At 42.0% G+C, this 143,647-nt stretch overlaps 3 protein-coding genes across 11 annotated transcripts; 1 reads left to right on the top strand and 2 right to left on the bottom strand.

Moving 5' to 3' along the window:
* Positions 1-25,765: 25,765 nt before the first annotated feature.
* TGFBRAP1 (transforming growth factor beta receptor associated protein 1) lies at positions 25,766-59,437 on the bottom strand. 4 transcript variants are annotated; one of them, XR_007510163.1, is made up of 13 exons: positions 59,309-59,415; positions 55,757-56,458; positions 49,318-49,512; positions 48,202-48,356; positions 42,318-42,400; positions 39,761-40,102; positions 38,400-38,457; positions 36,904-37,047; positions 35,697-35,843; positions 33,945-34,104; positions 31,313-31,746; positions 31,008-31,115; positions 30,348-30,432 (listed from the first exon to the last, which is right to left on the bottom strand). XR_007510163.1 is itself a non-coding variant. In XM_049834059.1 (12 exons), exons 2-12 carry the CDS (start codon positions 56,439-56,441, stop codon positions 30,244-30,246), a joined length of 2,592 nt encoding a protein of 863 aa, XP_049690016.1. In that variant the 5' UTR covers positions 56,442-56,458; positions 59,309-59,437; the 3' UTR covers positions 25,766-30,243. The 4 variants fall into 4 exon arrangements, 2 of the variants coding, with proteins under 2 accessions (XP_049690016.1, XP_049690017.1); XM_049834059.1 differs by lacking the exon at positions 31,008-31,115 and having other exon boundaries at positions 25,766-30,432; positions 59,309-59,437; XM_049834060.1 differs by lacking the exons at positions 31,008-31,115; positions 59,309-59,415 and adding an exon at positions 58,287-59,290 and having other exon boundaries at positions 25,766-30,432.
* A 210-nt stretch (positions 59,438-59,647) lies between these two features.
* C31H2orf49 (chromosome 31 C2orf49 homolog) lies at positions 59,648-72,220 on the top strand. Of its 3 annotated transcripts, XR_007510164.1 has the most exons (5): positions 59,648-59,778; positions 61,537-61,703; positions 67,407-67,779; positions 68,510-68,606; positions 70,693-72,220. XR_007510164.1 is itself a non-coding variant. In XM_049834067.1 (4 exons), exons 1-4 carry the CDS (start codon positions 59,650-59,652, stop codon positions 70,747-70,749), a joined length of 726 nt encoding a protein of 241 aa, XP_049690024.1. In that variant the 5' UTR covers positions 59,648-59,649; the 3' UTR covers positions 70,750-72,220. The 3 variants fall into 3 exon arrangements, 2 of the variants coding, with proteins under 2 accessions (XP_049690024.1, XP_049690025.1); XM_049834067.1 differs by lacking the exon at positions 68,510-68,606; XM_049834068.1 differs by lacking the exons at positions 68,510-68,606; positions 70,693-72,220 and adding an exon at positions 68,355-68,503.
* Positions 72,221-73,891: 1,671 nt separating this feature from the next.
* On the bottom strand, positions 73,892-136,470 carry FHL2 (four and a half LIM domains 2). 4 transcript variants are annotated; one of them, XM_049834062.1, is made up of 6 exons: positions 136,284-136,470; positions 89,376-89,555; positions 81,363-81,537; positions 78,121-78,290; positions 76,260-76,446; positions 73,895-74,746 (listed from the first exon to the last, which is right to left on the bottom strand). In XM_049834062.1, exons 2-6 carry the CDS (start codon positions 89,529-89,531, stop codon positions 74,595-74,597), a joined length of 840 nt encoding a protein of 279 aa, XP_049690019.1. In that variant the 5' UTR covers positions 89,532-89,555; positions 136,284-136,470; the 3' UTR covers positions 73,895-74,594. The 4 variants fall into 4 exon arrangements, with proteins under 4 accessions (XP_049690021.1, XP_049690019.1, XP_049690020.1 ...); XM_049834063.1 differs by lacking the exon at positions 136,284-136,470 and adding an exon at positions 117,034-117,347; XM_049834061.1 differs by lacking the exon at positions 136,284-136,470 and adding an exon at positions 101,009-101,288 and having other exon boundaries at positions 73,897-74,746.
* Positions 136,471-143,647: the final 7,177 nt, after the last annotated feature.

Here is a 143,647-nt window from a genome sequence, read left to right as displayed (position 1 = left end):
CCTTCCAACTTTCTCTTAATTTAGAAGACTTCAGTACTTGGATCTTTCTCCCCAGTCGGATTTTCTAAGCACTAGAGTATGTGCCCTGCTTCTTACTTGCTTTAGATTATACCAAAAATATTACACGCCGGAGGTAACAAAAGGTGCTAGTGGGTCACTGCAGGTGATAAACAACTACGAGTGATCTATATGGGTTGTCATTTTCCCAAGCACCATTCAAGAGGGGGCAGCAAGTAAATAGACCTCTTGAACTGAGTAAAACAGAGAAGGTCAGAAACTGGGTATGCATCCTTGACTGATGTGTTTGTGATTCCTTATTCCCCAAAGCCACTCTGTGCTTCTTTTAACTCTCAATTTCATGAGAATACTCAGTAAACTTGGGCAAGATTTCACATTGCGTAGGTAGTTAATTGAAATATGTGACTCTACAGCTACCCGAAAGGAGGTTGTAGTGAGGTGAGTGTTGGTCTCTTCTCCCAAGTAACAAATGATAGGACAAGAGGAGATGGCCTCAAGTTGTACCAGGGGAGGTTTAGATTGGATATTAGGAAAAATTTCTTCACTGAAAGGGTTATCAAGCATTGGCACAGGCTGACCAGGGAAGCGGTGGAGTCACCATCCCTGGAGGTATTTAAAAGACGTGTAGATGTGGTGCTTAGGGACATGGTTTAGTGGTGGACTTGGCAGTGCTGGGTTTATGGTTGAACTCGATGATCTTAAGGGTCTTTTTCAACCTAAATGATTCTATGATTCTATGACTTAAGTTGAATTCAACAGCTGAGGCAATTTGCCTGACTCTGAAAAACAAATGGGGGTTGCATGAGATGTTTTACACTAAGGCAAATACAAAATGACTTCATTAGCATTTCTGCTAATTTTACTCTGAATTGTTTTGTGTGTAGCAAAATAACTCTGTCATGTTTCAGTAAAAGCTGTGACTTGTAATAAAAGCATTCAGTAAATATCCATGCTGGGACAGTACCTAAGGATTCTTTTGACATGCTTATGTAACAAAACATATATAAACACATGGACTTAAATGAAGGTGTTAGCTGAAGAAGATATAGGAGATTAAATAGTAGAATTTTTATCTGAAGACAAATGAAAATCAATCAGCTTGACCATATTAATTTTCCTACCTCATTATTAGGCAATAAAGCTGTGAGTGCAACAGCATATCAGTACTTAAAACATATAAAGTCTTTTATCATGTTTTAAAGGATTTCTTAGCGTTTTACCTTCTAAAAAAGCATGGACATGGCCTTTGGTGTTTAGACCCAGCAAAAATTTTAGGCAGGGCAAAAGTTTCAGAATTTATCACAACTTTTTAGGGAAGTCCCTAGAAATAATAGTTAATGCTGTGCAGCCAGGTCACTTGCTTCATAGCTACTTATTCAGGCTTCCAACTAATTCTGAAACAGCCAAAAGAGAGAAGCATTTTGAAAAGAAAAACAGAATTGTATGTACTTTTTGCATTTTTCATTTGTATGAGGTTCCTCTCAATCATCTGCAATACACGTCAACATTTAGGAGTTAGGAGATGAAATAATTGTGTTAAGGAGGACTATTTCTGTAGTGTTAAAGGATTAAAAAGTGAGACTACCATTTTTTTCACTCATTTTTACAGATTCCTCAGAACGGAAGTATTTTATGGGAGAACCAAATAAGGAAATTTCATTGGGGTTGCTAATTTTGGTTTGTGACAGCAGCACAGTAGTAGAATTGGTTTATTGGTTGGAATAATCTGGTTTAACTTCCCATTCCCCTCATTCCCTTGCATTCCCAAGGTTATTGAAAGAATCAGTCCTGAACCCCTGCCTACTAACTGTGTCCGAGCCAGGCTTCTCGGGTCTCAATTTTGCACCACTTGCAGTGTGGACCAACTTATCTTGTCCACAAGATTTCAGAAAAGTGTCCTGAATGTGACAGGTGCTCATACTTTAAAGTATTTTCCAAATGTGGGCAAAAAGACATAAGCCTTCTGTGCTTTCTGGTCAAGGTATGTTGTGATTCATCCAGGCAGTTCCCCCCCCCTCCCTTGATGTTTTGCTTTGAGTTAAGTTGCCAAAATTGTCTCTAAGACAAATGGAACATATCTGTGCCATTGATTTCTGGTAACTGTCACATTTCTCTAGTGTCTCAGTAGGTAAAGCTGTAAGGATATTTCAGTTTTGTATAAATGCTGCTATGTTACCACAAGATGGAGCAGTTTGCAACCTAATGAAACGAGCTATTTTCAAGAAAGGTATGTAGATACTTGGGAGAGAAATGATGAATTTTCCTTACAAATAGTGATTTTATAACAACAGATTAATACAAAAATAAATGTATTGGGTTTCAAAAGGGTAGATTCAGGTTGTCTTTCGGTTTTTTTTCCTCCTGACAAGAGAAACAGATTTTAGTGAGAAATAATAAATATCAGTTAATGCTAGTTTTGGGTGATCTAATTTTGATGTATAAGTAATACCTCCAAATTAATACTATAATATTATGCTAAGAAATGCCAGCTGATCTGTGGAGTTTGGAAATGGTACAGTAACATTGTGCCAGTCATCACAAAGTTAGAATCACAGAAGGGTTTGGGTTGGAAGGGACCTTAAAGACCACCTAGTTCTGATCCCCCTGCCATGGGCAGGGACACCTTCCACCAGTCCAGGTTGCTCCAAGCCCCATCCAACCTGGCCTTGAACACAGCTTCTCTGGGCGAACTGTTCTAATGCCTCACCATACTCATTGTAAAGAATTTCTGCCTTATGTCAACCTAAACCTACCCTTAGCAATCTCATACTAATCATGTACATAACTAATAAATATAATTATTTAGATAAAATGCCAGAAGTCAGTTTTGGCTAAGGGGTAGGGGACTTGTTACTGAAACTGCATCTCATCTGTACAGTTATAGAAAATCCCTGTCCATACAGAAATTAATTTTCAGTTTTCTGTGATATTTTATATAGATGAGAATTCATGGGCTGGAATCAGAAGCAAATGTATTTTTCATGCTCTGCTAGCCCCCAGTGGGTGTTGGTTGTAGTAGCTTAATAAATGTCCTGCAAAACATGTGAACAGAAATTGCTGCCTGTGTACCTGCCCACATAAACATAGCAGCGTGGGAGAAGAACAAAACACACAAACGAACAGGCAGTAATGGTTTCAGACATCACATTGCGTAGAATCCGCCCTCAACCACTAGGTCAGCAATCACCTTCACTGTTAGTTTTCAGTATTAAATAACTGAATATTGAAGTCTTTCTGGTAGGCAGTTCCAATCCCACCTGCCATTTGTCTCCTAGTTACCAGCCATGTCAGCAGGAATGGGTGCTCCTCTGCTCGGCGACGAGCTTGCTTATTTTGAAGGAAAAAAGCCTTGGGTGCTCCACAGAGGAGGTCTGTTATTTCAACACACTAAATCTTTAAGGTGTTCAAGACGTGTGCTGACCATTTCTTCATCATTTCAATAAATGCAGATGCTGAAAGTACTGACATAGCAATGTAACCAGAGTGGTGGGTGCTTGCCACGGGTCATGGAAGCAATTTCAGACTAACGCATGATTAGCAGGAGCTACGTGATGATGCACTAACACTTTCTTCTGAAAGTGCCTGTTTGCCTCTGAGCTCAACAAAAGCAAATTCTCTGTTCCAGGATGGCTCCCCAATACCTTCCTGCTTGCCTGCTTACCCTTTAGTAACTGCCGTTTCTCCTAAGATGTGATGGTGCCAAGATAAAGGTGATTTCACCGGTGGTACCAGGGCAGCCCTGCAGAGTTTGGGTTGGTGGTGCCTCTAAAACTTTGACCTATACCTTACACCTTGAGCGCTGGATCGTATATAGGCAGTGGGAGCTGTAATGCTTTTCAGCTGGTGGAGGTATGCACAGGATTTTTTTGTTTAAACTTGTGGTCGTAGAATGTAACAGAGGTTTTAGAGGAAAATATTGTGCAAAGCAAGAGCTGTATAGATTATTTGTTGTCAACAATAAAATGATAACAATAAAGTGATAAAAATATTGTTATATGCTGCATAACAGAGGAAGAAGAGGTCATGGCTTTGTAAAGGACTGTGTGACTTATTCTTACATACTGCTTTTCACAGTTGGGCTGAGCACCACATACCCGTCTCTGCAAGTGTGAGTTTAGCCAGCAAAATCCCTCTGAGGGCTCCTACGTGGGAACACCAATGCCTGAGAAGGCTGACATGCACACGGAAAACACGGTGTGAGACACAACATCTGCTTCGTTCAACTTCATTGCAAAAAGGAGAACGCAAGCACACGGTTACACAATATCCTCCCTGCTCAGCTCACCTCTAAAATCATGTAAGTTTATAGCAGAAAGCTGCATCGTCGGGATCTTCCGACGTTCTGCTGCGTGCCAACTTTCACGCTCAACCCGCGATGGACATCCCCACCTCGGTGAGCAGCGTTGGGGATAGCTGTGGAAAACCCACCAGCAGCTGCTGCGGTGGTGCGTTGCAGTGCCAGGCTTGGTGCTGGTGGGTTTGCTGTCGGTGTTTGCTGCAAGAGGGAAGTGAGACTCGGAAAGATCTCACTGAGGCTGGCAAGTTCTGGTGGGGATGGACCTCTAGGATCTCTTATTTAGTAATGTTCACCCGTGGATTATATCACCTGCAAGGTAGGAATTTGGTTTTCTCCTCACTCAGCTGCAGTTAAATTCCGAGGAATTAAAAACTTCTTCTTTTGTGAGACCTTGACATGAGTGCTGACATTTCTTGGATGTTTTTGAGCCAAAACCACAGGGGTCCCTTCTGTATCTTTCACCTGAGACAGCTATTTCTTTGCTAGGAGAACTGATGAGACATACAGGTTTAGCAGTCAGCTTCCCTCATAGAGTTTCTTTCTCTGTGAAATAGTCACATTGAGACCTATTCTAAATCTGCCCCCCCCCCCCCCCCCCCCCCGCCCCCAGCATTACCTCTGAACTGGGTTTAATTTCAGAGGTTAAGCAAACAGGCAGATTATTTTCTCCTCTAAGTGCGTGCTTCCAAGGCTGAAGGGCTCATTTGTACTCAAGTTGCAAAGAACACTTAATGATTTTATTTAACTAAGGCAAAATGAGAAAGGAAAACGATATTTAGAAAATTTCATTAGAAAAACATTTGCTTCTTTGTTTCTATAACAGCAAGATTACTGGGTAATCTCTGCCTTAACTCATCGGGGATAGCTGATTGCATCAGGTATGCCGATGGAGCTGATATCGATGGGCTGAGCGTGCAAAGCATACACATTACCCTCTGGAAGACTCGTGCCTCAGACCAGGAACGTGCAAAACGGCTGCCCCATAAGGATATCCCAAGGTACAAAACAAAAACTAGGCAGGAGGTGGAATAGCTCAGAGCAGCAGCAGAAAGTCAAGGGCAACTGAATTTGCTGGAGCACCAAGCCAACCCTCCCGGCTGCTGAAGCCTGGGCAGGTTCTAGGAAAGGAACGAGCCCAGGCAGTTAATTGCTGCTCAGCGTGGAAGCTGTGGCACCGACTGACGCAGCGACGGTGTCTAGCGCTTCAACCATTTGGGATGTCACCATCTCATTCGTGAGGGATGGGGTCCCGGATCTCCCACCAAGCCACCAGCCAGCGGGTGAGTCGGAGGCAGGCGGCTTTTTGCACGGGCAGAGGATGTGCCTCTTCCCTCCTTCAGTGTGGCCAGTCCGTATTCCGTCATTTGCCAAAAAAAAAAAAAAAAAGGGGGGGGGACGCCGACTGTGTTTCGTAATCCGCTGTGAGTTTGTTTTTACCTTGAGGAGCTTATAATTTACAAACATAACGCTTTAGTTCAGCATGAAGTTTGTCAGATGTTTAACATCAAAAGTCAAGGCTTCATCCACTGCCTGAGCTTGGCATAAATCTGATTGGTTTCTTTTGTAGAAAGCCAATTTAGGAATCAATTATATATTGTAACGGGCGTGAAAACAGCTCCTCTTTGGTCATTGTAGTAGATTACAGCTTGTAGTCTGACATCACTTAACTGCGTAGCAAATTGTCTGAAAATGAAAACTCCTATTAGGACACTTAAAAAATTTCTGTTTCAAAATGACTACTTAACAACCATTAAAGCATCTTTATAGAAATGTCACTACCCTCATTACATCTGTACCTTTGGTTAGATTCTTTCCCCCTTTCCAATTTTCCCCCAGCATCTTGCAGCTTGCCCATTATTTGGATGTATAATTAGAAATCCATTATTATGTTTTATGGAGATGTAAAGAGTAGGAAGAAAGCTGCGTAACTACTTTTTACATGCAGCATGCAAATTATCCACCTTGTGTATTTTGGCTCTGAATGTTCCGCAGATGTAGTTTCATTTCCCTTGGATCTCTGTTTACCCATTTTTATTGCTAGTCATCAAGTATAGCAGCAGAAAAATCAAAATAGGAGGGGGGAGGAACCTTCCCATAGAAGCAGCTTAGCATGCCCCCATCGCAGACTGGTATCGACGATAATGTGCTTCACCTACGCAGTTCTGTGCACGGCTGTTATTTATAATAGACGGCCACGGAAACGGTAGGGGTAATCGACATCGCATGAGAAAACGGTCACTGTCAAAGCTGAATAGTTGGGAAAGCGCTTTGAAAGATACGATTTAAAAGGTTCTATTCAGAAACCGTGCGCATTGAGGAAGGATTCAGGATGGGGTTTCGACTGTACCTCACAGCTGAGAACGAGCAAACGCTGTTTTCCTCAGCCTGACTCTTCCAGCTGACATTTGTTCTGGTCTCGCCTAAGGGTCACATCCTGCTGTGTGATACCCTCAGGACCTGAGCCAAAGTCAGTGGAAATCTTACGGACTTCATGGGACACCTCTAAGAGGGGAGAGGTCTCAGTGCAATGGCCTTAAAGCAAAAATTACTTTAAACCGGCGTTGGCCATTGGGTCTGATACAAGTGTAGGAAAGTGGTTCTTGGAGAAAGTATAAAAGCACATAAACTTTCTTTTTTGGAGGGGTAGGAGGAGGGTGCCAGTGTCTGAGGAGCAGCTGGCTTCCCAGGGAAGAAGGAGCCTCCTGAACGGGGGTCTGCCAGAGCTGTGTTATGGGAATTATGATTGTACGTTGTGCATGGTGGTGTTCTCTGGTTTAGTGGCTCAGTGTAACTTTCTGACTCTGAAATTTAAAAAAAAAAAAAGGGCAAAGTGCACCTAGTAGATATACATTTTAAAAAAATATTTTTTTCCTGAATGCTATTTTTTCTGATTCCTTTAGCCACCGACTGGACAAACCCAGATATAACACCTCTACAGTATGCAGATTTTTCCCCATTCTGAATTGCTGCTGGTTTTACTTAGCTTTTCATTTCATATAAGTGGCAAAATACATTGCCCAAGAGTATCAGTCTCTTTTAGTCATGGCAAAAGTAAGAAACAGAATCAGGTCAACCAGACGTTGCCACTTAATGATAAAGTAGTATTTGATCAGTGTATTATATGCATATATATGCACACACACACAAATGCATATGTATGCACGCACACATATGCATGCAGTTACTGTGCACATAGATTATATGTATTAGAACTAGGGAAGATAGTTTATTCTTTCTGATATAAAAAAGAAATTTATTTCTTGAGCTAATTTGAAAACTATGCCATAGTTATGACTTAGGGAAGTCATGTAGCTATAAAGACTGGAGCAAGACTGGAGCAATTCAGAATAATGTCGCAATTAAGAAGTTCTTACGGTGCTGGGCTAGGAGATGGGAAATAGTTCAGCTCCTGCTCCTTTCCAGAGCTCCTATGTGATTACAGAGAAATTGCTTACCGCCTGCCCACGAGCTGCAGGAATTTGGTGACACTCAAACAGTGGGAATGGCACTAGATGCCTGCTTAGCTCTTGGTCTTTCTGACAGCGTCCAAGCTTTCAGTAGAGAATCCAAGTAAGAGAGTGCTAATGCCTGGCACCCTGACCTCGTCCGTCCTGCTCACGGGCAGCGCGGAGCTCGTGCTGTGTCCTGAGCCAAGTCCTCGTGTCCGATAGGAGCGGAGATGCTGCTCTCGGAGAAGACCAGCGTTGCCTCCTCATCTGCTCCGAGCTGGCCGCCAGCCCTCCAAGGGCTGAGTTCAACAGGCTTTGGGGACTTCTTGAACCTAACGTGGCTACGCAACTTTTAACTGGTGGTCAGACCTGGCCTTATGGCTGTTTGGAATTGTAGATGAAACAGAATTATGTTTCTAGGATGAGAGGCTGCGCTGGGCCACGGAAGGGAGAAAAGATGGGGCAGGAGAGCAGGTCGGACCTTTTGTTTCTGCTGCCGTTAGCAGTGCCGGAGAGGTACGACGAACGACCGCCGCTTTGGGGTGGCAGCCATCCTTCCTCAAAAACGAGTGACATTCTTTCTCTGTGTCTTCGCCGCCTCCTTCCCCTCCTCCCGATGGCAGCCACGCTGAGCCCCGCGTGCTTGAGAGAGGCAGTAACGCTACGGCCGGTTGGTTGCACCCAGAATTTTGCTCCCCCAGGCGATGCGCTCGCTGTGCCTAAACCAAGGCTGTCCTGCTCGCCAGGCGGGAGAAGGCGGCTTTGTCCCAGCCGGAGATCTGCCACGGTCATACCCAGGCACGACCGAAGAGCGACAAGGCTGCGTTTGTGCAAACCTGAATACGTTTTTCGTTTTAGACAAGAAGGGCTGCTGTAGCATCTTAGCCTTCCCTGAAGGAGAGAGCGGGATTTGAAGGCAGCGGGGTTGTTGCTTGTGTATCACCGTGGCTGGCAACAGCTTTTAGGCGAACCTGTGGCTGGGGGGGACTTCGGTCAGCGCGGTGACGCAGTTCGGCCAGGTAGGGACCAGAAAGACTCTAGCGCAGTCCTGTCCCATTTACGGGTTGTGTCTTGCAGGTCCGACAGCTGTAGAAACTTTTTTTAATCACCAGTTTAAGAAGACATATCTCTGGATACATCCAGGGAGTAGATCTGTTGAGGAAGCAGGTGCCAGTTTTCCATAGTTACTTTTAAGAGCCAAATTGTGCTTTAGTGCTGATTTTTAGTTTTAAGGCAATATTGAGAATTTAAAAACCCTTCTTTTTAATTTTTTTTTATTTATTTTTTATTTGATCCAGCTGGAGCTTGTACTTCCTCTTTAACTTTTTCTTTTATTATTTAAAATCCTTAATTATCCGAGACAAAATTGGTAAGGAAATCTGCAGAATCTAGGGATTCCACAGAGCTCTCTCTATAAACACTCAGGCTATTCACTGTTGCCAAATAGACGTGCCAACTCTGAAACACCCACCCACTCCCTCCTTCTGCTGCAGCAAACTAATAAGCGCATTGATTACATTCATTTAAAGAAAAACACTGCTCTTTTAATCTTTACATTCCGCATGCTTTAGATTTCTGATTACGAGAGATATCCTGTTTATCACACATCATGTGGTGAAAAAGCTACTTGACACACCTCAACGCATTAGATATTTTAAAAGAATATTTTATAGGGTACCAGCAAGTGGTAGTAGGAGATAATTATCATTTCCTGCAAGCTGTTGTTGTACTATTCGCAAGATGAACAAGAGGTCTCTTAAACGTGATTTTTGTAAAGGTCCCTTAAATGCCTTCAATCCCCCCAAACAAAAATGTTCACATGCAGTTTCTCTCTTCCTTCCCTCTCCTTTCCCCCCCTCTCCCCTCCAAAATCTGGAAGAACTTTGTTATAATTATATGAGACGACCATGTGATGCCTATTTCACTGCTCTATAGAAATTAGTCATTAAGAATGACAATTATATAGTTATATATAGGTTTATATGTATACATATTATATATATAAGAAAGGAAATACAAAATCATACGCATGTATGGTACCTGACTGATAAAATGTATAATGCACATTTAAGCCAAACTGGAGACCCACTGCTTTAAAGATTAGAACAACTTTTTTTTTGACTTGAAGACTGGCAGGAGCGTCCCGAGTCCCGAGCGTCCCATCTCCCACTCACATTCAGTGGGAGCAGTGCTCCTGCTCCATCAACAGTCCCATCACTCCGTGACTGAGACCACGCTGAGAAAAGAAGAGCCACAGGAGCTAAAATTCACCGGTAACGTATTATACACAGCCTGTATACTTCTGAAGAGAAAGACTGGTCTTGGTCTCCTCGCCCAGCTCTCCCGGTTCCTTTGCAGCGTGCCGTTCCCCCACTGCAACGGTGATGCAATTAGAGCATCAACATTTAAAGCATCGGTTGGTAATAATTGCCGTAATCTAATGCCAGCCTGCGGTTTTTAACAGGAATTTCAGAAAAGGAGCCGGGAAGTGCTGGACAGAGAGTCCCCGTGGAAATTCAGCTCAGTGCCCAAACTGGTTCTCCGGAGCACTAGTGCAGTCTGCGTGGCAAGTGTGGTGGGACAGGGAACCAGTACAGAGCCGTACTGTTAAGTTAAGTAAGTTAAGTTAAGTTACTTAACTTGTTAAGGGTTAAGTAAGGGGAGATAAAGGGAGGCCCCTTCTGCGAGTATTATGTACAAAAATGAATTAATAAGAGAAATGACGCACTGCAAGACGGTGAGAAAAGTAACTATGCGGCTGCCAGTGGCCTTAAAAACTTGATTTTGAAGCTCTAAAAGAGACTGGGAGGGAGGCTGCTCATTCCCCTTGGTTGAGCTAACATACTTCGGAAGAGTGTCGATGGTAGGACGCCAGCTGCGTTTGCTAACCCGCAACGTCCCCCAGCAGCGTTGGTGAGAGTGCTCTGCCGTGACAGTGCTGTGTTTCGTTTCCCAATCTCAGTATTTCACGCCCCCGAAGCTCCCGACCAGACCTTAACTTTTAGCCTGGCGGTGCCCCTGAGAGCTTGCCAAGGGATTAAATCGTTGGTGACGACGCAGAGGGACGTCGTCTGTAGATTCCCTGGCATCTCTCTGCAGCACATCTACGCGTAAGAACTTCAATATTTGGGATTCTGAACTCGATGCCGTGCGCTACGGTAATAGAGCATGGAGACTTGTGCAGCTGTAAAACCAGTCTCTGTAACCCAAATAACCCGTGGGCATGAGGTGGTGGGAATTCTTAAAACCCACTCTGCTCATTCCTCGCCCGGAGTGCGACCTGTAGGATTAAAATTTGTTTGAGGTCAGAAGTCCTGTTTCCACAGCATGCAACTGCTACGGCTGAAGTCAGATTGATCTTTCCACAGCTTCTCATCAATCAGGTTAGCGCCCGCTCTTATTTCTCAGTACAAGCATGTATCCTCAGTTATGGATTCATTTTGCTAGTTACCTTTAACACAACTATTTATTATTGGCCAAAACCATGAACACGTCTAAAAAATGTACCTTTTCCCCCCTTGCTCTGTTGGACTATACATTACTGATGTAGATTGAATCTTTCAGTTAAGCTCAGCTAAAGATAGCTATTAGAATAAAACTGTTTGGGTTATTTTTTTATTCCATACGTGTGCAATCTCCATAGCTATTCTAGTAGACTTTTAAAGGAGGCATTTACTAAGAATTCTTCCTAATATTTTGACTGCTAACCAGTTTTTTTCCCCTTAGAATAGCTTTTCTAATGGAACAATTCAGAAAAAGCACTATCATCATATCATAATATACTGTGACAAGAACTGTTCAGCTTTATGTTTTGGCATTTAATGTATTCTCAGCTCTTTGCTGTGGCTGGCAAGGGTAACTAAGCAGCTGATATTGTAGAGAATTAGTTGAAAAAATTTTTTGTAGTAAGAGATACAGGACAAATTGTAGCAAATTGTCTCTTGCTGGTTTTCAATTGTTTTTAACTTGCGTGTGTTTCTGTCTGGCATCTTCCAGCAGAAGTAAAAGACACCCACTGAAGACTCCTATGATTCACATCTGCAAAGTTTCCGTAGACTTTCCACGATTTAGTAGAGATTGCCTCTGTCCTTGGAAAGAAGGGAGTGACTGGCTCACACAGAAACTCAAAATACACAGAAATCACGGCCCACAATAGAGGGATTCTGGTTGTAAAACTCGGTTTGCTTCCAGAAACTTAATTGGGTTGTTGTCCAAATATGAACTACTTTGTTACGGGCTTGGATATATGTCACAAATACGGAACTTGTAAAGCTAAAGGATCCCTTGAATTTTCAAGTGCTGATGAGAAGCCCTCTATAGGGCTCAGTAGAAATTGTAAAAGCATTTCTCTGAGTCTAAAGGACTTGGAAATAATTGAAAATATAAATTTATGCTGTAGAAGCTTGTTCCTCTCGCCACATATTTTTGTTGCTGTTCCTGTTGAGACTTTCTGCTGTAGTGATCCTTACAGGGAGGATTCCCAGAAGGCCTGAAACCTTTCAGATCTTATTGCTTATACGTTTTCTTTTCTTGACAGAACAATATGAAATGGCTGACCTTGCCCAGAGCAATATCATTAAAGCTAAACAAGACGACACTTGTACTGTGTCTTGGTCAGGAGCTGTCTAAAGCACTTTCTGAGTTCTTGTGGAACAAGAACAATTTCAGGCAATTGAAATACATGGGATGCTAGCCAAAGAATGTTTCTTATTTTAACATGACTTTCTGGGTATATTAATACAATACGCATGTTTAAAGCAAAGAAATGGAGTGTTTTACAGCTCAGAAGCTTATCTTGAAATTTTTATTTATCGTACAGTAAATGAAATTCAGACTTAGATATTTTGAAGAACCTTTGTTTGAGGATCTACGAACGTGCTCTGGGCTAACATCCGTGCTTGTCAGGTGAGCAGCGGAGTCTGTCAGGATGTTTTATCCCTCATATCAAATGTTGGAGAATAGACGGAGCCCCTCTGACATTAGCTACCAACCAGCACCTGCACTTCAGTCAAGGTGAATGGGGAGCCGGTAAGGGTTAGCAAAGGCCAGGGGAGACGGGGAGCACACAGCAATTTTCTGGATTGAACCCAAGAAGACAAAAATGAATTTTTGACAGACAATAAATCTAGTCTTCCTTTTTTTCCTTTACTCGGGAAGGCACTCAGCACACTTTACGTGTAAGTCCCATTCATGCAGCCTTTGCGTCCACAAGCTTAATTGGGCAAATATTTTAAAGTCATCGTTCTGTTCACCTTCTTCTCCCCAGCGCCCCTGAGTCAATGCTTCAGGGGCTTAGACAAGCACTGCTGCTGTTACGACGCCTGTGCCGTCCAGCGACCTAGTGAATTTTAACTGTCAGTTTAAGGAGTGAGATGCTGCAACACGTTCATGAAAACATGCAGACAGCATGAGCAAAACCCTGCTTTGGGCAGAGTTTTCCTTGGCTGCCCACTAGCTCAGTGGAGCTCTTTCACCTCCGTTCTCCTCTGTAATTGCACAGGATGGATAGCGCTGAGGAATCATAGAATCCTTTAGGTCGGAAAAGGCAGTTAAGATCATCGAGTCCAACTGCAAACCTAACACTGCCAAGTCCACCACTGAACCCTGTCCTTAAGCACCGCATCTACATGTGTTTTAAATACTTCCAGGGATGCTTGACAACCCTTTCAGTGCAGAAATAACCTTATAAACAGGATAATTCTCCTTTCTGGGTCACCTTTTCCCGTGATGTACTGGCTGTCGTGTATTTTCTCCCCCATACACCAGAGCCTTTCCAGGCTGGAGTGCCATTCACAGCACACTTCCCATCCTGGAGATTGTAGTCAACACAGATGGCTCTTTGTCGCTAAGTATACGTGAGTGCTAAATTGAATGTGCACTCTTGTCTAATATTTAACAAAGCGCATTGAGTTAATGACTAATGTTTCATTATTGCAGGAAGCTTTTAGTACCAAAAGGTTAAGTGGTTCATTTGAATATTGCCCGAGCATCTTTGCCCTGTCAGGGCTTTGGTGGGTTTTTTTTTTCCCCTAAAGTTAATTTGCTATTGTTGTGATCATGTCTGACAAGTGGTGGGTAAAAGCAAAGGCAGGTTATGGGGGTCTGTTTCCATGACATAATTTTACTGGTGTTTAGCAAGTTGGATTTTACTTCGCTGAACATCTAATTTGCATGGGCCCTTATTCAGGGATGAAAAGCCAGTTTTGAACATAGGCCGTCTTCCACTGGGAATTATTTGCATTAGAGGGAAAGGACTTGGGGGGAAGCGATAGAAAAGCAGGCAAAGTTAATGGAGCTAGAAGAGGTTACCAAAGCTACCAGAAGAGACCTGCTGTGCATTCACACAGGTAGAGGACTAGGCTTAGGAATTATCGTTAAATATAAAATTGCAGTGGCTAAGTACTAGTAAAGCACCATGGAAACAAGTTTCTGCTACAGTGACATTGATGATGTAAACTGCTTGTGACACGTGGTCATAAAAATGGGGAAAAAAAATTCTAAGATGACAACCAAGCCTCCACAGTACTTTGGTTACGCTGAACTCCCAGTTCTTTGAATGAGTTTTTTCAGCAAAAAGCAGCTTTCTAGTAAACTAGTTCACCACATCTCTTTCTGTTTAGTTTGTTGAGAAGGGGAACAGACACGCACATCAAACCCACACTGTCCCGCTTTGCTGCCTTCCAGCACGGGAGCAAGTTTGTGAATTGGTTTCTGAACCCTGTAGGGAAACCACGGCTGTTGTAATTAATCGGCCTTTTTTTTTTTTCCATAGTCACTGTAGTGACTTTGCCACCCTATGGCAGAGTGTAACGCTAAATGTTCACCCGTGGCTTTGTAGCACTGGCATTTTTAGCATAACTGCTTCTCAGGACTGTGTGCTCCAGTTGTCTTTCGAATAGATTTGGATACTTTTAATTCTGAATCTTCAATTCAAATTCTTTTTTGCTTTTGATTAATGATAACCCCCTATAGCTTCACCTCTCTGGAAAAGAGATCTAGCTTAGTACAGCAGTGTTAATACCAAGAAAATCAATTGGACAGGCTTTGCTTTCAAGGTAGTGGGCGTGGGATTTTTTTTAACTAGTTCATTATTACAGTTTCTATACCAACTCTTTAAATTGGGCAGACTTCTTTTTTCTAAATCATCTAAATGATTTTCTTTCTTCTAAATCATTTTTGTAAAGCCATCTAAATTAAGATGGCTGTTTAAGTAAGACTTGTTGGAACTGAACCTGAAATGTTGGTGAATTCAGGTACTTCCTGGTTACGTATTATTGTTTAATATGTATGATAGAAATAAAGCTTCTTTGCAGCTTTCAATTTCAACAATCTGATCTGCCTTAAGCATCGGTAGGGAGACTATCCAGAAGCTAGACTGAGAACAACTATGCCTGTGCACTAGTAAGGAGGATCTAAATTAACCGTCATCCATTACTTTGACACACTTGCAGACTTCTTAGTCCTAGCACGGAAAGTTTAAAGTTATTTTAAAGATACTTTTATGGGCCTTCGAGTAGCCCATTAGGGTTTTTTGCAGTGGAGTAATGCCTCTGTCCAGGAAGGCCTCTCTGCAATGTCAGAGTTAAGGGTGAATTACTAAACTCCTTCTTCCCCCAGAAACAAACCCAGTTTTCTCTTTGTTTACTTTGTAGTCTAAAGCTGGAAATGTTCCCTCAAATTGTTCTTCAATGGCTCCCTACGCGTCTTCTGAGCACTATAACTAGCCTGAAAATCAGCTTCACATTCTTCATGTTTCAGGAGCCCAGAGAATTTTGAGGTAAAGAATGTTTTGTCTTGCATTGCTCAAAATGCTTGAAGGGACTGCTCTCTGCAGGAAAAAACACTGACTGCTCTTATGCCAAAGACTTTCCCTTCCCAAATCCAGATCTTTACCTCCCTTAGGGCAAAGTCTCCACGACCGTTATCAAAGCACTGTAATATCACACTGCTTTTCTCTGTGCATCTCAGCATTGAGTTCCTATAAAGGGATCAGCCCTCTCATGATGAGTTTAGACCAAAGATAGGCATGAGGAAGTATTTTTGTAAACGTGCTCTAATTCATCCAAAGGGAGTATTCTCTAAGAGATAGCCAACAAGATCTTACGGGATTGACCTGATTTCACTCCTTGTTCAGTATCACCCTTTTTTTTTTTGGTAACATTTTTTCCTGTCTTATTACATCAGTAGACCCGTGCTGCTGGTGGTATCTTGTCACCTCTGGCATCAAAAAGCAAACCAGATGACTTAGCAAACCTTCTCAGAACAAGATATTTTGCCACGGGTTAGGCTGCCAGGCAAAGAACATGAGCACAAACCAAACTGAGCATCACGGCGAGCGCGTACCTTGAGCCAAGACACTGGGTGCTATTTAAATGACCGGGGAACAAACAATTCCTTCATATCCTCGGGACCGCTTCAGGAGAGACACCAAGGAAGGGGTGACCAAAAGGTACACCCGCAGTGGAGCACACACCTTCAGAACAACGTCAAATAAAATGGCTCGTTTCGATAGACACCTCACATTTCAAGAGTGCCTCGACAGACAGAAAACCCTGGAGGTTATCGCTCAGGGATGCAGCGATGCCTGGATGCAGGCAGCGAGGCGTCAGAGAGTTTCTTTTATCCTGCCCATCGCTCCCTGCGCAGTGTGGGGCCAGATGCTGCTGCGCTGGAGTCTGTTTACTCCACGGATGGGAAAATGTTTGCCCATTGGCACTTTTCCATACGAGCCGACAGGCGAGGAGCTGCTAAATTTGCGTCAAAAGCCAACCCTTTCCTGCCTCCACAGGTTCTTGCAATGCTCAACGCCGTGTATCCGGCAGAAAAAAAGTTTCCATGCTGTGCCTCATCCTCTGAAACAGGTTTCCTCAGAAGATCGGGAACTTTTTTTAAGCTTTTCATGTCTTTTAAACTGTGAAAAGCCCAAAGTTTGAAGGAGACCTCAGAAGCCACTAACGCTTCCCTTGTGTGAAATCAGACTCTCTGAGCCTTTCCATGTGATCCTTAACCTTACACTCACTGAAAATAGGGAATTTTGCAGTGCTGAGTAGCTATGTATAGTTACTTACTAGAACATATTTCCGTAAGTTTACCTCTCTGGGATCCGAATCAATGTAATGCTCTTCCCAGAGTCCTTCTGGTTTGAAAGTTCCCTGCTTATGTCTTGTCGTAGATGTTTTCTGCCTTCCCTGGGTGTATTGGAAGTTTGCTAAATCTCTTAATTTTGGCTATTTCCACACTTAGGATGTTGATATACTAAACTCAAAATTTTAAAAAGAAAATTAAAAGGACTAATGTGCCAGTGCAATTAGCTTTTAAATATAAACTAAGCGGACTACTTCAGCTGAATAATTGTGACAGCAGAGGTTTCTAACAAAGAGTGTGAAAGGTGTGAATATCTGGGACAGACAGAGTTTGGCTAGAGACATGTATATCACCTGTTCCAAGACAGACAAATTCTGCTCATTCAGCTTATAAGTAACCATCAAAGAACAGCAGGGAAACTGCCCTTTTATCGGGGGAAAAGTGGTCTGAAGTCGGTACAGGGAACCATACCTTCTCATGTGAATCAAAGTAGGCTTCAGTGGTAGCCAGGGATGGATTTTGGCTTCTCCAGTGCTAAAATTGTGTGGCCTCAACTCCTCTGCCAGCAAAGCGCTACAGCCCCAGGTCCACTCATGTTTTCTTTCTTTCTTCAGTTACTGCAGAGATGCAATAGCCATTATTTGTGGTGGGTACTGTGCATTTTCAAGGTATTTAAACTGTCCTGTAAGGACCGCTGCCCCAGTTTGATTTTGCTCTGGCGTGTGTTGGGTTCAGAAGGTTTTAAAGCCTTGTCCTCACCTGTGTGGAAGCTCATAGGAACTGCCAAAGCCAAGGGGCTCGCACGTGGTGAACCCACGAGTTGGGAGGACACATTGGCTGGCTAAAACTGCACACCCACGGCAGGTCAAGCCTCAGCCACATTCTGAAGAACTAAAAGCATTTTGGTCATTAATTGGCTGTACAGACCTAACCCCCAAACTTATCCAAAGTAAATGCAGCAAGCCGCCCTAAACTGCTAACCTCAATGTAAAGACAACAGCCGCCTTTTTCGTGCACGTCAGGGCTCTGCCAACTGTTTTTTGCAAGAAGGAAGCAGAAAGAGGTCAGTGATGACGTGAAGCTGCCGTGTCAGCGGTTACGAGGCTGGCTAACGCTCCTTTGCCTTCATTTTCACCATTGCGCTCACGCTTGAATTTCCACGGGCATCAGCCTAGCCGTAACCCGCTGAGTTTTGTCTCTTACCACCTGCTTCTCCCCGTCAAGCACAGCATTTCCTATGGGAACGGTGTCTAGTGCCCATTTCTAATTACTCTGTTTCGGTGGTCTTTTCTGGTAGTGGGCGATGGACCAGGCTGCTGTGGGCAAAGGTGTTACTGGTGCCCACGGGGCCGGACTGGTTGTGCTGGGTGCTGCCGGCTATCGCCTTCGGTGCTCCGCAGCCAGACGAGCATCCTGCCTGCTCAGTCGCTTCAGCAGATGTGCATGATTAATGGATTATTTACCTTTTGCTGCCTGATTATTATTTTTTCTCCCTCTAACCTTTTCACTTTTACAAATTTATTTTGACTTTGAAATTCTGGGGCTTCCACTTATAACCTTTATGTTTATTGGTGAAGGAGCTATTATTAGACTGTTTTTCCCCCTCTTTCTAATGCTGAAGTTTAATTATATTTTTCCTTCTGCCTTTTGGTACAGGTGCGGTAATTAAATGGCATTAAGTCTGTTTCACGATCATTAAGTAGGCTTGTTATTGTCCTTTTTGTATATATTTGAAGTTGTAAATAAGTCACCTTTCTAATGAATCCGCCTGGTAGAACTTTGACATATCACTCAGTGCCGCAACGGTTGTACGAAGAAATGTCTTGAGTTCTTTATAGTCCCCGGCCCTTTCCAGAGGAGGAGAGAGCAGCAGGGCTGAATTGTGCTGCACCTTAAATAATAAATATAACTACTTAAAACACTGAAATTGTTCAGCTATGAGTTTGTTTTTAAACTCAGGTTTCTGAGCTCAGGCCACTTAGGTGAGATGCCTGACATTTTCTGTGGGTGTGGGGTTTTTTCAGTGTTTCTAAAGTACTATTAATGGGAGAATGTAATGTGACCTTTTCAAAACCACTATTTAAGGGGTGAAACACTAGATATCATATTGATGCAGTGTGCATAATTTCACAAAGGGTGAATTAATCAGCTTTACGTGATGGGTGTGCAGGAACGGAGCTTGCATGAACAGACCACACACTTTAAAATACTGTAATGGGAGACAAAAAACGTAATAGAAATCCCCCAAAGGTGAACTAGGGTGAGGAGCGGGGAGGAAGAAGAGGGGCTTCTTGGCCGCTTAACTCCACAGTGTTAGTGCTCTTTCCAGCGCTAGCTTAAGGCTGGAAACTTATTCTCCGTGATTATACTAGAGGAAAAATGTACTCATCTTTCGGAAGGCACGTACACAGGTTTTAAAATTTTTTTGTAAGAAAGCACGTAGAGTCACAAGCATGGACCTGAATAAACGCTGCCTTCCTGTGGTACGCACCTCTTTATGCCACGAGAGATATAAAGCTGCCAGTCTTTTTTAGATCGTGTGGGTTTGTTCAGTGACCTTCACCCGTGCCGTCAGAACAAGCAGAAACGTGTTGCTCCTGAGGCCAGGCTGGGTAATTCAGTGGAGGAAACGGGTCAAGTGCAAGTTGTCTGGGGGCATCGCCAAGTAGGCTGGATGCTGCGAGTCAATCTTTCTTTTTTTTTTAATATATATACTATTGTTATTGTTCTGCTGTAGGGCACATGGGACTCTCAAGTTTGTATTGGTCTTCCGTGCTTCTCTCTGCGAGCATTAAGAGCGTCGTATTTGTTGTATGGGTCTCCCCTTGGGTACCCTGCCTCCCACCAGCTGTTGGACTTGGCCGAAAGAAAAAAACCTCCGTCAGAAAAGGCCACGCGAAGGACAGCCTCGTAAACGGCACGCTTTGCCGCGCAGCCGAGGATGCGGAACTCTTGCCCCCAACTTAATGTGCCCACCGCGGTGCCGGTGCTGGTCCTCTCTCTCTGCAGCACCGGGGTCCTGGAGCAGGCAAAGTTGTTACCGGCGAGGACTTACACTTGTACTGATGCCGCCTGCTTTCGTTAGAGCGTAATTGTATTACCTACTGGAAAGTACAGTCAGCAAGAGCATGGTTTTAGCACCACCGCCATCACTTTGCTGGTAGAGCATCCCAGTATTCAAGGAGAAACCAGGTCCTCTTCCACCTGGGTTACGGTTTTCCTTCCCTCAAATGTTACAAAGAACAGGAAAACCAGCTTTTTGTATGCCAGAGTGCTCCCAGTGCTCCGACAGCAGGAGGACAGTTGTGAAAAGCAACACCAGGTAATGATGCAGAAAATGAGCATATCAAAGTTGCTGGCTTTTTGTAGGATTTCCATTGCTGGGACTACCTGAACAAGACATTCTCTAAGTTTTCTGTGATGGGTCTTACCCTACGCTGCAGGGAGCACGCAACACTTAGATGCCACGTTATATCAGAACTAAAATATCTCGGTAAGACATGATGGAAAAATATGGATAGCGCTTAGCTTTTCCTCCACCTCCCTCTGCTTACCTCTGCCAGAGATGGAGGTCAGCCCAAATGGGCTGAGAAACCCACAGATCACAAAATTTGTTGCCCAAAACTAGCATGAACTTCACCCTCAAAATATAAGGATTAAAAAAAAAAAAAAAAAAAAAAGCTTTTCTTTAGGAAAATGCTATGAAATGAAGATAACTGCCCAGGCAGGCTGGGTAGCTTTAGCATTTTGATGTTATGTTGGTGGCATGAAAGAAATGAGAAAGTTCAGATGTAGTTATCATCATCTCTGTTACCAAACATTACTGGCTATTCTGTCACCCCGCTGCCAGGGTCTCAGGCTACATCCAGAGGGGCTTGGCCATAAGAAATGAGAAACAGCCCAGCTCCCTGCGCATTTGCCAAATATCCACCGTGCTCTGGTGGGGAGGCGTCATTGGTTTGGGGTTTTGGAGATGAGGAAAAATGAAAATGAAGTTGAAGGTATCATCTCACAAGTAATATCCCTGTAAAAAAAGTTCAGCAACTAAGCACTGTCAGTCCTCACCTCATTCCTCTCAGCCCAAATCTTGCTACTAGAGAGGAAAATGAAGCAAAACTTGTAGCGGGTTCAACTCCATTTCCTTCAGTTCAGAAGACAAGGATGGCTTCAGGGTTCACAATTTTTGATTCAGGAGTCCTTGTCTGAAACTTTTTTTTTTACATGAAATCAGTACTTGCTATTTATTATATGATGTAAGTCTCCATGCAGTAGGGCTGTCCCCTTGGCTTCCTCAGACTTCTGCAGATTGAGCTGGACAGAATTTGGCAGGACTGCTTATAAATGTCTTCAGCCTCCTTTTGGTATTAAAACAGTAAGCTGACTTAATAGCCATTGTTCCCCTAGTAAAACCATTGTTAGTTTTAACAAACATTTCACCATAGAGACCTCATTAAACTAGTGGCTGTATGAAAACGTTTCAACATAGAGAGATATTGTTGTCAAGTTACGAGACCTTGAATTCTTGGGTTAGAGCACAGCTTTGCTCTTTATTTAATGCGATATTGTTCAATACAGTCAGGAACATCAGTTTATTTTTACTTTATTTTTATTTTCTACCTCTTTACTAAAGCTCAATATCAAACTACACAAAGTTTTGATACAAGCCTGGAGGGGAAAAGTGGTCAAACCTGGGCGGAGGATGCCCCGTGGGCAGGACGCAGCCTGCACCACCCCAAGAGCCACACAGCTCTTCAGCCGAGGAAGAGCTTGGCTTGGAGAACAAGACGCAGCCAAGCAAGGGAAGCAAGCGAGCAAGCTGGCCAGGGACCGACGGGAGCCTGTGGGAACAGCAGAGACCAGGAGCAGCGGGGCTTATCCCCAAGGGAGCGAGAAGGGGCTGGGGGGGGGGGCGGGCTTTGCGATTTAAGAAGCCACCAAAGTCTGTTCTGAAGCCTAACACGATGTCAAAACCCAACCTGACGAGACACAAGGTGGGGGATTTGCTTGCAAACTTTTAAAACGTTCTTCCTACCCAACCCATGAGCTTTTTCTATTTTAAAATTGTTCTAGCTTACGATTTCCTGAAGCCTGGCTTTTGCTTTCAGAGCCCTCTTGGTGCTTTTCAGGGTATTCGCTTTGAAAAAAGGCCCTGGCAGATCTTCTTTTTGGCTGCCTTCAAATCCTGTCACGGCATGGCTTCAATCAAGAGAACGTCTTTCCATTTTTCCTTCCATGGGGAGGAAAGTTATCAGCACAAGTGAGTATTTGTACAAAACACTACGCAGACTTGTGATGATATCAGGCCGATGGGAAAACCAACAGCGTAGGGTATCAAGGTATCAATAATTAATAGCAGCTTAACAAGAGACTTCCTCCCTCCTCTGGGATTGAGATTTCTTTAGTTTGTAGTTCTTAATTTTGACCATCACATTTCTATGGCCATTCAGCATTACAGAATGAGCAACTGCTGTCAGAAATACTGCTGGCACGCCGACTGGAGTGTCGAGGGGGGCTGTACTACCATGTGGCTGCTAGCCAGGACAAGGGCTTTCGGGAAGGTTTTGAAGGAGGAACACTAAACCTTCTGCTTGACAAAACAGCGTGTCGCAATGGGCCACAGAGACGCTTTGAAATAAGATGTGACAAGTTAAACCCTAAAGATGGATCAAACAAGTACAGAAACGAAAACCTTCTTTCTGCTTTGCAAATATAAAGCCCCAGCACATAACATTTTTTAAAAAAAAAGCAGATATAAATCCGTCCCGTGCTCCTCCCTCCCCATCTTCAACTGCTTGTGGTTCAAGCAGAAAAACCCACACTTCTGTCAAACTCTGGCAGCTTTCTGGCGTAACACTGCGGAGTAACCTTGTACGCTACAAGGACTGAAGGGATTGAATCATCTTTGCCTGCAGTCTGTGACTTTCAAACAGACATCAAGAACATGCATTTTATTTGAATATACTTCTCCAGGTCAGAGAAGCACCAAGCAGACACTCTTGAAGCTGTCATCAGTACCTTGTTATTTTTCTAGAAATTCCCTCTTTATTCAGTCCTTCTGTAATATCTGGACGCCCCCCCCAACATTTCCTCCAAGACAGATGCACCTTTTAGCCATCATCAGCTTTCTGTTGGCAACCCTGGCCTCTTTGACCCTGTGCTGTTCTGCAGCTATGGTTGTTGCAATGAACTGGACCTTTGGGGCTCATTTCTGCCAAAATTCAGCTATACTCTATTGATTATTTGTCTTGGAAGGAGTTCCCATCCGGATGCCTAGCGTGGACCATTTTCTAACCACTGTCTAGCAGCAAAAACAGCTGAAATCCCCCTGTGCCAAAGCCACAACTGCCTTTTTTTTTTTTTTTTTTTTTTTTTTATGATTTCTGTATTGCCTTTCTCCCACTGACTGGATGGATGGTTGGCAAATGCAAACCAGAGCTCTCCAGGGTGTATTTCCTGCTGGCTGAGCTAACGAAGTGATGATTGTTGCGGTAACATTTTTCATTCCTTTCCGTATCGTGCTGCACTCCAACTTTTCAACCTTTTCATCTCAAACACCCTCTGTAAGAGCGTCCTGAGCACCCACCAACATCCAATATGCCCACAGCCTTTGCTTCAGCTGAAGGAACAATCTTGACCAGACAGGGCTGCAGAAACCTTGCCAAGTGAACATAGACCTGAACTTCAAAACAACAACCCTTCACTGTAGTTCCCACTCTGTTTTTGTTGGATTTTGACCTTGCCGGCTCCCCGGCTACGCAGTGCACAACCTGCCTTCGGCGTCCAGCAGATGCCTGCAGTGATGCGAACGCTGATGCTGCCTGGCTTGAGGGCTTACCCTGTCCTCTACTGCCTGAGCACCAAGATGCTTCAAGAGGTTTAAACGGAGCTCAGGCACAAGACATACAGGATTCTTCCCAAAGCACCTGAATGAAGAAAAATAGCACAACCTATGCTTCTGATGACAGCCACTCAACCGTCCAAGCAGCGGTTTCACAGAAGTAGCTGAAAAATCAAGGTAGAACTTAGCCAAACTGCACAGATTTTGCTTCTGCATCTTTCTTTCCAACCAACCCATGAGTTTTTAAATGCACAAAGCAAACTGGAGAATGAGCACGTTCCCATTTGTTACTTGGTTTTGAGACATCAAATAAAACCGCAGCAGTGCAATACTGTCAAAGCCACACGTGCAACTAAACCCAAGTTGACCAAATAGCACGTGGCTACAGCTCAGCTGGCTTTATGGTATTTCTTTATATAAACTTACTTTTGCCTAAAAAAATGCAGTAACAAAGAGAGGTGAAAATGTTGTTTGCACAAACTTGAAACAAGCAGCAAATCCGGACGAGCACAAGAGCAATAAAATTCTGAGGTGATGGATTAATTCATACCAGTAAGTTAAACTACGGTTTCAGTGAGGTCTGCCCATTTTATCATTTGCCAGGACAACCATCACATCCACAAACGCACGTGAGAAAGAAAGAGAGAGGGATGTAGCAGGCAAAGGACATACCATCCCTTCGTGACGCACAGGCCCATGCCAATACATAAAGCTAGCAGTGACAACTTCTCCCCCTGCCTGGTTACTGCCACATTCTCTTAAATTCCTTCCAGCGATGGTTTTTCAGGGCTGAGAGACATTTCATCCAGTTTTCCCACTTCTCGCTGCCCAAAGGCCACCACTTGCCATCACTTTCTAGCCAGCATCCTCAGTACGTTTTGGTCACGTTCAGGATTTGCCCTGTATGACGGGCAGGGAAGATGCAGGGAGAGAAGACCCAAGCACATGCAGAATGGGGCTGGAAACAAGCTGAATTAGGTCACACCTGGATGTCCTAAACACAGATTCCTCCCTTTTCTGTACTTGTCCTTTGCATTCCTCCTTCACTGCCTCCCCTCGGAGATCACACTGGTTTCCTTGGCTTACCACAGTCTCCTTACCAGCCCTTACCACCCTCCCTTTCCCGAGATTTCCTCATATAGTTTGCCTATAAACCTATAGTGCCACTGTGGTGGTCCCGGCCCCTTCTGCTGAAGTGGGAAGAAGGGGACGCCTGGCCCCTTGGCCCTGAAGTTTGCTTTGAGCCAGGGCCATTACTCCTGAACAGCGAGGAGGAAGATGAGGAACACCAGCTCCCTGCTGTAGAGTATATAAGCACCACCCTCGTTTCCACATTGCAGGGATGCAATAATCCTCTTTTCCTGGGGACACGGGCTAGGCTCCTGCAGCAACTTTGCTTCTGGCCTTGTAAGTTTGAATTAGGGACTTCCCAGTAATAAAAATAAATACCATGCAGCTTTGGTAGCACTTGCATCTTTGTTTTCCCTAAATTTGTTTTTACTAAAGAGTGAGCCAGTAGAGAAGCTGCAGATTAACCCAACTTTCTACCTGGTCCCAGAGGTGTCTCTGCAAACAGCATCTGCTTTTACTTCTCTCAACTTCACCAGCCTATATGCTCCCAGGTCAACACTGGCTCTGTTTTGAGGTCTTCCCCTTAAAATGTTTTAGTACTTCTGTTTGTATTGCTCCAGGATGTCCATGCACCCATCACTGACCAGACTCCCATGTAACCGTCGGCTTTAATCACAGAAAGGATTTCTTCAGCTACACATAGGCAGACCAAGATCTTCCAAATCTGGAACGGCAGTAGCCACGTTCACCTGAATCTGTAAAAACCCAGATTCAGTCAAAGAAGAAGTAAAAACAAAGTAAAACTTCTTCCCAAAAGAAAAATTCACTAGTTTAAGAATGCCCGTTGATCTCCATTAACACCCTGCACTTGCTTAATTCAGTCTTTTCATCTGACCACCTCTGTCAGTCACCCAGATGAATCCTCTATTTACCACTGAACAATCTTTCTCCTTCACTTGGCCATTCACATCCCAGGGTTTACATATCTAGGAATCAATGACAGAAACATAATTAAAAGATTTTTTTATTAAAAATCAACATATTTATACATCTGTACATTCCACATACTGCTGTATATGTTCACCAACATAACCATTAAGTCAGAAAGTGTTAACAGTACAGATTTCCATCTGAACAGATCTACTGCAGGGGAACTTCGGTTTTGTAATCAATCAGACATTACAGAATGTCATTAACTTCTTTTCCCTTTAAAAGTAGCAGCACATTTAATTATCAGTGTTCACAAGGCATAAGCCCCAAAGTGTTGTACAGCAAGAGAAAAATTAATTAGTAAATACAAAAACGTATGAGTTGCTGCTGAATAGAGACTGCAGCAAACTGGGAAGAGTAATAAAATAAAGTTACTTCTTGATACAACTGTATAAACAGAGTATTTTTTAATGTCATTCAGGATAGCAGCCCTGCAAAGAACAGACAGTTGTTATAAAGATTCAGAGTCAAGATAATGCTTGTGTGTTCAAACACGTAATAAAGGTCTCGGAAAAGATACGCTTACTCCATCCCTACCACCACCTTTCCACAGCTCACATTATTACGGTTTCACATGGTTGATATAATAAAGTGACATTTTATTGAACAAAGAGAGACATCCTCAGGAGTCTACCCAGAGCCCTCAAGATTTACACCCATGTCAATTAAGTGCTAGAAGAGTGACAATCAGGTAACAAAGGCTGGAGATTGGGAGCAGGGGGAGCAAAGAGAGAAGTTCTCGTTGTAATCCAGGCTCCTGTGCCCACCTGAGCTGCCGAAGTACAGGCTGCCTGGAGAAGTCAGTTCACAAGTACCTGTGGTACCCTCTGTGTAACAAATACTAATTGCTTATTTTCTCCAGATTTTGCGATCAGTATTCTTGTAATATTATCAGTGATAACTTATCCCTTTAAGTGACAGAAATTAAGATCTAACTGAATTCTCTCTCATAGATGTACAGCCCTTAATCTTATTTCAAGCAGAGTGCCAGATTCTGGGCAATTTTTTTCTCATTAGTATTTTCCCTCTCTTTTTTACTTAGAGAGGGGAAAAACTGCATATGATGACATACGCATCAGGTAATTCCTATGTGAGGAAGCATGCAGATATGAAAGAATAGAAAGGGTTTAACGAGTGCTTTTTGTATGTGTCAGTGACTGTAATGGAGGATGGCTAAAAAAGAGTCAGAGCTGCAATATTTCTGTAATTAGAAGCTACATGTTAAGCAAACGTGCCTCTATCCGCAAAAGCATCTGTGTGAGAGACTAATCTCATTTATTATGTCCCGAATCACAGACGCACTCTCACATAAAAAATAAAAAAATCTGCGCTATTGTTTTGGTTTTCACACATACAAAGTTGAAGGAGAATCACTGGAACAAAAAAGTGAGAGAGATGAGTTACAAACACAAATAATTTAGCAAAAGCTGAATTAAGAAGAAATATTCTGACAGAATCTCCTCTCTCCAAGGGCAGGTCTAAGACACCACATTCCCAAACTGGAAAGAAAAGGATTGCATCAAGCTTTAACTCCCAGAACCCATTTAATTTCCAAACTAGAAGGATGGTCAAAGAAATATTCCTCTTTCCTGCCTCTCCTCCTTCACGTATCCAGTAGCAATTAATAACCCGATTACCATTCACTCCCTCCTTGCTGCTGCAGAAGAACTTACCACAGTAGTGATGCTGTCCCAAGACTTCAGATACATAAAACAAAAATGAGCAAGCTGACAGTGCCAAAGGAAAAGGAGGTATTAACTCAGGTTCTCCAATGTGAAGTTCTCTTACCCAAGGGGTGTTGTAGTTGTCCTACCTAAGGAAATTTGAATGCAGACTTTTCATAAACTTCCTGGTGATAAAGTACAGAATTTCACGCACCACTTGGACGTAGGTTGTCACCTCCTCTGGTCGAGTGTTATCCCAATTGCTCAAACGCTGCACGTACACTGGAAGAGCATCCTCCACCTGCCACCTCCCTGCTGAGCTCTCGCTCTACCTCAGCCTCACATTAGTTTTTGTGCTTTTTCTTTTTGTTACCATGGGACTTCAATATTAATTCATCCAAATGAGTTCTAGTATAAAAATTTAACAAAGAAACAGGTAACAATGTATGAATCAAATGTTTTTCCAGTCCACATTTCTGGGGGCTAAAAGAATTAGATCCCCCAACTTAAACATTAATCACCCTTTTGGTCACCTGTGCTTCCAAATATGCTACCTTGCATCACTCTGATTTCTGTATTTGTTCTGTATGTACAATTATTGTTACTGCTGCATTTTAGCCAAAGTACGAATCTGAAAAAATATCAAATATTAATAAACAATTGTTGAATCTTTTACAGACATACCTTTTCATGCAATAACAATTAAGAACTTTCTCGTGGTCTGGAATGATATGATCTCCATTCCATTGCAACATTAGCTGACAAGACTAAGTTCATCACTACCTGGTGGCTAGAATTAGTCTTAATCATGGAGACTGGTCTTTGTTTTAGTACCTCCTTACTAGGTAGGAACAAAGAGCACACTGAGGATGCTTGCAGCAAAAGAAAGTATTTCTTATGAATCGCATGCTACTGTACACAAAAGGCTTCTCAGATCTTTGTAAAATCACTTTGTCACTATCAGCAAGAATTTTGAGGACAGGAGGCCACAAATTTGTCTATGTCATCATTGCCAGTTGTACACACAATGTTTGAAAACCATGAATACAAGATACAGAAGAATCTACTCATACCAGTGCCATAGGAGAATCACTCATGCCAGAATTAAGTCGGAAATGCCCACATTTGTCTTTTTTTGAAGGTGCCTTTCACTAAACTCGGCTTACACTTCTCAGTAGAAAGTGCTACAAAATTCCTTACTTGGATTTTATTTATTTCCTAAAACACAACACAACAGCTACACTTTTCTAATTTCTACCTCAGGGAAGAGAAAGATCCAAAGGTCTTTTGCTTCAAAGACAAAGAAATGGGTATTTTTTTTCCCCTGGATGTAGTCTGGTTGACCTTTCCTGGAGGCAGCACTATGCTCACAAGGCTGTTTCAGAAGCCAACCTTTCTGTACCAGGAGACCTCTGCTGAGACTGCATCTAGAAGATGCCATGCAGATACCTCATTTTGCTGAAAGTCTTCACTGTGATCTGGAATGCTGAAACAGTGCAGCCATACCTACTCAGTTGCATGCTGGCCAGTAAGCTTAGCACTTATTAGAGCTTTACAGAATTAAAAGAAATACTCTGACTTTGAAATACTTAATTTTTATTTAAAGTCATCATTTTTGAACCTCTCTTGTGGGAAGCTGCTTCTTTTAAACTGATTACTTTAAAATGGTTAAATAGCAATGTGAATACTTATCAGGGCAGTTAAGGGTTTTTGTTATTTGAAACACTTTAGTTTACAGAATGTTTTCTAGAATGTAACAATTCAGTACCCCTGTAGTGCACCTTTGTAGATTTCTTCCCAATTATACCTTCTTTCCATGATCTTGATTGCACAAAGTTATCCACAAGTACTAAAATCTATTCCTGTGGAGTTCCAATCTGCCTAAGGTATGTTATAGCAAACATTTAGCACATAACCTGTACACTTATGTATCAGCTACACCTTTATCCTCCAAAGAAAGTCTAGAATGATATAGTATCAATTTATTCAACTGTATGTACAGTATATTTGCATATTAATAAATAAATCAATATTAAAGTTAAGGTCTCTTCCCCCATATAAAAGTGACTACAGTCTGACCAGACAATCTGACTTCATTGTTTTTTTTCTTCCAAGTACAGCTGTGTGACTGAGGCTGTCAGTTTCCACTCAGTTTATTACAGTAACTGTAGGAGTAGAAACCTAACGGACCAGTGCTTATATTTAAATTCTATATAGCGGCAGGGGGGGACGGGGACGGGGGCGAAAGGACTAAAAAGTGCATCAAAAGCCAACAATTTGTAGAGCGAAAAAATCAAGTTCATAATGTGATCCTGGGGAAGAGAATCCAGCCCAAAAAAGAGGACATGCTGCAGCAAACATTATAACCACCGCACACTTCTGTCTTGATAGTAAGCTGCATGATGCCAGTCTTGTCACGTAACGTTCCAAGAATTCCAACTGCAATAGATGCCATCTCCACCTCTACAAATTTATCAACACCACATTCAGTGCAAAGCGACATTTCTTAAAATAACTGTTTGCCTTGTCTCCATAACATTCATCCTTACTGTGAAGAAAAGGCTCACCTTCTTTAACAGTTTATTATTATATACAGAAGAGCCTATATTTGCACCTCTCCGTTTCGGGTAGTGAATTTCCTTTTCTATCTACATTCATTAGAAGTCAAAAAGATAAGTGGCAATATTTCATATTTACTGGAAGTCTTCCCATTAACCCAAGGACTAGCTCTTTATCTTGATTTATACCTAAAGTAGCTGCACTTTGTTCTTTTTTTCCAGCCCACTTTCAATGGGGTATAAGTCATGGGAACCTGTGGGACCGGAACATATTTCAAGTCTGATTGCTGGAGCTGGAAGAGTGATGAGTCACGTTTGAATTCAGATGTTTCTTTGCAGCACAGTGCGTGTGGACCATACCCCCATTTGGGTATCTTACAAATACAGGCTCGCAGAAAGGATTTTGGCACACCTGACAGACCTTTTTGTCCGAAAGAAGAATTGGGGTTCCTTTTTGTTTAACCTAAAGGGAGGGAAAAAATCCAAACATGAACCTAGCAAGAAAGGAAGGGAAATTATGAGGCAAATAATTTCAACTGTACCAAATGGACAAACCTGGCCAATGAGAGAGGTAGTAGGAAAAGACAGCTTGAACTATTTAACTTGAATTCAATTTCCACATTCATACTCATTCATTTTCATGCCTCCTCTTATGTACGGCTTTTTTTTTTTTTCCCCTTCTTTTTCTTCTTCTTTGTTTGTTTCATAAAGGAAAGCACTCACACATTTAATGCAATAGAAAACCCGATGCAGTTTCCCAAACAAGGTCACAGGACAACTCCACAGCAAACTGAGCACTGATCCATTTTTATTCCAGACAGATTCTGCTGGATATACCATTGTTAGAACTAAACAGATTTAAGAATCTGCTGGGAGCTTTAAGCAAGGAATAGCTCTAGCTAGGAATAGAAGAAAGCTTCACAAGTGAATTTACCACTAACAAAAGCTATTAACAAGTTTCAATTAATACCAAGTGCCAGGTAAACTTTTTTGCAAATTCTGACAGGTCTCAATCCTAGTGAACAAATGCTAACTCACATTTGTTAAGTTTCTGCAATAACTTCGTTAATCTGTAAATCCCAGATTCACTTTCCTTCAGCCCAGAAGTTCACCGAAGTTGTTCTCATTTCAAGGCCCCCACCTTTCCTTTTGTTTTACAGAGAAAGCATAAAATTAAGTTTGAATCTAGTAGTCATAGCAAAAAACTAATAAATGCAGCAAGTGAAATTGCCAAGGACAGGAAGACAACTTTGTCCTAATTCTTCAAACTGCTTCTGATTATTATGTATCAAAGGACTTAACTGCAAAGCTTCAAAGTGCCTCTAAAAAAACCAACAACCTACCTTCTCATGTTTGTAGATTAAGTTTTCAGCTCGTGCTAACCCAAGTGCAGTCTGAGTCATTCTTTTTGTATGAATGCTTTGCCTCACTGCTCCAGCCAGGAACGGGGAGAGGAGCTGCACTGACCAGCTGTCAGGCACCACCTGCAGAACCAAAGCCGCATCAAATTCAGCAGCGTGGTTGTTCAAGAGATCCACAGCAGCCATGACTAGTGCACAATCCGAAGTGCCTGGATTTAGATACACTGACAGCAGCATATGGAAAAGCCTCCGTCTGTACTGCGTGTCTCTGTTCTCAGAGTTCCATATACAGTATTCTTCAGCAGCATGGAAGTCCTTTAACTCGTGGACAAGGATATGCAAAGCCTTCTCATGTTCTTCTAGTTTTCCATATAAAATTGCACTCTCCATGTGAAGGTCTGTGCCCTGGATTTTGTCTGTTAAATGAGAAACAAGGCAATATTTGCTCAGTGGTGAAGATGACTACTCCCTCTCCCAGAGTCAAAGCAAACAAGCCCACAAAACTCAATTCCTGCTATTTTTGCAGGCGTGCTGGCAGCTATACAGAGGACAGATGTTTGTATGTACAAGAATGCCTAGAAACATATCTCTAACAAAAGAGCACCACAAAATATGGGAAAAAAAGAAATGACTAAATAACAGGTGATAAAACCAGGGTCACCGACATCTTTTAAATTCTAGCTTGCCAGTCTTGCACATTTCTGTGCACACTGCTACCACATATGATAAACTGTAAGATGAAGCCGCAATATTTTTAACCTCTGCTTCTCCCAATATTATAGAAAATTACAGAATAGTTTAAAGTCCATAAAAGACAATAAAGATCACATAGTACTTCCCTTTAAGAAAAGGACACTACAAACCCTTATTCCAGTCTGACAGTTTAAAGTTAAAATGTCAGCAACAGGCAGGGGGAATAGCAAGTTCATCTGGCATTTCAAGATAAAGTAGAAAAATCCTCTTTTTATTGTAAAGGTGATAAAGATTTGGCATAGGCCTCTGTACAAGGTATGGAAATACAATGTGTTTCTCCCCAAAATATTTTGGTCATTAAAGGAGGAACACACTAGCATGCATTGATCTCACTTTCATGTAAGGTAAGAATTGTCATGTAAGAAATCCTGTGTTTTGAAGTACATGAATTTCAAGAAAATAATCTATCTTGTAACTCTTGCCCTAAAAAATCTGGTTAAAAATTAAAGGATGAAAAAGCAAGAGTTTCAATGACTGTGTTGTACTTCATCTGTCATATAACACTTTGCTGACTGGAAAGGCAAGGGGACATTAAACATTAGTAAGTTATTTTAGTTGCTACTCAGCTATTTTTATTTCCACTTCCACTGGATTTTTCCACTGAATTTCAGAAAAATATTTCACATCTTTCAGTACAATAACAAGTTACCCCATTGTTCTAGTGGATGAAACATTAAAAATTAGCCACTATAAGCATTGGCCAAGGAAAACATTTTGCTCAACTGTTGCTTGCCTTATACCAACACTAAGAGGTATGTTGCACTCTTCACTCAAAAAGATGCTCATATTTTTGTTTAGCATGAACCCCACCTTTCCGGGTGAAAGTGGGTTATGGACAACAAACAAGTCCTCGGTAATCAGATTCCTCAAAGCTTCACTGCAGTTCACTGAGAAACAGACTGCTTCACAAATAAACCTGTAAGTCTTCCATTTGCAAAAGACTGTTACAAGTTACATGATCATCATTAAAAAGAAACTGACTACCAATTAAGAAGATAATTATATGAAGATATTTTTTCTAGCTAGTTATGGTATTCTGCCTTTGGTGTAGTGGCAAACATACCATTGTACCTCATGAGCTATGGGAGATCAAAGACAACACTAACAGACACGCTTTCTAAATTAACTTGTGTCTGTCAGAAACACAGATGGTAAGCCCATCAACCAAATACACCTAGAAACCTCAGATCTTTTAGTTTTCTATCCTTATGAGGACTTTATTTTGTCTCCTGCTGGAACTAACATATAGCATTTTGTTGTGGTTTAACCCTAGCCAGCAACTAAGCACCATGCAGCCACTCACTCACTCCTCCCCCCTCCAGTGGGATGGGGACGTGAATCGGGGAAAAAAGTAAAACTCATGGGTTGAGATAAGAACAGTTTAATAACCAAAATAAAATACTATAATAACAATAATAATAACAATAATTGTAATTAAAAGGAACATCACAAAGAGAGAGAAATTGGACCCAAGAAAAGACAAGTGATGCGCAATGCAGTTGGTCACCACCCACTGACCGATGCCCGAGCAGCAATCCATCCCCCCTGGCCAACTCCCTCCAGTTTACATACTGAGCATTATGTTCTATGGTATGGAATATCCCTTTGGCTAGTTTGGGTCAGCTGTCCTGGCCATGCTCCCTCCCAGCTTCTTTGTGCACCTGCTTGCTCACAGAGCACGGAAAACTGAAAAATCCTTAACTTAGGATAAGCGCTATGTAGCAACAACTAGAACATCAGCGTGTTATCAACATTATTCTCACACTAAATCCAAAATACACTGTACCGGTTACTAGGAAGAAAATTAACTCTAGCCCAGCCAAAATCAGGACACATTTATAATAGACAGCATGCATCTTACCCAAAATAAAGTGAATCCTATACAGATCAGATTTCTGAAGAAGACTGCGTAGTTTAAACAGCAGTTCAGTTATTTCTGTACAATTATCTGTGGTCACAGATTTTAGCTGAAGTATTGCCTCCAAGTACAAGACAGCTAGATGAGTATGGTACTTTTCTTTCTACAGATAAAAAGAGCAATGTTAGCTCAGTTTACAAAGACAACCCCTTCTCCCCACCAGTAACAGTGATGAATATTACATAATTATATAGAACTGTCTTTTAATTAATTAATTCAAATTAATCAGAAAGTCTTTCGTTCATGCAGATAGACAACTTATTCAGACCAGCTTCACAAAATACATTATACCTATAGCATGGGATTCTCTATTCCATTAATACAGATATTTCTAAAATGTAGATATGAAGCATCTTATTCCTAAACCTCTCTTCACCTTAAATAAACAAGCTCTATAAATAGCTTTTCTTGTGCAAAAATGATTTCCTTTCAAAAGTTCACCTAATGAAAGTCAATGTAGTAAAGCAGATGTCTCTCCTTTGAGTACAAGTATGATGTCCACTGTCTTCTCCTTTTGTTTCCCTTGTAAAATGAGTAATTTTGATCTAATTCACTACTCCTCATATTAAGGTACACTCTTTGAACTTTTCTATTTCTGCAATAAAATTTGAGAAAGCCACCAGAGGTAGACAAGCACTCTGAAGGCACAGTGCTTTTTGTGTTACCCACTATCCAGTATTCATCAAAACAAGCTGATGATTTGAATGTTTGAAACATTCTCACTAAAGCATTCACAATAATATAGTACCTCCTAAAGACCAAATCAATTTATAACCCAGCCTTTACTAGCAGTTAGAGTAGACTTAATTATAAATTATTTTTGTTACAAATATTCTACAAGGCACTATGTTTAACTCAAGAAGTTTGTTTGAAAACATTCACGACCTCAGAAACTAGTACATTCATTCATCATGGTGTCATACACCTTGACGTATCTGCAAGAGTGACAGAGGGAAACCATTGATCTAGCATGTGTATTTGAAGAATGTAAATTAGTGAAATGGTCATCAGTTCTGCTGAGTTCTTTCAACATTAATTTCCTTGCTTTATTTGCAGGTTAAAAGTAACTTCTCCTGTGCTTGAAATGTCTCATATCCAAGTACCATAAAGTTTGGCTGCTTCTGTATTGTGCTTAAAAACCCAAAGGTAGAATACACTGTCACTTAGACTTGTGAACACATCTTTCGGACATTCAACATACGGAGTGTGGTTTGGAATTCTACAGTGAGAGAGGCATGGTTTAATTCTATCATTAATTGCTCAATCTCTCCAGAAGGACAGAATAAAACATACCTGCTTGTAAAACACTGAATTCAGAATTTTAGTATATTGCTGCAACAGTGCAATAGGATTAGCAGTTGCTTAACCATTTTTCTATGATCTTATGAGATAGAGGTTTGAGCCTCAACTATGAAACAGAAAAGTATGCAGTAATCCAATGTAAAAAACCCCAAATCTCTGCAGGGAGGTAAGCAACTGTCTTGCCATCATACGAGTTGAAAAGTTAAAAATAATGCAGATATCCGCTCCTCATCTTCTACTTAAATCTTAAAACCACTCCTTCCCTACTCTGAGTACATCTGAAAGCCTTCAAATTATGCTTATTTCTTCTAGACTTTGGTTTTTTTCAGGGCTGTTCATCATAGTTTGCATTCTGAATCGTATGCCTACTTTTAGTATTCTTTTAGCACTCACCTCTATTTTTCTTTCCAATACTACATGTTCTAGATATTTAACACGTGCTTTAGGATATTTGTTAAGGCAACTGATGATATCATCTGGATTAATGTTGTTTTTCTCCTGTTCTTCCAAAGACCTTTTAGTGAAAATCTGTACGCCAACCTAGAGAGAGTTAATTGCATTTAGGAACTCAGTGGCAACCATTTCATTACGTTCTTATTTTAAATACTTAATTAATAGCACTATCAGATTAGTTAGTACATTAATCAGGAAGATAAACAACACAAAACCCTGCTTGACACCACCAACATTACACTACTTGGTGCTTATTGTGATCTCACTCACTCCTACCTCCATTACCTCAATTTGTAGCCTATACATTGTCCAGCCTATAAACCTTGTGTTGGGCACAACCTCCACCAGCCACAAAAAATATTGAACTGATTGTCATAACAGCAGAACAAGAGACTTCAGGCTTTGCAGCAAGAAAGCGTAAGTTAGACACCAGAATGTTTACAGCCTTATCAAATGTGATGATATACACAGAGTAAGAGCCTTCTATAATGACCAAAATGAAAGTATAGAAATCTGTTGTTGCATGTAATAACTGAGCCATAAATTAATATAAATTAGGCACTGACAAGTTCCAACAACACAGACTGTCTGATACAGCATCAAGCATCCCATTTAACAGCACACCACACTAATGGATGTTACAAAATATTTTTTTTTTTTTTTAATTTTGGTGGATTAAGTCAATTCTTGTAGCAATGAGGTTTTGTCTTGACTGAAGGCTATTTTTTCCACATCCTAGTGTACACAGTTATCACCTCTCCCTGGAATCCTTTTAAAAAAGAAACAGCAGCAACAGTTAACCTGTTAGGTGAATTTTATTTTATTATTTTTTTTTTTTTAAGATCTGAAAATTATCTTGCTTAATATGAAGAAAAACAGAAGACATACTGTATCTTTCATTGTACAGAATGACCTAAACTTTGTTTTCAGAAGAAAAAGAGGCAATTATCACTAGCACTTATTAACAGAAGGACTTAGAAGAGTTGGGAAACCTGGAAGTTTTCTTCTGTTGATCACTATTTAACTGGCCTTAAAGATTCTGCAAAAATGGTCCAATTAGCTATCACGATGGAACAATGTTAATGAACACTCAAACACTACTCCAGGGAAATACTGATGTTCTGTGAAAAGTATGCCAATCACAAACCTCTTCATTTTTTTGTAAAACCCAGTCAGAGTATTTCCACACTAGATCTTGGTCTGAGCAGAATGTAAGGAAGTCTACTATATATTCATAGAGATCTGAACGGGTAGAATCTTGAATGTCTCCATCAACTATTTTCACCCATAACTGCAACAAAAACACACACAGATTAAAGTGCTTAAAACATGTACTAGTTCTTCCAACTTAAAATTTATGTGACCTGCTACAACACTTAGTATTAGCTGTTGGTACTTATGGAGTTAGAAAGAGCTCCTAGGAACACCCAACTGCAAGGGACCTCACTAGTCACTAAATTTATGCCTCATTTCCATCACAGGCTTTTCTTGTACCTGCCACATTCAACTAATTCAGACGCCATATCATGTGGATTCTCATTCTGAGAGTGGTTGGCCAAATAATTCAAGAGGATGTACGCTAATCACAAAGAAACCTTTTGATAAAGTCTTTCTCTCCATTTCATGGTATACTTTTCATGTGTTCTGTGTAAGCAAGATTAAAAGCAAATGATACAAACAATTTAGAAGAAAACCTGATTTTTTTCTCTTCTTTCATTTTGACTGAAGAACTTTAAGTACCATGTGATATCATTTTTATATATGTTATAATTGGAATTAAAAGATGCCACATCTAGCAGATCAGTTTAGCAATAAGCCTTGTTCCTGGAAACATAAAAGAAAAATATCTTGCATGTGACAAAAATACATACTGTTTTTGTTGTCCTTACTGGTTTTCTGCTCAGGAAATTACTATTTATGTAACCGACTTGAATGCATTTGACAGTGTTACTGTGATTAATGTACTTAAAAAGCCACACAGTAAGGCAAACTACTTAAGGTATTGGATATGGTCCAAGACATACATGCTATTTATTGATCAAGAACATATTAATTTTTCTAGATGAAGTTTTGCAGACAGGAATAACAAAATTACTTAGTCTGCAGTCTACAGACCACTGATAGTCTTAGTGATATCAGAAGGGGGGAGGGTCCCCAAAGGGATTACTAACCCAGCTGAAACCCACAGATCTTGCAGAATGTGTTCACTGTCCATCATCAGAAAAGGAAATAAACTCTCAGTTGCTGTCAGTGTCTGTCATGAGATTACAATACTCCTTTGCTGTGTATGCAGACTAATCAGTACAGGATATGTTCCTGAAGTCCCTCAAGTACCTTTTTAAGTGATCTCTTGATTATTTTAGTGCTTCTGTCCATTTTTTAAGAGTACAAACATATGTTCTGGTATGCACAGTTTCGCTTAAAAAATAGCATACAAGCATCTACATAGCTGTCATCTTCGGTAAGCTCTTCAGGTTTTTCACATCTAGCATATTAATTTATTCAAGGAAATCTTAGCATAAGTTTCTCATATATACACATTACTGCTTTCTGAACAGATAAATGAGCACCTCAGATTTTTATCTCAGAGGTAAACTGGTATTTGGAATGGTTTACAGACGACACTAAAAGCTTTAGTCTAACCTGAAGTGCTGCAGCATCCTGACCATTGTAGTGATACAGGAGACCAAGGGCAAAATACCTGTATAGAAAGAGAAAATAATATTAAAATTGCTAGATCTTTCCTACTAATTTCATTATGGTTTGATTAGCACTGAATATAACAACTAATTTCTTACAGTGACATGTACATGGCCATGTCTACACTTGAACAACTGTCTGTAGGCTCTTTTTCAGAATCAAAGAAGAGAAGTTCTGTCCAGAAATGTGTCTGTCTCTCCTAAGGCAATTTCTAGTTACTAGCTCCAACTTAAACAAAGTATATGTCAAATTAGAGATGATCCCAATGCCGTTCTTTGAATTTTATATACAGACTTAACACAGAGCTCCAAATAATGAATATTCCTCCAAGAGTTAAGCATCATTAAATCAAATTTTTATGGTGTTTTTACTTAAAACTTTTACTATCAGAACCATTTTTTTCTTTACTGCAACATGAAATCAAGTCAGGCAAGGAAGGGGTTTGTACAGTGCCATTACAGAGGTTTTTTGTGTACTGTAATAAAAACACAGCTAAAGTTCTGTACTGGCTGTTCATGGAATGATTCCATTCATGTTTGCCATGCTAACTATGCTTACCAAGAGGAAATAAATGAAACTACCCTAATTCTAACCGCAATTAAAGACTCCTCCTCACCACAGTAGTTGCTACTACTGCACCACACAATTTAAAGATTAAAGAAATGAAATCCAAGACAGAGACACTACCTACGACTGGAGTTTGTATTTTACACATTTACTATCTAGTGTTTCCTGCTTAATGACAGTCAATTCTCCACCTGCTGGCATTTCCAATTTGAAGTCATCTGCAGTCATCTTAAGCAACCTCCTTTTGGTGAATCAGTTGGAGTACAGAAAGTATGCAATTCAAAAGCAAGATCCCTTTCCCTGAATAAGCAACTAAAATTTTAAAGCCACTAGCTGGTTAATAGCTTCTGCCTAAGGTAGCACATGCTTTAAGGCATATTTTCGTTCTGTCCAAGCACCACTACTGCATCCATTCAACTCTCACATTGTCACAAGGGTAAACAAATCACTTCCCCCACCCCATTTGTACCAATCCTTTATTTTTGTGTTGGACACAGAAACTTTCAGGGAGAACTCTGTATTTACCAGCACAAGACAGAACACATTCCCTTTACCTCAGTGTCAATTAATACTTTTTCACCAACATTTTTAAATGCTGACAAGTCAGGCCAAGTTGTCTTTTGGACCTGAAAGCACAGAAACTTCAAGGATCTGAACACATTTGCTCTAGAAGCCAATAGCGTTTAAGACAATTTTCCCTCTGGTCTCAAAGGTGCAATACTCAAAAATCCACTCACTTTTTGTGTTTTTCCAGCCAAGCAGCACTATCTGTTAAAAGACAAAAGTTCTCCGAAACTAGCAGATCCAGCAGGCTTTCATGATTTGCCTCTGCATATAGCTTGAGTAAAGCTGTGTCAATATCTTCCTTGTAGCCATTTGCCACCTCAGTGCTGCGGACTTCATTCAAGTAACTCATGAGGAACCGTTTGCATTTTGTCATCTTCTCCTGGTCACCTTGGGTCAGCTGATTTAGGTCCGCGTACTCATGCAGAGGGGGATGAGACCGTATAAATGAAGAGGAAGTAGGCAACAGGAAGGGGTAGAGAGAGATCAGCTCCCGGACATCAAGCTGGCCGCTTCTGCAATTACAGTGTCAAACTAGATGAAGCAAAAAGAAAGAAAAAGTATACATAGGCACAAAAAAATAACATACTGGGAATGTGTGCTCGCATATGCTTAGGGTCAGGACACTAACAGGTTGTCAGTTTCTGAAAGTTACTGCCTTCTACGCTGGAGAAAATATATTCAGAACAAATCTGGAATTTTTTTTTTGCTCTTTCTGTCCAAACTTGTTTATCATTCTTTTCCCTCCTCTAGATATTGAAAGCTCTGAGAATTCAGCGACCGGCCAGCCTTTTGCTTCTGACATCCCACAGCTGCTTGTGGTATATACAAAAACCAGCTGAACAGCCTTAATGCCATTCCTAGGACTGTCCTAGACTTCATCCATACATTACAGGAACTAGTCTTCTGATGGAGGCAAGAAAAATGGAGAGAGTGAACCCTTTTAGGCAAGCCACAAAGACTGTTCAAGTGTAATCCTGCAGAAAAGAGCAACTTCCTGTAGAAAACTAAAGCTTTCAGAACATGTGTTTGGATGATGAAAATGTTTTCCCCAACCCTGAAATGTGCCAGATTCCTCCTTCAGCTCACTTCTTAAGTGAACCATGGATACCGATTATGCATCCAACCAACCAATAAGTAGTAGCCTTTGTACAGGCATAGGTCTTGGGTGTACATCTATGTCAGATACTATGCAGTGGCTTTTCCACTTCACATGTGAAGAGCATCTATACTTTATCCAGGAGCAAGTTGTAACACAGATATGCTACACAAAACATTTTTCTTCCAGCCTCGATTGAAGAAATTCCTCAAGTGTCTGAAGAATGCATGTTGTGACAGAAGAATAAAACAAGACTTTTTTTCACATGAAAAAACAACTGGCAAACAACTCCCAATTTTCACAACTAGAATGACTCCTCCTCCCAGGCCTTGCTTTAGAAGAACAGCAAGAAATCAGAATTTATATTTTATTTCACTGTCAAAGTCATTATTCAGAATTCATCTTTAAAGATGAGCATTCCTGAAATGCAGGAGATACTGTTGCTAAAACAAAATAATGAACTGACAGTTCTCTAAAAGAAACCCTGGTTAGTTACTATTTTGTTGCAAATAAAACTTTTAAAAAACAGTTCTTATTTATCCGGTGATCAGCAACCTCAAAAAGCCTTTCCCTTCACAACCTCAATTGGAACGAATTCCAAAAAGAAACAAGTTATAACCATGGAAGTAGATGACACAGCAGATTTCTGCAGGCAATAAAATGTGAAAGATCCTCACAAGCAGGCTCATCCCTTCCCTACTGTTGTGAAGTAACTAAAGCAAGGGGCATGCCCTGAGCTGTTCACTTCTTGCCAAAGACAGTTCCAAAACCATCCAAGAAGTATGAACTAGTAGGAAGCATCACAATGGCAACACCTATTTAGAACTTTTTAAAAAGTAAATACTGTCCTTTGGCTACAAAAATCTATACAAGAACAAAATTCTGGGAGACAGCAGCAACAGCAAATTTAAAAGCAGTAAGTATCCTGTTCCAGAACCTAGTGACTGGAAAGCATGGGAACAGCCAAAACGAACAATAGAGGACCACAACAAAGAAAAATCCAAACATAGGAAGCTTTCCTGTGAGAAGAGGTTTGAATAGCGAGTTTTTCTGATTTATACACAGAGCTGCTACTGCCTCTACACTAGAAAGGCCACCCTCTAACCAAGAGTAGAGTTAAAGTGTTCATGTCTACTTTGCAGATTTCTGCAGTTGAAATTGCCTTTTAATCCCTCTTTTCAGACTTGGTATTTGGTTTTGAAATTCTGAGATCTACATTATGATGGAACTCACAAGTGGATGAGGACTTTTTTTAAAGAGGCAGAATAACTAAGAAGTAGCAAGTTCTGTCAGTAGCATGACCTGATGGTTCAAATCACAACACAGGCTCAATAATAAAGCCTTGACCTTCATGGGCATAAAGTAAAAAAATCTCCACATGTACAACACTCAGATCACAGGATTACAGCCTTAATGCTACTGTATGTTAGCATGCCAAAAAATCAGTTGCATTAACTCTTCAGTTATGAAGTTGTTTCAATGTTACTGTTTTTATGCCCAACAAAACCACTTTATCACAGTGAACTCACATCTGCATCAAAACACATTCAAGCAACTAAGTTTTTAAAACCAAGAACACTAACTCCTTATTTAAAGAAGATAAATTAATAAAGTTCTTGTCACACAATTACCTGAAGAGTTCTTTTGCTTCAAAGAACTGAAGCTGTGCAAACTGTATAAAACCTGCTTGCTGCAGGATTCGTTTGTACATTACCTATGGAAGAGAAGGGGGGAAAAAAGGTTTATTATATTGGTAAGGAGTTATTTACGTAGTGCCAGTCACTACTGCAGTAACTACCTGTCAAAAACACTTAACACATGATCTTCAACCAGACCTGTTAAGTTACATGCAAAATAAAGCCTTGACCCTCTACATTTTAAATTGTATGTACCTGAATGTACTGAATCTGCTGTCCAGACTCAGCTTCTTACACAGAAGTGTGTGAACAGAATACTTACTAAAAGCAAGGTCAACAAATGGCAAGTTTTCTTATTCAAATAATGACTTATCTGACATCAGTCTGACTCGCCTTAAGTGTTTGCTTGCAGTATTTGCAAACGTAAAAGCCAATGGTCCTCTCTGAAGTTCCCCATGATTCAGCAGGCACAAAAAAAGATTTAAACTCAAGGGTGGTCCCACTTGACCACACACAGCCAACTTTCTCCCCACCTCATCTCACTTCTGCAGGAACCTTGCTGGTGATTCTCATAGTCTTATCCCCAGCTGATGACCGTATTTCTGACTTTCTGTCAGTTTGGGTGTTTTTGGTTGGTTTTCTTTGGTTTGGGTTTTTTTTGCTTGTTTGGGTTTTTTTTTTTTGTTTGCCCCCCCCCCCTTTTTTTTTTATAAAGTAAAAGTAATTCCAAAGCAGTTCAACTTATCCAATATGCAGTACATTACACAATGTACATAAAAATATGGTTAAAAAGAGAAGCACAAGCAAACCATAGGAAAAGCTATGTGTTATGAAGTTTTACTGTTAAGGTCATGCCTAGACAGAAAAAAGTTTACAAGTTCACTACGAAAAGAACACAAAACTTCTTTAAATGCTAGGTATTTATTTAATCTGAATGGTCAATTAGTTACCATGAGATAAAATGAAACCCTTGTGCCCAGTGTATTTCCAATGGCAAAAGAGAATTACTAAAAGCAAGAAAGCTAAACTACGCTCTGCAAAGTATCCACTGTTTCTGACAGCACTGGTTATTTTGCAAATACACCTAGCTACATCCACATGCCCTCAGTTTTTCCCTTCAACTTTCTCATGAATATACAGTTTTCTAACAGTGTACATGAATGCTGTTATTAATAACAGACTCCCCATTTTCAATGAAAATACCCAGAGAAACTGCAATACATTAGCAAAGTATTCCAGGCAAGAATTGCTGAAGAGTGTCAGGCCTTCAGTCTGAGGCCAGACTGATATTCTAATTGGTGATTTTTCACCTTGATTAAAGATTGTGGATTTACCAAGACAAAAGCTTGGCTTAAATCCATTTAGTCTGTGCATGCTTTACTAATGGATTATTTTAAGGAAATCCTTAATCTTGGTCATTAAAAAGCCATTAAAACCTATTGATCTGTAAGGTTGTGGGACTTACTTTTCTTGCCTCCCCAGCCTGGGGGAGAGAAGGGGAAACAGAGGGAAATGCTATATGGCACACCTTTTTAGACAAACATAACAATATAAACAATACTTCATGACATTTTTATATTAATTAATGTTACTATGCTTTACATTGAAGTGTACTAATTCAAAATAAGGTTAACTAAAGCTAAAAGAGATTTTAATTACAGTAATGAAGTAAAACTTCCTCAGGTGATTAATTCACAAAATATCCAAAATATTTTGGAATTACAACTGTGTTATTACATCACTAAATGGTAATCTGTGAACTGATGAATATCCATCTGGTCACATTCTTAAGGATGCTGGTGAAGGATTTAAGCCTGCAACTATCTGCATCCTATAGCACCAGGAAAACTTCAAAACCTGGCCTCAGACTTTCCAGGCAAGGCTGAAGCACAAACATTTCTCACTCTGCTAACTAGTGTCAGAAGTAGGTTGGTTTTGGGTTTTTAAGTCTGTTTTCAATCTTTGCAATGGAGTGACCACTAATATTTACATATTTAGTGAGTTAGGATATTGGAATTAAGTTTGAATTGATCTAAGACACTGAAAACAGTGCTTTAGTTGTAGACCTTACTCTGTACAGCAGTCTTTTCAACTAGAAGTTGATAAGAGCTTGTTGATAGTGTAAGTATAGGCCCAAGGAATCAGTTTTGACTTTGAACTGATTAAGTCGTATTCACGTTCATTTAAATGTTGACAGATCTTCACTTGTCCCTTAAAGCCATGCAACAAAAAAAGCTGTGGAATGTCTACAGACAGACACTTTCCCAACTTTTTAAAGATGCAGTGATGGGATAGGGAATATCCAGGTTGATTTTTAGCCAACAAGATAAACACTAGACATTAAGATGTCCTGTGGTAAAGATTAGGGAAGCAACAGACCAGACTGTCTGTGGAAGCGAGAATATTCTCTCCTTCTCACAGGTTTTTAAAAACAGGCTAGACCTATGCGCCAACCACATACAGTTAACTTTTGTTTATGATAGAAAAAAACATTTTGAGTTCTTCCAGACCCGTCTGCCAGATACTGCAATAGGCTTCTTTTAAAAAGGTACTAAGTTACACCCAGTCAAAATTCAACAAAATGTTTATTCCCCTACCATTTTTGAAGAACCACCATAGGACTTGAAGTGCTTTAGGCAAATTCTATAGTTGACTGAATTCACGTTAGAAAACTAGCTACAAAAACATGAAATAAGATTTGTATTAATTCGTATCTGAAAAAGCACTAGAAAACAGAAAGATGACTGCTGAAGCTGCGATAGCTATAGCGAAGCCTTAATTCTCCCAACTGCTACAAAAACCCTTTCTAAAATGGTCAGAATTACCAACTAGATTGCCAAAAATATTTTTTCTAGAAAGTCACTTTGGCTTTTGGCCAGATTTGGGTGCAGTTAATATGTTTTTTGAAACTAAAAAGAAATGAGGAAAAAAAAAAGAAAAAAGAGAGATACCTATGCAAGATGTGTGTCAATCTAACCAAGGTCTTCACTACCATCAACCATGATTTCTGCAAACTTCAGCTGTCCTGAAAAATTAATAAGTAGTATTCAGTCATTTCATGGTAGCATGGTAGAAAGGCCTTTGTATTCTTCTACCAAAAATGATATTCAGCAAAGCCACCTCCTTGCAACACTTTTGCTTAGTTTTTTTTACCTAGCAGTAATTCTTAATGCTCAAAGACAAAGGAATTTTCATCTAATATGGCAGAGATAAATTTGCAGTCTGGAGGGATCATGGGTCAAATAACAGCTTAAAGCTACTAATGCATGACCTGCTTCTTTCCAATAACTAAATATTGGCTGTACAAATAATTCCGAAAGTACAGTACTTTACCGTTTCAATCCCGCTATCATTCTGCATTACCAGCATATATATATATATTTATGAAGGTATAATACTGCTGATATAAAAAGAACAAGCATGCAGCTATGTATGCATGCAATGACAATGCAGTATTGAACTGTAGGGAAAAAAAACCATGTTGTCAAGAACTGTCCTACAATGCCATGACTGAGTTCAAGTCACATGGAAGATGGCAACAGCCGCTGCAACCTCCAGAAATTAAAGCAGTCTGTGGAGAAGGGCGCACTTACACTACATGTATCAGACAATTACTATCACTCTTCTGTATGGATAAATTATAGTGGCTGGACCAAGTGCCTTCATGCCAAACCTATGCATTCCTTCCCACAGCTTGTATAAAATGGCAAAACAAGGTCTTGAAAGCGTCAGCTACTCAGGAATCAGTAAAGCTTGCAAAACAGATGTCCAAAGATATCTATTAGAAGATACCTATTATCTATCTATCTAAAATCTATTACCTGAAGATCTCTCTTACACAGGAGTTAGAAAAGAGTGACTATGTGATCAGTTAAAGTATGCAAAAGAAATGTTGCAAAAGACATATGTAAGGCATGTAATTTGGCTGAACTCCATCAGATTTATATTATGTGAGACTACAGAAAAAGAAAGTCTGATGTGCTTGTAACAAAACTGTAATGACAGCATTAAATATTAGAGTCACATTAGAAAGCAAGCTCAACATGTTACATTTCCAACTACAGATAAGCTCTGAAAAACTGGACTAACGTCTCAACAGCTGAGCCAAGTTGAGTCATTTTAATACAAGTCAATGGCAGACTCCATCAATTTAAGCTGGTTAATATCTATTTCCAGATACAGCCCAGAACTAAACCAAGCCATTTTGCTTGCAAATAATAGGTTTTCTGTTTTTCAGCTGTAGCATTGACTCAAAGTAACTGAACACCCTTAGAAGTATGTCAAGTTAGAAAGAACTTACAATATTCGTGGAAACAGTAATTTCAGGTACACAGACATTGTGCATGTAAGATACGTGTGAACAGAAAGTAAATTATCCTAAATACAGAAAAATCCTAAATGCAAGAAAACTTAGGAGGAATGAGATTCTACATGATGTATTTTATTTTAGATAATGAATTGCAGTTCATCCTGTGGTAAAACACAAAAAGACATCTCCTACACTAAATCAGCCTAAACTGGAAAGAAATAATTGGAGAATTAGAGATCATCATACTTCAAAGACATTGATTAGATCACGTATCCTGTCCTCACAGCAGGATTTTAGTTTGCTTCTTTAAACAGATTGTGAAGGAAAAGTTGGAAGTGAAGATGCAAAGCCAAACATGCTGGAAACTGAACTCTGTATTTGCCTAAATACTTTTCAGCTTCAAGTACTTCCAGATAGTTGTACCTTAGCAAAAGGATGAAAACACTTTTCTCACCAAGCTTTTTACTTCCAGCAGCCTCCCAGCTGTTTATTCAATGGAGGAGTTAAGGATCAAAATGAAAGCTGATACAAATTTCATTTAATTTAATGACTGTTTTTCAAGGGCCTTTTATTTAAATGACAAGGAATTAGAAACTTATTGAAATAAAAAAAACCCCAAAAAACCTGAGAGTGTGAATCATTTTGAACCACTGCAATTCTGTAATTTCCCTAGTCATGTTGCAAACTTTACATCTTCCTAAACAAACCAAAAGTAAAGCAACAGATAATATTTTAACGACAACAAAATGCTCTGAAGTGTATTAAAAAAAAAAAAACCAAACCAGATTTCCTGCAGGTTACAGATCAAATTTTGCTCTTACAAAAGGAAAGAAACCAAGTCAAATATTCATTCACCTACTTGGTGAGTAGAGATTTCATGCTACTTTTTCCAAGTTTCAGTCTCTAAATGACAAATAGGAACAAATACAGTAGAATATGTATTGTAAAATAAACCAGAGGTACAAGAAAATTAAGAGAAATCTTTAATCAACACTCTAATCAAAGAGTTACTAGGATACTTTGCCACACCAAAAAGCCAAAATATTCAGTTACACACCAGTACAAGTACTACTTGCATGAGTTTGGAAGTAGGATGTATTTGCTTTAAGATTTCCCGTCACTTAACTCTGACGCTGTACTGCTGTGGAGTTTAGGTTATGGTGAGAATCTCTGATAAAAAACTTAAAATCTAAAAATTCTGATCTGAAATAAAGTATACTTTTTAAACAGCAATAGCAAATAATAACAACTTAGTTCTAAGGAAGCATCACAGTGGACTTTCTATCACTAGTTTTTCGGCTTTGTTTTATTTTTTTCAAGTTACACACTTGAAAAGAAACCAACACCAAAACCTCAGCAGAACAGCAGCATTCAACCCTGCCAATGTCACAGCCAACCATGCACGAGCCAATTCAGCAGCACAGCTATTTCTTCAGGGTGAAACCATAAAAGGTATTAGACTTCTTTTCAATGCAAATTCCTCCCCCACCCTTTCTAGTTATGTGACCATTGGCATATATGGCCCCCTGTGAAATTTATGTTTTCACGAAAATTAAAGGAAGGACAGACCTGAAATTTCTCTTTTGGAATATTCCTTCGAGCTCCTTTTGCTAGAACAAGGGCTTCTTCCACTCTGTGGCTAGCTAGAAGATCCTGAATCTGTTTTTCCAAAGGTAGCGGCACCAAGATATATACACCCTTATTAGTAGCAACAATCACCTTCCCTGGACAGAGCAGACAGACATATTCAGTTTAGATTCTCTACAGAAAAAAACACATTTCAGAAATAAGCTTTAAGATTTGCTATTTAAGATACCAGAACTGAAACAGTGTTAAGAGTTCCAAAACTCATCTTTGTTGTTGCATTTAGTAGATAGTATAGTTTACCTGTAAACTGCACCTTGGAAATACAGAGATAATGGTAAATTTGTTTATTTACAGAAGATTTTGTTCCACTCTGAGTAAATTAAAACTGGCTATAATCTCTCATGATGAGCTAAGCTGTAAAGGCCATCACTGAAACTACTGCCCAGATTCCAGAGAATAGGGACTTTTAACTGCCAGATATTTCCACAGGCTTACATTAGAAAATTGTAAGTTGTACATCAAAGGTAGTAAGTAATACACAGTTCATAGTGCTCAAGTTTGTAGCCCTCCTGGAAGAAAACAGCAACACAACGTATTCCACAATTAAGAGCTCTTAACTGAAAAGCAGACGAAAAAATTTTTTGTATTTTTTGTTTAACAATTCTTTATGAAATACCCCATTTAAAACCTTTTAGAAAGGAATACAAAAGACCAATTTTTAAGATGTTACAACTTTGTCAGGATAGCCAATGGACAAATACCTGTAGCTTGCAATTATAGACTAGTAGCATTAAATTAACATTGCTCCTTTGCAAGCAATAATCAAGTTACAAGAAAAAGCTCTAACCTCAGACTCATACCCAACAATTAACTTGACAATTAGAGCACATTTATTGAGCATACATTTTGTTAGAAGTATGGAATGCTGGATGACTAAAGTTTACCTATCATAATGTAATTGGGAAGGCATTTGCAATAATAGTTTCAACAGTTAACGTGCTTGCTAGATATTGTGTTTAAAAAACGTACTGAAGTGACTGTGCCCACAGTGGCAGTTGTTCCAGAATTACTGATGCAAAAAAGTGTTCTTTTCAATACCTTCAAAGTCCTGTAGAATGTGACCTTCTTTAAAAGGCAGGGTTTGCTTTTGCTGCTGGTCCAGCATGCTGTGCACTGTAATGAATTCATCATCGAGAGCAACGACGTAAGGAAAGCACAAAGCTGCTCCAATCACGTTTTCTGACCAGTGCACAGGGGCACGCTGTGAAATGCCATCTACAGTTGCAAACATGCCTACAAAAAGGAAAAAACAAAGCCTTGAGGCTCGTGCTAGTTGAAGACCGTTGTTTTCCCAATACGAAGCATGGGTACCAAAGCACTGAAATATAAAGTCTCAGAACAAGAGATGCAGTATCAGGCGGCATGACAACAGTGCATCACATCTCCCTGGACGTTATAGACCTGTTGGTTAGTTCAGTTCAAATTTTTTTTTTTTCCTTCTCCTTCACCACAGAAACAGACAATACCAAAAACTGAAGGGAGGAATACTGAAAGAAGCTAGCAAGAATTATTCAAGTTTATTAAGTTTCAGATTTTTTTACAAGAATTCTGCCACATAGTCTGAATTCATTCCCCAACACTAATTTTCAGTGAGACCCAACATTCAAACAATATTGCCTTAGCAGGAGGCACAGACCTGCATTGCCTGACCTATCTGGCAACAGAGGCATATTTGTTCCTTGTAGTGTCAAATGTCTAAAGAGCATTTTAGTCGACAGACAATCATTTACTTATACTTTTTCACTTTTGCTACAGCAAAATTTTCACAGAACAAGGGTCCAGCTCCTTGGGATGAGTCACTTCCTCTGAGGCATCTGTGTTTCCAATCATTTGAAAAAAATGCAGAGGCTGCGTATAAAGCATATTTTCCCAAAAGCCAAGCACAAAGACTTTTTTAATATCCCAATGATACCTCCTGTGCTGTCTTCGAAATAACCATATTAAATCTGCAATTAATTTGTGTTTTCTTTGCCACTATCTTTCCTCCTGTCTATTCTGTCCTTCTTCCTTCTCCGAGCTTAATAGGAATATGACTTGCTTTTGGACAACACACCAGAGTTCCATCTATGCTACCTGATATTCTCCAATTCTTCCTGAGACATTAATTGAAGAAAAACTCCAGTCAAAGTTTTCAGACCTAGTTCAGTAATCCTTTGCCAGCTGAGCCATACCGAAGCACAATGTAAACTTCTGTTCTAAACATGAATTCATACCCCCTAAAACCAGTATTCTCATGCCGTTAAAAAGACATGTCCATGAAAATTGTTCTTTGGCAGGAATGAGCCACTTGACAGCTGGTAGAATAAGTCTGAGCTGTAAAGGACAGAAGAGATTAAAAGATTATGTTATTCAATTTACAAAATCTCTTCCAAACAGAGGATAATGAGGCAAGGGTAGCTGGGTAGGAGGACCATCTTGGAATTAAAAAAAAAACAAACCAGAAGGTGGTAGATTTTTATGGAACTACAGTGTAGAGACTAAGCTTCTGGATCCTTTACAGCGGCTTTGAAATGATCAGCCCTTTCCCTTGACTAAGGGTGCAACACAAAATTAAAATTTCACATCTGACTATTAGCAAGTGATGCTATTTGCTTCTTCACTACAATGATCAGCTTTTTGATCAGAGCACCTTACAGAAAATACTTTTTTTTGCCATAATATGTAATTTCCTATTTACTCTACAGATATTGATATTCTTATGGACCAGAACTGGAATTTTATGCCAGGCAGACTGCATTACCCATTTTTAATACCTTCCAGTTCTCTGACATTCTCAAAAGAATGTTATAAAAAACCTGATTTTAAAAACTTTTTTTTTAAATGACAGAGCTCTTTTTTAGGTAATTTTTAAAAATCCTTCATGGAAGTGAAAGGGTATGCAGAGCGATGCACAGTACTTTTCCAAGTCAACATCTCTCTACATCCCTCTGCCCTCAATAGCTAGGGCTTCTGTTGTAGAATGATGCATTTTCTGTCTTCATCCAGCTCTCACCTAAGGATAACAATAAACATGACAACTACAATCAGAAACCATGGCCTTTTTATAGTACAGGAATGCATTTGATGAAACTTAGATGAAGCCAGTAATCAATTCCGTATTAAAAATGCATATGCTATCCAAAGGTTACAAGAGTTACCCAAAACATAGCTACACTGTTTTCAGCACCAAGAGATCTAGAAATTTATAGAATCATAGAATAATTTAAGTCAGAAGGGTTTTCTGAACGACATTCAGCAGGACCAACTTAGATCAGGTTGCTCAGGACTTTGTGCAATAGACTGTAGATTTTGTTTATTTGTTTTAAAACGAAAAGCTTCTTAGTGAAAGTATCTCTAAAAATGGAAATAAAACTTCTTTATTACTTGTTTAGAAAGGAACATGAAAACTTACGAGGAACACTATGAGTGGGTGAAAACAAGAAGGGAACATGCTGGTTACTGCTAACTATCCTGCTTCATGTAGTTTCATCAGCTATGAGAAAAGGCACTGCATAACCTTCTGTGAATCATTCTGCTTAGTACCTGTACGCTTTTTATAGGTTATAAGGCTCAGTTCTCCAATTCCATTTGTTGTCTACTCAATCACTATACAACTGTTCAAACCATGCACCACTGAAGAGTTTATTCTGGAAAAGCAAAAGGAATAAACTAAAATTAGGTATTTAAAATGTGTATTTTTTTACTCATTAAAGTAATGGAATAGTTGAATCAGGAAGGGACCTCTGGAGACTGTCTGGTCCAACTTCCCTGCTCAAATCAGGGTCAGCTAGAACAGGTTGCTCAAGACTCTGCCCAGTCAGGTTTTGAGTGTGTCTAAGAACAGAGAACTCCACATCCTCTCCAAGACCTGTTTCCTGGTTTGAGCACCATCACAATAAGGAATTTGTTTTCTTATGTTTATGTAAAATTTCCTGTATTTCAGTTTGTACCGACTGAAATCCTCTCATCCTTTCACTGGATACAATACCACTGAGCAGAGTCTGGCTCTGTCTTCTTTACCCATGCACATCTCCCCCTCTCCCCAACGCTGGCAAGATCTCTGAAAGCATTTTCTTCTTCAGACTGAAGAGTCCCAGCTTTCTCAGCCTCCCCACTCACTTAGTGAGGCAGTGCTTCTCTCCAGGACTATATCCCATAGGATTCTTCTAAGGAGGTCCCTGAGCAAACCAAAGTCTGCTGTCCTGAAGTGGTTCAAGTGCCCCCCTGAAATCCTTAAATAGAGATCCATAGTCATAAAAGCCAAATCCCCCATCACCACAAGCTGTGCAATCAGTTGGTGACCTGCACAATCCACCCGCTCCTCCTCAAGCTGTTCTCCCTCACCAGCAGGACTGATGTGAAAACCTCCATCTCCAGTATGAGGAAGTCTCCCACTACTATTACTCACTGGTTGTGCTACTGCATTGTACAGGCTCAGATGATCTGCTGGACAGAGCTTCCTGCTTCTCATCTGCTACCAGAGCACTGAACATACTCTACAGATGCAGATCTGCAGGCAGAGAAGGAGAGTTCTTCCTTTCATGAGAAGTCACAAGTTTCCAGCCTTTGCTGTCACAGAACAGCAGAGACAGCCTGCCCTTCCCTCCGCAGAGTTGGGGGTATCAGTTCACGCCTGGGTCGTGGAGAAGATTCAATTTCCTTTTTGTCATCTCTGATGCCATGCACTCTGCTGACCTCCTCCTGCATCTGCTTTACTTGGCAACAGAAATCCTCGACCACGCACACATCTCCTGCAGGTGAGGACAAAAATTCCCCTTGCCCCAATCTCAGGGAGAGGCACCAGGCACTCCCTTCAGCTCAAGATGTGAAGAGCTGCACCCTCCCTTTGGGAGCTTGGTCTGAGTCGAGGCCTCTGATGTTTTGGGGCAGTTGCTCAGAAGCGTGCCCTGTGCCAATATGCAAGAACTGCATGCTGAAACTTAAAGCCTCTGTACTGCAGGAAATCTGATTAGAAACATGCAACAAGAGCTTCATGAAATGAAAAACCGAATTTTGGTAAGCATAGTTTCACACACAATCAGAAAGAACTGATTTTCAATTCTGAATGAACTAATTACTGCACAGAATGAAGATGCATCAAAAATGAAGTTCTTCCTCCCTTTGAAAGAATGAGCTATACACTAATTGCCAACAAAGTACTGAATGGCTAATCTATGCATCAACTATGAACAACTCTAACAACCAGTTTTAAATGCAAAGAGTCCAGGTAAGGAAACAGGTTACATACCCAAGAAACTCAAAGATGTTTTACTTTATGATTACCATTTTAAGCAGTTGCTTTCTGTCATTCTAAATTCCAGTCTTAACTCAAAAGCAAATTAATCTAAATCAATGTCACTTCAAACACTATAAAGCCAAATACATTAATGCAGAATACATCCACCTCAGTAAGAGAGGCTGAATTTAGCACAGATGCTCTAGCAAGTGCCAAACGAACATGTCTTTACCAGCAAGACATACAAAAGCAAACTAAAATTAGAACTGAAGATTTACATCAAGCCTTTTCAAGTCCATTCACATTATAGCAGAGGCCTACCTCAAATGCCAAGATACACAATGCTTATATATTCTAAAGGTGCTCAACCATCTGCACAACTTCGAAGAGACAAGTGTTAAAGACACTACGAATTTCACCAACGAGGAACAGCAAGATGGATTATACTAGTCAAAACAACAGTGGGGAGGGAACAGAGGACAGATAATACCCCCCCCCCCCCCCCAAGCTGAATTAGGCAAGGAAAGACTATGCAATCCATAGCAAGCAGTCTTTGTAAGGTTTCTGAGCTAGTAGAAGATAGACTTTGCCTGTATTATGAGCAAAAGGGAAGTTTATAGCATGTTTAGAGCTGCAGAAGTGCATTTGGTTAAGATACCACATACCTGATATACTAACCCCAGGACAATCTACTTACACAAGGATGTTGGATTTTATGAGTAAAGGTCTTATTGTACAGCTCTCTTCCAGGACACCAGATAAAAGCAAAAGACATACTAAATAAAATTCTGCTTTCTGACTAAATACAATTATGCTTTTGAAAGTGTATCTGTTCTTCTTAAATCATAAAAGAAATGAACCACTTGAACAGAATCTGGTTTGACATTCCTAAAAAGATAAAGATTAAAATAAGAATGGGATAGCCTTAGGAACATGTCAAAAGCGAATACTTTCAGAGAGTCAATTCACAAATTTTAACTTTCACAGCACTACTAAAATGGTTAATGTCCACAAATACATGTCCACATTTAACGCAACTAACAGTTTTAATAAGAAGCAGGCAACCAAGGTGACTTAGAAAAGCCCTATGTCTGAAAAAAACAAGTTCATCTTGGAACATCTCTAATTTGCATAAACTGATATTCTAATGAGTCTGTACTTCTTTCAAGAAAAACTGGTGAGTTGATGAACATCTCACATTCTGGTCACAAGACAAAACTTCAATATAAACAACTGATTGCACCCTTACTCTTCTTTGGAATTGATATTAAAAAGCCCAAACCGATGCAGATCCCTGAATTAAGGGCCTAAATAGCTGTGATCTTTGTGTCATGCTATTCTTAATGTGTCAGGGAAGATACACAAGCTGCATCTCCTAAATGGAGAGTCATATGGCAAACAGCACGAAAGCATTCTGCCTGTGGTCTGTCAGCTCTGGGATATTGCAGCTTTTCCAAAAAAAGCACAAGATTACTGACCTCACAGCATATTGTTGATTTAGACAGATTACAGCAGCAGTAGTCCTTACAATCATCTATTAGACAGCAGCATTATTTCACATAATCTAACTTTGGTTTTGCAATATGTAAACTATCATTCTCTGTAATATGGAGCTGAAAAATACTATTAAAAAAATTAAGCAAACGGGAGCATAAAAACTGTGTAGTATCTGACAACATCTGACAACAGTTAGGACAGACTTTAATTCTACAGGAGTTAGGATACAGCCTACCGCCACTAACATTTATTATTAGCACTGTAGTACAACATACCTATTTGTGAACCTGTTACAGTCTATAAAATGGACTTTGTATGAATGTGTCTCAATAGCAACTGAGGAAAAAATAACTCGTCTACACTAATTTAACAATTCTATAGCAACATCAAGCTCCTCAAACCCAGTCCAGCTAGTCACTACAGAGAGGCTGTCAGTCTGTGAAGTTTCACTTGGTACCAACCAACTTTTTTACTCTGGGCTGCAAGACACTACTGCTGTTAGCTCTCTATACAGAAATGAAACTTTCTACAGACATGATTAAATTACAAATAATCAGATTTTTGTGCATTAAAAAAAGTAGGGGAGTTATAATAATGCTTAGTACCAAAAATTTATCATCTACATTTTTATCTCAACATTCCAGTATAGCCCTGTGAAGAAAATTATCATTATTGTGCACAACACTTATATTAGTGAAGCTTTGCTTCCCATATGGAGAGAAATTAAAGAGAGAAGTTAAAAAAAATTACAATCCTTAGTCTCACCTAGGCCTCCGGGGCCAGCCAACAGAAACTCTTGTCTGCCTATCCTTTTCACAATTGGCCGTTTCTCATCACTGCAATAAGGAAATAGATCCTGGGAGACGCCAGTATTATAATTCAAAATGATATACTGTGTAGTAAGTGCAAGACATAAGTAATAACCATCTACAGCCACGGCACAGGGTTGCTCTGGAGTAAACACTTCCTTCACTATCTGGACTCTGTCTTCAAACACCATGAACATTTGAATGGTCCGCCGCTTGACTGAGATAATGCAGACTTCGACACAAAAAGGATCCCCACTCACAGGGTTTTCATTTAATGCGAATGTCACAGCTCCTTTGATTCTAGCGCCAGTGGGGACAGGTTCCAAGTTCATCATGTTAACTAGTGTTATTGTGTTGTCGCAAAGCACAAGAAGCCTGGTGAGGGCAGAGGCTGCTTTCAACTCACTCACAGGCTTCTTCAAGCCCAGGTATTTATGCAGTTGCTTGGTGGCAGCAAAAGTTATTTTTCCAGCTGCTGATACCTTTTCATCCAACAGAAAGTGATAGATAAAGCAGTCATTGGTTCCAATATAGAGGTTCTTTCCACAACACTCAATGCATTCGATGTTGATGTAATTCTTGTCTCCCATTAACATCTCCCGCTCAACAGCAGAAACGAGCTTGAAAGCTTTGACGCTCATTGTGTCTTCTGGGTGATCTGATTAAAGAGAAAAAAACGCACTACTTACTTCCACACACATACTCAAATATCAAATTTAACATTCACCAGTACAAAAAATCCATTGTTGCATTTTGCAATAGTCTATAGTCTATTTCCAACTTGATTACACAAGCCAGAATGAGCACATTAATAACCACAGAAATGAATCGAATTGTATGCTACTTCAAGTCTATTCTGAAGCAGATTCACAACAGCACCCAGCTATTTTGAAGTAATGCTTTCTCCACAAGCAACCAGCATATTATTGGTGCTCTCAGACACTCTGGCACTACAAGTTGTTCCTGCCAGTACTTAGTGATTTATAAACCTCTCACATAAAGGTTTCTATCACCTGTACATGGAAGATACAAGCTTCAGCTCTCAGATTTCTAGGGAAGGCACAAGGCATTTAGTGCTACAAGTTAACATCTCACGTTGCTTTACACTAAATTTGGGCCTATTAATACAGTCTCCTAGTGAAATATCATAGGCATATTCCATTTTAACACATACTGTACATTCCTTACTCTTCAGCAATCAGAAATATGTAACTTCCAAGCTGTTTAAATAATAATAATTTATGCAAGGTATCATCCAACTCATAATAAAAGTGCTGGTTGGTTTGTTGGTTCTTTTTTAGTATCTGCAGAGTGTCTGTTTCATTCAGTGCTACTTACACATTCTCTGTATCAGACTATATGCACCAGCAGTTATAAAGCACATTCACACAGCAAATTTAGAAGCATGCTCCATAAAGCATTCATTAAGCTCAAGATGTAGTGCCACAGAAATTAAGAGTTTCTGTTCTCTACTATCACAACTATTCCAGAAGTCTGTCTTTAAGTGGTAAGCAGCACTTCTAATATTCATTCTACAAACCACACCTACCCTTTTGCAATCAAGCACTGTCAAGGGACAGATGCAATTTATAAAGCAATTAATAGTATTTTTAAAAACAATCTGTATAATTTTACTGTACTCCAGACTTGCATTGTTTTTATAAGAAACCAGCAGACAGCTGTGCTCAACACTCCAAAGAACAGCAAATGAGAAATTGCTGACCTTGTTTAATCACCTTTTAATTTGTCATGACTGGTCTGTAATGACCACTTAGCCAACACAGGGAAAGACATAACACTAAACATCTTGAACAGATTTAAGAAATAACAGTTACTGCTAGTCTACACATACAATGGAAATATAAAGCACCAAATGAAATTTCTGTGGACCAACAGAGAAACCAACATCAACTAAATGCTCTTGTGAACAAAACTAAACATAGTCAAAATGAATTTAGTTTCAAATTATTACATCTAAAAAAACCCCTTTGCTTTTGTAAGAGAACACTGAAAACCATGGCAAAAATTTCCAAAACTGAGTAGAAAAAAGTAAGGTAGACAACTCAGAAGTAACCAGTAAGTAAACTTAGACAGAACCAAGAATATAGCCAGAAGCAAACCATGTTACCAAGAGAAAGTAGTGACCTTTTACCCAAGAACTTCCTCGGTTTTTTCAGAAGTTAAAAAGATTTTAGTTTGGGCTTCCATTGTATTATCAAATTGCATCCTCACCTGGGGTGTAAATTAGTGTTCTGACCTTCAACAACAAAAAAACCCCCAAGGAACCAAACCCAGGAAGTACTAGAGAAATAGCCCAAGGTGAAGTGATAATGTAAGTCTCTGGCAAGACAGCCATGTTATCCTTCATCATTATCAAAGTAATTACCGTGTATTAAGATAAAGAGGGCTGCCCAAAGGTTGACTGCCAAAAAAACCTCCAACCATTTTTAAGGGCCTGGGTGTATCCTGAAGTGATAAACTATTACCTGGAGAGGTTAGGCAGCTTTTGCTCCTGAAGCTGTGAACAACTTAACATTCCTGTAGCCCAGAGTAAAAATGTTAATGTGTGGCATTAGGAGAACTACAGAATTTTGCTCTAACCAAGATGTATTTAAAACCTCCAAAAAACTTACTAAATGAAAGCAGATGATGAGTAAAAGTATAAAAGAAAATCAAAATAGATACACCATCCACAAGCAGAAAGAACAAAAAAAAATCACACAGTACTACATAAGTCTGGTAGCAAAGAAATTAAAACATTCATGCTAGAAAAAAAGCTGTGAGAAAAGCTTTTAACAACAACCAACGTCAACACACGTAATATGCATGTGATTTAACAGTTATTTTGTTCTCATTAATAAGAGCTTCAGGGCCTGCGCACACCGCGAAGAAACATGTTTTGCGGAACATGCTGTTCCTTTAAAGTGCAAGAGGCCACCCCAGAGTTACCAAAGGAAGTCAGTAGTGTGCTACTTTTCAGATGTTCAGAACTCCGGAAAGCAAGACAATGGGGATGTCCGCTGTCAAAAAATAATCAGTAGGCAAGCAAATCATCAGCCTGCTACGTTTCATTTTCTTAAGTGCACCGATAACCCCGCAGGCACTCGTTTCCAGTAAAAAGTGGAAGGGAGCTCTTCCCCACTTTTGTTAGGTAACACCTCGCTTTGCATTCGCGTTTTGCTTGCTGCTGCCTGCAAACCAGCACCCTCCTCTCCTCCGCACTGCTCGCTCACGCAGACACGCTCCTCCACCCCGTCCAATTAACCGCGTCCACGCTCTAATTAACTCCTGGATGCCATTCCACAGACGGGTGCTGCCGGCCCGCTCCAGCCTCCGGCAGTACGGGGATGGACCTCACCCCGCCCCGCCGCCGTTCCCCTCACCCCCGTCCCCCCCTCACACACCCCCCGCAACCGGGCGGCATAAACCAGGCCCGGCAGCGACCGCTCCCCGCCTCGGGGCAAAGGCGACGGAACCTCTCCACCCGCTCAGGCCTTTCCCCCAGCACCTGCCACCGCCACACCGGGAGTCCGGGCCCGCCGCTTAGTCGAGCGGTGACGGGGCCGGGGGCCGGCGGCCGGGGCCCGGCGCCGCCTCAGGCCGCGCTCTCCAAGACGGAAGGACGGCGGCGGCGCCGCTTCCGGTGTGGAGCAGGCCCTTCCGGTCACGTGAGAAGGGCCCCCAGCCCAGTAGCTCCTCCGTCCCACCCACTTACCGGCGGGAAGACGGGGTAAAAGAGCCCCGCCCCTCGCCGCCGCTGGCGTCACCGCGCTCGGCGTCACTTCCCGCGCGGCATTGTGGGAAAGCGGAAAAGTGGCCGGCGGGGAGGGGAGGGGGGGGGGGAAGAAGATGGCGGCGCAGGGACGGGAGCGGGTGGGCGGCGGTAAAGAGGAACGGGGGTCGGGGCGTCCGGACTCGGAACTGCTGCTGCACCCGGAGCTGCTCTCGGAGGAGTTTCTGCTCCTTACGCTGGAGCAGGTGAGCCCGGGAACCGACCCGGCCCGGGGGGGGAGGGATGTTGGGCCTAGCTCGTTGTCGTGTCTCCTCTCCTCGTTAGAGCCGCCCCGTTTGTTTCTCCGCGTTACTCCGCGGGGAAGATCCTGCCTCCCCCCGTTACCTACGGGGGAGGTTTTCTCGCGGTCCTCCCGCCCTTGCCAGGCCTTAATGAGCGCGCAAGAGAGCGTTCAGGAAAAAAAAAAACAAACAAAAAACTGACAAAACACAGGTCGATTCTCCATAGGTGTTTGTTCAGAGGAGGCCCGTAGCGTGAGAGGTGTCTCCGTGTTTGCAAAGGGGCTGTTATCGAACGCTGTAGATGCTAAAGAATAATCTACCCAAATCAGCATGGCTGTGAGACAGCGTTTGCATACAGTAAAATTACCTGTGGAAAGATCATCTTTACTTTGTTACAGGTGTCATGTTCATCCCCAGTCAATTAAGGAAATGCATCCTACATAATCAGTCAAGCTAATGCTCAAGTATGCATAATTGAAAAAAAAAAAAGGGGGTGGGGGTGGGAAGTGAGATATAAAGAGTTTTGGACCGTATGAAGCTTCAGTTGATGTGATTTGGAATGCTTGCTACCACCTTGCCTGAAAAGCTTAGGTGCATGAAACAATAGTAATCAAAGTTCTAGGGTTTTGTATGAGCTCGCTGAATTTTTGTGTGCTCTTGTCCATGTAGTTTATGTGGACAAAAATGTACAGGTTTTAGGCCCACATCAGAAGTCGTGAAGTGTTGCCAAAACCAGCTGTGGCAGAGACTTGACCTGCTTTCAGTGACCTCTAGTTTGTAGGAAGTTAGTGGGTTTTTTTCTCTTTTAATAAATTTGGCAGGAGGTACCAAGTAGTTTTGTTTTCGCAACCCCTTACATGATTGGAAAAAAAAATTGTTGTTTTGATATAACTGACAGTTACTAGAAATCTCCCCTTGCAACTTATTTTTGGGGAACTGGGGAAGGAAGCACGGCTCTACATCTGTAAGTTTGAACTGCGTTGTGTTCTAGTTGCCTGTTTTTTAAAAGTGTGAAGAAGAGCTCTGGCATTGTAGTTGGATTCAGGGAAGTGTGTTTAAGAGTGCATGAAAACATCGGTTATCAACACTATGTCTATCATAACTTTTTCCTTGTTTTTGCTGCTATTTCTATTGGAAAAATTGTAGGGTTTTGGACAGGGAGGGGCTGCAGGGTTGACCTGTGTGGGCAAAGGTGATGAACTGCCCAGTCCTGGTCACAGCTGGATCCAGCTGTCTCTGACACTGATGAAGACAGCCCATCACACACCAGAGTTTCAAGCAGAGGAGCTCATGGCACCTGTGTTCAAGTGCACTTAACAAAGAGCGGCAGCCATCAGGGGCAGGAGACACAAAAAGACACACAAGGGGAGGCGCATGAGGCGATATGTTAAGAGATGCGCTTGCAGGTAGTGGAAAAAGAAACCACTATGCACTGACCCAAACATCCTGCATTTCCCGTTGCCTCACTGAAGGGAGGGACCGAGTGTAATCCACACAGAAAACAAGGGAAGTTGGCAGTAGGAAGGCAAGAGACCAGGCTGTCATTGGCACGGGGCAGTTTGTGACCTCCACGCCGGTCACCACTGCAGCCCCCTCGCTTCGAAAACCCGGCATTTATGCCCAATACACTACCTTAAAGTGGCTTTTGAGAAAAGAAATTATGCCACTGAGATGCTTGTGCTTTGAATTTGTCTTAATAACTTTTTTTTCTGTTCCCCACAGAAAAATATACTAGTCGAAAATGATGTAAAGATGGACAAAGATGGTCTCACTAATCTCTATATTCAACATGCCATTCCCCTGCCTCAGCGTGACTTACCAAAAAGTAGATGGGGGAAAATGATGGAAAAGAAAAGACAGCAAAATGAGTTGAAAAGTGAGAATAAAAGGTAACTTAGCTTTTATTCAGCTAGACTTGGAGAATTTAGGACAATGCATTTAGTTTAAGCTTTGTTTGCCTGAAACTTGTACAGCTTTTGGATGTTGTCACAGTTTACAGAGAATGCCATGTCAGGTCTCCTGTGTCAGAAGTGTTAGATTCTACTACTGCAATAATAGGAAAAAGGGGAAGATAATCTTTTTTTGTTATCCAAATGTTATTAATGGTATCTAGCTTATAGTGCTTCTTTTCTCTATAGTGCTGTAGAGAATCATAGAATGGTTTGGGTTGGAAGGGACCATTAAAGGTCATCCAGTCCAACCCCTCTGCAATGAGCAGGGACATCTTCAACTCCATCAGGTTGCTCAGAGCCCTGTCCAGCCTGACCTTGAATGTTTCCAGGGATGGGGCATCTGCCACCTCTCTGGGCAACCTGGGCCAGGGTTTTACTACCCTCAGTGTAAAACATTTCTTCCTTACATCTAGTCTAAATCTACCCTCTTTGAGTTTAAAACCATTACCTCTTCTCCTGTTGCTACAGACCCTACCAAAAACTCTGTCCCTATCTTTCTTATGAGTTTTTTTTAAGTACTGAAAGGGTGCAATAAGGTCTCTCCAGAGCCTTCTCTTCTCCAAACTGAACAATGCCAACTCTCTCAGCCTTTCCTCATAATAGGAGAGGTGTTCCAGCCAGATCATTTTTGTGGCCCTCCTTTGGACCCCCTCCAACAGGTGCATGTCTGTCCTGTGCTGAGGACCCCAGAGCTGGACGCAGAACTGCAGGTGGGGTCTCACCAGAGCGGAGCAGAATCCCCTCCCTCGACCTGCTGGCCACGCTGCTGGTGATGCAGTCCAGGGTACGGTTGGCTTTCTGGGCTGCAAGCGCACATTGCTGGTGTATGTCCAGCTTTTCATCCACCACTACACCCAAATCCTTCTCTGCAGGGCTGCTCTCAATCCCTCCATCTCCCAGCCTGTATTGATACAGGGTTACTGGTAGATTTCATGGTACTTTATAATGAAGAAAGTTTAATTATTTTTTTGTTTCACCATATAATTGTTTAACAATCATATTTACAGTGCTTAAGAAAAGTACCAAAAGCATGTTTAATTATGCTTGGTCCTTGGACAGGTGTGGTCTACTCTAGAGTCAGGGGTGTATGCTGCAGCAGTTTTCTGTGTCCAATTCAAAACTAACATCTGCTTTCTGAAAGAAACATTCCGCCTTTTAAAAATCTTTCATTTGTATTTGATTAAAAAACAAAATCTTCCTCAAAAGTTTATTTTATTGAAGCTCTTTTCCTCCCGACCTTCCCCCTGCCCAAGATTTTGATTTTGATGTCTGATGTGTGTGATAGGTGGCGTTCTGATTTAACTTCAGCAGTAAATCCTAAGGAAAGGTGGATGGAAATTCTCATTATAGTTTTGCAGTATTACAGCTCGTTGATTTCGTGAGTCTGTTTTAGCTTTACTAAGGTTTCTAACTGGGAAGAGCTAAACAAATTCTGTCAAGTGATTTTTTTTTTTTTTTTTTTTTTTTTTGTTGTTCATTTTTAAAAACATTAGCAGTGGCTGAGTTGTCCTGTTATGTCAGGTTTTTTTTTCCATGTGCATAAAAAGTAATAGTACCTCGGTTTGTTTACAACTTGCAACTTGAAGATGAAAGCACAAGGTTTGTGTTTGAATAGTAAGACACTGTTGGTGTGCTGAAATAGGTGCAAAAGAATTTTTTATCATAGAAATAAAGATAGCAGGATGGATGTGTTTTGGAGGAGACGATGTTAATTTTTAAATGGGAGAATGGCTTCATCTAGAGTTCATGTAGAATACATTTAGGGGCTCTTAGTTTGGTACACTAAAATTCAGTAATGGTTAAACCAATGTAGTATTGCTGGGAAAATAATAAGTAAAAGGAGATATGTTTAATCTACCAGTCTGCTTTTCTTTACCAGTTGCTCTTTGCACTTGACATCTAGCATACTGGGCTTAGTCTTTTGCTCTGTTAGGCAGTTTTAAGATTTTTCAGCAGTTACTGTTTTTGCTTGTATTACATCTTTCATACCTAATAAATATGCTGGCAAAATACTGTCTAGTAAAAATTAATCTTTTACTGCTAGTGTTACTAGCCCAAGGGAAATGGGAGAAATAGACTTTCAGCAAGTAAAAGTTGTACAGAGAAAACTTCACTTTTAGTATATTGACAGAAAGAATCAAGGAAGTTCAGTCATCTTTTTGGATGTTAAAATATTACACTTCTCATAGTTGTGTGCACCACTTAAGCAGAACTGGCACAAAGTAATTGTGCAGAGGAGGAAGTAGAACTTGCCATTCTTGTTTTTAAAAACAAAACAAAATTCCTAGGTATTGTGAGGCCGTAAGTTATGTGCAAGTCAGAGATGGGAACTAAGTGTGCTGTTAGTTTGGTTTAGAAGTCAGATAAACTGATTGATATTGTGAACAACAGGAGCTTTCTGATGCGTTCCTCTGTGGAAAGCACATCTTTACAATGTACGCTAGAATTAATATGAGGCTTGGAGACTTGATCGGCACAGCTCAGTGTGTGTTGGTAGGCCTCTAGTAGTTACAGATAGGAGATAGAAACACACTGAAATTTTAAAAGTCAGTGTTGAATATTGTGTTTACTTTTACTGCTGGGGATTGATTGCATTTCCTAAATGACTTGCTGTATATTGGCTGAGCTGCAGGAATGTGTTATACCTCAATACAATCAAATATCTGAGGTCAGAGATGATGGTTTATACATCTTATTACCGAATATTTGAGCTTGCAGACAATCACCCAAATAAAAACAAATGCAGTCTATCCAACTTCAAACATTTCAGAAAGTATTTGTGTTCAGGGACAGTTAATTTTGTAGACCTATAAGATCATCTTGCCTCCTGGAAGAAAGAGGATGGTATGAATCTCAAAATGTATCTGTAGTTTCTGAAGTGCCATCAAGTCTGAAGACTCTTGCCTGCAAACTCTCAGTTTCCAGGAGCGCTGTGGCCTTGGTAGAGCTCATCATTTCTCCTTAGTCACCTGAGAAGCTGCTTCGGCATCCTCTGAGAACTGCTAACGCGCTAGTACTGAGTTCAGTGTAAAACATGGTACTTCTGACCAGTTTCAGAGATTCACAGAAGAGGTGATCACCTGCCTGTTTTGGTACCAGGTGAATATTTAGGATAACCAGGACGTGGGAGCTAAAACCTACACTTCTCTCTGTTCTTAGGGTGCTGCCTTAAGTACCAGACTAAGCTGGACAAGAATAAGAGTGTTTTTCATTAAATTGCCCTCATAATCAGGAGTTGCTCAGAGTCCATCCTGACCACCTGAGTAATCATGTGAAACAGTGGAAACCCAGATTACTCAAGTAGAGAAGCTTTTGCTTCCTCTAGTAAATCTTGTATTCTTTACCATGTGCTACAAAGTAAACAGCAGGATTACAGCATGCCCTCTGTCCAGCCTGGCCCAAAGTGTGGCTAGAACATTTCTCTAGGATGTAGGAGATGCACACTGAAATTCAGGTTTCACAGAGAGTGCCCTGCAAGAGGGGACATGATCCCCAAATGGTGCTTTTCAGCCCTTGGCTAGTGTCAGCGTCCTCCTTCAGAAGAGCGTGGGCTAACATGAGTCCAACTCTGAAGCTTTTAAGCTCCCTGTACTTTATATAAAGAAAGTCAATGTCACACCCAAGGTTCTGTGTTCTTCTGTGAGCCATGTATCTAAACATTACATGTGACGGTTCTTGATGGTACAGCATTTTGGAACTTTCCCAAAGTGATTCTCTGGGAATGTTATCTGTATTGTAGTATGTGGTCATTTGTACAAGTGCTACAATTCTAAAATTCAGTTTAGAATAGATAACAGTTCTCCTAGAATTCCAGTTAGTTCCTAACTTGCCAGTCTTCATCAAGCTGAATTAAAAAAAAAAACCAACCAACCACCCCCCCCCCCCCCAAAACAAAAAAAACAGACCCCAAAAACTGACCAAAAAAACACTCCATAGGAAAAGCAGACCTATTATGTTAAGGAAGGTGATGTGAAAAAGGTATAAAACCTTTTCTTTGACATAGTTTGTAAATTAGCTTTCCAAAAAGGCTATGGGCAATGTGTTCCTTCTCAGGAGCATTGAATAAATTCTTGGACAAAGCTGAAGTGAGCAAAAAGTATCATGTTTTATTTTTGAAGTGTGTGTCAGCTTTTTTTAGGCTTTTCAAGTGAAATTATACTACTTAATCTAATGGATGTGTTAAACACTATTGCTTCAGTAGTATTTAACTGAAACAACATGCCTGGCTGAACACTCCTACTCTTGGAAGCTAATTTCATTTTGTAGAAGCTCTCCTAGAAACCACATCTACTGTAGATACAAATCAAAGAGTTGTGTCTGATCTCTTGACAAACAAGTCCCAAATGAATTGAAGGTCTCTCTTTGTCTCTATCAGTTCTGGGAACCGATGAATAGAAAAAGAGGAGGATTATGTGACATATGTTGTTGTGAACAGATAGTAATGTAGAAGCAAATCTGAGTAAAAGCTGAGCTTTCTCTTGCTCTACGAGCTCTTAAATTGTGACTCCTTCCATTCTTTTTAAAGTAACCCCTGGTCTTGACAGAAATTGTGTAAGCAATGTGTAATTTCTTAATATGTGAGGTTTATCAGCAGCTACTAATCTAATGTTGTTCCAAGTCAAATTAATTGAGTCTCTGCTTGCGGCTTATTTTGAAGTCTGTTGAGATATCTAACATCAATATTGTCAAATTCATTAATTACAAATTAATGAATACATTTCATTGTTGAAAACACTATAGTTCAACTTTTATTCCTCTGTTTAATATGAGATGATTCAACAGTGTGTACTGAAAACTCAAGTTTCTGAACAGGAATATTATATAACTTAATGGTGGTTTGTTTTTTTTAATTTGTTAAATCTGTGCTTTCCAAACACTTTCTCTTCGTCGTTCTTGAGCAATGCTTTTTTAAAACTCTAACTTCACGTAGAGTGAGCTATGATAACTTTGTGCTTTATTTTTTGGCAGTCAGGATGTATTCCTTTTTTATGAATCAGTTGTTACTAAATTGGTCAGCTGTGATCTACACGTAGGCTTAAAGACACAAACTACTAAAAACAAAACAAAAAAGTCATTAAATCAGCTTAGGGTTCCTGTTCAAAACCAACTTATTTAAGAAACAGGTATGTTTTTTCTGCTTAACGTTTTTATTCCTTGTCTAACAGTCTTTTAGACTATTTTAATATTAGGATTTTGAATAAGAGTGGAAACGGGGAGATTTAGAAGCATCAGATTACTAGATGCTGTTCTTCTAGGTAAGGTGGCACATGCTTTCTCAAATAGTCACCTTTTGAAATGCTTAACAGCTATTATCTCTAGTTACCCTGGAATAGCTACAGGGCTATAAGCATACAGTCTTTGGTTGTACAACTGTAACTGTCTGTCTAGAAAGTTCCTCACACAACCCTCTTTGCTGAGGAGCACTGTTCATCAGACAACACCCTGCCCCCTTCACCCCTTTATATTTTGGAAGCAATTTCTGTTGCCAAAGTTTGGAGCAGCTAAGACTAAGGTTAGTATTTTGGGATATATTTTTATTTCAGGCAGGATTAAATTTATTTTCACTACTCATGTCTTGGATATGCTATTTTTGGATCACCTAGCTTGTGTTTCTGAGAATTTTACAATTTGTATTTTCAGTGTTACAACAGTGGAAGGTTTAAGGAAACGGCCACTAATTGTGTTTGATGGCAATTCAACGAGTACAAGCATAAAGGTGAAGAAGACAGAGAATGGAGCTGCTGATCGCCTAAAACCTCCTCCAGCTGGAAGCACCACCAACACTGTTAGAAGATTATCAGTTCCTTCAAACGCCTCAACATATGTTTCAGCCTCCAGTTTATCAGAGGACACTAAACTGGGAATGAGGAATAATGAGGCTAAGCAGAACAATGTTTCAAAGACTAACAGCAGTGTGTTGGCTAGTCTGAAGGCGTACCCTTTGTCTCCAGTAGCAGGAACTACTGTTGTGAAGTTAAAGAGAGCTGTTCCAAAAGAAGAATCTGATTTGCCGGTATGTACATTCAGTATCTTGTTTTGCAGCTTTTTTTTTAATTGAAATGCAGGAGCCAAAGGTAGACACTTGTAAGAGTTTTCAGGATTGTTTTATTTTGGAGTAATAGTGGAGTCTGTATTTAGAAACAGGCAAAAGAGTAGCTGGTTTGGGAAAGATTAGAAGGAAGGAAATGAAGTACTTTGTACTTGTCCATGGGAAACTTGTGTGTGAGAGAGGCAGCTTTGTAGAAAGCATGCAAGTAATTTTAAAGTAAGTAGGTGATACTTACGGTGCTGCTGGTAGCAGTCTCAAACATAAACAAAATAATCCTACTGGTAGGTCTGAGAGAGAGAACAGGTGTTACAGAACAACACAAACAGCCTTAAAGGGAGGACAAGTGGTCTGTTTTCTGTAGTAGGGAAGGAAGAAATGGAATGATAACATTTGTAACAATCACACTTGAATGGTTGAGTAGAACAAGCTTTCATTTGTCAAAGTGAAGGAAGAGATGTTACAGGAACTGAAGTGAGATGCTGAGAGCTGTAGAATATATCCTTAGAGGAAGAACGCCATCTGTTTTAAATCTCACATAGGAATTGGCAAGCTAGAGGAGGGAACTGGATGTGAAAATCTGGAGAGCTGCCTAGATTGTGGGTCTGAATGAGAAGCCATAACAACAAACTGTACTAGTTGAAGGGAGAGGCCAGAGGTCGAGTGCTCATTCTGAGCCACGGTGATCTTACTCCAGCGCCTGGGCTTCTATAAGATGATGAGAAAGACATGCTGAGATCTCGAACAGAAGGGTGCTGTTCTCAGCACCGATGGCTGAGGTGTTAACCATAAAGGTAAATAGTTACCTTCTTTCTGCAAGTTAGGTTCAGCTACAAACAAATTTTCTGTAGAGAACTACATTACAGATGTGGGCAGAATGAGACTGATGAGCTGACGTGGTGAGAGAAGAGCTAATGCAGCATATATGAATTGAGCAGGGCCTGTCTTTGAAAGTGTAGGTAATGGTGCTGAATGTAGCTGCCAGTTGGGGAGAAAGAACAGTGGTTTTTTTTGACAAAGGTGTGATTAGTCTTTAGGGGCTTGTCAGTGAGCAAGGAGCAATGGGCCATCTCCTCTTTAAAACATGCTGCAGGGTAGGGATAGGTCTTATATTGGTATATTCCATCATGATACAAATGAAGGAATTTTCACGTTTCTACTGAAATACGGGAATATCTGGAATAAGTCTGGGCTTCAAAGGAAGAAATAGAAATAACTGTTCTCAGTTGAACTGCAGGGGGAGCCTTAGATATGCAGTGTGCAATTACATTGATTTAAAATTTTCCCAGGACACCAAACCTAACTTCTGTTTTCTCAGTATTGCCTCATGAAATGCTTTCTGTTAATCTCTTTTTTAAAAAATCCTTTCATGAAAGAATGCAAGTAATACCCTTGCTGCATGGATTGGTAGGTTCCATCAGACTTCTGTTAAACATGAGCACCTAAACACATAGCTGTTCTGAAAGACAGCTTTGGCAACTTTTACAAGAATCATGGCAGAGACCCTGAATCAAATTTACACTGGAGAGTTGTGTTTCCTACTACCAGTATTACTAACTTATTTTAGTATTTAGAACTCTTCCAAGTGTTGGTCAGATCTGAAATTAGAGAGCTTTTGAAACTTTAGCATACACCTCACAGCTTCTTTATATTTAATTTAAATGTTGTGTAGACACAATGGTGAACACTTTTAAGTGACACTGTGTAACTGACACTCAGAAGTGATGGCCTCTGACAGTTGACTTTCTGCCTTAGCTACAGTTTATGTTGTTCAAGTAATACTGATAAGTTCAGTCATGCCTTGGTTGTTGGTCAGGCACGTTTGAAGTTAGGCAAGTATATTTTATGGTTGTTACTTTACTGCCTGAAATTAAAGAACATGGTATTGAATAATAAGTGATGCAGCCAGGAGGAATCAGTACACTTAGCAGATGGCTGTAGTGTGTAAAGCCTGATATATTTTTAGTATAATGACAGTAATGATAAATGCCTTCTCAAGCAAGTGACCGAGTTTCAAGAAAAACTGAAGTTCTTGTGCAGAACAGCACAGAACTATTCCTCTGATCTTTGGGTCTAATTCCGTTAAACCTTCCAGCGGTTGCAATCCACAGGATTGCTGTAAGTAAACTAACACTGAAATTCTTAAGGAGAAGAGAGATCTTTAGATTGTGCTCCCCAAAACAGTGTGTTGCAGAAAATACCTGTCTTTACTCAGCTTGTGTGAACTATTAAAGCTCTAATTTCTCAGATATTTTTTTTTTAGATGATGAAAGGAAATTATTTCACCACTTAATCTCCCATTGTTTTTCAATGGGCTTGCTTGATTTTTTTTCTGGTTTCTTGTGGCGGAGCTTGAAAGATGAGTTCATCTGAGGCTTTGGCAATTGTTTCACTTTTTTTTATACAGGTTATTACAAAGGAAGACCAGCTTTTCCTTTTCTTTTTCCAACGTTTTTACTATCTGACAAAAGTAAATTGGTTTCTTAGTTGTACGTTTTTTTTCTTGTACAGTCCCGTTTCAACAAGTATTTTAAGGTGGCAGTCTGAAGTAACTTTAGAAGTATGTTTTGAAACTCCAATAGGTACCTCTTTCTAAGCTGTGTAACTGAAAGATATTTTTGCATAACCAATTATAGGATTAAGAAAACCCAAAAGACATATGATTCGCAGGTAGTTAAATTCATTGGCTTTATTTTTATCTTCTCTTGAGAAGTTCTGTGATACTTAACTTTCTCCACAAGATGGCAATAGAAAGCTGTTGTAGTAGCATATTACTGAGTACAGCAACAGTCAGTACTAGATTTGAATATGGCAAGTTAATAATTAACTTCTACTTGCATAGTATATCTAATAATACTTATATATTTTCTTGTATTCCAGAATGACCTAAAGCCTACGGAAGCAAAGAAGAAAATCCAGCATGTTACATGGCCATGAAGTAGCTAATGGTGCTTGAAACATAAATGTTACTTCCATATTTTCAAACAGATAAGTCATATTTAAACAGTTTAAGTACAATTATTTTTAAACCTTACAGGGATTCAGATTGCTGTGAAGTTTTAACAAGTTTAAAAGTTCCCTGTTGTAAAGCTGGAGTCATTATCACCAGTCACCTTAAGAGTGTCTACTCTTGTACACCAGGTAGTTCATTACTTCTTTAAAAGCTGGTAATATTACAATATACTAAACCCCCCACTTTAGTTTTCGAGATTATTATAGTTCATCTCCTGCATGTCACTATGATTCACACATATAAATATATATTTTTTTTGTTTCGGTAAGATTCAGTTTTGTTCCACTTCTGGTTAAATAGTTAAAATAGCTATTGAGATTCAGAGTGATCCCAAAAGCCTTCTTGGCTTTAAGAAGATAACTCATTTAGATGAGGAAACTGACCATTCTGCTGATAAGATAGTCCGAGAAAAAATTCTTTCCTTTTCACTGCACAGGAGTGTAGAACTTACAGTGCAAGTTAGGTTGATAATAAGAGATGAACTGTTTTAACAGCATTACTTCAAATTGAAGTTTCTCTTATTGACATGTGAAATAACAAATGCACAGATGGAAGTATGTTATTAGACTGTTTGATACAAATTTTTGAGAGGAAGTAGTGAATGGATTAGTGCCATGTTCTCTTAAATACACAGGCATATTTTATACCTGCATAAGTGTAAAAATGTGCCAATGTAGCAAATTTGGTTGTTTTCCTGGTTACAGTCATGCTTATAAAATACAGGGAGAACCTGTGGAATGCAGGCCAGTGCTTTCTTGACTTGGAGAAGGACAGGGATAGGAAGACAAAGAAGTACCTTGATCATTAGCGTGTCTAGTTGCACTCTTAAAAACAAACAAACAAAAAACCTCCAAACCTGTTTTCCCTTGCTTTGATGATTTAAGATGGATGTTGGTTTTCTGTGAAACTTGGTGTTTAGTCTGGATTACTGATAGTGCTTTATAAGGCAGAAATCCAGTTAAGCTGATGGAAACATTTTGATTAATTCTCAGTGGCTCAGGGTGAAGCCAATTTAGATACATTTTAGATATGGATGGCAAATAATAATAACGCTCCCAGACTTAGTGAAACAAAAAAAGAATCAACTTCTGAATCCACTTAGCCCACTAAAATAAACTGTCAGTAGTGATCCAAAAGCTTGTTTACATTTTTAACATTGGTTAATATTGAAACCAAAAACTGTAGCTTAATTCATTACTGACGGAAGTTCTCCATTCACTGTTATGACATAAAAGGCACTTCTCGAATGCTGTAAAATGGTAAGAATGTGTGTTTTGAAATATTGTGTGCTGTTTCCCTTTTACTAAACACTTGTGCAGTTTTTGTACTTGAGTACAGCAAACTTTAATGTAATGTACATTTTGTATGTAAAGAGTTGTCTTTTAAGTAGCCTTATACTATTTAAATAAATTCAATTAAAAGCAAACAAAGTAGTGCTGACTTGTTTTTGTGGTGTAATTAAGCTTGTTCATTTTATACGGTTATATTTCAGGGGACTTGATTAGAACTTAAGAAAAAGCTTACAGGGTAAAAGGCTTGGTACCTACTTTGGAGGAGTAGTAGCTGCTTTTAGCAGGAGGTTGGTATCATGTGAAGTGCTGGTCCTTGTACTAGTGTAACAGTTTGGTAGGATTTGTGTTTTGTGGGTGGCTTCTTGGCAGTGGTTTAGAGTCTAGGCTATGTTTTGTTGTAGTTCAGTTGCTAGGAACATGTGTGTGTTGAGTGATATGCAGAGCTGTACTGGAATAATAGCATGATGCTGCTATTGCATGGGATTGTCTTGTTTTCGGGTCGGTATGCTTTCCAGCCTTGTCATGTTCCACCTTTCCCCAAAGCTGGGACCATTTTGCTGTCTGTTGTAGTGCTTGGGGGGCAAGGTGTAAGCCATGCTGTTCTTACTACCTTCCACTACCTCCTTGGCTAATAGTAATCCTTCTTCTCTCAGCAAAGTACTAGAGCAGAGCTGCAGTGTGCTGGGGGGATTGCCAGACCCCAGAGGAGAGAGTAAGTGAGGTACTCGCCCTCCTTTGAGAGGTGCGGATATAAGAGGGATTTTTATGGCTATTCTTTACTACAGCCTTCATTGTAGAATGAAGTCACCGGAGGATGGAATCTGGTCATTCAGTGAGATCAGGTTAGCATGGTGTGCATGTCAAAAAATGTCAGCCAGCCAAGTTCTTCAAGTGGTGTACAGTAAACCAACTCTGATCTGATGCATCTGTTTAGCTTGTTGAATTAATGAGAGGAATGACCTGTGAACACTTTACACGTGGTACAAAAAGAGACAAATTCACAAGTGGTGGCAGAAGTTAGGAGCAAACTTTCCCTACCGAGTTACACACAGAGTAAGTATACTCCTAATTCTTCTTTCCACATGTAAAGATTCCTGTTGGAAGTGTGACATACTACTTTCCTTGTTTTGCTGGTTACATATGAATTCCATCTGGAAGGTGTACCAGGATTGTATATTGCATAACATGGCCATATTTCTTGAAGTTTGCTTTGGGAAAAAGAGTTAGCTATCTTTGGATTGTTTCCTCTTGATTTTATTGTCCTGCCAGCATGCTGTTGCTGACAGTTGCCTTTGCAGCAAACATGTAGAAGAAATGATGCTAGAGCAAAGGGTATTACGTGTTGCAATACAGAACAAAATTAAAGTGTGCCCTAGTATAGAAGTTAGACTTCTGACTTTTTTAAAGATAAATGTCTTTTGCGTTGTCTTGACCTCCTTGCTTGCTGAGAACAACAATATTTTGGTTTTGAGTTTAGATCCTATGAACACATTTTTATCAGCTGCAGTTGATTCAGTGTTTTCACACAGTTGTTCAGTTTTGCTGATAAATTTTCCCACTGATTTTAGTTAGCAGAAGTCTATGTAGCATCAGCAGGGCCCATCTGAGGAGCGTCTAAACTCCACGGTTTCAAATGACTGGGTGCAAACAGGGTTTTCTTTGTATGGCTCTTGTGTTGTGTTTCTGCAGACTGTGAAAGCATTTTATTTACTCATATCTAATATGTAAATACAAGTAAACCACAATCACAATTTTGTTTTAAATGATTTTATTTTGAAAAATACAATGTGCAGTGTAATGTCGACTAACTGTAATACTGACATTGTCAATCAGAACTTGTACTTCACACAATGATCAGCTAGTCATGCAATAAAATATGTACCTGTTACGAAGCACTCCCACTTCAACTGTTTTATCATTATCTCTTTACAGCATGACACAAATCCTTGTACATTGAAACACCTGCTACGTTCGCAGTCTTTTTACACACTTGGCAGCACACACTAGTCACATAGCTCAAGGACACAGGTGAGACTACAGCCTTATTGAAATTCAGTGGTGTTTGCCATTGATTTCAGTGGGCTGAGGTTTTCACCCTGAATGTCCATCTGTGAATGTATTGTGCGTGGCCATTGTAGTCCTTGAACTATATCACTTGCTTGTAACTGGAATATTTAGTGGAAGGAAAAAAAAAAAACCCAAAAAAGATTGTTATGGCACTAACACCCAAATGGTTTTACATCCCAGGTTTTGCATTAGTTTTGGTTAGCTGTAGAAGTCTTAAACACCAACACTGCTACTAGAGATTTTGAAGTTGTTTTCCCTCCAGGTTGGGAGAGTTTGAAAAAAAAGGTTAAGTAATGTTAATAGTACAGCGAAACACAGAGTGGCAAAGCTAGTTCTGAACACCTGTGTATTTCAGACTATATATTGCAAGCACAGCTTTCTTCCCCTCTCCCCACCTCTTATTTTGAGCTTTAAATATCTTTCCCACATTCAGGGCAAAGGATGTCGTCCCTTTCCGTGAGAAAGCCACGACCCACTAATGAGAGAGAGCACTTCTTGCAGTTAAAGCAATCGTTATGCCACTGCCGTTCTTCAAAGGAGATGTACTTGGTTCCTCCAAGTCCTGTTTGAAAACCAAAAGCATTCTGGTTACAAGAAAAAAATAGCACATCAGCTATCAAGTGATGCTATTTCACATTCCCTTTATGGATTGCTATGGAGATTCGTCGTACAGCGGTGTGAAAAAATGACGTGACAAATCTATTTGTTGCTGTGCTAATTTTGCCACCCTTATTCTGTAGTAAGTAATATTTTCATCGTCATAGTTCTGTTGCTTTCAGTTAAGTTGGTGAACTAGACTTATCACTGGTGATAATGGCAGAAATGAACTGTCAAGGGATGGCACTAGGATATACAGCAGAAGAAAAGGAAAACAACTGCCCCGGAACAGAAGTCTGATAGGTTTTTTTTACAGAATGTTGTTATGGTATCTAAATAAGTTAATTTTGTTTTGTTAAAATGCATTTAGATCATTAAAAAAGAAGTCTGACAGGTTGTGTCATGACTTGATTCATAGCTTTGAAGGAAGAGTGCCTCAAGAGAAGAAGCAGGTTAGCAAACTGCAAAAAGCATTCAAGAGTTTGAGGCTATGGAGGTTATCATAAGGGGTATTGAAGTTGTGCAGGAGAAAAGGGACAAATGTCTCTTAATAGTAATTACCACTTGCTTAACCTCAGAAATGACAAGCAGTTTGAATATGATGCATTGGAATGACTAGCTGGAAGTCAGTGAAAAGATTTAGTTGGGCATATCTCTTATCTGATGAGAGGGGGTTTTGGGTTTTTTTTGCCTTTAGTAGCAACATTTTGAGAAAAAAACCCAGCATATGATAGAAAGGACTGCAATATTCAAAAGGGAAATGCCTCTTTCACATGAACAGAAAACAGTCAGTACCTGCGGTGTTATGCACTGACTTCTAGGAGCTATGCAATCGAGCATGTGTTAGTGAGGGACAGGCATAAGGGTAGAGCAATAACAAGAGACAAACTCAGATTTGCAGTCTTGCACTGTATGGATCATGCTGTTAAATGCTGATTACTTCATAGAGGAAGTTATATTTTTATGCTAAGTGTTTCATAGTAAAGCTCTAAGTAGTTGCTCCTTTAAGTACTTTTAAACTGGAATGCAGTATCTAAAAGCCTTGTGATTTCTCAGTTGTTGTCCTGAAAAGTGAGGGAAGAAATGCGCTGTGCTACAGCATGAGGTATAAGCCAGTTAAACACTTTCTGCTGATGAAGGGACTGCTGTTGCTGATGTCAGTGATCCCTCTAATAAATGCAAGTGGAATGATGTACAGAACATGCATATCCCACTACATGTGTAGCTCTGTTGCTGTGTGTCCACCATGTTCTGTGAAAATCAGATGAAAAGGAAGAAACTTCAGTTTGAGGACCTCTTCCATTTCTTTTTGTTAGGCACTTGAAAGGCATCATAAGTATTTCAGACATCTTGAACTGTATAGTGTCTTGAGTCTCTTAAGTTATTCAGAATGAATTATTGAACCATTTTTAATATTAAAAGTAATTCATTGAAAAAACCCCACCCAAATTTAAAGGCACTGGCCATGAAAGACCTACCACTGATTGGGTTTGTGCATCCAGCACACTTCTTGGCGTAGAGGTTGCAGAAGCAGCTCAGGCAATATGCGAACTCATCCCTGGAGGTAAAGCGCTGTCCAGACAACTGCTTCTTGCATCCAGTACAAACGAAGCACTCCTTGTGCCATGGCTGCTCCCGGTAAGTAACGCCTCCTGTAGTGATAGCCTGTTTTATGGAAAGTAAGACAGAAATTGTTTTCTTGAAGGTGGCAGGTTTGTATCTTGATTTGGTAGAGAGGAAGGGTGATGAGGTTTATGTGGGTGGGAGGAGGGAAAGAAGGCTTAACGGCAGCAAAATCCTCATTTTGGCTGGAGTTGACCTTGAGAAAATCATGCAAGTGATTTATTATAATTTCCTAATTTATACAAAGAAGCCCCGTACTAAAAGTGCTTTATTCTCCATATGTTGTGTAATCTCTTTGTTTTGAAAGCTAGTCTTTGTCACTCTTCATATGCATGTGCTAGGATTCTGCTCATCTCTGTTCCTTCACCTGTCCCATTCTTCGTGGTGAAGGAACAACCTCCTGTGTTTGAACTTCCCTGTTACTTTCCTCGGCAAAGACTGTTTTATTTCAAATTCTAACTGAAGCTTTCTGCTCCTCTGACTTTGTCTGGGGTTTTTCTCTTATAACAAGTTGTTGCCTACAAAAACAGCTCCCCTGATGTTAAACAAACTGAACTTTTTTTGATCCTTTGAGTATTCCTATGAAGGCTGTAAAATTGGATGGTTTAATTTTATTTCCTGTCTTCCCTAAAGGAAGATTCCCTGGGTATCAAGCTTGTATATGATCATGCTACCTAATATGTGTGTTTGTCTCTTTGCCTCTTTCACAAGTATTTCTGAGCCTGTTCTTAAATGTTGATGAAATTGGACACTAGACAGAGTTTTTAAGGTACAAAACTCCTAGAAGCTTCAGGAAATTGATGGATGGACGGATAGGAGGTGGTAAAGGTAATTAGATATACTTCAGGTCAAAGGCTGAAAGAAAAATTTAGCCTTTACCTGTTTTGTTTTGCCTGTGCAGCAGCAAAGATGCAGTCGTTTCTGGCCAGCTAGTATGTCTGACCAGACTGCAGCTTTGCTTGATTTGAAGGGCAAAAGAGCAGGCAGCACACATGGAAGAAAATCTGGGGACAGGTGGTGGCTGGAAGTATGCAGAGGGTAAAGGGAGATAAGGAAGAGTGGCAGTGGGAAAGGGAATTTACTGTGGGATATAGCCATAGTTTTGATTGTCTTTGCCTATGCATACTTCTATAGGAAACTGGGATTCGTTAGTTCCATAAGTGGTAAGACGATTCTTTTAGGAAAGAATTCTAAAACTCTTATCAATGTCTGAGTATAGAATTTAAGAAATTCACAAATAAAAGGTACTTAGCCTAGAAAATCGTACTCCTGAGCATACTGAATTTACTACTGCTTATTTCAGGAACAGCATTTGCTCTGTATAAAGCTTATCTCTCTGTCTTGAATTTCATTAGACTATTAAAAAATGATCAGTGTTAGCTCATCTTCCTTCCAGTTGAAATGTTTAGGTATATGATATACAATGGGTTATATTGGAATGAGGTTATTCCACTGCAGAGTTTTTGGTTTGTTTTAAAACATGTTCGCTGTGTGCTTTCAATACAAAGGGATCTTTAACCCCGAGTAAGAGACTTCTCACTGTAGTAAATGCTGTGCCTGGTGCAGGATAGGAACTGAAATTATATCATCTCTTAAAATCAGTTGATTGTGAATCTTTTAACACACATAGAAAAATGAGATGTTCTACCTACTTGGACATAAAATGGGATGGGCTTCAATCCCTTAGGTTTTAGGTAAGTAAAATAAGAGCACTACCTTCTTGCACTGGACGCACTGCATGGCAAACTGCTTTTCGTAGCAGGGTACGCAAAAGTTTTGATTGTCCTTGGGGATGAAACTCTTTGTCCCAATAGGCTGTTGGCAGCGGTAGCAGATAAAGCAGGTCTCGTGCCAGCTGTTGCCCTTGTATTCCATCTTCCGAGTACCTGTAATGAGACGAGAGCATCAACTGAACAACTTCTGGCTGAGACGGATGCAATTTGTAGCTCTCGTTTGCCTGAGAGCTGGCTGTCAGTCAATAAGCTCTGAGCTAGAGGCTATTTCATGTTCCTACCAGCTTCGCATGGTATTGGGTACCATTTTAAGTTTTTGGAGAGTGAGTGGTTCTCCTCCTCCTATAAAGAAGAGAAACATTTATTGCTAATAATGAAGGCTTAGGGCACCTTTTTGTGGTATTAGTAGAGTTAATAGTGAATTCTAATGCACAGGAAGGTTCTGGGGAATTGGCGAGACACCAATAAAAGCTGCTGTTAGTGCTGAGTGAAGGTAAGGCCATTCCTCATTTGTTTGACTTCATTCATTCCAAGTCACTTTTGTTTCTTTTTCAGAAAGCTGCAAGGTTAATTCCTCACAAGTTGCTTGCCTCCCTTTCCCAATAAAGTACAGTCACTCTCTGAGACAAAGGATTATTTTGTATTTGCTCTGGGGTCTTGTTCCTGTCCTCACTGAAGTCCGCTATAAATTTGCAATGGTTTCCAGTTCTGCAACACCTATCCTAAATGTTTTTCTGTTCTTGAAACTTTCAGTAGGAAAGGAAGCTTTCTTTCTGTCTTCACTTGTATTTAAACCATAGTTGCAATGTGAAAGGAAGAAAACAATCCTTTACTGAAAAGCAGAAAAGTGGGATGGTAGTTAGGAGCTGAATGTACTTGTCTCGAATGAAGTTTTAGGGTACAGATACTGTACTTTGCAAATTCAGTCCACTGTATGACAGGTGGACTCTGAGCCCTCCCAGGAAATTGGAGATGCCCTATTATATGGACAAATTTCTCTGCACACTATATAATTTCCATGCACCAGTTTGAGTCAGTGTATTTGATACTGTCCAGAAGGGAAAACAAACAAATGAGCCTCCTACAGTTCTGCATTACTCTGGAAGCCTGTAGCAACAAACGTGATGTCAAGTCGGAAGACTGAGAAGTTGATCGTCTTAGTGTGGTTGTTCATCATCAGCCAACTCCTTTGATGCCAACTTTCTCCACCCCCATTACTGCAGGGTGAAGTTTTATCATTTTTCCCTTCTCAAGTGTTAATTCCTCTTTGTTTACTACTTGCATATTTTTCTTTTTCTTTTTTGGTCTTTTAAATTCTGCCCAGAGGCATACTTCAGGATTTTTTTTTTTTTTTTTTTAAAAAGAATTGACTTGTGGGAGTGTAGTGAGCAAGCTGTTAATTATCTTTCTGCCTGATGCTTACATGCTTGAATATTTCTGATCCATGTTATTAATGGACACCTTTTAAGAATTATTCCCTCTCTGTGCTGGTAACTTTCTATATCGTACTAAGGAGCAAATAAATCAGTCCTTGAAGGAATGATCTTGTGGAAAAAGGAGATGGGGATTTTTATTTTTTTTAAATAGTTTAGAACTTTATTTTCACATTTTTAGCTGTTCTCTCTATGGAATTGTGCTGTCACAAACTCAAGGCAGGGGGAGCCCTGTTAGCTGCTGGACTGAAGTCAGTGGGAGTTTAGTTTGCAGAAGGACTGAAAGATCAAGCTTGTAATTAGTTTGGTATTTAATGGGCATGTCATGATAATGCTTTATTAAATCTACATTGTACATTTAGTGGAGCAAAGCAAAGGGCAAGTGTAGCATTAACAGTCTCCATAAAGGGTATCCAACCACTTGCTGGTTCTTTCAAAGTGAATTATGCTTCAGTTGGTGGTCACAGTGTTCTGGCGTAGCTCCTGCACTAACGTGGTGTGCTGTGTAAGTAGAAAATACATGCTGGGTGTACTGCTCTCCGAATGTGGTGACTCAAGACACAGCTATCTGGAGTAAGCAGCTAAAGACCAGCGGGTGGGTGTAAAGCTTCATAAAAATTGATTTCTTCTCTTTCAGATTATAAGAGAAGGGATACTCTGCGTTGCTGAATCCAGCCTCCATTACTACCTATCAATCTATAGCTGGCATAATAGGCAAAAAGAGATCCATTTGGTAAATAAGTTCACTGATCATGGGGATAATTTGGTGAACAATCTTAAAAATATATACATATGTGTAGTTCCAGCTTTAAAACTAGCACTGACTATTCCCAAACATGTCAGTGCTGTATTGGCAAAAACAGGTGCGCGTGGAATAATAGAAGATCATGAATGGATAGGGCGATCTGCTTTTAAATAACATTGTTGTTTCTATTTATACATCCTGTTTCATCATCAAGCCTCATTTTTACCCCTTAGGTGCACAACATTGTGATTTTCAGCTTTTGTCTAAGATGACCAATGTCAGAACCAGCCAAGGAAAAATTTTACTGGAAAAAGTAACTAGTAATCGTTACGGAGCATGTACGTGGATTCTTCAAATTGCCTTTTAATATTTTATTTCTGGACTGATATTCCTTCCACTTTAAGCCCTCAGATCATCACAGAATGCTATAGTATTGACGTGAGCAGATGAGGTTTTCACAATCTATTACTATAACCTCACGTTTCATGTTGAAAAAGAAAATAGCTCTTTCCTGTTTCTTCATATCTTTGTGCTCAAGAAAGACCTTAGTGGCAGTTTGACCAATTTTTCATTTTGATGGGAGAAGCTAAATTTAGAGTAATTATATAAAAAGCTAATTTATAAATTAAGTAAGCTATTAAACTTGCAAGCAGCTTCTGATCTTCAAGCAGTGGAAGCCAATCAAGACAGAGTACAAAGTTGGGATTGGAGAGAAAGATCAGTTTTAGTTGTCCAGCTATCAAAAGCCTTTTAATGAATACTGCTGTAGAAAATTACAAATGCCATTAATAAAAATGCTAAATGAGATAAATACTAATTTTCAAGAGTAATCTGCTTCATGTGAATCACAGTTCTGTCATGATCCATTATGAAAATAAGGCGTTCTGGTCATGGAAATGACTTGGAATGCACCTTCAACTGTATTTTACAAAGTTCACCATGACTTAGCAGAGATAGTCAAGGAGAAACATTTGTCACAAATGTTGCTGAGTTTGGGATTGATATTTAGCCTAATATTTTCTTAGCCCAAACAGTGAGCATCCTAACCTGGCATAATAGTCTTCTTGCACTCATTACATTTGGAAGAGTATTCGTTGGAGTAGCAATCAGTACAAAGTAGATGTTCCTCTTTTGCAGCAAAAGGTTTGTCCACCAATGAATTCTTGCACTGGAAGCAGTGGAAGCAGGTTTCGTGCCAGTGGCGGTCCTTGTAAGACAGATCCTGTAGAAATCCAAAACCACAGAGTAAGCGGAATGAATAGTTTGCACAACTGGAAGCTCAGAGAACGCAAACATGTCCAAATCTGAACCACAGCCAGGAGCTAAGGCTAATCGCACAGCTCAAGAAAACAAAATGTTCTGATGAAGGTGAACTTATTTTGCTATGATAACCAAGAACAGCTCATGACAACTATTGACCTTTTTTCAATTTGAGGTAACCTTCATTTTTTGTATGTGCAGAGGAACAACTAGTTTCATTTAGGTATTTCCTTTGGGAATAAAGCCCCATTTTTGGGTCAGATTAAAACTTGTTAACCTTATAGGTGTAATAGACTTCCCCTATTTGTCTTAGCTATTGCTGATTTCTAGGTCATTTCATAGCCATTCATTGCTGGACAGAAATCCTTTTCCCAATTGTTTTCTGGTATTTATTCAGTTCAACAGATTTACACCAAGGGTGGAGTTGGTCTGATCTCTGTTCCTTTTTTTTTTTTTTCACTCCAACTAATTTTTACCGACTCTTGTATTTTGATTTACCTGTGTTTCAAATGTGGATCAGACTGAAAGATGAGAGATCACATCTTACCTGTAGCCAGTGATCCAGGACACTCTGATCAAGGGATCAGCATGGGCACCTAAGTATTTAAAATACTCTCCGCAGTGGTACTTTTATTATTTAAAAAACCACAACAGTCCTTCTAAAAATTGAGACCTAAAGGGATGGATTGTGCTTTTTAAAATTTAAATTAAGGTGGCCTAATCCTGTCACGCTTGAACAGCGTCTTTGGACTTCAAACAAAATGGAGCTTAGATCATTACAAGAAAGGGTGTCTATCCCAAAATATATAGGCTTTGGTTTGAGGTGGGAGTGTGAGGGGCTAGTATTGTCATGAGCGGGGAGTATAAAAATTCCACAGAAAGAACTTCTCAGGTTGTGCCTCAGGATCCACTATGTGTTAATTACAAGCACTGAATTAATCTGGTTAACTGAAGGAAAAGAATGAGTTGTAGAAGATCAGATTTTTTAGTTGTGTAAATAGAAGCATCACAAAGTGTTCAGACAGAATCTGGCCTAAGCCGCTCTGCGTCAGTCAGTACAGTCACAGGTAACTCCAAATGTGCAGTCTTAGCCCAGAGCTAACAACAGCTACCGTGGATTTAGGTTAATCTAAAATAACCACACGTCGTGGCTGCAGGAGCCTTGTTCTCATAAATAGCTAACGGGAACACTGAAATAGTTTCACCTAGCTCAGCTGATATGGAGTAACTTGTAAACTATAGTAACTTCAGCCAGAATTTGACCATGCAATGAAGACTTTTTGCTTGGATATCTGTGCTACTTACCTAAATTTCTTCGATCATTATGAAAAACAATTGGTACCCAATGTATCTTTCATTTCTGAGATTGCACTCTGTGATAGAATATCTAAGACCTCTACTTCACAGCTTTCAGACAGCTGTTTATTCAGCTCATCTATTCATTTCAGCTAACTCCTTTTGAAACAACACAAATTTCTGACTAAAATTTTAATCTTTTCTAATAGCAAAATGAAAAAAGTCGTCTTTGGAAATTACATGTTTTTCTCTTTAAATGAAGTTGAATAGCCTAAATCTGATCTCAGAGGGGAATAATATTTTCAACAGAAAAAATACAACGTACAGCCAACAGTTTTCCAAAATGTGAAATTTGCCTGCTAGAAAGTAGAATGAGAACAGATCTGGTTTTCTTTCTGTTGTAACAGGTTGTACAATTTTTTTTTTTCCCACTTGCTGCCTTTCTCCTCTTTTTGCCCTATTCTGCAAGCTATTTTTTTATCTCCAAAATTCATGTGCTGGTATCTGCTTTTGTTCTGCCTTATTTTATCAATAAAATTATACCCTGGAGAAGGTGTGTGCCTTTTAGAAGAGTACTGAAGACAAGGATTAGGTGTCAATGATGAAAGGTTTGATCCTTGAGTCAGTTATGATGGCAGCTTCTATAGACGGTAACTGGGTAGGTGAAAATAGCAGATATTTCATCATGGCAAAGCGATGAAGCGCAACTACAACCCAAAGTACCCAAGATACAGACTGACTTGCACAATCTAGCTACCTTGGGTGATTATAACAGATACTGTCATCGAGCATAGAGGGAGTCTGAGATGTCTGGCGTTGACATGCCTGCAGCAGAGTATTAGACCGATAAAATGGATATTGCTTTCTCTCTCTGAATCTGTCACATCTGAAGCGAGGAAGTCCAAGGTACTGATGAAACCGTTTCTGCATCATGGCTGTTCTTAGGTCGGTGTAATAGAGTCTCTGAAAATGAGGTTTGGTCTACTCCAGCGTGTTGCATCTCCGACTGGAGCCTTTGGCTTGTACGTCACCTGTGGATGTATTGATCTGGAATGGATTCTACACTGGAGAAGTTGCACGTGCAAAACTAACTTCAAGCTTGTCTGACTGTCAGGCTGGTCCTCAGTTAAGCTCAAAGAGCACCAGGTTTACTCTAGGCATGCAACCTCCAGGTTATGCTAGCCGATTGTAACCTAAATAAATCTGTTCCAGCAGAAGGTACAAGAGATGTACAACTAATTCCTGTTGATTGCATGGATTTCCAGGAAGAACTAATAAAGAAAATAATATTGTGGACTCAGAACTGGAGTGTATCCTTAAAATATTGATGAGCGTGACTTCTCAGCTGCTTTGTGCAGCTCGAGGGAAATGAGTTCCCGGTGCTACATATTTTAACTGGAGCTTTTACTGCAGCCTATGTTGCCTAAAAGAAACATAGAGTGTGACTCTTTTTGCCATTGATCTGTGCATCTGCCCATGAAAACTGTCAGCCACGTGCTCTTGTTAGATAAAATACAAGCATAGATAAGAGACTTGTTAGATAAAGCACAGATAAGACTGAAGAATTATGATTGATATTTGCGAAGTGGAATGTTTTTTTACATACATAGAGATGCGTGCACACATGTTCATGGATATGGTCTGTCCTGTACGAGTGTTTTGCAGCTGAAGTGCAGAGACCACCAGACCAGTTCCAGATGTGCTACGAGTGAAAAGGGAAGGGGGGGAGGGCAATGCCTGCCTCTGCAGAGCGGCGATAAATCCTGCAGCAGAATTTGCAGGGAGAAATATTTAACACTTCATTCAGTTACATTTATTCTGAACACGGAAAATAATCCTACCCTTATCTGGTTTCACTGGAAGATAAAACATAACCAAATTAACAATCCCTGAAACTACTCAAATTTGAATGGGTGCTTTGCTCAGCCTGATCTGAGAATCAGTCTCAGCTGAAAATTTCAGCGTTCCTTGGGTCAACCAAATGAATGATGGATCTTTCTCAAACAGACGGCAGAGAGTCGGCCAAGCGGAGGTCCTTTGTACACACTCAGACGACTGTAAGAATACGTTGCAAGCAAAAGCTAATGCAGATCCTGTTTCTATCCAAAACTTTTGAGAGTCATCCCCTGCAAGATAGGTATGAAACTTTTGGGTTTGAAAAGCCATTATGTGCTTTTCAAGCAATTTTATTTTCACTGATTTTCATGATGTCACCCCCAAAGAAAACTTTGTCTAGATAACTGTTTTCAACGTTGGCAAGATCAGGTTTTATAGCTCCTCCATAGTTCTGTGTGGTTTTGATCAGCATGGTTTATTTGGCCTCTATGATGGGATTGCAGGTGACTTTTTTTTAAACTAGAAAAGTTTGTTCGTTTTTTTTAAACTAGAAGAGCCCCAAGACTAGAGTTACCAGGTAACTGGGTTAAGCATAAACTCCTCATATCCTGCAACTATATTGTCTTATACTCTGGCTTTATAGGTCTAAGTAAACTTAAGCCATTATGCATTACCTTTTCTCCTGAACTGGCTTTCAACAGGAAGAAGGAGCTTAGAAAGCTTATTACCAGAAGAGTAACCGTATATGTTTGTTCATGAATGAAGACTGCGGACTTTTTTGTTTTGCCCCAGTGGTCTTTTCAGAAGGTTGAGCAGAGGAAATGGGGTACGCCAACAAAATGCTGTACAGATTTTAGCCACATGCACCCTGTAGCAAAACACTTAAGTATGTTAAACTGGCACATACCTGTCAAAAGCATCTTTAGAAAAGGTAAAAACAAGCGATATTGTGCTGAACCCAGCCCCTCAGGGATATGAGAAGAGATGAAGGGATCTGCCTCTTTTACCATTCCACTTCACAACAACTAGTCTGATATTCAGTAATGCACTGAAAAAGTGTTGCAACTCAGGACAGGGTTTAAACATTAAAAATTAGAAAAACAATATTTTCTCCCTTTCCTGATCCACATTACTAGAGGCTTTATTTTCTGTTTATTTTATGTGTAAGACTGACCCTTTTGATTCCTTTGTGGCCTGTGTGCTGGCACAGTAGCTTTATCTCACAATCCACTTTTAATTTCATTCTCCCATTTTGCAGAGAATTTTCACCCCCTCCTGCCTGTCAAGGCCAACTTGTGGACTGCATTAAACACTGGATTACTGTAGGTATTTCCTGTATTTGTGATGGTTTCTGTGCCATAGGGCCTGCAAGGAAACTATTAAAAAAAGCCAACATCAACCAAAAGTCACACTTCAGCAGTTAAGCAAATGAGAACATAATGGATGGATTTCCAGAAAGAAGCGTGAAACTGTAGGTGTGGTGAGCTTTCCCCAGGGATGTAGGTGACGAAATGCCAATTCTTTTTAGAAAGAGTAAATTTCCGCTAGAACCTGTTGGTATATGGATAATGCGCAAGAGCTGCAAGAGAAATGGCATTGTGTTTTTCTGCTGCCTGCCAGTGCCTCCTACCACTCAGCATACAAAGCTTTTGCTCTGGCTGTGAAAGTTTCATAAACATCGGCGAGAATTGTTTACAGTTAGCGAAATGGCCTAAGTCCAAAGGTGTCATTCAGACACCTGTTGTCACTCAGGGTTTTTTTGGTGGGGAAAAAAAAAAGCATTTAAAATAAAAAACAAATTAGTTATTACTCAGTTACATTCACATACCCATAAATTACCATAGAAAGACAGTGAAGCAAATTCTGCCGTGATTTGAATTCAAAGAAAGCTTCTCTTTGTTGTCTTGTGGGCTCTCTGTGCCGAAGCTAAAACACAAGGTGAATACCCGGCATCGATTTGACCCTCCGAGAGCCCAGCGCCGTCAAAGCCGGAGTGTCACAGCGTCCGAGCAGGCTGAAGTTCAACTCGGGTGAGTTGATTCCACGTACCAACGCTGATACACTACGGTAGCGTCAGGGACGGCGAGCTTGCTGTCCTCTTGTCAACACCTCTTTTACTTTGGTGTAACCCTTTCAGCTATATAGAGGGGTTGCTTTTAATTGGGAGGGCTGGTAGGAGGGAAATTAAGAGCATCTCAATGGCAGCTGGGTTCTCATTTTGGCTCTTAGTGTAGAGAAACAGCGGTGGCCAAGAAGGGACTTGCAAGGGAGAATTTGAGGTGAGAGCTACATGGAACTTCTCAGGCTGTAATAGTGATGTGAGGATGGGTGCCTGATGCAGAAGCCTGCATGTGACCCTTTCTGCTAACGCTGTCACTCCAGCATTAGGTTTTAGTTCCAAATTTTACAGCTGTATAAAAGCTATGTCAGAACATACAAATAAATACAGAGTCCATTTTGTACATGCAGTAAACACACTGGTTTTATTCCCAAACACGGTACAGTTTATCTTCTTTGCTGAAGGGAAAATGCAAATGCAATGTGCAAAAAGATATATATATAAATACATACATATATGTCTGTATGTATATATGGGTATATTATGTGTTTATATGCATACAAACATATATGTCTGTATGTATATAGGGGTATATTATATGTTTATATACCTATGTATATATACAGTTTAATGAGGAGCGGAAGCATGATTTTTTTGTGTTACATGGCTGAATTATGCTCGGTAATACAGTGCACAAGCTTTGACTGAAACTTATCTTGCGGCTGAGGCACTTACAAGGGCGCTCTCAAATGTATTCTCTAGCGTCTGTTACTGTTGTTGAAAAACTACTCTAGTTTTCCTCTCAGTAGGAACATTAATAGGATCTCTTTTTCTACCCAACCACGTGTTTTTTTTTCAGAAAACTTGTATGAGTTTAAGTTTGCAACTTTTATCCATCTGTCTGAATTTGGTTAAAATTGGTCAACAGGTTCAAAAGCTGCAGCATAAAGCATGTACAGGCACAAAAAGCGGCCACAGAAACTAAAAAGGTCACATTTGTTTCTGGTACACTTTATATCTCTTTAAGAAATCTTTATTTACTATCTTATAGTTGTGTTTTCCACATGTAGTTCTGGTTCTGTACATATATAAAATATTCTTATATTGCAGACAGTTAGGGGCTTTTTTTTTCTATCTGCTATCAGGGTGTGTCTTGCTTAAAAGTACAGAAGAGCAGTATATCGGATAACACCCACTCTCCCTAAATCCATAAATCTGGGTTGAAAAGTTCAGCCTGATTAATTCCTGAATACTTTGTCCGAGATTTGTTGAAGCTGGTCCAAGTTTTTAAATTCTTGAATATCAACACATGGAAATATCTTCTCAGGGGATTAGAAAGAGACCTTAAAACAAAAGCACATTCTGGAATGGGGCAGAAATATTTTGCTTTTTCAGGTCAGGCCAGCTGTATCTCTTCTCTAATCTGAATATTTATGAGCTGTAGGAAAGCTGGCAGTTTTACACCCTCTTACAGATTATTGCCAGTTCCCTGTCATGATGGTGAAACATTCTCACCTTTTTAAGGCTTCTGAAAGGGGCTTTCCTACTGATTTGCCAATAGGGTGGGATAGATCAGTTTGGAAGATGTGAGACATTTATTTTTCTCAATCTGAGTAAGCGTGTATTTTTGTATCTCTGAGCTAGTGGTAGATCGGTAGCATGAGTAATAGAGACTAACTGGTGCTTCTAGAGGTATGGATCAGCAATGTAGGAAATAAAACAGCAGACCTCCTCATACCAGTCAAGAATTCTGTGGCTGTGCAATGCAAATTGCTGTTCTAGTGCAAACTCGCTCCGTCAGTGAATGTCTTGGCCAACTTTGTGCAAGGAGGATGTATATTGGATGAAGTCTGCCTATAGCAGTCCAACAGACACTTCACTGGATGGCTCAAATATCATCTGTCTTCATTCAGCCAGAGTAAAACTACCATGAACTCCAGTTGTTTGGGTTAATTGAAAAGAAATGCAGGTGGTCACACCTTATTTGTATCAGGTAGGTGTTTCCATGTGGTGCAGCAGTGCACAGCTCAAGCAAGCAAGGGCTCTGCTCTTTCCTCCGCAACCTTTAGTTAGACTCCACTATCATCATTCTGTACTTAAAAGGCTAATTATTCTGTGTTCTGACTGACTTATTACTTGGGTCAGCATTAGCCAGATTTTTGTGGTCAGTGAGTTGGCAGCTTCTCTTGAGCATGTCTTGTCTCTTGACAACAACTGAGTTGTCGTCACTGCAAGGCCAAGCGGTGGCTTACCTCCCTCTGACCCCAAAGTAGGCAAAATCAGCTTCTGCCACCTTTCCAGATCCCAGCTGGCCCCAAGGACAGTTGGACTCTCCTAATGAGTTAGCGATACTTTCCAACATCGGATCATCCTGTGCCTTAGGGGGAGAAAGGGGTGTTCTTCCAGTTCTATTAACACGCCTGGGTAAAGAAGGGTTTGGCAAGTGAAGTGGGAAAAGCAGATACAGCGGTCCGGAAAGCATGTTCTCCCACCAGAAGAACCCCTTAGGTAGCTGTTAAGCCGGATCCTTCCAGGTGGTAGCCCCATGTCTCACACCTGCGGATCCAGGCTACCATCAAGATTTCTGTAACGACACAAATCTGGCATACCTTGCAGTCAGCGCCAATAGGTTTCTTGCATTCCTCGCAGGTATTGGAATAAAGGTTTTCATAGCATTTCACGCAGTAGGGGCTGTCCTCCCTCAGGATGTACTTCTTACCAAAGAGGGACTCTTTGCAGTAGTGGCAGTCAAAGCGTTCAGTCATGTTGGTGTCTGGAGTCCAGCTATCCTGTCACGAAGACAGAAATAGGCACGTGTTAGACTGAGCTGTACTTGACCCAATCCCCCAAGAAAGGTTTATCACATTGTACCTCAATTCTAATTCAACTTCCAGTCAGATGAATGAACACAACAGGAAGAAACTGGACTATAAATTTTGCAGTGCTGAGTAATGACAACGGCCCATCTACTTTAGCCATCCACTGACCCGTCTTTGACCAGAGCTAGTGTTAGAGATGAGAGAGAGGAGTAAATCCTGAGTTTGAAGAATTCACATGGGATTTGTGAATGGGATTTGACCAATAGGTCCAAAGCAAGAAGCTGTCGCTGTAGGGGTGGAGGGAGCCGAGTACATTAAGAGGATGAGCCAGCTGACCTTCAGAAGGAGCAATATCTCCTCCATAAAGAAATATGAAGGATTGCATTGACTTTAGTCGTGGCAGGCTATCGGGCATCACTGTTATGTGCTTCTGCTCCTTCCTTCTCCACATTCTCAGTGAGCCAACGTCTGGCAATCATTGTCCTGCAGTGGGACACCAACCCTCCATCTCTGCCCATGCGTGGGCCTGTGGGCACTGTTAACAGCAGGAGATGTGGGGTTGGTGATTGTATATGTGATTTTTCTCTCCTGCAGTTGAAGGAGTTATCCAACAGCTGTAGCATACTGGGACAGAAACGGCTGCCCTGGTTCAGGCAAATTTCAAACAATGATTACAGAAGGGGAAAAAGCAAGTAGAAGAAACTGCAAATGATGTATCAGCTTGTCTGAATTAGGGACAACTGCTGTTTGCTCCTCCGGTCTTGTTATGTCTCCAGCATTTTCTGGATGCACACACAAGCAACGATGAGACAAATGCCTTTGATTACTTTCATGAATGTTCATTATTACCCGGGACAATTTATTCTGGGTTTCATTAGAGTCATCTGCTTCTTTCTTAACCTGAGGCTTGTAGTGTGTGTTGCACCTGAAATCTGTTTGGAGGTTACAGCTGGAGCAGAGCATAGCTGCCTGCTTAGGAAGGGGAATTTCCCAGGCAGAAAGCACATTCCACCTGGACTGCATGATCTTCACTGCCTGCCAGGCCTCATCTCCTCTTTAAGCCACATTTAATCTATAAAACCTTAAATGTTTTGGGTACTAATGGCTTAAGTGGCTACCTCTGTCTTTCACACACAAGTGACATTTATAGCAGCTGCGGTCCTTTTGCCAACTGCAGCTCTCGTTTTTAAACAAAAAGTTGTTACTTGCTTAGTGTTTTTGGCAGAGGTTGCTCGATTCCAGAGTTTGTCCTCTCCTTCTGGCGGTGGGAGCTACCCTTTGGGTATTCTGAAATCCTGAGTTCTCCTCCAGGGTTTCAGGTTTTATTATTATCTTTTATACCCCATAGCTGGGGTTTGATTAAGGTTTTAGGGCAGTTTGAATGTGAATGGACAAAGTTTGTTTTGATAGCTAGAAAGCTTTTGTTGTTGTTGTTTTTAATGCTCGGTCAACTGCCGAATTGTGTGGTGAATCGCACGGACTAAGAGGTGAGTACCTAAGCGATGGCTCAGCTGCTAGGAAGTCTTTTGAACTCCAAGTAACTACTAAAGAAGAAAGAGAGACAAACTACCAAACCCCAAAATGTTCTTGGAAGAAAAATCCTGACAGCTGGTCATCTGTGCTACTGACAACCCAGAAGGAGTAGCAGTCCCGCTGCTTTGACCCTACAGATGCTCTAGGAACTGATTAACGTTCTTATCCCAAAGGGCTGCTAGGAGTATGTTAGGTGCTTTTGGTCCTTAAGGAGTAGAGAGGATCATAAGGACTCATAAGAAAAAGACGGAAAGTAAGAAGACTTATGCTGGAGAGAGAAGAGCAATGATGACCCAAAGTTTCCCTCTAGCCCATCTGTAGCAGCAGTGGCTAGCAATGGAAGTGTAAGGCAGGAGAGCAGGGCTGGTACAGGGTGGTCTTTCCTTAATAACTGCTTCCAGCCAGTTATTCTCCTCTTGAAGCAGAAGTTCAGCCTTTACCACAACATCTAAAAAGTGATGGTGGATTTATTTTCCCCTCTGTTTTGAGCCTGTTTACACCCCCCAGCCTACATAACGCATTTGTACTTTCCCATGATAGAACTAGACAGGATTTAATTTCCTTCTAGGAGTAGTTTCAGTAAAATGAATGGAGTCAGACCAGTATAAACTGGTGTGTGTATGTATGACCGAGTGAGAGGGAGTGATAGCTTTGTATTTAGGACAGAAATCTGTACTTTTTTACCAGACTGTATTAGATATTTTTTCCAAATTATATGACTTGGCTGCACAGTTAACATGCATTATGACTAAGTTAAAGTGTGAGCAGGAACCATTTATGAACTTGCGTTTTTCACCTTTCTTCAGAATTAGTTCTTTCTAACCCTGAATTAAAAGTAGATGTGTGATACCAAGAAGTGAAAAATTTCTCTGCAGTCAAGATGTGTAAAAGCAAAAAACCCACAGAGTGTGATTCCTTTACAGCTTTATACCATTTCTGTCCTTCATCTGAAGCTGCTTAATGTAAAATACAGAAGTCGTTTGGGACTGGAAGAAGGACAGTTCCCTTAGAGGTGGATGTTCCTGTCTCTTGGTCACAGGAGGTTTCTTCTTGAGTGCTGTATTATTATTTTCTATGCTTTTCACAGAAGCAGAGGCAAGCATTATTTAATAGATTTGTTTAATAATTTATTTAATTATTTAATAATTTATTTAATAATTATTTAATAGTCACTGCCACTATTTTAGAAAATGTGGCACTCGGCTCCCTATCCTGAAAGGGATCTGGTTTTGTTAAATGTGGTCTGAGATTGTCATAGTGGATTGTCCCCTTCGCCCCGAGGAGGGAGAGGCAGGCCTGATTTTTATGTCCCAAACAGATTTAGGGCTGACCTCTGCTCTATGAAGACACTGCAGGGGCAGCTGTGGATGGGGTTTGAGGCACAACTCCGGAGATCTGGGAAATCAAAAGACAAGAAAGGAAAGTCTCCAAGATCTGCATTTTGGTTTTAGTTGCGTGAATCTTTTATTGGATCTGGGACCAAGTTCAGGTCCGATATCTCTTAAAGTTAGGAATTCAGGTTCATATGGTTTCATTCAGAAAGCTGAAAATCAGGGTGAAGCATCCCAAATTCCAGGCTGTTTAGATCTGGGCCTTGGATTGGATCTCATGATCTGCTATATGATATTCTGAGGATATTTGACAGGGTTGTGTCTTCTCTGGAGAGAATTAAATGTAATCACAGGGCTTATGTCTACTGAAAAAATTAGCAGGAATGTCAAACAAATAATTTCACTGTTGTCTTACAAACAAGAAATGTGAAATCATGCTAAGTAATGTTTTTGCCTGTTGCTTTGTACACATGGTCCTTTACATCGCCAGTCCGTTGGTTCCTGTCATATAAAAAAAAATTGTGCTTAGCTTAGTGCAGGCTTTATGCGCTGCTTTGGGCTTTAAGAAAAAAAACCAAAAGACTTCACAGGTGTAGATGGACACGAATTGCAATTCAACCTCCTTGCCATTGATCTATTTCTTCCTCTTGTGTTTGATACTTGTCGGCCATAAAGCTTTGTGGGCCAGAGGCTCATCTTTATTACACCTCTTTGTGGTACAACAAGGTCTTTGGATTTTATCGCAGTAGTCATTTTATACTTATGCTTTTTCAGACTGCTCTCAACATTATCATGAAGGAGAAATTGATTTTTTCTGCCATACAGTCTCCCTCCTACAACATTAGACATAACAAGTACATCTCCAAAAGGAAAAGAACTTTCCATTGCAAGCCCAGAAAAGAAGTTACAGCTTATGCCAAATGTTAGCGCTACCCACGTTGTGTCTTCCAGGAAGTAAGAATTGGCATGAAAATCACCAAAAAGTTAGTAGGCTGACTTAAAAACTATGCTTCTTTCCTCTTCTTCCCCTGTTTGCTCAAATAGTCTCATTTTACTAGCAGTAATTGTTAAAGTTATCATACTGGCTCATAAAAATTAGGGCTCATAATATTATTAAGAAATCACCCAGTGTTCCCCCATCCCATGACACTATTGACTACTGGAAAGGGGGACTAGGTGCCCCAGACCTTGCCCGCTTTTCCAACTATGTCTGCAAGCCTAAAAAGAGATGCTCTGTGCATCTCTTGTTTCAGCCCCTCTTAGAGGTGTTGAACACTGAGAGGTACAGACGCACCAGCACAAGAGAGAGAAAGAAGTCACGGGAAAATGTCTGAAAAATGTAGGAGCCGTGTAGTTTATTCAGTGAAGCTCTGATCTCTTGTAACAGAATCTGGAGACACAGAATTAAGCCCCTGTAGATGCTGAAGAGGGACTTGCTGTTGACCTCAGTTGGGTCAATTGGGCTGGGGCTCTCCCTGTGCCCCTAGAGCAAGATATTCTGTTAGCAACCTGTGTAGGAAATAAAAGGTCTTTGGAGACACCCATCTTCCTCCAAGAAGTACACACGTTTCTCCCACCTGACTTTTTTTTTTTTTCCAGAAGAACCGTGCACATGGAGAATTTTCTATCTGTTTATTTTCCTCCCCTCGAGAAAGGAAGATTTGTGCCTGGCAACTCCAGTGACACAAGCCATGCAGATCTAGAGCATTTGGAAACAATTTATGTTAATGTTCCAAAGATTAAATGCAAAGATTTATGATATTCTTTGCAACTATGAACTAGTAGTTCAAACTATGTTGGTCTTTCTGGCAAGAGGTGATTATTTTCCTGTAACTTAGCAGCTATTGCCACATTCATTATCTATCATCTCATTGCAGCAACTGCAAGCCACTCTTCTAAGAGCTAATCATTTTTCCAAACTAGGCCACAATGCCATGCAAAGAGAGAAGGGAAGAAAGCTAATTTTATTTCTTTTTAATTTACTTTAGGAAAAGAAGAAATGACCATTTGCCAGTAGCACTGACAAGACGGGGGCAGGGGGATGTTACATACAGTCAGAATCCACCTGAAGTTCAGTGTGTGGAAGTTAGCTGGTGTAGATGCACACCATGCGCACCCAGAGCAGTCCTGTGCGTTTAGATTTACTCAACCACATTGAGGGATAGCAGCCCTCTTTCTTTGGCTGGCCAGGTGTAGCTTATGCTCTGCTTCATGGGATGAGTGCCCTCAGACACCGTTATGACAGAGCGGAGGGAGAGCAAAGGGAACGTTGAGTGCTTGGAGGTCTTGCTGGCCACAGGGCAGATGTTGCCTCTTCGAGTTGCTTGGATCCCTGACCTTCCAACAGCCGGTTCCTGGCCGTGGGGAGCCAAGCCAGCCATGCAGAACAGCCAAGTCTCCCTCCGTGGGCCACGGAGGGGCATTTACTTCTTTACACTAAGGATGGCCAATGCAAAAGCTAACCAGGTGCTGAGAGACAAGCGATGCACAGCTCATCCTGCAGGAAGGCCAGCCAGCCACTCTTCCCTTCCATAGGTTCTCCGACCCTGCCGGTGGCTACTGGGGTACCGCTGCGTGAAGGTGTGTTTCTTGAGTAAAGAGAGGAAAAGGAGAATACTTTTGCAAGTATGAGACACTGAAGCTTATTGCTATGACTGTTCATACCAACGTCTTTGTGTAGGTCCTTAAAAAGGGGAGGCATGATTACTATAGGGAACAAGTCGTTGGGTAACCCTGTATCCCATGATCTGGGGTTTATGCTACGCTTGTAAATGAGACAGGGCTGCCGAGACAGCTGTGACTCTACTCTTTCTCTTTTAAAGTTTTAAGTTGAGAAGAAAGCGGAAGCCTTTTCCTCTTGCTGCTGCTATGAAAGAGCAATCCTGTAGTAAGCTCATCAAAAGAATTTGGCACCCCGTCTTCAAGAAATCAAGGCCCTTATGGTATGTCATTGCTCTCCCAGAACGGCCCTGTCAACAAGCCCAGGCTGCTGTACCAAGATCCATATCAAGGTTAGCATATTAGAAGTACCTAATCACAGAGGTGTTCATTGCTGCTTCTGAAGGTTTTAAACTCAGAGTAGATATTCATAGAGCTCCTAGAAGCTCCCTGGCAAAAGTCAGGAAAACTTGGTTTGATAACTGAACATAATAGTAACAATAAAAAAAGTAAAAATCAAAGCAAAATAAAGAAACATCTCACTAAATATCCCACTCAGGCTTTTCTATATACATGCTAAATATTAAAAGCTATTTTAAAAAGTTTGGGTCTTAATGGACTTTTAAAAGTTACCTTAAAACATTCTTCAGAATCACAGGTTTTTCCAGCAACTCAGCTTCTTTGCGCATGGCTGACTTATTTTGCCTATGGTATAACATTCCGATGTCTCTTTTTAAGTACTTTAGAGCAATTTTCTGAGCAGACAGACTGCATTAACATGTGCAGATAACCAAAGCATACCTGGTTCCTGTCTGGATTGCACAGTCAGCCTATCATGAATTGGAAAGTGGATAGTCTGATATTTAAGATTGTTTTCCTTAACATAATATTAATGATAATACTAAAAAAAACCACAAAAGAAAGAACCAGACAACGTTTCTCATGTGGTAAGGTTCCTCGTGTGCCTGGCTAAAGTAATCCCAGTTACAGCAGTGGAGAAGGAACACTCTAGTTGTGGTTTCTGTGTGGTTTGTTGTGTTTGGCAGACAATAAAGCTCTGCTCCAGTTTAGAGCCACTCCAGTAGTGGTAGAGCAAGCACCCGTGGTAGTAACTACAGAGGCCACAGAAGACCTGAGCACTGGCACTTTGAAAGTGTACCCCACACAATTTACATTATGATTATCTGAGATTGCTATTGAAATGACTGGAGGATGTTTGGTCTCACCAACGTTCCTGCATACATTTCAATTACAAAAGGAGCCTGTTGAAATAACACGGTCCTAAATGTACCATAGCAAGGAAGAGCACAGTTCAAGCGGAAAGGCTTGCTCTTGTTTTCTGTTTTAAAGCCTTTTGAAACTGCTGTCTTCCTTCTTTCTGTTGCAGAATAAGCAGAGGCTTACTCAAAGAGAAAGATAAAATACTTGATATTACTTAAGCATAGAAATTTGTATTTCTAGTAAGAGCATTTAAGCAGATAGCAGAAAATGATAGAGGAGAAAAATAGTATAAGGTTAACCAAACCGATTGTTATATCTGGCCGTACCCAACAGAAACGATGTCTAAGCTAAATGACTGCAGAGACTGAACTCCAATGGAGGTTTGTTTTTCCAGAAAAGAATTGCTTTTTCTTATTGACAGGAACCCTGCTAATCCCAGAGAAATTAGACCTAAAGATAAAAATACCCAGAAAATGCCACGTGCTACCATGCAGTGACATTTCTGAATTCTCCTATATTTTTGAAGTCCTGCATAATACGATCCAGGGCACAAAATCAGAACCATGTCCCAAATATTCTACGTTTCCTTCTTTCTAGAAAGAACAAAAGCAAAACTGGGAGGACCCTATGGAGGAAGAACGCTTTGTTATTTGTCCTGGCCCCTAGCAGAACATCTCTGGGTCTCTCTGTCTGGTTCTGTTTACAGAGGCAAGACCACAAAGCCCCTTTCTGTCTAAGATAATTGGCATGCGTGGTGATTTGGAGGATCAGTTAATGTACGTCTTTCAGCTACCGTATAAAAATACTGTAGCAGTGATTGCCCCAGGGCTGTAAGGCATCCATACTTCTTGCTCAGCTGCTGTGCCGTTGGCTTTCCAAAACGTGGGAAAGGTGGCTACATAAACCTTAGAGGTACCCGTTCAGCTGGGCACATCTTATCAAAATAGATTGATGACACCTGGGTGAAACCAGTTTGGTCCAATTTGTTTGCTGGGGTTTGGGGCTGGAGACTGGACACAGAGAGCAAAGAAAATGTCGAGTCAAAGTACCTGTGGTGCATGAGAGATACAGGAGCAAGCACTGGAAGACACAGAGAGCCTGGGGACACGGACACAGGCAATCCTTTTGTGGGCGAGATCCTTTCTAACTGAAGAAGGAAGATGTTGGGTCCACCATGGAGAGATGCAACAGCGTAGTATGGAGGGGGGGGGAATTCATCAGGGGTGGGATCCTGGTCTCCGAAGATACTTTCGATCTAAATCTCAAGAGTGCTTCAGAGCAATGGCAAAATAGAGCTAGGTAAATGCTTACAGGTATCTTATGGTTTTATGCAACTCGCTACTTTTATTATGCAAGATGAAGCAAAGAGCGGTGGGTTTTGAGCCCTTGCGCCTGTGTTTGCCAAGGGTCTAGAACTACGTCCCACCACCAAAAGTGCAACCTTAGGCCCTTCTCTGCTGTGGTTGATATATTTGCAACTTTAAAATTGAAAATCGGTTGTGAAAGGGAGACATGAATATTCTTATGCTAGTGTTACGCCCACCTACATTCTCTTACAGCATATTACTCTATGTACAGTAGCCATTTAGCATCCTAGTTAATATTATCCTATATACTATAGAAGGGTATGTGAAAAGGAACAAAATTAGGACGGTAACTTTTTCACCTGGCATGAGTATTTTGATGTTCACCCTTAAAAGAAGCCTCCAGTGGTTTTTAATCAAACTGCCTCTCTCTCTCTAGCTAATTAGTATTGTTGAAATGTTAATGCTTCAGCAGCTGTCAATGTACCCGAGATTTATTTCCATGAAACCTGTCAGTACCCTGCCATTTCACACCCTCACTTGGGGTGAATCTGCATCACAAATAACTGTGCATATGTAAATGAAACATTAAAATTACACAATTAGAATTAATCAGTCTAAAAATGCAAATTATGAGATCCCCAATCTCTGAAGCAGTACTCAAGTGAGGGAAGGTGACTGCCTGCAACACTATACCATCCAGAGTTTCTCTGAAGGTGCTCGGGACCGATTTATCTGTCAGAGAAACATGAATGAGCCTCAGACCTGCATGTAACGAGTCTGCGAGGTCCTTGGAAGAGTGGCAGCGTGCTGGCCAGCGGCAACAGGCTTTACTTCAGTTTTTAGCCTGATTTTCACGCAGAAGAAACCGTTCCTTCTGGTTGATGGTGTTAACATTTGTCCAATCGTCCCTTAATTCTGTGAGGTGAGGCAAGGAGGTGAGGACAACAGCAGGTAAGATATTGCTTGGCTCTGGGGCTCAGGGCTCAACGCCCTGGAGAACTGAGCCAGGAGTCACTCGTGTGAATATGGGTCTTTACAGCCCTCCTCATCCCTTTCTTTTGGGATGAAAGCTTGAATTCGCAGCGCAATGCAACAGAAACTGTCGCTAGCCCTTACAATTACAGGAGCTATACTTTGTCATCAACTTTTGGGGTTTTTTTGGCTCCTGATGTTTAAAGCAGGATGGGATCCCGGAGGATCCCATGTGTGGTCAAAGGAGTTGTCTGGTTTTTTTCCTAATGCTAAGTGTGCCAGCTGGGAGCGCTCATGTCTGTATGGACAGGAGAGATGTGATTTCAGGGAAAGGGCTTCCCTAGACTCCCTTAAGAAACCATAAAGTCGTAGGTAGGAAAGAGGGCCTTATCTGTACCCAAATACTTTAGTTGGGAATCACCATTAGATGCTCTTCGTGGCAGGAACTTTACATATACAAACAATATCTGACACAGTATAGCCACTGCTATGTGATAACAGTGATCTCACAAAAAGTAGTAATATTTTGCTATAAATCCCAACCACCTGGAAGTGACTACTTGGTGCCTGCATGTGTAGCACTGCTGATTCCATGGGAGCACATTCAGCAGAATGGTGAGAACGGAAAATAAGTATATTATACCCCAGCACTTCTGCCACCTTGGGATCTTCTAAACTTTCTCAAAAGACCTCAAGAACTGGTCCATCCCCCAGCCTCAGGCCTGCTAGTCAGATGGAGATGTCAGGTGGGAACCCCAGGGAACTCTCACAAATACGATTTCTGGGCAATAGCGGTTTGTGTCCTTTCAGCTGCCCCGCTCACCTCAACTACATTTTGCCTCGGAAGCCAAAGATCATTATCTGTGTTATGGCTAGGGTAAAAGGTAGTATTAGTGGTGCTCTGGTCAGATTTTTGGATACAGTAGTGCCACTATGGCAGTGTTAGGAACTGAGTTTTCAATAAATATAGTACCTCATATCCTTTTTTTTTTTTAAATTTTCTCCAAATGTGGTCAAAAATATACACAGACTCTTTTGACAGAGCAGCCTTTAGAGTGCATCCTTTCCCAGTTATATGTACAGAGGCAGGAAAGAGACAGAGATTTTTATGAATTTAAAAAAAAAAGAGGCTGTTTTTCTGCCTTCCCAATCCAAACGCCTGAAGTAGTCATTTTCAAAGTTTACCATCTGCCTGATAAAAGGCACAGAAGATTTTAGCCAGAAAGCAGGCAGTCCATAGATTTATGAACTGATGAAAATAGGGTTCATAGCAGAAACCAAATGGCAACCTTAGTTATAGCATTCCTTCACATTCAGATGCATGTGAGTATCTAATAACATACAGCCTTCTGTTGGTCCCTTCTAGGGCAATTCCTATTTAAGACAGAGTACAAATATGTATAGCCAACAATAAACGTTATAGCTACTGACTGTGGCAATCTCATTGTCAATCAGCAATCAGCAATCTTAGTTAATATGGGTCTAGATAGGAGTCCAGGGGGTAACAATAACAGACCGAGTGCTGCTGGTATAGAGATTTTATAAGGTTTGCTTTCTCGTGACTATGTGTGTGTCTCTGTACACAGAAAAGCTGAAATATGCAGGTGTCTGGGGAACTAAACAAAAGCCATATCCCTTTAGGGAAGTAGAAAGTTTAGAACAGCCATTAATGCAGACAATGAAAGTTAGTATTTCCTTTATTATGTACACAGAGAAATCCGTGTTAGACAGCGTACATGAAAGACCTGGGTTATCGTGGCTGCACACACATGCTGGCAGAGAGAAGCATGAAAAGAAGGAATTCAGAGCTATTAACTGGGATTTGCGCTCTAATTTATTTTCTCCACGTAAAAAGGAGAAACGTGATGCTGATGGCTCCCCATTTTTTCCCGCACACAATCTGTCCACAGTGTTTTCCCACAAAGAGGAAAAGCTACCTTTGTTTCATGTGCATCTGCTCTTGCTACAGTGCAAAACCGCTCCTTTGTTGAGCTCGGCAGCAGGAGTGTGCACGGAGGTGTAAGGAATCTAAGACCCCAGCTTCTACTTTTTATCACCTCCCCGGTGGATTACCCACGCAGCACAATACAGTCATTAAAAATAGTTACACATGAAATGACCCAGCCCCTCATCAGCTCGCTGATGTGTCGCTTTACGGACAGACACGCAGCAGTCATTGCTCCGATAAGAAATTTGTCTTTTTCTCCTCTTCACACCCCTCGCTGTGCGCTCAGGAGAAAGGGGGACCGGCAATCTCTCTCCTCGCATCCTTACCCGACAACCCACTGGGGCATTAAAGAACCCTCTCCTCCGCTCCGCACCCTTTGTTTAAAGCGACGCCTTCAAAGATGTATTCCGTGGGTAGTGGGGAGGGAGGGGAAAAAAAGGGATATTTACTTACAGAGCCGTAGCGGGCAGCTAATGTCACCTCCCGGACCAGGGACAGGGCTCACATCCATTAACGAACGTGCAAAAAGCACACCGGCCTGCCTGCAGAGGAGAGCCGACCGGCTCGCCGGGGCTTTCTACTGCCTGCGAAGAGCGGCTCTTCCCATTCCAGCCCTGCAGTCAGCGTTGTGTGGAAAGAGGCTGCTGCCTTCCCCAGCCTAGTGAAACCCCTCTCTATCATTTTACCATATAAGGAGACAAAAGCATCGGAGACACTCATTCTTTTAGGCGCTCTGCAGCTGGCATTCGACACTTTTTCTATTCCGAGGGTGTCGATACTTCCCCCCCTCCTAAACATCTTGTCTTTCTTGGCCCCCTTCCTAAAATAAGGCTCCCCCTCCCCTCCTCCAGCCTTTGTTTCTCTAAACCCCTGACGCTTATTAATAACGTAGCTTTGCTAAGTCCGAGGGATCGCGCTTTACAGAAGGAAAGGTTTTACAGCGACTCCAGCCCAAACGTTTGTAAGGCTGCTCACCTGGCTGAGAGAATAAAGTTAAATTTGGTTAAATTTGGTAGCAGGCTTTACTCGCTTTGGCTGGTTTTGCCTGCTGAGACTTAGTGCCTTGCCCAGAGCAGAGTGAAACAAGCTGTCTCTCTTCTCCTTCGTGGAGAGGTGCACATTTTTCTGAGGAGCAAGTGTGCAGGCGTTTCTTTACAAGTGTTCAGAGCCCGTTCTTGTTGCTCTCCACCCTTCTTTCTTTCCAAGTTCCCCCATAGTGAGGAGGAAAAAGAAGAAAAGCAGGGGAAATAATTAATGAAACAAACAAAAAACCCCCCTCGTGTAAGAGAAAGCCAAAGGAACAGATTGTCGCAGCACATGCTCGGACCCAGTGGAAAGCCCTGCCAGTGGGCACGTGTTAAGAAGAGGGGGAACCATAAAACCTCCTATAACCAGGAACTAATTTTTCTGCTAAAAAAAATCCAATTTCCTCTATCAACGATCCTAGCAGAAACACATTCTTTTAATCAAAACCGTGAGGGTCCTGGGAAACCTCCCAGAGGGAAGAATTTGGATCAGAAGCGCGTGGGAGATGTCTGCTCTCTGCCATTTGAGGGGTAGGGTGGGGAGGCAATTCAGGGCAATACTTCAGTAAGGACTGGTGCTTGGCAAAGGGATTTGATTTAATTTGAATGCTTTCAACCTTAAGAGACAGCAGTAGGATAAAAATGTAAAACCCATTAGCCCGAGACAGCGTTGCTGTTGTTTTGCATCCAGGTGACGCGAGGTAGTCCAATGTCCTTTTGCATTAGACACCAGGCGGTGATGCAGGCGTGCATATGGGTTGGCTAAGGGTTTTTCTTGCAAAACAAACTTATGCCAAAACCCTCACCTGTACTTACTGTCCTCTTGTGCACCCAAATGGTAGTCAGATTTGGAATGGGGGTAAAATGTCAGTCTCAGCTCTATTCAAAAGCTACAAAAGCACAGACAGAATAAAATGGTGGGAAAGGGCCATTCCTAGTTCTTCTATAAGGAGCAAAACCTCCTTTACAGAGGTGAGTTATTTTGGTGACCAGCAATGCCCATGGGTCGATCTGTCTGTCGCTGCAGCCTGCGCAGTTGTGTTTTCAAAACACGGGCATCGTGCCCTGGAGGGCTGACCATGGATGGATGGCATTAAGGACTTTGATTCCATGGCAATTAAAGCTTGTTTCAATCAAAGCTGCTGCACTCCCCAGCCACGTGTCCCTGCCTCCTCCCTTGCATTTGCACTGGCACTGGAAGATGAGTTAAACCTGGCAGTGAGCAATTTTTGGAGAGCCCTTGAGCTACCATGGAGCTGCACCTATGTCTTGGGAGAGCTGCTGGTTGGGCTTCCAGCCCCATCACCGGCTTGCTGGATGCCCTTGGACAAGACATTGCATCTTTCTGTTCTTTAGTTTCACTCTTTGTAAATATAGAGCTGAGAACAGGCAAACTCTTGTGTGGGTTGTTAGCAAATTTACAAAGGACTAGTTAGTGCATCATCATCATCATCATCAAAAAATGATGTTTCTTTCTTTCAGATTAAATTATTGCACAGTGACAACAATAATAATTAATTTCCATCTTAGTTACTGTTCTTACCTCAGCTCTGATCTAGAAGTGCATGTAAAGAAGAATAATGGGCCCTGAAGGTGATTAGATTTGGGCTATTTGAGTCAGTTTATTTCCAAACCTTTCTAAAACAAATTAAATACTCCAAACGTGTTATTCGATTTTTTCAATTTCCATTATATTTTCATTTCCTTATCTGTCCATTGACAGCCACTGCAGCAACCCTGCCAGACATTTTTTGATGTGACCTGCTGGAATACAATACAACTGTTTTCCACAATTACAAGTTAAAATATACCCCGGCTCCAGCTGAAATCGTTTAGTTTAACTGTTGCAGGTCATGGGTTGAGTTTAGGAAGATAAGATAGTTTTTGTCTGATTTAATCTAACATCTCTGACTCCTTGAATGCAGAAGAGCCTCTGCCAATTTTAAACCCAATGATTTGTGTGCTCACTCCGGGACTTGCTGCTCAGCAGCCACATCAAGACTGCATGGAGCTGCGAAAGGGATGGAGGAGCTCCTTCCCTCCTCCCATGATGTGGTGTATGCACTCCGTCAAACACTACTAGGCATGGCAGGGGCAATATCTGACCTCTTACCCTCCTTCAGTGGGCCTACCCCTGCTCACTTCAACTTCTAATCTGACAAGTACATATTCCTCAGTAATTGGCAAAACGCCCCACGCTCTCTTTCCCACCAGCATCAAATCCACTGAGGGGAAGAAAACCAATTTTTCTTAATGATAATTAAGGAAAGGGAGATGAGGAGGAAAGAGCAGGGGCTTTTTTCACTGGCAGATTTAATGTTTCAGTGACCCACGTTTGGGGTTTTTTGTTGTTTTATTTTTTTAAACTTCATCTGTTAGCCATCTTCAAGGCTTCAGAGGAGACAATGCGATGAAAACAGGGGGCAATGTTTCTAATAGTGTGCCTACATTTAAGGTTGAAAGTACAAGTACCATTCAGTGCCATCCTGTGATTTAGAAACATACCCTATGGCTTATATATTTCTCATCTATGTAGCATTTATGTAGCACATATTGCTTGTTCTTCAGTGCCCTGTGTGCTTTAACAGGTTTAATTCTAATGTGGGGAAGGCCATACCTCACATGTGGGAAACAAGACAGAAAAAGTATCATTTTCATAGCAGGACTTCTCAATGATTTTACTAATCCTTCAGAAATCTCACTTCAGCTACAGGGTTGACGCTGGAATAACTACCATTTCAGCACTTATCTCCTTTTCTGGCTGAAAAGAATGAACAAAGAAAAATATTGGAAAGAGACAGCTGGAAGTAGAATATTTCCTTTTCCCCCAGTTTGACTCACAGAGAAATTTAATGTTTCTAAGAGAGCAAGGGAGGTGGAAAGCTACACTTTAAGGTTTGAGAATGGCTCAGCTACTGACTGATTCCTTGCACCACTATTTTATCCTGGAAACTGTTAAGTTACTTTATCAGAATTCAGCAAATCCCTTTCTGATGCTGGAACCTGTATAATACAAGCTTCCATTAAATACGAGAGGGTGCATTTAGAAGAACTGCTATTTTTGGCACTACTGCTTAGGAAGTAGTATAGACTCATGCAGACATTGCATTTTAGTTCATTAAACCTAAAATAACAGCCAGGCAATATTAATTTTTTCTGAAATTTCATTCTCATAAGATGTTCTCAGATATGTAGTTTTGCCCCAAACCTATGAGGAATATGCGAAGGGTAAACAGATATTTTTGGTGTGTATTTTCTCTCCCCATTCCGTCCCCCAGTCACAAGGCTTTATGCAACATTCTGGTCTTCCTTTCTTCCCTTAGGTGAATAGATCCTCGAGTAGAAACACTCAGCAAGTAAGAAGTATCAGAGTTTCATAGACTCTGATGAAGAAATGATGGATACTTTTGGAAAATCCATTAAAGCCCTGCAGCCAAGGCAGATAAGGAACTTTACATGAAATGAAAGTCCGTCTGCTTTGGGTTGATGCAAGTCTTCTTTTATTTTTGGGAGGGTGTTTAGCCTAAATCAATGTGAAAAGCTTAGTGTTTTAGAAACTCCAATCTCAACTGGAAAAAATATTTTTCCATGTTTGCTTTCTTAATGTGTTTGAATAGTTTTCACATATAGTCTTAAACAATTTCCTCTAGTGCATTTAGAGAAAGGTGCCATGGCTTAGTAGCACTGAAGAACTCCTGGTTTTGTATAGGAAAAGTCATCTTCAGAAGGATAATAAATGTATTGCTATGTGATAAGATAGATGATACTGACTCAAATTCAAGGCTGTTTCTGCGATTACATGATCTGGGATGGAGCTGAAAGCAGTTTAGACCATTACGGTCAGTTTGAAAAGATTTTGTTCAGCGTTTCAAGTTAGTCAGGACCTCTTTTTCTATCCAGTTAGCCCCGGTTTCATTCAGAGAAATCTATCTCCTGAAAAAGATGTCTCAAAGGGAATGTGGCAGCGAGACACCGGTCAACATTTGGTCTGCCACGGTCTATGTAATTGCACCTATGCCCCTTTCTCCATGGACAGCTGAGATGCAGAGATGGTTTGTAGTGGATGACCCGGGCAGAAAGACAGCTACGTCCCCGCTGCTGCTGCTTTCCTCTCTCTCAGCTATGGAGACAAACAGCTCTTGACGCTAATGAAAAGTGGGGCATGAATCGAGGGGATCGAAGGAGAGAAGAGTAGTGGTGCTTGAGGAAGGAAGGGACAGAACACACCAGAGAAAGCTTCAAGGAGCAAGCCAGGAACTGGTCTCTGCTAAGGAAAATCCTTCTTGGTGATGGCTGAATTTTCAACAGCTTGGAAATCTGAGGGACCACATTACAGGACTGGCAAGTCCTTCGCTGGGCGAGCAACATTGTCAGAAGAGACAACCCAGGTCCTCGTGGATTAAAAGAAGCCATAAAATCCATCATGGGATAAAAGAAGATGGTCAAACATCTCTCCAAGCATCTCTCCAGTCTGCCATGTGGGCCAGCCACCCTGGAGAGCCCTCACCAGGCTGCTGACCAAGTGGAGAAGAAATCATGAAGAGTTGTAATGAAGTGAGTGGAAAGCAACCATTCTTCTTGTTGAATATAGTCTTCTCCTTCCCTACTTTCCCAACCATTCTTTCTCTTTCTTTCCTCTCGCTAGAGAACAGATGGAGCCTCTACTTTTAAGGAAACTGAAGCAAAACCTTTTTGTCTGTGCCATCCTCACCCCTCTTTGGACTCTAAGCATTCCTGACCCCCCTCGGCTCCATAGTTTGTTCATCTGTAAACATGGATAGGGAGCCTGGTGTCGTGTCTTTGGAAGTGCTTCGGGATCCAGAGGCAACCTCTGACAAGAGGTGAGTGGTTTTTAGAAACAGTGACTCTAAATGAGGATAGTGCAGAGATCTATGCGGAGGAGCTCTTGCTTCTTTCCTTTCCTCTGGATTCAGCTTGGTTGCGGTGTGGGGCCCTGAGTATGACAGATGGAAAGAGGCTTTTGGGTTTCCTACCCCTGCGGGTGGAACCTGGGATGTCAAATTACTACAGAGTTTGTAGTAATTGCTGGTCTTCTGAATTGGCAAATACTACCCCTTAATTTAGGATTTATTCATTTTAGTATAATCATGATTTATGGTTCCCTGTTTTAGAGACATGAAACAAGCACACTGTGATTGTTCCAAAAAAACTAATCACTCTGTGTTTTTGATAGCACGAGAGACGTGCAATTCTGTACAAAATAGCTCATATACCTAGTATTCCCTGCAGTGTTCCCAGCACGCTCCAGTGTTTTTAGACAAAGTCCCCTTTCCAGAATCGCCCCCCCTCCCCTCCTCCACTGCTCATGGCTTCTTCTCCAAAACCTTACTTGTGTGTGAATAATTTCCTTCTGCTCCCCTTCATGCTTTTTCTGCCTGCATCCCTGACATGTTTTACGACCCTCTAGAAATAGTCAACAGCGACGTTTGTAACTGCTGTTTCCCCTTATCAGCCAGCCAGGGGCCCAGGGAGCTTCTGAGGAAAGAGAGGTTTTTAAAATTGAGCAGTTGGCGGACACCTCAAGAACTTCCCTAACTCATTTCCAAGGCAGGAGTGACAACATCTAACTTGTTCCTGTCTAAGCTACCCTTAAGGATTAACATTAGGACTCCACAACCTCCAAAGTCAAAAGAGTGTAAGTTTTGTCAGTCCAACACAGATAGCAGAAAGAGAGAAAAAGACACTCAGACTAGAGTTTTCAGTCTAACATGAGTGCTTGTAAATGATGACTAGTGTCAGGCAGAACCTGTAATTTGTAGGTATTCAGATCATGCCACAGCAGTGTGAAAATCATTGAGCAGAAGGGTTCCTCCAACTCGTTATCCTGTTCTTGGGGTCTAAGAAGTGTCTTGGGAAGAAAATGAAAATAGCCTGTAATGATACCCCCTCATAATACTCTCCCAGCCTCCAACAACTTTTGGCTCAACCTGGGATTTCTCAGCCTGGAGGCAGTATCCCTACTGAATATCACTTCCATGAACTTGCACAGTTCCCTCCTGATCCCATGAAAGGAAATCCACAGTTTCCTGCAACAGGTAGCTCTACTTTATGTTGTTGAAGAACCTTCTCCTTGTGTTCATTTTGAACATGTTACCCACTAGCTTCGTCTGATGCCTTCTAGATTTTACACTTGCAGAGATAATTGAGCAACTGATCTTTACTCACACTTTACAGGCTGCTCGTATCTTTGTCAATCTTTATTATATCCCCCCTCAGCCATCTTTCTCCTAGGCTGGACTGACCCAGCCTACCTAGTCACTCTGTATGACAGTTACTCCCTGTCCTGTCTTTTATCATCCTTCTCCAAATTTTTTCCAATTTGACACCTTACTTTGTCAGATGAAGTGGCCAGAACTTTAACATTCAACATGCTTCTTGGCTGCTTTTGAGCACTGAGGAGGGTTTTTTTGTAAACCTGTATAACCCCCAAATTTCACACCCAGGTGGTCAGCTCAGAACCATTACTTTACAGCTAAAGTTACATTTTTCCCCATGTGCACTGCTTTATGCTTATCTACATTCAGTTTAAGATGTTGTTCCAGTGTCTATTCATCCTGTTGCCTAAGATCCTTCTGTTTCTCAGTCTTAGTAGAATTTCTGCTATTAATCTCTTATTAATCTCCTTTTACTGCAAGAACTGCCTGTTGTCTCTCAACCTATTTTATGCAATCCATGCAAAGATCTTCCCTCTTATCCTGTGGCTGCTTGCATGTTTTTAAGGGTGTTTGGTGAGGACCCTTGGTGAATACATGGAAAAGTACAAATAAGCAGATGCTGTCAACCAAAGATCTGTATCTGCATGTTTCTTATCATTTTACAGGAACCTGATGGATTTGTAGAGCATGATTTCCCTTTACAGAGCTTTATTGAATTTCTCCCAATGTATCATATTTATCCATCTTCCCTACCCTGCATAGTAATTTCTACTGAATTTATCAAACTCACAGGCTCTAATTTTCCCCAGTTTCTCTTGGAACCATTTAAAAAGGCTGGCACTGTATTAGCAAATTTCAGGTGCTCAGTTCTAAGTCTGTTTTAAATAAGAGGCCATGCACTATTATTATTTCAGTTAATTCATCCTTTAGATTTCTTGGGTGAACACCATTTGGTTCTAACATTTTCTTCCTATTCATTTTGTTTATTTGTTCCATACCTCTTCTACTGACACTTCAGCTTGAAATAGATCCTCTGACGATCCCCATAAGGAAGTGTTCTGCTGTGGGAAGCTCTCCAAGTTCCTCACAGTGAACACAGGAGTAAAAAAATCTGATTTAGTTTTTTCTGTTACAGCCATCTCTTCCCTGAGGACTCCTTTTGTACCCTGTTTATGTATTGGCCCTATCGTTCCCCAAACCATTTAACTTGCCTTGAATTCAAAAGAAGCATACAGCTGCAGATCACTTCTCAGATGACTTCAGGCTCCTAATACTTTGATGTAAGTAGAAATAGTTGCCCTCTCCAATCTGAATATGGCTGGGGACATCCTGTTTTCCAGAAAGATCCTACTGTATGGCAACAGTTATTTTTCTGCTCAACCACTGTTTGTATATACTACATATAAAATGAGAGGGTCTGAGACGTAGGCTCAGACATATATTATGATTGAAAATATGAGCTTACATTGTGCACTTTGAAGTAGAGTCCTTGCTATTGATCCTTTTAGGTCTGTGCTTACTTTGAACTCTGTAAGTGCTCAGGCCCTTTAAATAATAGGATTAAAGCAACCTTCTAGCCGCTGATGTGAATTTCATGTCTAACACTTCACATAGAACTGAAAAAATATACCATCCATTGTCAGCCTGATAGACATATGGATTGTGTTTGTCCCTGCCAAGTTTATATTCACATGGCTGTCTAGTGGAGTTGCTGTCTTAAAGCGAATGAAATTCAAATGTTGTGAGTAAAACGAAATAGAGGCTTGTAACAATGGCTCGTCTTGAAGATAATGTGTCTTCTGCTGGAAGATAAGTAATTTTTCTGAATCATTAGAGAGGAGCCAGCAATCACATTATGAGGCAGAGCTAGTCCTTTCATTTATCCCTAATGACTATCCATAAAGTCTAGCGAGTCCTCGCTGGGTTGCTACAATACAAATGCCTTACACAACTGAGCACTGCCCACCTGGCTGGCTGCTCCCCAAAGAGCACCCGCTCCACAGTGATGCTGGCTCTTCCTTATATCCAGTAGGATTTCCAGGAATCCAGACCCCTCATTTGCAGGGAAGAGTTCCTAACACTTGGTTGTCCAGAAAAAAATGCAGAGAAGAGGCTGGATTGCTGTTGGAGTGAGTCCAGAGGAGGGCCATGAAGATGATGAGAGGGCTGGAGCACCTCTCCTGAAGCTGAGAGAGTTGGGGTTGTTCAGTCTGGAGAAGAGAAGGCTCCAGGGAGACCTTAGAGCAGCCTGCCAGTACTCAAAGAAAGCCGGAGAGGGACTTTTTACAAGGGCATGTAGTGATAGGACAAGGGGTAATGGCTTTAAACTGAAAGAGGGGAGATTTACATTAGATATAAGGAAGAAAATCTTTACTGTGAGGGTGGTGAGGCACTGGAGCAGGTTGTCCAGAAAAGCTGTGGCTGCCCCATCCCTGGCAGTGTTCAAGGTCAGGTTGGATGGGGCTTGGAGCAACCTGGTCTAGTGGAAGGTGTCCCTGCCCGTTGCAGAACAGTTGGAACTTGATGATCTTTAAGGTCCTTTCCATCCCAAACCATTCTGTGATTGTCTGGCAGCAGACACAACACTGGCAGGGAGCAGAAACTTCTCTTGCAGGATAGAGCAGAGGAAGACTTGGGAGGAAGGCAGGCTGCTCTGCTTGGGTGCCCACAGTTCTTCTAGAGCCATGCTCACGCTGCTTCTGCATGAGCCTGCTGGCTTTCTACATGAGCATGCCTCGGGCGTGGAGCTGTTTGCTATTTCCTTTCGTAAGCTGCGTATCTATCTGACATTTTCATTTGTAAGGGCAGGGGGAAAATGCAGAAAGGAGGCATGGCTCTAGGTACGTGGGCAGGATCCCGGCTGAGAGTCCGGTCACAAATCCTGTCCCAGCAGCCGGCACAACCTCCTGTGTAACCGAAACCTAACCAGTTCCAGGCACGATGGAGCTGGACATACCCGTGCCTTTCACGTGCTAGGTCTCTGCTAACTCAGCCTCTCTCGTTCAGCAAATGAGGAAACCATTACCAAAAGCAGGCAACTGGGTGGAGTGGCAGATTCCAATAGGAAGCAATGATAACTGGGTGGGGAACGACTAGGACAAAGGGAAGACCATGCATGAACCCAAATGATCCCCAGATCGCAAGCTGGGTGCTCCTGCTCACGGTGGTGGGAGAGGGTGGCCTGGCCACACCACGCCTGCGTGCGCATTTTGCCACTGGAAGCAAAGCAAGGGCTGCTGAGAAGAAAAAGATGGATGAACAAACTGTCTTCGCATACTGCAATCTCCTTGTGCCAATGACAGGGAGATCTTCTCAGGGTGACCATATTGCCCGTTCCTCTTGTCCTGCCTGCATCTATAGCAGTAGCTTGTGTTGACCCAAACACAGCAGAGGATGGTCCACACTGTTCAACCGTAAGTGCAGCCCCTGGTCTGGTTGAGCCCAAAGCCCCCGTTGCTTCCCAAGGGGGCTCTGGCATGGCCCAAGGGCTGGCCTGCCCGAAGGACTGCTCCTAACAGGAGGGTGGTTGTGTCCATCTCGTTTTGCCTGATAAGACAGTACAACTGTATGGGCACCGTGCCATGCTAGTTGGCCCGAGGACCAGTATTTTGTTATAAATCAAAATGTTTCTGAGACAAAACTAGCTAACGGAGAAGCATGACAATAAATCAGATCTACCTATTTTCCACAAGGATGTCCTTAGAAAACTTTTTCCTGAGATTTCTGTGGTTTGGTTTGTGTAGTCTGTTCCTCTATCTCATGCACCATTTGTTCCTCAGGCTCAGGAGAAAGCCTTTGTGGCCCACTGTAGTCCTTTCTTGAATGCTTTGCTGCTTATAGTTCTGTGGTTCCTTGGTCTTCAGACCTGGTGGAGCGTGGATGCAAGATCCTTGAAACAGACAGTTTTGCTGGTTGTTTTTCAAGTGTGTGCTGGGGTGCCAACATCTACAACCACTGTCTTTCTCACTTGTGTCTGTCTACAGATCTTAAGCAGAACAATAAGTCTTTTGACGGTGCACATCTTATATTATGTTCGTGTAATCGAGGCCATATAATTATACCCTCTGCTTAGCCACCAGTATTCCACAGCAACAAATAACTGTATCCTAAGACACTAATTGCACTAATAAATCTAGATCCTCCTTAGGTTATGAATCTGCAAGTTACTGAACTGCAAGACTTAAGTAAGATGACATTACAAACAACACCATGGCTTTATTGAAGGTTGGGGGCTACAAAGAAGTGTGCCAAGTGTACCATGAAGCTCAGACATGTTTCTGCAGCCAGTCTTGGAAGCCTCAGGGTAAAACTCTTGCTGAATTTGATGAGATGGAGGGTGAAACAGTTTACAAATGAATGACCTTCTCCATCCTGATAAGACGTTCCAATTGTCTTTTATAATAGATTATTTATAATGATTGAATGTTTTCCCATTGATTGCCTAACAAACAAACTTACATAAGCACCTTCCACTATTAGGAAAAGTTCTGTTCTTTTTCTCATTTTAAATGGCCAGTCTAAAATGAGAGGCAACCAGTGTCCTAGCTGGTTGATTGTCATTGTTACCACAGTCACACTGATGTTTTTCAGAAGCAGTTCAGTAAAAATAATTAGGAATACATATCTAACTCATAGCATCAGATCAAGAAAGTACCAATCTCATGCAAAACCTCTTCTTTCCATTCAGGATTTCTACAAAAGACTCTTAACATTTCCATGGCAGTCTCCAATTTTTCAGAGACCTTCCACTTTGCACAAAAAGGTGCATTGGATTGAAACTTTTTCAGATAATGTTGGCTGAAAAGACTATAGCCATTACAAATTTTCAAATAGGTTTGTGTCATTTTCTCCCTGCAGATGAGAATGGATGGTCTAGAAAACCATCATCGTTCCGTCCCCCCTCCTAAGTTTCTATGCTCTTTCATAACCCTTCACTCCTGAATAAACTCTTTCACACCCTTTTGTTTTGAGAGGCAAAGTAATTTCTGCAGACTATTGCTCTCTGTTACAGTCCCACCAAGCGAGGAAAAATTCCTAACAAAATATTTCCATCTTCTTCACAGGTTCTTGTTTCCACCAGCAGCACTTTCCATTCATCTGACATGCTCCTCCTGTGCTCTGGGTCCCACTTTGCACCTGGAAGGAGACTTTCAAGAGTTCCTACAGCACCAGGATAGCCCTGGTTCAACTCATGAATCTCCAGAGAATGGCCCCCCCTTGCTTAATTGAGCAGAGCTGGACATAACATCCCACATGTTGGCTAAAGGATTTTTAAGGCAGATGAAAGCAAGAGAGGGGAGAGTCTCTCTCCAAGAGTTATTTCTTGGAGCCCTACAGCCTGCCGATCCTCGCTGCACTTGAGTCTGCCCTCAGATCTGGCCCTTACTTCTTTCTGAATTAGGAAAAAGTGCTACTTTTCTCCCCTACAAGGATGTCGAGAGAAGAAATACTTGATGATATGAAACGCGGGCCATACGAGTACGTAACGCACAATGTGTTTAACCTGTGCTCATGCGAATTCCTGAGCTGGGGCTTACACCCAGAAGTTGAAAACTACAACAAATAGTTTATTCTGACAGCTTCCTCTCTTTTATTGTTCTGTACCGGCAGTGCCATGCTATACAGCGTTGGCACGTCTCTCTCTTTGTATTATAATCGGTGTCCTAAGCCCTTGAGTGTCCTGCTGCCGTCCGTACCGTTGCAGTCAATGGACTTCATGCATAGGAAATTAGGATACTCAGCATTTAAAAAATGGGATAAATGACAGAATAATGGGCTTCTGTGTGGTGGTATCTGTGGATTGTAGGTATTCCTGTTTTCGTATGGTAATCTCTAGGCTTGGCAGGCTTTGCTTCCCTAGCTGCGGACTACCAAAAAGGAGCACTAGTCAATGTTACCTACTTCCCTCTAACAGAAAGCATGCAAATTTCTAGTGAGACTTTGGTGAAAATCCGTTAAGCTTGACAGGGAATATGCTGATCTGGCTTTGTTTATGAAGTGTGTGAAACAATTTCTGTCCCCATGTCTGTGTCCATTCTACTCCCGTGACAATGAGGTTTGATAGTGTGCTTATTTTCCTTTTTTAAAGGAGAGTTTTCCTCTCATTTGTTGCGATATGGAAGTTTCACAGAGACAGCAGGGGAAAAAATACTATAAAAGAGAACCTGCACAACTGGCTTCACACAAAATGTTACTGAAAAGATAAAGTGAATTTGGGAGAAAATATTTTTTCTTCTAGCTCTTTCAGTTTTACTACTTGGTGGCATGTGTTAATGGTAGCCAGTAAATCAACCTGCAGCAGAAACTTTTTGAGTTTTATGAAGTTGATAGATTCCTTTAAAAGGTGCACGGTAGTGCTCCTTCCATGTTTGTGTCAGAGTGAGCTGAGCAAAACCAGGCAGAATTGCTCCAACTGCTTTCAGAAAAACTAGGACTCTGTGTAATATGACCTATGCTTCTCAAAGCTAATCAACGTTAGATGATGAACATTGTTGAAACAGCCTGAGACTTATCAGCATGAAACTGTACTCACGGTGATATAAAGCCAAAGATAAAATACTGCAGCCAGTAATAATTCATCTCGCTGAAAAACAACTGTGTCAGGGTGCCTGTGCTCTGGTTAGACAATACACAGCTACAAAAAAAGGGAAAACCGGTAAGAGAAAATGTGAAAATGAGCTTTGGTGGTGCAAAACTACACAAGTTTGCCACTATTAGAATTAGAAGGAAAAGGAGGAGATCTGAGCTTTGCTAATTATCAGTGGATGTTTCTAAGAAAAATCCCATTGATTTCAGCGGGGCCAGGATTTCACCCCCAAGTCAGTATTCACATTCCCTTCCTTCTCTGGTTTTCTTCCTTTTAAAATGGCCTTTTTCATTTTCGGTATTAAAGAAGTGTTTGAATGAGTCTGCCCCCTCCCAGCCTCTTGCCAGCTGCAATCAAAGGTCTGCCTTGTTCTGATGGCTTGCTGTTTGGAAGGGAAAAAGTAAAGTTATTCATCCATTAATCATATTTTCAAATGCTAGGTAAGAACAAAGTATTATTGTTGGAAAGACTGCCTTTAGAATGGGTTCATTTTGGGAACAGGCTTTGGGTCTTTTTGTTTTATTTCACTTTTAAATTCAAATCCAGTGAAAAATCCCTGCATTAGTATGTATGTTCCTGCATTTTTTTAAGCCAAAGATCTTTGGCCAACTTATTTTTTTTAAAAAACCCTAATGTTTTGCTGCGCATGATTGGAATGCTACTTCTGCTTCTTGCTTTTAAGAGGGGATACTGTCAATACATCAGTGGCGATACTTTAACACTAAGTGCCCAGCCAGAACGATTTTGTTATTTTTTATTGTTTTAGCCTGAGGCTTGGATGATAGACAAAGAATTTGAGGACATGAGAAAATTTCTAGTATGGGAGAAGTGAGACTACTCTATAAAAAAATATTTGTTTTGTACATGATTTCTTTATTGCACAATTTACTGTGGATTATTCCAAGATTTTGGAAAAAACAGACCAAAAGGAGCAGCGGGTCCGGCTAAGGCAGCAGCCAGCTCCCGCTGGTGGCCTGCTAAGAGTCAATGCTGTCCTCTCTGGTGGGACGAGCTACCTTTGGGCTCCAGCCAACTTACAAAACTCATCTCCCCGGTGCTGGGGAGCAGAAGATCGGAGCTCTGTGCAGATCTGAAGAGAGAAGACCACGGTCAGGTGGTGGGACTGTTACTGCTGGAGGGCAGAGAGACATGCTGAGATGCCGGCTGCGGTGTCTGAAGACATTAAGTCTTCCAAGGCATCCATGCAGGGACAGTAAGCCTTGAGATAAGATAGGGGTGTGTGCAGACAATTTGGCATTTTACGTGCCTTTTTTTCTTCCACTTCAGTTACGTGCTGTTCTTCACGGGTAAGGTGGAAGAGACCCCGAGAGACGGCCCGGGGACCGGACCCAACTTCTGCACGGCCACCAGCCTGATCAGCACCTGGTGTAAACACCCGCCTCTCAGCTAAAGTCGGTGGATTTCCAGCAGCTTTGGACCAACTAAGGACCTACCCTTTTGCCTTTGAAATCCTCACTTAGGGACTGAGCCCAGTCCCAACCAGTTTGAAGTGAGTTGACCTTTCCTACAAGCCTTGGCTTTGGGTTAGGTCTAAGGAGTCCGGCTCCCCAGGGGTGCCAGGGACTTGTGATCCTGTCAAAGTCCGTGGAGCAATGGTCTCTCAGTGTTTTGAAAAAAGAAAAAAAAAAAAAAAAAAAAAAAAAAGAAAAAAGCCTTCTTTCATTTAATTTCCTAAATAATGGAATAGTAAACAAACTCTGGTGAAAAATGTAATAGCTTTAGTTCTCGGGCTAAAAGTAAATTAATATTTCTTACCTTTGTGTCATACTTTGTGATCCTTGCATTAAAAAGCCTTTCGTTACAAGAATGTTTATATTAAAAATGCCTGTGTAAATGCATCCAAACAAATGTACACACATGCACAAACAATCTTATTTTTCCAAAGAGGTCGTCTTTTATTGGCTTCATTTGAAAATTAATGCTCTCATGAGATGAGGTTAAAAGTAATTTAATGTAACAATAGCCTGATAATTGGCATTTGGCAGTTATTGCTAATGCTATTTTACAGGCTAGTTCTGACAAATTCCTGCTTTGACACCCAGTTATGTTTCGGTGCTTTGCTTTCTTTTTCCTTTTCACACAGCTGCTGTAATCCATAACAAGTGATTGTTTAAACACGAAATCAGCAAGCATCGCCTGTAATTTGCCTTTCTTTCTTTCATGGCCATTAGGAAATGGTCTGAAAGAGGGGAAAAAAGTAAAATGTTCCTTCTGTCCTCTTTTTTTTTTCACTATCTATTCATTTCCCAAATATTCATCATAAAGAAGAAAATGCTGATAGAGGAGAAAAAAAAAAAAAACCTAATCAAAAGCTTTCTGGCTGAAGTCATTCAGTTTGCTATTCAAACAGGAAAGTGTCTATAGTTAGACATGGTTGTGTTCCTTGAGAACATGAAAACATGACAGCGTATTATTAGTGCAGAAACTAAAGAGCAGCTGTTAGTTAGCACCTGGTTCCCAACAGCAGACTGGAAATACAAAGAGACACGCTCCTATATGTGCCCTGGTAGCAAGAAGGGAACAAACATCTTAAAATCCACTCTTCCCCTAAGAAAGCAGCGCTCCCCTCAGGATATCTACCCAGAGCCCTGAGAAATCATTGCAAAGGGAAAGCGAAAAGGAGAAAAAGGCCCAAAGGACGGTGAAAACCAAACCAAGGCACTGCCTTACCTTGCTGCAGCTCGGTGCTGCCTCTGCTTGTGAGCCCGCAAACGAGAGAGGACGGGGACTCGCTGCTTTATCGAATTGCCCAAACTATGTGTTTAGTAATTAGGCGTTTGTGCTTCGGATGAGCTATAAATATAGTGTCTCCAAAGTACCAGCCATCCGCAGGAGATAAGGACCGCAGCACCTCCGTGCTACCAGCCTTTTAAGGTTTCGTAGCTAGAGCGGTATGAAGAAAGGGCTGCCGAGCTCCTGAGCAGCCCTGGCCCTTCGCTCTGCTCCGTTTGGGAGTGTCTGGTCTTAAAATACACTCACCTGCTATAGGGAGGTCCTGCGAGGAGCAGGGCGATATTTCAGGGCTTGATATTTTGGCTGAGCTAGGAGCAACTCTAATCTCTCTATCAGATTAGCTGTCGGGGCTCTGGGATTGACAGAAACACCCTAGGAAATGCCGACTGCTTTGCAGATCTAAACAAACTCCAGCTGCCCTTCGCCTGCCTGTCTGTCCATCCCAGGTGTGCAGCCTTGTGGCAGGGGAGCCCGTGTCTCGGGTCCTGCCTCGTTTTACCCCTGCACCTCCTCGTGCCCGTCCTCCCATTCCACAGCCAAAACCCCAGTGACTTCAGAGACTAGCCTGAGGTCACGAAATAAATCTGCGTGGGCAGGAGCTTGCTCACCGCCCGGTGTGATGCCGGGTGAGGAGGATGCTCGTACATGGAAGGAGCGAGAGATTAGAGGTGGAAAAAAGCTTTTCCAGCAGCTCCCGTGGGCAGCTTCTTGCTGGCTCTGGAGGAAAACGTGCCCGAGCAAGGCTCGGCGCAGAGCGGGGGGTTACAACCTGCCCACCTCCTTGCCAGTGCTGGGTCCTGCTCTGCATTTCAATGTGCTTCTGCAGAGAAAGCTGCGGCAGAGACACAGCCCTTGATACGAAGTTCAACTATTTTAAGGTGGTTTTTTTTAAGGGGAGGAAAAGGAAAATCTCTCTTTACAACAGGGAGGTGAAGAAATAGCATTGGGCAGCCTCCACGTGCAGGGAAATTACTCTCTTTTACACAGCAGCATACTTCTCTGAAGAAATACTGTGCTGTTGAACTGAGATTGCCAGTTGTTCCTCCTCCTGACCGAAGCAGGAGTATTTGCTGAGGGATTTGATTTCTTTGCTGGGTTTATTTATTAATTCCACGGTCCTGAAGACACCCCCCCCCCCCCCCATTCCCTTAATCTCTCTCTTCTCTTCAGAGTGCCGGTCGAGCAATAGTCTTTAGGAGATAGCGTCACCTCCCAGCTTGTCTCAGCTCGTTCGGATAGCAAGCATGGGTCAAGCCCTGGAGACTGGATACTAACACAAACCATGTGCCAGGTTTTCTGACGTGACAAATTGATTTATGGTTTGACATGGAGCCCAGTCAGGTTTTACGGTTTTAAGTCCAAGCCAATGAGAAGTTGGCATCTGAAGGGTTCATCCTAACATAAAAAAGCTCATAACAGCACGTCCTCGGCCCCTGCCAAGCAAGATGATTTGACAGCTTGAGTCAAGTCTCTTGGAACAAATGACTTGCACGCATCTCCTTTCGTCCACGCAGAAATGCCCAGCTTCCAAGCACCGTTGACAAGGAGCGTGGCCTAGAGACTTAAGTTAGGGAGATAAGAGAAATAACCCACAGATTTGTGATGAAAATATTGTTCATCCTAGAGCTAGCGGTCTTTTGCCACATGATCCTTTAGCTGCCATGTAAACAGCTCTTTCTCACTTCCCAGAACAATAAACAGTTATGAAAAGCTGTATAAGCAGCAAAAATGTGGTAGTTAGGACTTATGTTTGGACAGCTCTGGAAAGCCACAACCTTTTCATGTTAGCCATTTTTTTTGTTTGCATGATTGAAAGGTCCGGTGATGTTGTAGAAATAACCTGGATAAAAGATGGTTGTCCCCAGCCCAGGATGTTCTGGGCACGAACGACATGTTTAATCCCCAGGTGTCAGCCCGATTACAGAGCACATTAGGATCTGGTGTAAACATCGAGCAACTGGGGACCAGCTTGGGGTAAAGGTGGCCTCCCAGCACACTTCACCTAACTACTTGAGAAGGTGGATTACAGATCTGTTAATGCAAACACTACTGCTTTTCTCGCTGAAAAAAAGCAAATGTCCTGTAAAGCTGGTTGTCCCCCCCGTCCCTCTAAATTGTCCCAGTTTCATTTGGGATATTGCTTTACTCTTTGATGAGGCTCACCGGGGAAAGGAGGGCTCCTTGAAAAAGGGTGCCATCAGAAGGCTAAAGCGTAAGCGACAAGTCAGGCTGCTAACGATGGAGGAGAAGTATTCCTGCAGGTGTTTTCTGGGAGCAGAGACATCTCCGGGCTTCTCAGCTTTATAGCAGCGTTGGAATTTAGCCCTTTAAAAAGAGGGGCTGAAGTGCTCTGGCCCAAAGCAGTGGGGCATGGCAGGCCCTTTTGCCATGGGTCTGCGGCACCGGAGCCAGCCCCGCTGCTCCCATGGCTAAGGCACAGGGAGGAGGCAAAGCAAGAATTTCAGCCAATTCTCTGCTCCAAGGCAACGGGAGGTGCGTGTGCTAGAAGGGCTGCTTTCTGAGCTTTCGGAACGGCAAAGGAAATGCTGCAAGTTTTAAGCACAGCACCCTGTGGAAACGAGACCAAGGTCCCCTTACCTCTTCGTTTACACTAAGGTTAGGAGTTTTATCACTGATCAGGATCCACCCCATCATTCTCTGCAAGTCACAGAAGATGCCAGACTGGGGGCATCCAAGAAGGATGTAAAACTTCAGGATAGCTTTAAAACCCCCAAAATCTCACCAGCTTGCACTGGTACTACCTTTTCCAAAGGAAGAGTTCTACTGACAGATAGTCATGGGAATCTGACCTCGCTGTCCTGACATTTGTGTTCCTGGTAGGTAGCACAGGGACTAAAACCATGTTATGATGTTGTTGAGCCTTTAATCTAATTTGGAGGATTTAGAGGTAGGTTCTGTACATATGATATTGACTGCCAGAGACTTAGCAGCAGAGCCAAAGGGGAAGAGGGAGCCTGTGGAGATTTTGCTGGTAGTCAATATTTTGCAAACACTTTACACTCCGGCCCTGGCATTGAGGAAGATGGGATTAGCTTTTGCCGTTATGAACTGGAGATTTGGATGTGCTAGCGACCCATCAGCCCGTGTCCTTCTTCTAGCCCTTCGCAGCCACAGGTCACACCAGTACCTTCCAGATAAGACGCTTGCACATAAAACCCCAAACCCAGCCGCCCCGCACCTGGAGGAAAAGCATTTAACAAACACTGACCCCCATGCAAACCTGCGGGCACACAGCCTTTTGCCAGGAGGCACGAGCATCAGGAGCATTGCACATCTTCAGACCTCCCCATGCCAGTGAAAATCCTCACAACAGGCAGCTTTTGGGCTCCGGCACCGGCAGCCTCAGGGATGCCAGTGACCTCCAGGCTCCTGAGGATGGAGGAGAACCTGGAGAATCCCAACCCCAGGTCCCTCTCAGCGGGTGGTTGTCCTCTCTGCCACCACCGTGCCCAGGCTCTGGAGCACAGGCGAGGTGGAGGTGCCTTCACACGAAGCAGCAAAACACGTGTGATTTCCAAGGGCTTCATCTCTGCCCGGCTTCCCCTCCCGCCCTGTGTTTTGAGCCAAGGTTCCGAGAAGATGTCATCGCCGCAAAGATAGGCGCAGGCTTGAGAGCGGGCTGAAACGCTCGCAGCCCTGTGACCTCCGTGTTTTCCACGGGCACTGTCATCAGCAGTTCACCTCACCTACATTTTGCCATCCAAAGCTGGCATCTGGTGTAAGCCGGTTATCTGCGTGATTTCTTTGGTGGGTGGAGGTGCCTATCTCCCGCTGCTGAGGAGGAGAGATGACGACTATCTCCTGGAGGAGAGGAGATGACTCACACCAGGCAGCCAAATTCTGGTGACTGAAGGTATGAGAAATGCCCCTTACTCAGCGTGAGATGCCCTCGCTGTGTGTAGTGTGCCACAAAAATCCCTGCGTTGGGCCAGATGTAGGTTAGCCTAGCCCATTTTCTTACCTCCAGCAATGGCCAATAGTTCATGCTTGGGAATATATATTCCCCAGAACAGTTTCCTGAATTCCCAGAAGTTTTGGTTTGGGGACTCTCTGAGACAGAAGCAAACTATATTTAATGACCTTGATGGATTTATTTTTTTTTTTTCTTCTTTTCCTTTTCTTTCCATGAATTTCTCCAGCTGTTTCTGAACCCAAATGCTCAGGGTGTTTGGTCCATCCCATGCCCAGTCTCTGCAGCTTGCACCCCCCAGGTGTGGGGGCTGGCGGAGGCTCAGAGCACAGGCAGGAGCATTCTTTCCAGCACAAACAATACCACGTTGGGGTAAATGATGCAGATGAGCCTTAGACTAAAAATTCAGGCACCCAACTCTCCAAAACCTCTGAACCCAAACTTTGCATGGAAAACCTAGGGAGTCTTCCCCTTTCTCCCCCTCTCCATCCCGCTCACATGGGAGGAGATGAATCCCATCCCCAGGCTGCACTGCTGCCTTTTTGCCCCTACTTTATGGCCCTATATCTGAGGGTTTATCTTGCAAATCTAGTAACACAGCCCTGACAAACGCCCTGAGTAATGAGAGCACTGGATAGTGCGTCTTTAGCCAGAGGGACCTCTGTATATATTATCAGAGTGCAAATAAAGTTGGAAAAGCAGGAATCATTTCTTCTTCACTTCATTTATCTGCCCAGCAAATGCTACAGCTCACAAAAGGCCACTGCTCTTAGCAGCTGTTTCGTGGCCCCACCTCTGCCCTTTCCCATTTTGGCTGAAATACTCGTTCAGTTCGCTGTAGCTGCTGTTTTTGGATCATGCTAAGACTTCTTCAGTCCGAAACTAATTCTACCCTCATAACCCACCAAACTAAGTCCTGATAAAGCTAAGCAGGCTTCGCTTAACAGCAAGCTGAGATATAACTATTTGTGGGTTGCAGTGACAAAGGTATCCAAGTGATTGCCTGGGTTCAAAGCAGATGAGAGGAACAATCCCAGTAACACCGAATTTTGGTGCCCTATTTGCACAGTCACCTGCCTGTTTAAATTAATATCTTTACCCCACTGTACCTAAGTCCACCAGTGAGTACGAGTACATGTGCAAAAGAAACTTTCAGGACTCCTTTTAGAAAAGAGGTATTTTCTCATGAGATTACTGTTATCTGAGAGAAGTACAGCGCTGCAACCTCAGCAGCAAGAGTTGGGAATTGCCACTAGCAAAATTAAGCGAGCAAGAGCCCAATCTGCTTCGCCTGCCCCCAGGTACAAAAGTGCTTATATAGATAAGGAATTTCAGCCTAAGCAGTTTTATTTTGGCATGCATAAGAGACTAAAGCAGACTTTTGTAATAGAAGCTGTGGATTGCCTTAGGCATAGGTGTAATCGCCAGCCCACCCATAAGCCATAATAATAATAATCCCAGCTCTGACATTAATTCATTGTGTGACCTTGGACATGACACTCACATCCACATTATCAAACCTGGCAAGTGCATGCAAGTCTCACTGAAGGACAGAGGAGCTGCAAGTGCCAAGCACTTTAAAAAAAATCAAATTAAGCTCCCTGGGGCTCAGGTTTCCCATTTATAGGGGAAACTATGAGAGAGATCATTGCTGAGAACAAGATCTGAAAAATACACCGAGATCATAAAAAACCCCCAACCCTTAGCAGACTAAGAATTTCCCAGACCTGCACAGCCATTAGAAGGATCCTGCTGGCAGGAGCACTTTTCCCAGCAAAAATCGCCAAGAGTGGCTGTGATAGCCCTTTCCCTACGTATTCTGCCTCAGGGTTCATGCTGGGTGGGGGACACATGGTCTCAAGAAGAGGTGCACCCCAAAATTGTCCTGTCTGCACACACTGCATCACAGTCAATAGGCTGCTCTTAGGACATATTAAGTAGGACTTCAGTTGTAAAACAACTATAATATTATACTACCTTCAAAGGCATTTCCCAAACCAGCACAGAAATAGAAACTAGGATAATGCAGCTGGCAGTGGTGATAAATCTAAAATCTTGCATAAAATGTTTAAGCCTTGTATCATCTCTGCACACTGCGGAGTAGGACAGTGGCCCCCCCTTTTTGGCATTGCCTGGGTGTACGCCTGATGGCTCAGGTTAGCCTGCTGAAGGCCATCGTGTGCAACTTGAAGCAAGCCCAGCAATATTAAAAAGTTATGTTTATAAAGAGCAGCTGTTGGTGTTACGGTGTATATCCTTCCCCTGGAGACATAGTCAGCTGCGTAACTGGTAACTCGATCTTTGCTAGTGGTTTGTTGCCTTGCTGATAGAAGTGCAGCCCGGGGCTACCACGGACCTTTTAGGCCATTTAGCACAATGTGAAAAATTTCACCGTAGAGCCTACATTAGCCTGGACGCAAGTGCCAAAATTAATGTCAAACCTGACACCTACTTGTTCCCCTCACCCAGATCCTGTACGTGACTATGATGAGCCTCAAACGCTTGTTTTCTCTCTTCGATGAGTCACTGATTTGCCTCTTTTCTCATCCATGACATAAAAAGCCTTCACCTGATTGTATTAATACTTTATCTGTTTCAGTGATGACTTTTCGTGAGAGCTCACAGGGATTTTGCTGGTGGCTGAAAAAAGCTATGAGTATTAAAACTGGCACCCTAATTTTATGGCCAAGTTTGACAGAGAACATGACATTTACCAGGAGGACAGCTCTTTATGGTACCTCAGTTAAATGACAGTGCTACTTCTGTCGTTATCAGAGCTGCTCAGATTTTTCAGAAATTATTCAAAAACAAATAATCAATTCTATGGCCATGCATTAATTTGGAAGCCTTGACAGACATGTTTAGCCATTAAGTTGTCAGAGCGCCGAAACCAAAACCAAGGCATGCTGAAGAAGGAAGCGACATGTCTTTGCTATGTGTGTCTTGTCAGCTGAGACTAGCTAAATTGTTAGTTACACACTGATCAAAATACACAAAGAGCTCTCTGATTTTCAGATTGTTGGGAAAAAATACACAGTGCCTTTTTCATGCTTTAAAAAGATACGCTTACATACAATATAACTGAAGGATAGTGAGATTAGAGTCTTCATCATGCAAAATCTGCATTCTGTTTTTGCACATGTCCTGACTAAAGAATTTGCTGATCTTTTCCTAATTGCCACCTGTACGCCTCATAAAAACCACCATCCGATGTAATACTAGACCACCTTAGCATTACCATAATTTTCTTTGCGTTTCTTTCCATATTGCACCCTCTCTTCTCCTGTCAGCTCTTACGGCTGGCACGCCGCATCTCCCCCCCGCCCCCCGTTTCTTTTCTGCCCCGGGCACCTGCGGTCTCGGCAGTGTGTTCTGCCAACCTCCCCTCTCCACTCCAGCCACAAAACCCGCAAGCTAATCCTCTCAATCTCTGCCTCCTTAACATCCTTGCCACCACTTCTTTCCCCTCAAGGTTTAGCAGGTGTTTCCTCAAAACATCTGCACTTTTCCCCCTTCGCCGCATTCCCCCCCCACATCTCCCCGCTTAACTTTATCTCCCTACGGCGCGTTATTCCTCTTCGCTTGCAGCTGACAAATGTTCTCGCGCTATTCCTCACCTGTCAAGCCCCGCACGAGGGTACGCGTCTGGCACCGTTTTGGCAGGGCACGCCAAACCGAGACGAGTTGTTGTTTTACGGCTCCTCTGCCGTGCCGGAGCACGGCCCTGCCTCGCAAACTGGAGTCTTGTGGAAAGCAGTTCAAATCGATAAATCACCCAGACACGCAAAGGTTATGCCCGGCACCAGCGATAAGGGCAGCTGCTGAGCGTAGCCCAAGCATCTCTTGGAAAACACTTCTGTAAACAAATCTGCTGTTGAAGTTCTGGGCACAAACGTTAAATGTTCTGGAGGGCACCCTGCCAAGATGGAGATGAGAGGTTCACACCTCGCTTTGATCTGTGATTGCAATAAGCTTGGCTCCCTCTCAGCAGGCAGCAGTGCTTCTTTCTATCTTTTAGGAAGAATGAGCTCTTTCGCAAGAGCCTGTAGAGAAGGCGGCATTTTTCTGCATCCCTGCCTGAGCCGCGGGCATCGCCCATGGTTTGCAATTGAGCATGGACCTGAAGAGGTTCAATAGTTGCCAAAACTAAAAAAGTATATAAAAAAAATGCCTCATGGCATTGAAGAGTCTAGAACAAAGGGAAAGCAACAAGTAGAAAGAAAGAGAAGTTGTTATCTCTGCCTTGCATGCTGAAATGCTTTTAGGGCATTCAAGTCTGTGCATCATCACAACAAATCCTAAAACAACACCAGAACCTGGACCTATGGGCTCTCTGGCTCTGATCCTGCTTTGGTCCCGATGTATCCTTGTGTAAAGGAAGGGCTCCAGAGACAACTTGGACTTCTAGAGATCAAATTTTTAGAAAAACAAATATTGAACCATACAGAAACACAAGAATTTCATTAATAGAATCTAATAGGTTAGGGGAGGTTATACCTTAAAAAAAAGAAAAAATCTGAGTGCTGCAGAAGAGGCATGAATCTCCATTTACTCTACGGCTAGGTACCAAACCAGCACAGAGGTGTCTGCTTCTCTGCAAAGCTGCAAGATGTTTCCAGGATGGCTTGTGCAGCGCCATGGAAGAGCATTGGTAGGAGCTCACCTGAGCACTTAACCAGCTCAGCTGCTCTATTCTTTCCCCTGGTTTATGGCATCCAGACCTAACCTGAAATGATTAAGGACCCAAAGCTGAGCTCTGTGATGGGCCCTTCCCATGAGACCTCTCATTATCCCCAGGGGAGAAACCCCTCACTCCCCAACCCTTGCTGCAGCTTCTTTCCAAGGCTGCCAGCCCAGGAGGAGCCCCTCCACAGTCATAGTGCCACCAAACGTGATGTAAACTCGCTTCCCTGTCTATAAAAGAGGGTTTCACCACCTCCATTACACATGCTGGCTCGGGGCAGGAGGAGGAGGAAGATGTGGTAGAGGAGGCCCAGGGGATCCCAGGAACACGTCTCCCAAAGTCCCCGTTCTGACCCAGTTGCATTAAAGGACTTAGTAGAGGAGCCTTTCGAATGTGTGACCTATGCTGCTATGACGGAAAATGGTTTGCGTCATCTCTCAACGTGACTGTCAGTAACAGAGCATTTCTGCTCCTTTTCAAACACGGTATCATGCTAGCAGCTCAAATTGCTCGGCTTTTTCTTGGTAGCTCGGTAGATTTGAATGCCAGCATCTTATCAAGGACAACCCTCCTGCATAACACTGGCCAGCCGGCACTGCTTGTGCAAAGCAAAATAACCTGTACGTCAAAATCATTCTTCACAGGGGTGAGATCAGGTTAATGTCAAACAACCCAAGTTCATTCCTCCTGGTGTTAATGTGACAGCGACAGGTATGTCTACAGCCCTTACAAAAGAAGTAAAGACTTTTGCCATCAGCGGCCAGTTGTGAAACTTTGTAAGTGAAGATGGGCACTAGTGTCACATATGGGATCTAAACACAGGGACTGCTTGATGCAAAGCATTGGCTAACATGGATCCTGGATTTGGGAGAACAGATGGAAAATAAAACTGTGTTAATAGAATATGCAGTATGATAAATGACTTTTGGTTTTAATGTTTTCCAAAATTTTCTCATCCAGTACATCCATACCTTCAAAGGAAGAAAAGGCCCTCACGGGGTATTGCAGGGCATTGTTCATACCAAGCATGTTCATGTCATTGTTACCCTGAAATAATTTGGTTACCATTAATTCTTGTCTCGATGCAGCCAAGATCTAATTCACTACATGCATTATCACTGTTTATATGTTTTTATCTACTACGATTGTTAGCTTATGCATATATATGAGCTGGTGTTTTGAGTGTATAAAGAATTAATGCAAGGAGGCTTGAACCCTGCTCTGCCTTTGAGGAGAAGCTTTCCTTCACAGTCAGCATGCATTAAGGTAAGCACCAGGATGGTGAGATTTTTTTCCCTGTCTGGGCAGAAGATCCCACCTATCCAGCAGGCACCAACACTTCTCAGGCCAGGTGATGGCATGAATGGCAGAGGTGTGAGGGGGACCTGAAACATCCCAGGGGAGAAAAGAGATGTGCAAGGACATACATGTCCCTGAATCAACATCCCTTCGATGAAATACATGCTGTGGACCAGGTCTCGCTTAAAGACAAGTTTCCAGCTGAAAGGTATATAAGCATGCTGAGAGCGTTTTAACTGGATAAAACAGAGAACAGTTAGAATAATCTATCTGCAGCTGTAAGTTTTCTTTTATTTCTGCACAGCTGCCTCTAAATAAGGAGACCATAGTGCTGATCTTTGGATTCCTGAATAAATTCATTCCTTACTTTATCTTCAAGCCTGTCTGGTGGTAGGAGTGATTTAAGGATAACTGGCAAACCACCGTCATTCCATTCCCAGAGAAGCGATGATTCACGTGAAGGGGGTGTTGGACCATTCTCCTAGAAAAGATACAAAGCCAGAGGCAGCCAGATGTTTCTCCCCAAGTTGCATGGGACATTTTGAAAGTTGATAACGAGGCTTGGAAAGGAAGTCTTCTTGGGACAGAGTCTGTCTCTGGAAATCTAGGAAAGTGCCTCAACATGGAGTCTCCAGCAAGACGGTGGTGCGAGGGGTGGCTGAATCTGGTGAGCTTCGGGATGTAGGTGAGGCTGCTCTAGCTCCAGGTTCAGGGGTCCAGCCTGTGGCGAGGCTGAGCATGTATTCCCGATAGGCAAACACACACAATATGCACATCACCGGTCACACGGATCAGCACAAAGAGGAATCGGTGCCTTTATCGGCACAGCCAGCGCTCGCACAAACATGAGCAGCGCTGACAGCCCCATCCTGTTCCCCCTTTCTGGGGGATCAGGATTGAAGCCCACTACTGGGATATACACGCAATGTATGGTCACTTCAGGAGCTGGTCATAGACACCGTGTCTTCTAGTTGGCACCTAGCTCCCGGTCTCTTCCAGCTGCCGGCACTTGGACCTATGAGCCCTGGAGGTTTGTGATCCCCCTCTGGGTGCTGGTACTCTCTAATCCTACTAGTCTGGTCTGAAGTCTGGTAGCACTCACACAAAATGACTCAGGACAGAGAATGCACCCTCACAGAAGCCGGTTAGAAATAGGATTTAGTGAGAATACAGGATAGGTGGTGGGGATGAAGCACAGGACTCAGTCAAGCAAGTCTATACCCAACTGGGCCCTTTTATCTCATTTTCCCCTCTATTTCCTCATGTTTGTCACCCCCCAACTCATCTTGATGCCTCCATTTTTCCACCTCTGGTCCTTCCCATAAGCATCCCTTACTCAGACTCACACATTTCCACAGTCTCCTGAAAACATCCTATAAGAAATTTCATACAATCCTGTGCCTACCATGCCAAGTCCTGCATCCTGGTAGGCAGTATCTCCCTTTCCCGTGCATGGCTGTCTGACCCATGTGGCTGTCTCATCACGGGGTCTTTCACACCGGTAATGGTCTAATCCTTCTCCTTTGATGGTTGTAGGGAGTTGCTGGTTCAGTGGGTTTTCACTGCTCGGGTCACTAGGCTACCTCCATCCGTCATTGATCCTTGCTGGTCATCATTGATCCTTGCTGGTCATAACTGCTTGCCCTTTAGTCACATAACATATAGAAACTTAACGTTGCTCTTTGGGTGGCTAGTAAAAGTAAAGGCCAAGCAGAGCTTCACATAGGGAGCCATGCTGTCTTGGCACGCCTGGCTGCACAGAGGATGTCTAAACCACGTAAAAATGCTTCTTCAGCACAGAGGAATAGCTGGATCTCCAGCTCTCCTTGCATGCGTAAGAAAGTTTGTGCAAGTGATCTTGATGGTTTCCATCTTGGAGCGTCCAACTTGAAATAGGTGAAAGGAGCGCAATTTCTAGAGGATTCGGATGCTAACGAAATTCAGTCCTCTGAAAGCTTCAGCTTCACGCAGAACAGAGTCTACCCCCTTCCCTGAAAGCAGAAGTGCCACATTCATCCTCACCATCTCTGCCTCAGATACTCCTGGAACTGAAATAACCCTGGTTGCCATAATTTAATTAAACTATTGGTTTGAAATGTCTGAGTGTTGTATTGAGACTGTGTGGAAAATATGAGCACAAATAATTGCATTAGCTAGGCATAATGAGACAGCTTGCAGTGTAAGACTAGAAAGGCCAATGTTCAGTACGATCCAAGCTGACAAATCCTGAGATTATAGCATTAAGCTGGTCCTATTGTGGGCTGCTGAAGAACTGAGACTGTAAATGTTTCTTTTAAAATGGGCATCCAAGGGCATGTTCTGGATCTCTCGTTACTCCCTAGTGTGATTGTGTGTATTCCCTTAATATCAACTATTAATTTTAGCCCAGCCAGCCCTTGATACTGCTTGAGCAAAGCCATTTGTAAGAGGGAGAGCGCAAGAGCTGGACTTACTGTTGGCAACATCTAGATCACGGAGATGCTTAGAGACTGACCACAGCTAAGGAGGCTTTGGCCCCTTTTATTTATACTCAGATGGTTTTTTTCTTTACTGACATTATGTTTTTTGGCACATTGCTCAGACTGAAGAGCTGTCCCGTGGGAAAAGAGGAGAACTGTAAGGGAGCATCATGGCAGCTGCACAACTCTCTCCGTCTCTGAAACAGCCACTGGGTTTATCAATCGCCTGTATCCCAGAGGGAGGGCTATGCCTCTGGGCTTTGGACTTTGCTTTAGCAGCAGAAAAACCTGTGACGGGGCTGTAGCGATAGCCTTCTGCTCCATCCTCCTGGCCACTTCAACCCTACTAAGGCCCGTTCCCAGCCCCTGCTGGCAATTCCTGGCTGGGCAGGTTTGATTTTCGGAGGGATGCAGCTGTAGGTGTCCATTAGTGGGGAGAAAGCAGTGCCATTATGCTTGCTTATCCCTTATCGACATACTTTGAATAAAAGTCCATGATGCTTGGTGGTTTTATTGACATACATTAAAAAGAGCCTCTGCCAAGAGATTGGGAAGTTATGGCAGCTAATTAGTAGAAAAGCCATTAAAAGGCATTTGATCTTAAAAGTAGCAAGGTGTGAAAACTGTTTTTGTCTATAAGGCTGATTGGTTGTGCAATGTCAGTTCCAAGGCCAGATCGTAAAGCAGGGCTGCTTAATGTAATCATTAAAAAGTAAAAATCTTGATTTTTCCAACTGTTCTGAAGACGTTATTTTTAGGGTGAGTGTTCCTGTTAAATGTGTCTGTGCTCCTAAACCAAAACGATGTGAAAGGAAACAAATGTGAGATTTTTGTTTCACATCAGCAGCCTGGCTGATAGGGCTTTCACACCAGGAGCCTGCTCTCTGGGATCTCTCAAAAATGGAAATGCAAAGCTTAGTTCAGCCAGAACACAAACCAGAGCATTAAGACTGACTTTGGACCAGGCCCAGACTAAACAAGAACACATCAAACCTCTATCTTTCCCGGAGCTTGCTGACGAGCCCCTGAGATAGTCACAAGGATCGCCGTGGGTTTGGAAGCTCTGTTGTCGAATCTATGGGCTCAGGGGTCACCCCCGTTATCTGGTGCTGCCGGTCACATTCTGCCCCCGCCCCCCCCCCCCCAGCAGCATCTGCCCAGCATGGTTCTGGGGAAAGGACATCCAACAATGGTTCTGCAACCTCATTTTGCCCCAGTTCCCGTCCCCCGTCCCCCCCCCCCCGGCTTTCCCCAGCTCTTCGGGAGCCCCGGCTGCCAGCTGGGTCGTGGACCGTGTTTCTCTGCCGGAATTCCTGCTGCTCTGTTTCAGCTGTTTGCCGGCCCCTGTGGCCAAAGGCCCTGCAGGCTGTTCTCCTTAGAAATCACAACAAGAAGAAGAATGTAACATTAAAAATAATCCAAGCATTAGATTATGAGCTGCTGCGGGGAAGAAAAACCCAACCAAACAACAAAAAAACCCCAACAAAACCCAAAACACCACAATATCCTACTTCTCTCTGCCTGAACTCTTTTCCTGGATCTTTCCAGGGAAAAAAGTCAGTTTATCTTTTTCCCCTTCCAGGCTGTTGGGTAGCTTTCAGGCATGATCCAAACTCCACTGAAGTTAATGGAAAGTTTTCAAGGTCTCTGAATCGAGCCCCAAATGCAGGGTGGTAAAAAGTGTGAGTGTCCTGCCTTACCCTCAGGGTGAAAACAGACATGTCCTACAAGTGTTGCATGTTAGTGCTCTGTAAGTAGTCCTCTCCCTTTCCCCGTTTCTCCGGCACACATACAGGTCTCTCTGGTGATAGGGTAGTTGAACCTTTTCTCAGAAAGGAGGACGGGCCTGGCTCCCTTCTAGCAATGAAGTTTCCATTAGCAACGGGGTTGCACATCACTCCTTCTCCTGGTCCTTGGCTGCATAATTTCACATGGAGCCCTGTGGAGGTGACTCTGCAACTGTATGAAACTTTACCTGGTAACACCATAGGTCTCTGGATAACGCACCATCTGCTTCGGGTCGGGCTGAAAAACTCGATGTGATTTCTGTAAAGAGTCACCAAACCATCCATTTGGCCCAGGCCATCTGTGTTTTAAACTGTCAGCCTTTAAATTTTATTCTCTGATATGAAAACAACCTTAGGTAGCAAATTTTTATTGCCAGCCTAACAGACGAGACATCGGCTGGTGCCGCAGGCAGATAAACTTCTACAGACTTGAGTGATTACTGATGCAAGCCCTTGTACCAAGGCTATTAAAGAGGCCAGATGAGGATTTGGCCATAAAATTGTCCCACATACATACAGACAGAGCGGTAGAGGCTCAGATGACGACAACTGTTTTAAACCCTCTGATTCATTAAACTACTATGAGTTTGACCGGCTCTGCTTCCCAGACCTTACTTTGCAAATAGCTGCGGTGGAGGTGATTTACCAGTGGCTACATAAGCTCTCTTGGGTACAGTTTGTGCCAGGCACAGCTCAGGACAAGGTTTGCCAAAGCATCTTATCAGGTTCTTTCACAAAGACATTGAACTTTGTAGCAAAAAACACACACTCCCCTCCTCACTTAGCACCATTTTCTAGTGAAAATGAATATCACACAGTCGTAATGAAAATCCCACATCGAGCCACTACTTGTTGTAGTAGCTTGATTTTTCCAGAAGTGATGCCTCAGGCAAGTTTCAAAATTTAAATTTCTGATACTCTTCTTGTTTCCCCAAAGCTGTTTTTTTCATGAACTTTCTTTTCTAAGCTGTTACAACTTCCTGAGAAATCTGGGGTCTCTGTGGCTTCCTCCAGCTTTCCTCCTCCTGACCGTGGGACTCACTGAATACCACAAAGCCACAGAAAAGCAGGGCTGAATCCTCTGCCCCCGGGCAAGATCCACCACAGACATACCGTTTCTGACAGATGTCTTGACAAAATGTTAGCTGGTTCTTAAACACCCATAGCACCTGTGTGATATTCAGCAGCCCTCTTGAAGTGTTTCAGCCTTTTTTTTCTCATGCCTGGCTCAAGCCTTCAGCTCAATCCATCAATAAAAAATCCTGAAGTCCGGTGGCTCAGGTATGGGCGCACGTGTCCTCCGTGGGTTAGGTTAGGCAATGCGAACACCCTGCTACGTGCATTTTCATAGCATACCTGACTGATTTGGAATAAGACTCTTCTAAGGATCTCCTCCCAACCCCTATGGTGTGGTTAAAGGCCAAAAGAGTGAAGCACATCTTGCCAGCTGTGCCGTAGGTGCTCAGAGAGGGTGATCAGTGGTGGCACCACCGGTGGAGAAATGCAACGATAAGCAAGAAGAGATTTTTTTTTTTCCCATGAAAGCTGTCAAAATTCCTCTTCTTCGTACCAGTTATTATGAAAACTGCTCATACACGCCCACCACAGCGCACAAGAACATGAGAGCCTGATCTAGAACTCGTCCTCAGTCACCTTACATCTTCCCTCTGCTGCTATCAGAGTCTGGGCTGTTGTGACCTCTTCATTGTACGGCAGAAGATTCATTGTCTTTTCCTCTGTTAATGTTGGCCATTTCAGACATAGTCATTGTGATTTCTTTGTGGGTGGGTTAACTACACCTGCATCGTTGTGGCAGAGGTGAAAAAAAAAATAATTTCCTAAGCAAAGATTTTGCAACCTACTCGCTGGGGTACTATGATTTCCCAGCAAGCTGGCAGCATAGGACCACACTGAGATAAATATTTCTTAATGTCAAATAATTTTTGGGTGCCTAAACAATCTTCAGGATAAAAGCATTTTGTCAGCCTGTAGGTGTACCCAGACAAGTGAGATACCTGTGGAAACAGTGTATGATCCCTTAGGGAACAGTCTGTTTCTCCATAGTGCCATGGCACAAAAAACCTTTGCCCTAAGCAGTGGCCCTGACTTTATTTAGGATCACTGCTATATACTCAAGGAAAGGCTCTTGGTTTGGATTTTCTGAGGGGTTTTATTTTTTTCAGTTCTTATTTCACTACTTAGATTGTACATGTTTTCATTGCCTACATAGACTTTGCAGTGGTTCTTAAAAATATGCAGACCTGGGGTTTTTTTTCTTTAATATGCAGTCACTTTTAGGGATCCCGCACTGTACAGCACAGTAAACAAGCAGGTAAGGCTGTGGGGCAATGAGCCTTCTCCGAGCAGCCCATCCTGCATTGATTAATTATTGCTGTCATTATTGTGGTTGTTGCTATGGCTATTATTATCAAAACTACTAACAATGATAATAAATATTGTAGCTGGTTTAGGTTAGCTTCTGTCAGCATCTCTCTTTTCAGTGAAGCAAGGTCCTTGCTGAAACTGCTTCCTGCTGCAAAAGATTATTCTGAACCACTTCTTCCATCACGCTCACAGCAGATACTTTCCAGATACTCTAGCTCACCAGACGCTCCTTGGAAATGTCAGATGTGTCTTCCGTGAAGAGCTCCTGTTTTTAACAATATATTAATATTTCAAGCAAATACTTGGCAAGTCTTCAGATTTTGCCAGTGGGTCCTAGCATCTTAGGAAAAAAAGGAGATTTATGGACAGCGCTGGTGGAGGGGTGGACATCAGGCATGTAAAAAGCATACCTTGTGGTTTTAGTGACGCATGAAATATAATCACAGATGGTAGTGGGGTGCATTCCAGTCACGGTGACAAAGATAAAAGGCAAGGCGAAGATTTGCATTACTAATTATTTATGGGAGCCTGGTGTTCAACTATGCAATGCTGCCGTGGGTAGATTGCCTTTCAGAAAAGTACTGTAACATTAGCTGTCCCCTCGAAACATCCTCTCAGTTATTTTTCCATAGATGAGTAGTGACATGGCAGAAGTACAACTTGTCGTGCAGGTGTGACTGGAGTGCAGGACACTTGGGGGTTTCTCCTTGTGCTCCCCAGGTAAGTCAAGTTTTACCACAGAGCCTCCATGGACCAGGGACACAAGTAGCTGCCCAAGAAAGAGGATCTCAGCCATCCTGCTCCACCCAGGATGAAATTCCAGATGGGTACAAGTCCTCTCCTTCCTGCCTTTTCTTTTGGCCTGTTTCTCCTCCCTCTCCCTTCACTCCAGATTACAGTCTGGCCAGTTTTAATGTGTCATCTGACAGGCACCTTTTAGCTTACTATTATCAGATGGCTTAGACAATTCTTGCCCTGCCTGGTCTTGGCTGTTCACTCTTATCCACAAACTACCTCCCCAGCTAGGCTGAAATAAAGTGGCTTTTTTCAAAATTTTGTCTGTTGGGTTTGGGTTTTTTTTGTTTTGTTTTGTGGTTTTTTTTTCCATCCAGATTTGTTGCTAGATCTGGCATGAGAGCAGCGGCAGAGCTATGGGAACAAGGAGAGTCGGTGACTGTATAAGAAAGAAGCCGGGTCCTACAGCAGGGCTGCTACATGTGGAAAGCATTGCAACCGTCAGAGCGACGTGATGGGCTGAGGGCAGCACGTTGCCCACTCCTCTCTGCCAAGTGAGTGTAAAAGCAGTGTTGTCCCTAAATATTTCAAATACAGAGGGAGTCTGAGGCTTTAGCTTGAGGTTAGGCTGCCAGGCACCTAAGTGGATTTTTTCGTGGTGTATGTTTGGTTGTGCAATGCAGTCCTTTTATTTCCTGGGCTGTAAAGTCAGAGGTACACATATACAGGAGGGAGGGCATGTAGATGCTACAGCTTAAATATCTACATCTGAGTGAGTCACCTCAGGCACCAGGTACAGCCTGTGGAGCCCAGAGCACTATTCAGCTTACCCAAAAGTAAGAGGACATCCTCACTCGGTTAAACATCCTCACTTGGTTAAACAGTGAGCACTGCTAAAACAAAACAAGACAAAACCCCAGCTAGTAGCTGTAAGGACTGGTTCAGAAAAAGAGTTGCTCCGAGTCAACCTTCCCCTGGAAATCAACCCCTGGTGTTCTTCTGAGTTAGCAGAGATTGTCTTCAGAGCTGAATTCAGAGTGGGAGAAGGGCAGGAGAGCCCGCCTGTGGTCCACAGATACCTTTTTCAATTTTTTATTTTGCCACTGAATGTTTTTCACACAGCACCCCAGAAACTGCACTACCACCTCCTTAAATGAAGCTGATCCAGGCACAGGCTGGGCTGGGCCGACACAGGCTTGCAGAAGAAGGTTTTAAAGCAGAGCTGCTTAAAGCATGCTAGCGGATGGCAGGTTATTTACACGTCAGAAAACACTCCTGCTGGACACAAACAACCATAAACACTGACCCTTTACAAGCCTGCTTTCATGCTCAAAGAAACCTGATGCTCAGCCATGTGGAGGAATCATTTCTTTCCTCTCCGTAGCAGAAAGTTCACTGAAATGGAAAGCAGCTCTTACAGCTGAGTGCTCCAACTGGAATTATTAAGTACTTTTCAATAGCTGGCAAAATGATGTATTCACTTTATCAGTTATCATGTAAATACTTTGTACTAAAAGCGCTAAACCATCTTTTGCAAGATTAGATTGGATTAGACACATACCAAAAAAATTACTCTTAATGAAAATGTTTAGGTCTGAAAGAGGATTTAAATATTATTTTCTATCACTTTAGGGCCTTTGTATAATGGAGAATCTGGTCCTTTATGTTTAAATGGTTTAAAGCATCCAGCTTAAACTGCATTACTCAGGAATTTCCGTGTTGCCATTAATAGCCCACTCTTAATTTGAAGTACAGAGGAAGAACAGCAAGCAAAACCTGAACTTCCAGGCATTTTCTAGTTCAGACCTATCTCACTTTCCTATATTAAAAGATGTGATTTATACGCTAAGTTAACAGACTCTTAAAACAAGACACTAAAAGCAGAGGTTGTAAAGCGTATAGTTTACCTGAGCTGCCTCCAGGAGTCCTTCTATATCCCACGCTTGCCTGAGCTGAGCCTTTCAGGCTGAGTTAATCGGGATTTAACAGAAAAACACTGCCACAAGCTTACCCGAACGGCAGGCACGATTCCCTGCAAGGACACCCTCCTTCTGCATCGGCGTCACGGCTGTCCCTGCAGGCAGCGGTGGCCTCTTTCCCCACGTAAGGCTCACCCAGCCCCAACCAGGTGCCCTGCTGCTCCCCCGTGGGTTCTCCTTCTGCCGGAGGGGGGGCCTGAGCCCCATCTTTGGGGCAGGAGAAAGCCCTGCCTTTGGGGAGGGCAGATCTCGAAGCCAGCTCTGGGTGGAAGTCAGGGACATCACCTGCGGGAGTCCCCGTGCCGTCTTCTTCACCTCGTCTCCCTTGAGCTGGCGTTTTGCGTTATGCACCCACAGGCGATGGGGGTTTGATAAATAGCAATGTAGTTATGAGACGGACAGACTGCACCAGGGACAGACATTTCCCCATTGCTATCACGGGTCTTTTTTTCTCCTCCACCCTCTCTCTGAGATTACACCTGCATCTTTCCACTGTCACGGTGGGCAAGAGGTGCCAGGGGTCGGCCCGGAGGGGCGAGGGAGGTGGGAGGAAATGTTTTTGGTTTGCAGGACAAGGAGCCCACTATATTCATGGTACCTGGATCCATGCCCACACCACCAATCCTCTGGGATCAGCTCCCAACCCTGGTTTTCAAGCCTGTGACCCCACAGCCCCAGGAAAAGACCTAAACCTGTGCTCAGTTCTGAGAACTGTACACGCTCGTGGCGTGTCTCGGACAGGACGGACATTCGCACACCTTTAAATCTTCTCCTGACCCAGGGGTCTTAAGAACGTGCTCAGAGTTGGTTCCAGGGAAATCAGTCTCATAATTTGGAAGCTGCTTCCCAGCACAGCTCGGACATTTTCTCTCCTTGAGTTATTGACACGCAGCGTGACGAGGACTCTCAGGTACAAGTTTGGGGTAGTCTGAAAAATACAATTGGGGGGGTACCACTGAGATGTTCACGTTTGGCCACAGCCTTTTTCCTTTCAGAGCCTTTTTCTTTTTCCTTTTCGTGGCTCTCCACGGCGAAGCGATGTTCCCAGCAGGAGCTCTTCAGCCCAGCTCGGGAGGGCACGATCCTGCCTCCTCGGTCACAGCAGCACCGCCGTGTCTTCCCCTCACTCGTGGGCACGCGTCGTGGTTGAAGGTGATTTAACAACCCTCGGGCCTCTGCAGGGGGTTTTAGCCTTTTACTGGGGAATCTTGGCACCCTTCGGTACATTTTATTTTGAAAGAAATTAAACCACTTCCACCTATATGCTTAGGTGATTTTAAAATGTGTTTTTACGTTATCTGAACGGTCAGTTAATACTCTACAAGATTTCATATTCTGGAAAAAAATTCTGCATTTTTCACCAGCCATTAGCCCTGCAATATCTAGCTCCCTGGAGCTGTGAGACCATTTTATAAGCACACAGAAAAGTTGCAAACCTGTCTCTTGCCTGCACCCATCTCCTCTGTAACCCCATCAAGGCATGGCAGCGTGCAAGTGGGGAACAAGCATTACGGCTGGGGCCGTCCCTGTCGGGTCTGGGTGAAGTTCACACGGATGATAACACTGTCCGGTCTGCTAGGCAGAGAGAGAAGAGGTAGCAGAATTTTCACCCAAACTCTTGCAAAAAGGCTGATATTCCCCACTCGTTTGTTTGCTAGTGAAACATGGGTTGGCTTGGGGAATTTCAGCTGTGAGGCGGTCTGTATTCGGAGAATTATGTGGGCTCTTTTTTTCAGCTCTCTGTATTTTATTTTTGCTTTTTTTCTTCACTTCACAGAAGTTCATTGAGAATACTGGAGTACCTGAGGGAGGTTTGGAGCTGGTTTTGGATTGTTTTTCATTCCCTTTTGATCTGGAGACATGGTGTCCGTATCATCAGTCCAAAACAGTGATCCAAAAAAAACCCCAAACCCTCTGCTCAGGGCCTGCCTTACAAACATCTCTCCTTGATCTACTTATTTGCTGTGCACTGTACAGCTCTGCTCCTGCCTGCAAAGGCTTCTCCTTTCCCAGGGCTTAACTCGGGGCGTTGGGGTCACCCACCTACTAGTTGATGGCTGAGTCCCTGCCATTACAAATCTCTCTCCTGTACGAGCGCTAAACCTCTGCTCGTGGTTCTCCCCTTCTGGAGAAGCTCATTTTGGTTCCACCACCTCAGGTCTTCTAATAAGGGGTGGCAAAAGAGAGCAGAAAACCTAAGCTGCGGGAGCTGAGCATGGGTCACGATGGTCACAAATGTGATGGGGAAGTGCCTGTTTCAGAAATAGGAGCCAAGCATGTCTAGTAGCCTATAAATAAACAACTTTGGGGCCCAGGCTTTCAGACACATGTATGTGTCACAGAAATGCCTGTTACAACTCTTCAGCACTTTAAAACTGAAGTTATAGCTACAGGCACATGATGGGGAGCAAGGGCATGAGGAGACCCGAGATGTATAGCAGGTCACATATGGCATTTGTAAATTATGATAGAGCAACTTCACCGCCACAGACAAATGAAAGAGCTTCTGGGAGGCTACTTGAGACCCGTTCTAACCTGTCGGGCTACATCTGTCTTATTTTGGGCCAACAGGCACTGCCTCTTAAGGTGGCAGCTGTAACCTAGTCTGTCTACAGTAATCTGTCATACTCTCTAGCTGCATCAGTTGCCCTACCTTCTGCATCCCAAAACGAAGCCTTAAGCACTCCCAGTGACCGTGTGCCTGAGGGATCAATCACTTTCCATAATTATCAAATAAAGAAAAAGGGATGGGTTAAACTGTCATTAAAAAAAATGCAGTGAAGATATGATTGTGGCATTTGTCAGCCCAGTGTGTCTCACGTGGAGATAAGCAGTGCAGGTACAAGGTAGCCTGAAGGTTAGATGGACTGCCAATGCTTAATTTCTCCAGGGATGTGCTCTAGATGAAGCTGTACTCTACATCACAGTCTCCCCTGCCTCTGTGTAAGAAGCTGGCCGGATTAAGCAAGTACAAGTATGCCGGCTCATGCAAACATCACACCTTCCCCTTGCATGAGGGCTTACTGCTAGGGCTTGCTACCTCAAAGGCTTGTATATCTTATTTGTGCAAGCCTAGACATCCCTGTTTGGTATATCTTGACTTCCCCAAAATGAAAGCTTTGAGGAGGTTTCCCTGACGTAATTAATTTGCCTTTTTCCAGTCTCCCAAATCTGTTCTATCGCTCACTCGCAGGTTCATTTCCCTTCACAAAGCAACATTCGCAAGTGGCAAATCTAGCCGATCTTTTCAGTATGGTGCACGTTTCCATAGGTAACTCTCCCCATGACCACGCCACTATCAGCAAACCCCACTCCATCTCTCCTCTCGCCTGAGCCCCCAAAACACTCAGCCCCGCTACCGCAACACAGAGCACAGCTGGCTCAGCTGGGCTGATACAGCTCTGCCTGAGTCTGTACTGAGAGAACCGAGCCACCTAAAAACACTCTTAAAAAAATAATAATATAGCCCGACTGGTTCCCCCACTTGGTTCAGCGTGTGCTCCCCACAAGCGAACCTAGGAGTGCAAGTGAAGTGGAAATTACTGCCGAAGGTGGGGAGGTTGGCAGAGGATCTTCTACGTGGAGTGGCCACAGAAAGCCAATCTGTGGTATCACAGAAAGCTGCTCGCACCATGGGAAGCTCTCATGGTCAGAAGGTTTCGGGCTCAGTCTCTGTGTTTGCAACCGTCCACTCCCAAGAGATCAGAATCAAAACCAGTACGGCAGGTTAACGGAGGTGGCCAGTGAATTTCGAGCATGACTCATATCTGTGGGCTTTTCTCCAAAAAGAGTTTCTTGTCTAGCGTATCTCTACCACCACACAGAGCCCACAGCTTACACCTCAGATCAGCATTATCTGGTGTGGGAAGGTGGCCAAATGACTAAAATAAACAGGAGAGCTCAACAGAAGCCTCCTGCTACATTTGGGTTGTAACATGATTCTTATTTCACCTTTTTTTCTCTTGATAAGAGGGCATGCAATCTGCCTGAGAGACTCAAGAAACAAGAAGACTTCAGTCTCATGATTAAGGAGAACAAAGTATTGGGAATAATCTGTGTATGGGGAGCAATACTATTTTGAGCACAGTTTGGGAGAGTGCTTGTTCAGTTAACAGATAAATCAGTCGGTGGACAAGCCTTCAAATGAAGCTCTAATTTGTTCTTCAGAATAGAGTCAGGAGGTGTGTATGGATCGAAGAAACCACACACTCCGGTAAAGAATATAGGAGTCTTACCTCTAAAGTCTTTCCCTCATAATTTTAACCAAGGCACATAACAGGAGACATTTTTTAAATGTACGCAAACCACAGGATCACTACAGAGGGATGGTTATCCCCAGCTTACAACATGGAGCAGGCTGGTGTTTAACTGTGCGCTGAGATTTTGAGTGCTCCTTTTTGCTTTGTTTTTTGCACAGCACCCAGCACAACTGAGCCACTGACTTGGCCACCTCCTGAGTGCTGCAGTAATTAAAAATATTTATTTAATAATAAATGTGGCTATTGCTTTTAAGGGGATTCCAGTTAGCATAGATTATTTCAGCATAGTCTCATATACCATGGAAAAGCTCCTGAAATCAATTTATTTTATGATGAAGAATAATTATGAGACTTATTAATGAACATGAATCCTTGCTTAAAAATTTCCCTGTTAGCCAGGTAAAGGATGCTAACACTCCTTATTTACACCTTCAATATCTCATGCTTTCATATATCAGCAAACATAGAGGGCTACCATTAAACTGTGAAATGGCTTTGTGCAAACCAGGGTCTGCCATTCAGGACCTCTGGCATCAGGGGATCGCTATCCCCTTTCGTGTCCTGACCAGTTCAGTCCAGGGAAGCGTACCACCTTGGGCCCAGTCTATTCTGGTTACCACCATGGGCTCTGAACAGCTGGCTATTACTTATTCTCGCGGTTGAGTCCTTTGAAGCCCTCCAAAGGGTCAAGAAGTCAAGACCTTGGGTTGTTAAACGTGAAAGAAATAAAAGGCAAATCCAGAATGGTGAACCTCCTCCCAAAGTGCCTGCAATTCCGTGTGAAAGAGAAGGAGAGCGAAGTGGTCCCGTTTCACCGAGTTCATCCTGGAGACAGGCTCTGCCGTGCTATTCCCCCGTATCTTACGGTGACTCCCTCGGCATGACAGCAGGGGACTTTGGCCCCCGAAATGCCTTCCTGACTACTGCTGCTGACCTCGCGGCTGCTTGTGCAGAGCCGAACTTTGCCGTCCCTCCCCAGGAGCTGAGTTTCCGAGAATGCTCTCTGCTGCCTATCAGCCCTTCTGCAGAGGTGATGAATTGCTGCTGATAGTCCTCTTCAAGGGAGCCAAACAAACCAGGAGGAGCTGTGTAAGGCTTTGACATTGATTAAGGCGCGCGGTGGTTATCCACCATCATGTGTCTGTCATTAGCTATTAATTAACCTAAGTAAAAGATAAACATTGGCTTAAGAAGCCATTCCCAGGCATTAAGAATTTGCTCTTACTGTATATCCATACCCTAGCATCTGCAGAAAGCGAGTTAAGTAGCTCTTAATTTCTCTGGCTATATGTGTCAAACAGTATTTGCTCTTAATGTTGGAGAATGTCATCTCGCTTCTGGCATGGCTGAAATTTTATGCCCTGTTCAATTTTTAGCAACCTGCCTACTGTCAGTCTACACCAATGACGGCAACTAAAGCTGTCTGGGAGTCTGAAAAGGATTTCCAGGAAAACCCTTGGTAGGATGATACAGTGCATTATTTGAGTAGGTGCTGGACAATCTTCTTGGCTCTGAAGCCAAATGCATATTTTGGCTGGCATGGGGCTTCCCCCACAGCTGCTGCTCCTCACCCCTCCCACAGCACCCGTGATGGCTCCCAGCGGTCCCTAGGCTGCAGGAACCCATTGGGAACAGGCTGGACACATGCACGTGGACCCGCTCACTCAGACCTCCGCTAATGTGCCAATGCCTCTGCCCATCCATCCCGGGAACTGGAGGGTGGCCGAGTCATTTTTGCAGGTGAGCCATCACCACACGATCCATCTGCTTGTGTCCAGCCATGGAGGTGTATCCCTAGTCAGTCCCTAGCAGAGGACCTGGCTTCCTCTGGCTTTTTGCTGATGTGTCAGCGGGCTCCTTTCTGGTACCACTGACCATTACTCTGATGGCTAAAAGTCAAACATCTCTTTTCAGGCTGTGCTGTTCCTCTTCACTGAGACATCAGCATCAAAGGCAGGCAGGGAGGAGAGGGATCTTGGCCCCAAAAGCAGCAACATCTCTTGTTGTCTGCCATTAAGACAGCAGTCTCGGCAAGCGTTAGTTGAGTTTAGTGTGTATTTTTGATATAGGCATCCTTGGAAAATTCCAAATCTGCAAAGTTTGCTGAAAGCATTCTATGGAAAGGAAATATGGCTGCTGATTCAAAATGATGGCGTGTATTCAATTAAGAGCTGCATTTCTCAAGAGCCAAGAGAGGATAGTGCAATTGCCTTAAACCTGAGTAAAACTGAAATAGGATGCAATAAGATCTACCTTTAACTGCATATCATCACAAAACACATCCTAGTGATGCCTCAAAGGAAAATTTCATCTGTGTCTTCCTTATTCTCTGCTCTCATGTCCTTTCCATACTAATTACTAAATGTTCCTGGAAAGTCTGAAAAGAAAAATATTAAAGGATAATTTTATTCTTTAGACGCCCCGCTCTTCTCTACTCCTTTGCAATCCCCATGCCTTATCTAAGCAGGTACAAACAGTCAGCTGTTTAATATGTTTACCCAAAATAATATTTAAGCAAAGAAAATGTTTTTAACATTGAACCTAATGGACATCTTCATTTCTATTATCATGGTAGATTCAAGATACCAGATTTTATAAGACACTAGGTTTTGAAATCTCCAGGCTCTGAAGATCCTTGAGTCCAGGATATGAAACAAGTGGAGCTATAGCTTTCATCTCAAAGGGATTTAGCATAAATAATGTTCAGAGTTGAGTTTTCTCAGACTCTGCCTTCTCACCTCAAAGACAGAGAGGTTTTTTCTATCTTTTTCCACTGTGAAAGCAATTCAAGCTGCAACCTAAACTAGCATTATGTCTTTGTGGATCTCTCATCTAAGACTCATCAGATGAAAAGGTGCTCGCTCAAGTCTAGCAAAGGCTCAGCGGTAGCCACGAACCGTTTCGCAGGGCAGGTTCTGCATTAGAAATGAAGGAGTGAACTTTCAGCTTTGGGCATACACCACTGCTAGGGCTCACGCACCTCCTCTGCCACTTTGCTAATGGTGCCCTGGAAAGCAATACAGCCGGAAGGAT

This window comes from Accipiter gentilis, chromosome 31, assembly GCF_929443795.1.
Source record: "Accipiter gentilis chromosome 31, bAccGen1.1, whole genome shotgun sequence".
Classification (NCBI taxonomy): domain Eukaryota; kingdom Metazoa; phylum Chordata; class Aves; order Accipitriformes; family Accipitridae; genus Astur; species Astur gentilis.
The sequence above is the reverse complement of the archived record's forward strand: the minus strand, read 5'-3'. Positions and strand labels throughout refer to the sequence as shown.

What these genes read in the sequence shown, in the direction of transcription:
- TGFBRAP1 (XM_049834059.1), bottom strand. Translation starts at nt 56,441, where the DNA reads ATGAGCGTCAAAGCTTTCAAGCTCGTTTCTGCTGTTGAGCGGGAGATG. An exon ending in GGCTGGCCCCGGAGGCCTAG is followed by an intron (nt 49,513 to 55,756) that starts GTGAGACTAAGG and finishes TCCTTTTTGTAG; the next exon opens with GCATGTTTGCAACTGTAGAT. An exon ending in TGGCTGGAAAAACACAAAAA is followed by an intron (nt 38,458 to 39,760) that starts GTGAGTGGATTT and finishes CTTTCTATACAG; the next exon opens with GTATTTTGCCCTTGGTCTCC.
- C31H2orf49 (XM_049834067.1), top strand. Translation starts at nt 59,650, where the DNA reads ATGGCGGCGCAGGGACGGGAGCGGGTGGGCGGCGGTAAAGAGGAACGG. An exon ending in TTGAAAAGTGAGAATAAAAG is followed by an intron (nt 61,704 to 67,406) that starts GTAACTTAGCTT and finishes TTGTATTTTCAG; the next exon opens with TGTTACAACAGTGGAAGGTT. An exon ending in AAGAAGAATCTGATTTGCCG is followed by an intron (nt 67,780 to 70,692) that starts GTATGTACATTC and finishes CTTGTATTCCAG; the next exon opens with AATGACCTAAAGCCTACGGA.
- FHL2 (XM_049834062.1), bottom strand. Translation starts at nt 89,531, where the DNA reads ATGACTGAACGCTTTGACTGCCACTACTGCAAAGAGTCCCTCTTTGGT. An exon ending in CAAGAAGACTATTATGCCAG is followed by an intron (nt 78,291 to 81,362) that starts GTTAGGATGCTC and finishes GTCTCATTACAG; the next exon opens with GTACTCGGAAGATGGAATAC. An exon ending in AGTGCGTCCAGTGCAAGAAG is followed by an intron (nt 76,447 to 78,120) that starts GTAGTGCTCTTA and finishes TCCATAAAACAG; the next exon opens with GCTATCACTACAGGAGGCGT.